We start from the raw sequence: 121,395 nt of genomic DNA, 5'->3' as shown, positions 1-121,395 counted from the left end.
AGCTAAGAAGTAAATGTGCAATCTAAAGTGCTTAAGCAATACTTTTCGCATACTGATGTGACATTTTAAATGTTTACTATAGAACAGTTGGAATCAAGTAATAACTTCAATTAATTCGAATGTGTTAGTATTAGCTCAGTGAAGAGGTTTTTACACCGAGACGAAGGAAAAGGAGAAGAAAAAAAGCTTAATTCTAGCTTTTATTTATTTCTGTTAGTTTGAAATTTATTTTGTAAACAATAAATAAATTTGAGTATAATTAAGTTACACACTGTAGTTTGCTCTGCTCTTTTTTATTACATCGTTTTAGATATGTTTCTGTTGGATAACATTCAGAACTTCAAAGCCCTGTTTGTATTTGTAACTTTTCTAAACTTTTAAATGTAAGCAAAGTCAACCTCAATTGTTAAAATTGTAAATTGAAAAACGGGGCAAACAATTTATCATGTTACTAACCTAAATTCGCCAAACAAACCCGGAACCTTGATCTACCCACACGCACAAAGGGGGAAGGAAACAGCAAAGTAGCATTTTGATTGTGTGAATTCGTTCCACATATTATCATGTCGGGCACGTTTGCGTTCTGCAGTTGGATTCTCCGGTGGTTACTTTATTCTGCCAAGTGCTCTCGTGCTTTCCCATTCCCAAACAAAAGCTGCTGTGAGAGGTTTATATCTTACCCCCTGAACTGCTTCATAACTTAACGCCCGGGTCCCAAACATGGATCACAACACAACCCCGCACGGGCTCGGGAAGGGGGTATTTTCGCATCCGACTTGGGCTTTGCTGTTGTGTGCGAGATGAAACATCGCCTCCCGAATCCCTTTTCCCCAATTCGCCCTTCAAACCTCGATCTCTTCACCAAAAAAAAAAGGGCGACGAATGATACACGCACAAACGGAACGGTGCGAATTGTTGCGAAGCCGGTGAAGGTTTCGCCAGATTTTAATAAACAAAATCGGTTACGAATCCACACCACCGCCCGTTACGGTTGCGGTGGAACTAAACCTGCCCCTAGCCAGGGTTGTCGAACGGTGTGGAGTTGTGGCGAGGGGTTGGTTGCTGATAAACCCTCTAGTCCACCGTATCGAAATCTGCAACGGACCTTTGCCACATGCGCTTGCACCCGCAGGTAAAATAGTGAGTTATCTTCTTGATTTACCGTTACCCTGTTCAATCAAGATTTCGGCTAAAGGTGCTCCTTCAGCAGGGTTTCCCCGGCGGGTGGCGTGAGGTGTGGCCGGCGTACGAAAAACCCGGACGAAAATATGCGTGCGCTTATGCTGCAACGCGATGTCCGCCGTCGTTGCCGGTGTCCCTTGTCCCAACCCCCCGCCCCGGGTCGGGTTTTGCACCTGGATCCGGTGCAGAGGATCGCACCGATTGTCACCGTCATCGTCGATCGTATCGCGCGGGACCAGATGCTGCGACCACGGCACGGTGAATCTGTACAGCTCCAGATATGGACAATCGTGTCCTTTTTTTCTCTCTCTCTCTCTCTTTCCGCATGTACGGCTCGCGCATACTACATCAAATATTTTAATCGGTTGTCCCATTATTGATTGTTTATGATATTCGTCATATTTTACCTCGCCCGTGAAGTCACGGTAAAGACCTTCGGAGCACACGGTTTCCAATCTGGGGTTTGCGCGACGCTCCAGAGCGCAGATGCGAGGCAGCGAGGTGATGCATTAACATTTTCGTTCCACCGAATAAACCATTCAACCGCGAGTGTCCGCGGCCGTGGGGACACGACGGGCCAGCATAGGAAGGAAACGCAATGTTAATAGGCATCATCTAAAGGACATGTGGTGATAATTTTGGATTGACAAACTTTTACATCCTCGACGGTCCCTGAGCGGTCTTTGCGGTTGATGCCATGTTGGGGCCATGTAGTGATCGCATCCACCAGCCAGCCTTTATGCTTACTGCATCATTGATCCACCCAGAGATACTTCGGAGTTTGTTAGTGGTATGTTTTTTCCCTAAATGTTCGTTATTAATTTGTGACAACGATTGCAAACAAATGGAAGCATTTGTAATGTACTATTAAAGGTACTAAAATTTGTTACCACTCTTTTTTTTTTCGCCACTTGCACCCATCTCGTACTCCCAATTACCGGACGCCCTTATTGAGGTGCACCGTCGCAAGGGTCGCATCAAATGATTGTGGTTGTTCTCGAGATAATGTTGGAAAAAAGCACATATTTACCACCGATAAAAATATGCGGAAAGCAAAAGTAAAATGCTTCCGGCTTTTTGCGTTACAGGCCCCCCGACACATGGTGCAAAAGCACCAAAATTACTGATAATATGTATAAAAATTGAATGGACAATTACACCCTGGTACACCGTGCACCGTAACCAGCTGATAGTAATGATGATAAAATTATGCATATTATAAAACAGCGATCGCTGCCTTTGAGCCCGGGACGAAGATGCGGCTGCTGGACGATGTTCACCATCGGCGGAACATCGGTGCAGCGCGAGTGTGAGCTAGGAGCGATAGTAATAAAGAACAGGAAGAACAAAAATAAACGTACACCTTTCGTGTGTCACCCGCTTTTTGATATAATTTGTTTACCCCATCGCGCGCCCCCCAAGTACGCCCCAGCTTAAGAACGGTTGATAAACTTTCTCAGAAGAAAGCACTCGGACGGCTAATGCTGACCGAAGGGGTTTCGTCGCACGCAAGCGCACGAAGCGGATCCGTCCGTGATTGCGTGCGGTCGAACCATTGGTCGAAGTGTAAGTGCACTTACAAATTTAATTAATATTGTACCTATTGATATACCGACCGACTAGCGTAAATGTAACGACGACGGCTCGGTCCGAGCTTCCCATGTATCGGCGCACCGCGCTGTTAACGCTGTTGGGCCCCTTCGGGCAAATGGTGCAGCGTTGACAGACATATGCAATCAGCTAATTTTGATATGTTATTGCGCGACATGCATCGCGATGCACCGGCAACCGGTGGTCGTCGACAATACGAAGCGTCTAGCGTCATTCTACGGTTCACCTAGAAGCAGGCACTAGCACGAGGTTCTTTTTTTTAATAGTTTTACCATTGCTATTACTATTATTACTATCGCGAGTTGGCCAGTTTTACGACCGATCTACAACACCACGGGTAGTCTAATAAATCAGCGTACATCCCTGGGATATGCATTTGCCCGGTTTGGTTGGATATTGATTTTCTCTCGAGAGCCATCGGGGAAGGGAAAACGCGATCACGCTTTATACTCCGTGTGTCTTAACCTCCGATCCGCCAATGGTATCCGCACACCAGAGGCGGCCCTGACGGTCCTGAGAAACTATTACGCATTCATCGACGCATCAGCCATCGGTGGTTCCTTCTGTGGTTTTCTGCCGCACTCTAGTTTAATCATGGCTTGGTCTGCCGTCGCCTCACCGCGATCACCGTCTCAGATGCAGGGGGGAGGGAAAAAAAACCCTCGCTGCGATTCAAAAATCCCGAATGAAGGAGAACGCCGTTTAGGTTGCACTGCACGGCTCGGTACACCGCGTACCGAGCAGGACAAAAACAAAACACAACACAAAAAACAACGACCGTACACTGTGCCAGGAAAATTATCAGTTTCTTACCTTCTGATCATCTTTTATGTCACTACAAATTTTTATTGCATTTCTGTGCCAGAAACATAAGCACCACATTGTGTCTGGTGCCGGGTGTTGCGAGGCTGATGAGCAGATTGAAGTCTTGGCAGTCTTGGCTACAAGCAGCTACAACAAAAAATACAATGACTTTAGAGGTGGTAAAAGAGCATCGGCGGTTTGCTAGAGAGAGGTCCCATGGCCACGACCAAGACACACGTTGAAGCCTTCTAAAACCATGGCAGGATATGCCATGCTGGACAATGCTTCTTCCCCTCGTTTAACGCGCGGTGCCATGTAGTGGGAAAAGAAAAGCTTATGCTTTCATGTCATCGTACGGCCTGTCGGATCGAAAATTAAGCTGCGCGAAAGATCGAACGGAGTGGAAAGGAAACAGTGAAAACATGCTTGCTACGCGGTGGGGTTGTTTCTTCTGGTATCTTCTGTCGGCGAAAATCACTGCGATGCTGTCCTTTTGCATAATGGGGTTTTTTGTCTTTTACGCTCCGAAAAGATCGTGCTGATCTATTGTCTATCATCTTGTGTCTTTTGCTAATTTCAATATCAATCTGAAGTTAAAGACTCAACAACTCAAAAAGATATAACTTTATAGATTTATCTATAACAAAGAATTACCACCAATATTGACTGAAGAGGATTTTCTGAAAAAAGTATAAACTTTAAAGATTTTGGTAAAATACTTATTAATAAAAAAAAATGGTTTCAAGTTAAGGGGCTTGATGAAAATTCTTGCTCAATTAACAGATCAAGACCTTACCAAAACTGTGCATTTTTCTACGCAAACACTCCATGTATTGGCAGCGTGCGCCAAACCGACATAATCCATAGTGCTCAACAAACAAAAATTGTGGCGGTGGATCCAATTACGGTCGTTTGTACATCATCCAGTTGCAGCTCGCCTCAATCTCAATGGAACATCACTTCAAAAGCAATAATTTACTCGCTCAACGAGTGTTTATCTCCTCCGGGGCACCGATACGCCTTTCTGACGCATCCGAAGATCGTGTTCGCGGTGCCCCGGCCCCAATCCCACCATTCGGTGTAACGGAGATCGCGTAAATCCACAAGATTAAAACGGTTGAGTCATGAATGACCAAAACGTTTCCGAAGGCGTCTAGCATTAACTCCCGCGCACGTGGCCAACTCCAGCGAAAATGGACGTCCAAAATGCAACTGCACTTCCCTCGCACAAACACACACACACACACAACCGTCAAGGGTCGAGGGTGCGCGAGTGGGATTAAGATCCGTTTTTGCATCCTTGTTGTTTTGGTTTTGTTTTGTAAAACCCCGGCAAACACTGAAAGCGATCCGACACTTTTCGGTTTCTTCATCCGCTATAATTTTCGCGTGTATTAGCGTCTCGGGCGTGTACGGCGCCTACCAACCGCATGTCCGTGTCTGCGAGGCAAACGTGATGCAGTTGAACGATGGCCACCGCGGCGAAACCGGACCGGTCGAAAAAGTCAAGGACGGATGGACGTGGACGCCCGTGTTGACGGGCGCGTTGATCCACATACGTGTATGCGTCCGGTACTGGCGCGGTACGCAGGGGTTAAAGCATGATGCTTTGGCGCATCCCACGTCACGATTCGGGTAATGAAAGCAAAATAAAACAAACGGAAAAATGCGCAATACATGAACGCCCTTTGCCGCGCGGAAGATGAAATTAACTTAACGCATTCAGTCTGCCCACCCTTCGGGTGATGTTTGGGAGCCGTTTTTTTTTCTGCGTGAACGTGTCTAGTTAAGATGCGCGTGCCATGCACGCCCGAAGCAAAAGCATGTGCGGCCGCATCGGTGCATCGTTGTAGGGTAGCAGTTTTGGTGCCTGTTTCCGTCGGCCAGCTGTTAAAACCGAGGCTCGGTGATGGTCGGTCTTTCTGAGACGATCCGCCACCCGTCTGAACTTTAGGTCTAAGACAACGTAATTAGTATAATTTTGTAATGCGCGTACAGGGTGGTTGGACGTGTTTGGATACAAACCGTTATTTTTTCGCAGGTAGCTGGGTAACTCATACATCGATTATATGTTTTATACGGTTGGACCCATAGTATGGTTGGTAAGGCACACCTGGTAAGAGTTAAAATCTGGACGGGGCCGTGCTTTCCTTAATCAATAATCCTCCATCATTATTTGTTCACGATTCGGTCAAGTTACTGATATTCCAGATATTAATATCCCTACAAGGAAAACAGGAAACTTACAGTGAAATATTTGGAAAGAGATCGTTAGATTGATATTGGCTTATGAAAGTTCCACTCAAAGAGCGATAATAGATTAGGCTGAGCTTCAAACTCCAGCATAGATATAAAAAGGATTATTCTTCTTTCACATCTTGTAGCTACTAGAAACCTTAGAAAAAAATGTGGATCTGCGGTTTTTCAAAATGTTTAGCAGATATACAAGAATTCCATCGGATTTCAGAATTTTTGTCCAAAAAGTACCAATGCGCAATACGACAATCAACAACCTTGAAATTTTAAAGAAACGCATTAAATAAACTATTTCAACCACCAACCACCTTACCGACCTTGCACCATAACTAAACATAGTGCGATTTGTTGTGATATCCGTTCGAGGGTTTGCATAGAGCACGGTACCGCTTTTGCATCTACTATTTGGCGAAACTTCGAATGTGCCTATCCTGCCACATACCAGCAAAATCGTGCACTCGTTCGTGGCTCGGTGTGCGTGTTTGGGGTCGCACACCGAGATCCATGGGGCGCGCTAAACAGCGAACAGCCCCCTCGGCCCATGCGGCACACTGGTGAGAAAAGAAAGAAACAGGATGGTGTCATTAATGTGGATCACGTTTGGAAACTTCGTATCCATCTGGTTAGGTCTGTTATAGGACTGGAACAAAGATATAACATGATCGCGTTTTTTTTTTTGCTTCGTTCCCCGTTTGATTTTTTTTTTTCGTTTATACTACGGACAGCTTAGAGCAGAAACACGACCCTAGCGGCCATTCGCTGTGGGCCTCCACATGCCAAAGCGGGGCTATTAAAATTTACCCGTTGTAACACATGCCGTTGATATCATTAATGAATCGCTGATGCACTGTGGGCATGATCGTCTTAAAGCTGCTGGTCAAGGTGCGAATATTGACTTTGGAATTCAAATTGACTTATTGTAAGAGAGTTTATAAACCACGACAGGGAAGATGACAAGAAATCATTCTAATAGTCCAACATATGTTTTTGTAGTTGTTGTCCACATGGTGGTTCATGCTTTCCCAATGTGCAAGCACATGTGATAGTTCAAACAGTTATCTCAAATTGCCAGTGAATATACTTGCCGTAGGTAGTACCAAAATAGGATATCTCTGCGATAAGTTTTCCATATGCTTTGCTCCAATAGTGGCTACTGAAGGTTTAGAGCCGCCAATCTCTTTTATTTATTTTGAATTTTAAGCTACTAGGTTAAGTTATTCTCTACTGGAGAAGTTGATGTCTGCCTGCTTTTGAAATGGTTTAAAATCATTTAACATAATTTATTTTAAAAAAATATAATAGAAAGTATATCCAAAAAGTGGACAAAAAACAAAAGCCACCACAGCCGAAACCGGGGCAACAGGAGGGAGTGAAGCGTATTTACTTTCACATATCTCACGAGAACTAATCTAACGATGGCTCAATCAATTAGCTCACACCCGTAACGGCTGCGCGCTGGTGTTGTTTGTTCTACGCTTTTTCTTCGCGTTCTGTACAACGGAACGGGTTCCACGAAACCTGGGAGACAACGCACAAAGGCACAAAAGGGAAAAAAAGCGGTGTCTACGACGAATGCGTACGATATTTACCAACGTCTTGTAGGGTCTCAGGTGGCGTTCTTGCTTTGGCGTTTGATTTCAATTTCTAGGAAAAAGGTCAACGTGAAAAGGGCTCTCTTCAGAAATGAATTATTCTTTTCCCCCGAGAGATGCCACACACAGATCGTTCGGCGTCATTAACATACTACCAATAATTAGATAAACAAACAGTTGTACCACCGCAGAACGAATTCTCGAAGGTCCTTCGGTGCGCATTGTGCGTACCGTGATTCTTGCCGGCGCGTTGTGAGGTTCGGTGCGGTACATTTCAATATCTGCCATCTAAAAAAAAGGCGCAAGGAAGAATGAATGGGAAAGCAATATTTCTTCCACAAACATGCAGTAAAAGTCAAACAAAAGGGCAAGAAATTTGTATATGTTTGTAAGTGTCGGCAAAAGGGAGTCATAATTATAACGGCAGTAATGTGTGCTGCTGCGTTTCTCTGCCAAGTATGCGCGGTAACCGATGAACTTACGATTCGTTACTTCATTTTCTTTATTACCTTTGATGTATAATGTGTATTTTTATGTATATCAGAAAATGTTTATCATCTACTATAACGACTCAACAAGTAACAAAGTAATCTACCCTAGGAACCGCTCCAGCTCAAAGAATTCCTTTCAACTTCAACCATTTTCAAAGTTCCACAAATTTTTCCCCATATGCTATTATGTTAGCTTGCTTCATCTTTATCATTATTATGTATGCGTACGCGATCTTGTCGCATCGCACTTGCTTTTTTTTCTCCTCCGCTTCGATCATTTTCCGCTCAATCTTGTTACAATTTTACAAAATCATTTTCCCCGAATTGTTGCGCCGCTGATGCTGATGATGCCTAGCAATCGTCCTCCCGTTGCACTACCTTAACGACACCGACAACCGAGTCAAAACATTGCACCGCGCTTGGTCAAAGATTGACGCGGACGATGGCAGTGTGCAGCATGGAGTGACCTGAGAATGTCATACCGCCGCATTTGCTTCCCCACCCCATATTGGACGCGGTTCCGTCGGTCGGCATTGGCGTTTCTTTTTTACATGATCGACACACAAAAAAGACCAGAAATGATCACAATAATTACAGCCGTTGTCTCCTTTTCATTTTGGGCAATTTTTGGGCGAAACCCATCGCAAAGGAGCGTAAATGGGTTTCAATTCAGCGAGCGACTCCTTCTACACTTGCCCCACGGTACCCCCTTTTCCCACGTTCCTTGCAGCCCGATTGAAAATCCCTTCCCGCGATCGCTCGATCTCCCCGCTATGCGTCTCTGATCGTTCCTGTGTGTATGTGTGTTTGTATGTGTGTGTGTGCGTATTTCCCTTCCCTTCCTTCCCCAAAAGGGTACAGTGCGGTGGGAAGCGAGGGGTGAGAGGGTTGAAGGAGGAAGGGAGGGAGATAGGAGGACGAGTCGGATGGGGGTTAGACGCGTGTTGTGGGACAGCTGAAGCAGGCGCTATAGGTAAATTGCACAGTATTAAAAATACTTGTGTGCATACCCCTCCCCTTTACAGTACCGTACACTGGCGCAACTGCGTTATGGAGTAGAGAGAGAGTGTCCTGCTTCCTGCCTCCGGCACAAGGCTCTCGGTTGTTGATTCGCGATCCGCGACTGTCTTTTGCTGCTGTTACTGCTGCCGCTGCTGCTGTTTTGGTCCCGGAGGTAACGCTGGCGTGAAGACGGTTTGAAAGTGATGAAAGTCCAGTGGATACGGTCCCTCCGGCGATAGTTCGACGAACCGCGTTGGCCCTGTAGCAAGATTAATGGAAGCGCAGTGCTGGTGCAACCGCGCCACCCTTGTGTGTATACGGGCCTCCAGGTCCCATATGTTATACCCGGCCTGCTCGCACCACCGTCCAGCAGGGGGGCAACTTTGCACGCTTCCTATCCCATTCTCGACCAGGTTTCCTCTCTGGTTTCCTTCATTTTTGTTCAAGTCGCTTTTCGCTCAAGTTCCACCAGTGGGTTCCCCGCGCGATGCCTTCTGCACAGTCCGCTCCACCGGTGGGTTCCCACAAGGATCCGAACCCGTCCGATTTGCAATCATCTTCTCTCCGGTATTTTCCATTGAGCCGGACACACGGCGGATGCTGGTGTGGTGCAAGCGAGAAGCAAAACCAACGACAGATACAAAAACATGAAACGAGAGACGGTTTGCCGTTCTGATGAAATATTCATCTTACGGCAAAGAGATGGTCCGCGCGAAGGCGCATGAGATGGAAATTGAAGACGGCAAGATACGTAGAGAAAGAGAGCAAAACTTGGAGCAAAGCGCCAGGAGTGTGGCAGTGAACTAAAATGCATATTCGGACCCGATAGTAAGGGTTGTTTTTCTTTTTTTTTTTTTTTTTGGAGAGGATAGCAAATATGTGGGGACACGAGAAATCGGCCCACGACGAAAAACCAAAACCGTTGGACACGCCGCGTTCGGCAAGACAAAGCGAGACGGCCGCACAACAACACACACGGTGCGCCAGTGCGAAACCTTTTCCCATCCGAGTGGTCCGACACGAAGGCGAGCGAAATGCAGACGTGCAAAATATCATCGATAACCAGTACTATTAGCGACGATTAAAGGGGAATGTCTTCGCTCAAGACACCCGGTGGAATTTACCCGAAAGAACCCCACGCGGACGTTGCGGTCAGTGTTTGTCGGAGACTGGACTGCTCCTAGCAGGGGCTACTGGAACCTCCGGGCTGGAGGGATGGACTGGAGGCTCTGTATATGCTGACAAACTTTCAAATTGGTAGCCGTACATCAATCGATTGAATCGAGCTGGTTTAAGACGATGGTGTGACGTTAACGTTTGCCGATGTTGTCTCCTACGGTCCCGGTTCCTGTTTCGGTGCGTGAACCAAAGGCCCCTAATCAAGATGATTGGATTTACCGGATATATTTCTATTGTGTCTAGTCGTAAGAATACACGTTCAGGATATAGTAGATATGTTCGTATAGAATAAAAGTTCCTGATACGATCTGCTAGGGTTTTTTTGAGGATTTGTCATTGACTGATTGAAGCAAATTCTAGCAAATCCTCAAGGATTGCCCAAGTACTTTCCAAAACATCCAAGATGCCTTAATAATTCAACATGAGATAGTTAAATTCATACAATAAATAACAACAATGGGTTTTTTTATGCTGTGAAAATATAAAATGTTCTTCCTTTTCCCATGAACCCGTCTGATCATTCCAGTTTTACAGTCTATTCAACATTTCTATTGGTTAGAACACACCATTCCATAACGCAATTGCAGCGCGTTAAGCGTTCTTATTTGTTCCGGTAGCTAATTTCATAGCCACTACCGTAGACGCCTTCTTTCCAAACGATATTGCCCATTATGTTGCCCGCTTAAGCCTCCGTTCGTCAGGGCCGTCCATTTCATTGTGATCTTCCCAAGAGGATCGCCCCATCAACGGGATCCTCGTGCCCCTTTTTTTCCCCCCCGGTCACTCTAATCATTCACATTCACAGCGCTAACCCCCAGCAGAACTTTCTTCCTTCCATTCCACCCTACCCACCCCATCACCGTCCGTGTTCAGAGCGCTGTAGTGCCGAAGAGGAATAAATCACCATTTGCCGTGAGCCCAAATCGTTCGGGGTTCGTCGCTTAAGTCTTTCGTCCTACGACCACAGCGAGACGGCGGACACGGTGCAGCATTAAATGAACCAAAAATTTCTCTACATTTTATGTCTCCTTTCATCAGTTCATCTGCTCATCGTTCGTTGGCCCTAATACCGCCTTATCATTGTGTTGTGCTGCAGCAGCATCAGCAACAGCAGCAGTACCACTTCTGCAATGAAACATCGAAACCGTTTTATGCTCCGTTGCTGGTAGTCTCTCATTCGGGCCCTATTTTTCTCCCGTTGCTCTTCTGGCGATATGCTTCTCTTTAGTTTGCATCGCAACATCTCTCCCTCTCGCGCTCTTTCAACCCTTAACTCATCTCACGATCGTGTGGCTGGACCTGCTCCACGCACGCACACAGGTGTACGGTTCGGTACTTTAGTGCGCCTGAAACGAACCCCTTAGACCAGTGTAGATCTTTCTGTCCAGCGTGCGTAGATGTATGGTGTAGACACTGCTTACCATGCGAAGCGACTGTGCCCACACCGATCCACCGATCTCCGAGGGAAGTCGACTCGGGTTAGGATTGTGAGAAAGAAAGAAAAGTAAAGCATGAACCAGCGTAGATTTCAATTTTCCTTCTGTATGGGTGTGCACATAAGTTCCCAGCCCGTACACAAGATTACCACCGGACGCAAGAAAACCCCCACCCTCCGGGCCCTTCAACTCTCCCCTACCGCTCAATCCACCCCTAACATTAGCTAGCAGCATCAAGGAAAGAGGGATCGCGAACGATCCCAAGAGAAAAGCGCCATCGGTACACCGTTCACGGACCACGCCAAAAGCCCCGATGTGCGACCGCGACAGACAATGCGGTCGGTGTTTTGCGCGAGAGGCCTGACTGCTTCTCGAGGGCGCTGCGCCATCGCCGTACATGCGATGCTCAATCGTCCAAGGCATTCACACCAGCACAAGAACCGGCCGCGCTCGCTCAGTTAGCGGGCCGCTTCACGAGCGTATGCTTTTATGTTTCTCCACTTTTTAGGTTCTTTAGTCTTTTAACTATATCGTTGGAGCATTGACGTGTAAGATCGTCGCGATTTTCGGCGTGATTCTTAGTTGGCTTAGTGTTTATTTTTCCTGCGTTGTTGTTTTGTTTTTTTTTTTTTTTTGTACTGTTGTTGTACTTGGTTCGTTCCATTCATCTTGTTTACTTATGCGCGGTTTTGGGCTACAGAAAAACCCTTTGTTACCGTGGTACCTTTCGGACGGGCTGTTAGTGTTGTGCACACCTTGGGGGTTTACGGGAGTGGTGATGATGGTGATGATGATGATGAGTAACCCGTTCGAACGAGTGATATTCAATGGGCACACTCGGTGCCAGTGAGACTTTCTTTGCGAGTGTGTAATTGTGTGTGCGATTGCAAGCGGCTACCTTCCAAAACGGCACACGAACGGGCAGCGAGTGATTGGTTTTGTTGTTACGAACAGTAATAAGTAACAGTTTGTGAATGTTTGCTGTGACTCACGGGCACGCCAGGCACAAAATGATACGCGCGACAAGAAGATTTTGGTTGGAAGCGCAATACGAACGTTTACCGAGAGCATAACATGTCGCGCTAGCCAGTGCAAAGATGGGTTGTGAATGAAGTTACCATGGCAAACATGCATACTGAGATGTGCAATTGCCTTTTGGACAATATCTCAACATTTGGTAATGCTCCCAACAGGAATGAAGTGATTTGCGAACACCATTCAAAGCGTTGATCCAGCGCCAAGAAAACTAACCCTTCAAGAAGGAACAGTAATGACCTGTTTGACCGTTCTTTTATGACAAAATGTTTTTGAACTCCGCCGTCCTTTAAATATAATATATGCATGCGACGGTGAGTGCAAGAAGTCACGGTCGATGCAATTGGTGGAGGGTAAAGAGAGAACACACAGCAACAACAACAACAACAACAACAGCAAAAACTACTCCTGCGAGTACCAGCATACTTTATAAACATGAACCAGGCGACTTTTTGATGTGTGCAGTGTGCTTTTCCGTACTCGATCATTCGCTCCCCACACCGTTCCACCGTTCGCGCTGTCTCGCTTGTACTTTTTTTTTTGTTGTCTTTCATTTCGGTGCGCCTTGTTTCATGATGGACAACACTTATGCAAAGCAGTTTAATACTTGCAAATAAATAAGGAAGAGAGAGCACACACAACAACAGACAGAAAAAACAACCCTTCACGGGCAACCAGCCGCGGGTAGCCTGGCGACAAGCCGCGTAGTGTCCGAACCGATGGCGCAGGCGCAGGCGAAACGCGAGAGAAGAATTCAATAAAAATAAAGTGACCATCTGCATGGAAATAAAATTTCTACCCTCACAAACCCACCTGCAACGTATACATACATACGCGCAGTGCACACACACAGACAGAGGCCGCAGCAAAACCGCAGTGAAACGTGCGGCAGCAAATACGCGATCGCGAATCGCACGCCCACATGCACAGGCGCGATCCATTGGGAATAGGGGTGGAAGGGAGGAGGGGGTGGGAGGGGGTAGGAAGGGAGGAGGTCCCTGTTGCGAACCCGTCATCGGGTATATCGGGCGCGTTTCGCGAAAATCTCCCCATGCAGGAGAGTGTTCTGCTGGTGGAAGCTGGTTGGTGTTGTTGCTGATTCACATTTTAACCGTTCCATTTTTACGGCCTCTTTCGCGAAGGCTCGCACAAGACGCCGTTAGCGGCAGCAGCAGCAGCAGCAGCAACAGCAGCAGCAACACCAACAACCAGTGGACAGCATCCAAGAGGTGGCCGCAAAGAAGATTGGCGAAAGAAAGCATGGTTGCGCGGTGACAGATGGAAAGAGAGACAAGAGTGGGCTCGCACGGCCGTCCACAAACTCCAACATCCTGCACACAACCTGGTGGAGCGAAAGAAAGCGTCTATATCGAACGAACCTGGACCAGTGTGTGGAGTTTGGTGAAAGAATGAACTCGAACGAGAAAATATGAAAGCAGCAAAAAAGGCGACAGCATACATACATAGCCATGCACACACCGCGACAGAGTTCGCGAACCGAGTGAAGATTTCTTTCTTGCGAATTTAATTTATGTAAATACCCGCCGATATATATAATTCAATTAGTCGGCGGAAGAATGCTGAACACTGCAGCAATCGGGCTACCACGACCACAAACGCTCGGTCGCTTGCGGATGGGGCCCGCAAACAATGTTGATGTTTTATTTTTATTTTTGGTGGTTTTATACTTTTGCTCTAAACCGTTATCAATGATCTTGGCTGCTTGTGAAGTTTTGACGGAAAAAACAACAAACAAACACAAAAAAACATAACACCGTTGACGAATGTGGGGTTCGTCACTTACAAAACCGATCGTTCAAGTCCTTTGTTTATAGCTGCGCTCTCCGCTCACAGCTCAACGCAACGTGCGCAAACGTATTCCTTCCGTGTGCGTGTGTGTGTGTTTGTGTGTGTGCGTGTTTTTTTTACTTCTCTAAACAAGGCCTGAGAAATCACATAACGCCATTGGTTCCCCCCGGAGTGGCTTCTCGTTAATTCGGTCAAATCGAAAATCAAAGGCAAAACACCACACACCACACCACGCTTAACCTCAATAACTCATCCAGACTCATTGGTTTCGTGATTCCGAAACCGTGCGCGCGCGCGCGCCAGCGGTGTGGTGCGCGTTAGCGATAAAAAGATTGATCAACTTCTGTCGCACTAAAAACACATCGCTTGATTAAACAATAATAATTACCTCTAATGTTTTTATTTCCTCACGTTCTTGTCCTGTTTTGGTTTTCCTCTTCTGCTTCGCGCTTCTCCGGGTTCCCGGGGGGAGGGGGAGGGAGAGCGGGCACGCAGGGGTAGCTTTTGCCTACTATTTCCTTTCTCTTTTTCGGGCTCGTCTGCTTTTCGCTTTCCATGTACCGTTTTTCCCTCCCCGGGTTTCGGACTGGTACTGACTTCATCAGAATTTGTTACGACTTTAAAGGAAATTAATATTCATCTTGTCTCTGTTTCTCCCGTTTGCGGACGCTGTCCGGTTGAGCCGGTTGGCCGAGAGGCGGAGAGGCGCTCGGTACGGGCGGGTAGTTCGACGTCCGGTTGATCCGGACGAGAGCACCCGGGTGGAGAGCCGAGAGCAAATAAAATCTGGGAAAGCAATAAAATATTCCGACTTGATTGAACTGCTTTTATCTGTGCATTTCAGCTACGATTCGCTTGTACGCTTTGTTTCGTTTGGAAGCTGCTTGTGATGCTTGCTGCTGCCATGGGCACTTTTAATTCATCTCCAGGGTTTTGTTGTTGTTGTTGTTGTTGCCCTTGTTCTTTTCCCCGTCTAGCACCACCGAGTTGCTGCCGATCGGTTCGAACACTATCGATCGAGATCGGTATTATCCTCAATGCTTTCTTCCTCCACGAAACTGTAACGCAAAGGACATGAAAAGATACGGTTTTCGGTACAGACGGTTGCTTTTTGTTATGATGCGCTTGATTGAACTGTAGAATGACTAGTTTGGATTCGTTGTTCGGCGCACCGTAAGAATAAAACATCTCCGAGTGGGCCCCGAGGGAAGACAGAGGGGAAGAAGCAACAGCAACAATAACGAACAAAAAAAAACATTGTAAAATGCTTTAAGTAAACACCGGAAGCGACCAACGAAACTTTCGGGCCACTTGGTAGCATAATTAGGGGCCACTCAAGTGCTAAGAAGATAATTCTTCCCTTCCTTTCGAGAAACAAAAACACTCATCATGCTTTTACAAGTCCGCATTGAATGATTCTTATTCCGCCAACAAGAACCATAGAATCGTAGCTCCGAAATGAGACCTTTGTTTCGGAGTTTCTTCGGCACTTGAGACTATTTTTTTTTTCAATCCACAACTAAGCAAACTGTGGCACACTTTGAACAAGTGAGTCGAAAGTTTGGCTTTATTGAATGATAGCAACCATCACTAAATATTATATTAACACACCCAGGATATAGCAAAACGAACGGTTTGGGAAGTGTTTATGATTGTGCCTACGCGAAAGTAAAATCAACCAAGCGACAACACCTATTCTGGCCGATTTTGTGTGATGTTGATCCCGGCAGAAGTTCATCTTCTGAATGAACTAATAAACCCAACATTCAGAAACGGTACACCGGATACCAATCGTCGGAATCAGCTTGGGCTCGTGCGCGGTTAGCACATTAGCACAAAGGGCATCGACTTAGCACCGCGAAAGCACCGAAACGTAAACCAACCTGACCATACGTGTAGGAGACAACCGTGTACGCAGGAACAGAAATCGTCATCGAAAACCCGTCAACATTCACTACTCCCACGAGAGCTCGTAACGGAGTTGTCGGTTGTGTCTTCTGGTTCACCCTTCCCCCCCTCTTGTGCGTGCTTTTTTGGCCGGTCGGGTTCCAGGGTTTGGGGTTTTCGGGTTACAAATTGGAAACCATTTTCACCCACTGCAAAAATGATGGTCTACCCGGAGGAACCAATCTGGTCCATTCCACACATTCCGGCACTGTACGATGATGGCGATTATGGTGGTAAGCGTTAGACAAAGTTTTGAGTTATCTTTTCTATAGCACTGCATTGCTAGATACGTGTTTCGTCGCTATCCTATTTTTTTTTTATTCGCTATCGGCCAGCTCTATTTTAAGTGTGGCGCACAATGTAAACACAGAAATTCACTTAAGTGTTCGCTAAACGTTTTCCTAATCGTTTCGTTCCCGTATCTGCTTATCTTGCTTTCAGTGAACGTCGTGGAGGCACTGCAGGAGTTTTGGCAAATGAAAGCAGCGCGAGGTGCCGACCTTAAAAATGGTGCTCTAGTGATATACGAATCCATACCGTCCACCAGCCAACCGTACGTGTGCTATGTAACCCTGCCCGGTGGAAGCTGTTTCGGAAGTTTTCAGGTATTGTAGAATGTTTTTGTGAACTTCCCTACATAAACAATTAGACATTAGAAAGAATGTTCGAGTTCAAGCGGAACTAGAATTCTGCATTTCTGAATTAAAGTTGGACGAGTTAGATCTGGAACACTCCTCTGGGATCTTGTAACCGAAAATCGATTCTGGTAATAGCCTTTCTAGAATGAAGAATGTATTACAAAAACTAAGCTATGAAAGGAGTCGGTTTCAACTTACAAAACTTCCAGGTATTGAAAAGAATTCTAGATCTACCTCAGTACACTCTAGTTCAACTCGAAAAAAATCCTGGAACTCCTCTATGTCTATGTCAGTTGAACTCAAAAACCCTTTTAGATCACATTGTTACCTTTTACTTATCGCTCTTTTCTTCTTCAATTGACAGAATTGCCCCACGAAAGCAGAAGCTCGGCGAAGCTCCGCGAAGATAGCTTTAATGAATTCCGTATTCAACGAACACCCGTCCCGGCGTATCAGTGATGATTTTATCGAGAAAGCCGTCACTGAAGCACGCGCATCCTTCAAAGGTGAACAGAACCAAGAGGACGATGGTCCCGATACCGGCATAGGCGCATTCAGGTAGCTCTCATCGCAGTTGCACGCGTTCTATATTCATCGCTATACCTTTCTCATTTACCATGTATCTAACACGATGTCGCAATTTGTTTTCTTGTCGGGCATACATCGTTTCGCGTAGATTTATGCTGGAAACTAACAAAGGTCGCACCATGCTGGAGTTCCAGGAGCTGATGACCGTGTTCCAGCTGCTCCACTGGAACGGTTCGCTCAAGGCGATGCGCGAACGGCAATGCTCGCGACAGGAGGTGGTCGCCCACTACTCCAACCGATCTCTGGACGACGAGATGCGCCAACAGATGGCGCTCGACTGGATTGAGCGGGAGCACGAAAATCCGGGCCTGCTCAGCCGGGAGCTGGCTATAGCCGAGAGAGAACTAGAGACTGCCCGTTTGGCGGGACGGGAACTGCGGTTCCCAAAGGAGAAGAAAGACATCCTGCAAATGGCGCACAACCAGCTTACCGGGGGCAGTAACATCAACAGTTGAAGCTGAGCGAGAAGCAGCCATCGATTCTGATCCCCGTCCTTCCTCCCCACCCCCGTACGTAGACGGCCGGTCGCGCATCAAACATGCAGCAAAATAATTATAAACCTTTTTTTTTTTGTTAGGCTTTTGTTTAATTTTATGAACTTCTTTAACGGCTGGTCGCGTCGCTCGGTGGCGTGGCTAGCGTTCGCTTGCGTAAAATTTGCCAATCACAAGCAGACGCGCTGTGGTGCGCAACAGGCAATGCCCTGTACGCCGATTCTGCTGCTTAATACGATTTGTTATTGTTTTTGCACGATCGATTACGTTTATTGTTTCGAACGCGCAAATGTTTATCTTGTATCACAATAAGCTGTGCTACGCTAGATGCGACTCCACCATACAATTGTTAGGCATTGCAGCATGATCGACACGTGTCCCAAAACACATACGTATTCGCGATGCAACGGTCGATAGTTGCGCTATGTTAAGGACATGCTGGAATAGGCGATCCATTCCTCTAGCATCATTAACTTTATTTGTTCTCATCTCTTTGGCTAATAAGATTCTTCAATCTCTTATCAATCGTAGAGTAGAATTTTCCATACAAACTTTCCCAACCGATCAGTGCACGTGTGTGCTTAAATGAGTTCCGTTTCCGTTCCATGTCTTCTGTTCTCATACATCATTCCTTCTACTGTAACTAATCGGCAGCATTCTCTAGCGACTTGTACATAAACAGTGAGCACAATCATATATAGAGTCAGTACGGACAACGGCGGAATCGTTTCAATCGGTACAGCGTTTCCGATCATAGAAGTTAGTTGAACTGTAAGGACAGAGCAGCACACAAACAAAAGCATGCGCATGTGTGGGTCGGGTGTGTATGTGTGTGAGAGAGCGAGACAGAGAGAGAGAGAGAGAGAGTAAGAGAACGAAATGCATGTGTAAACGAATTTTATACCTTTTCATACGTTTTGTGCAACGCGATTTGAATCGGTTTATTATTTTTTCTAATTATTATACTCCCCTACAAGGTACACTATGCAGACTGGCTTTTATATTATTTTATTCTTTCCCTTTAAAGCAAAACAAAACGAGAGAAAAACGAAAACATTGTTGTTGATTGCGCTAATCATATGCATGTTTTGCAAGTAATAAACAAAATGTGATTTTATAAATTCGACAAGATTAGGTAAAAATGTGCAAAAAACGCAAAATTTATTATTATTTTTTTCGTCATGACGCTATTTATTTAAACGAAACAAAAAAGACAAATCAAAAGGCGGTTTTATTTACAACTAAACGTTGGCTAAGGCTAGGTAAAGGAATTTTTATTATTTTATTCGAGCGAAAAGCAAAACAAACAAAACACAAAAACTTTCGGCCAAATTTTAATCTTAATTGAAAGGGAACGTGTAAGTCGACGGTGTTAAAATGAAGCGGTAGACAAAAAAGGAAGAGAGTAAGAGAAAAGAAAAACACAAAAAAAACAAATGAAATTAAAACTCTAATAAAACAAATCTAAACGAAGAAATTGTGATTCTTATGTTTAACTAAATTTAATATTATATGTTTAATGCGGCAAAAAAAAAACAGAACGAAACGGCATTCAACCAGTAAATGGTAAAAAGGGATTAAGGAAACAAAGCTATGAAAAGATGCAAACTAACACCACTTTAGGCACAAATGACCCATTCGATCTGTGTTCATGAAGGGAAAATCGGTTGACATTAGTTGCTAGCAGCAGCAGTACAACCTTCCTGCAATAATTGTACAACAAAACCGGCGCCGATTGTGTCGCGTTGAGGGTTTTTTTAAGAATTCATTTTTATTCCTGCTTCCATAAATTCCGCCAGCCCTTTAACACTCATCAATGCACATCACACGTTGTGCGCCAAAACTAACATTACAGAGCGAAGATCAACACTAAAACACCCTAATATGCTCCGTGATGTATTTTGTTTACAGCAAACAATCGCGAACGCAGCAGACAGACACGGATTGTAAAGAGCTCCCTGTAGCGTGACAAATAAATGAATTTTAATACGAATACGATTTGCCGCTTGGTTTTGGTTTTCACGTTCTAAGGTTTGTATTCATCTGTACAGTCATTAAAAGCGGTTTTGTACATTTTGTATCAGCGTAAGCGTGGTGCTAATCGTTGTGAATGCAACAACGTGGTGAGTACTCTAGCGCTAGTGATGTGACCACTGCCAAAAGGCCTCGAATAGCTGAAATGTATTGAGATTACCTCATTGATCTTGGTTTTTCAAACTCTAACAAGTAGCAGTAATGTCATGGTCCGAATGGAAGTGTTTTCGTCCGGCTTCAACCTTCCAAATAGATTTAAATCGCAATACCAACTAAAATTGCCTAGCAACCAATGTCTTGCAGAATCCAATGCAAATGACGTTTGATTGCTATGGAGTATCGATTCGTCCAAGAGTTCTCCAAATACAGTGTTAGAATACAATTCGCCTGACGGGAAGGAATTGCATTAGAAATTGAAATTAAATTTAGGCACCTCTTCCAACAATACTTACACCAATGGAACTGAGAAAAATGTGCCCAATAAGAAATATGCAATAAATGAAGCGATATGAAAATTCAAAATTGGGGAATGGTTATTCCCTTCATGGTTATTCATTGCGGAAATAAATGTATTATTGCGAGGATGTCTTATGTTTTGTTACAACCCTTAAAACAAAGGAAACTTCAAAAGGGAGGCTCATCTATCTAACGATAGATGATGTACTTGTTTTCCAATGAGTTCGTTCTTATCGGTGTACCACTCGTTGGACTCATGGAAAACGATGTCCATCTCACAATCGTAACTATCAAACAGTTTGATCTGTTTGGCTCATCAAACCAACTGACCAGCCAGTTTCTGGCCAGACCATGCCGGAACACGTCAACACTTTCTAGAAAGATGATTAACAGAGCAACCGCTTTTACAACAGAATGCAGCACTTTAACGACAGCAATGGAGGCGAATGGTGAATTAATTACTGCTGCTGCCTGATCGTGCAGTGATCGTTCCACGAATCATTCACACCGCCACCTTGTGTGCATTAATTGCAAAACAACAACATGAACGACTTCCGAAACCTCCGTTTGCATCGGCGACGTAGACCGATTCGGCGGCGGTAGGAATGGTTTGCACTTTTGCATCTGATTGCAATAAAATTCAATCAGCTCGATTCGCAAGTCTTTCCATTTATCAGCACCGGAGCTCCTATAGGGGATGAACCCAGCGTGGTGGTGTGGTGTACAAAAACACAAGCGGGAGAAAAGCAAACGTTTGGTAGCACATTAAATGTACATTTTGAGCACTTCCACATTCCGCAACAATCGTTCGTTCAATGTCTTCACTCGGGTCTCTTAACACATTGTGTAGAATCTTGACTCCCAAAACAAAACGAAAAAAAACACAGCAACACTCACGACGCACAGCTCTCGTTTCGTACTGCAGGAAACGTCGGCAGGAACGTAAAACGTGCCGACATTTGTCATTTCTGAGCTTCTACAATTTTCGTCTTGGTCGGCGTAAAAAAAAGAAACAATTGACCAACGAAAAACACACAAGCATTCATATGTGCTATTTAATTATCTACAGCTGGGAATGTTTTTGTGCGCTTTGCGGTCTTATTTTGTTTGATGCATCATATCAAATCCTCCCCCCACAAAATGCTAACGCTTGCTCTCCCGTAATGATTACTCAGGTATTTGAGCTTTAAAAAAATCGACCCGGTAAACCTTAACTTTGTGCAGAAAATTACGCAAAACAGTCCACTCGAACTGGACGACTAGCGATGGTTGGGAAATGTTTTAAATGTTTCCAAAATATAACATCAAGCAAATCGTGCGACAAAACCGGACGGTTGTCCATTTGCCCATTACTTGCAACTCCAAACGCAATCGGAAACTCGTACCACACCCCCCCTGCCGCAAACGACGATAACAAGCTCGGTTCCTTAAGGTTTGTGGCCGTGTGGCGTTGCAGCATCATGCAACACACCCAACCGACGCCGTTTTTATCCTGCTGTCCCTCAGTTTTCGGTTTGCCTCAGTTGTCGCTCATTTCACTCATTCTCTATCGTTTTGACTAGCCATCCACCGGGTCCCGTCCGCCAGTGGTACGCCGCATCGTCGGCGCTGAGACGCAATGCAACCAGCCACCAATCATCCTTTCAGCGCCCAACATCGCCAAGCACGATGGATGTGACCGCCACGCTATGCCGAACCGCGTTGTGCACGGGTGAAGAAGGAGCGGGCACTCACACACACACGCAGGAATTTCCTTCCCATTTTATACGCGGGTACAAGCGTTTGTGACGCGCGCAGCAGCAAAAAGGAGTCTTTGGCGTAATTTAAAATTTTAATTTTTATTCTTTACATTTTCGGGTTCGTTTCTTTCGGCCGACAACCCCAAGTCTCCGGCACGGTATCGATGCCCACGGTGCATGGCCCAGTACTGGGTGCATTGCAGGGGTTGGCGTTGGAGATTTTGGAACGCTACAAATTGGTTCTTTTTGTGATATAATATATATTTTTCCCCCAATAATATAAGTTGGGTACTTACAATACCCATAAAACCAGTTAGTTGAATTATTTAAAAAAATATTGAAGAATTTTTTTTATTAATTATCCTAAAATTTAATTTATTTTCAAAAACCCCTGTAGCATTCCGAGCATGATTCAATGACTCTACTAGCAGACATGAAGTACCCCGAGCATAACCGGCCATTGGTACGCTCTACCCCAAAAAAAAACGCAACAAAATTGGTCCGTGTCCGATTGTCCGATTCCCTCCCTGTTGTGTGAGCGAGTGTCATTTTGCTAAAATAAATAAATGTATCACGTTTAATTACCAAAGAGGTCGTGGCCCCTAAACATCCCCCTCCCCCGTCAAAACCCACCCCGCGGGGGGTCGGGGAAAAGGGGCTCGTCCTCGATGATCTCAATTGTCTTCCAAAATGGTCAATTTCGTCAACAAGTTTGCAGCACCGTCCGCTCGATCACGTCCTTATACAGCGCGGACAAGTGTAAAACAGCTCGCCGAGTGAACCTCGCGCACAATTTGTGAACTTGCCGTCCCGTACACTTGTGCGGACGACGTACCCGGCCGTGGCCGCACAAAATACGTGACCGAAGAAGCGAGGTCCGCCGGGAAGTGTGTCTTTGTTTCCTTCTTCGTACCGACCGTGTTGGAGGAGCAGCTGTGGAGGGAGTTCGGGAGGAACCGAAACTGAAGAAAAACAGTCCACAGCATTGCAAAAAAAAGGCTTTGCGCAGCGCACCGCACGCTACAGATGCAGGTTGCTTACTTTGGAACGCTGCGCGGTTGGGTCAGAATTTTCGTTGAATGATCTGTGGGAAAAGCCATCATTATTATTGGATGAAAAGCTCATTAACACATTTCAAGTTTTTTTTTTTTGCTCTCCCGCTGGTCTCCAAAAGCCAACTTTTTCATTAAAGATAACACGGGGTGAGAGGAGGAGAAGAAGAGAAAGAGAGAGAGTAAGAGAGTTTGGGGGGAAAGCTTTCGTTCCGCGGCAGAATACTTAATGCAATATTTTGTGTACGGGTTCTCCATTTTTTGCGTTTTCCCGTTGCACTCAGCCAACATGTGAGGATGCGTTTTAGGAAAAATGCTCCCTTAAACATGCAGTGCAGGACGACGAATTGAGCAATCCTGTCACGCACGTTTTCGGGAGAACCAGAGAGTTCAGCCACCTTTGTAACAGTAAACGCGTTTAACGTGTTTGCACACGCATGGAAAAACTGTAACCTTTCTCTTGATGAATATTCATGCTATCAAAATGGTTGGCTTTCATTTTGGCACACAGGATACAAAACTAGTTTTTCATCTGGGGGAGTCTTTTTGGGGAGAGAGAGAAATTAACAAAAAAAAAACCTTTACCGGCTATATCTGCCTATTTCTGACAACATTCCTTTTTAATTGCGGCGTACAACTCCCAATTCGCACAACTCCAATATGGTGGCCACAAGTTTTGTGGACTCAGTTTGGGGCTACGAATGGGATGGAGAAGATGGTTAACTATTTTTTGAACAAGTTTAAGAAGTTATTTTTGAATAATATGTGAACTATATCTTATTACATATATAAATAATGATCACATAATAAAGGAGAGGATCTTCCGAGAGAGGGAGGTGGAAACTTCGGAGACTATTTTCTATAAACTAATCCAGATCGCGTCATACCTTGACGAGATGGACATCATTATTTTACATTATTTTACATGAAGGTGATCGCACCTTACAAGACGACCAAAATTGGAACCCTCTTGGTCTATGTATCTTTATTATTAAGAAACAAATCAAACTTTCCTAACTCGCTTCAATGTTGCTTGTGCAGCAAAACAGAAAACCTCCTTCTTTGGTGTGCTTGCGGTGGTGTACAACTTCATCGTGACCTGCCAGGTGTACCCCTCCAACGGGAAGCTGGTGAAGAAGTTCAAATCAAACGCTGAATCCTTGAATAAGTACGTTGCCTGTAGGGCGAAACAGATCGAAACCGCAAGTTAGAAGTAAGCCCTTCCATGCACTACTACAATTTGTTGTACCGGTTGTATTGGACATTTCACAGTCGGCTCGACGCTTCGTACAAACGGGGACCAGAAGGAATTAGTGTCCGACAGGAAGGAACATATTTTGGGCACTTGCAGGGCATTATACCGTTGACAGTTTTGCAAATCCAGCGTACATCGATAGGCAATGAGCGTGAGCTGTTACATGAGAATAAATGCGACACATTAGTCCAGATGAAGGATCCACAGGCATCTCACCCCTCAGTTCGTTTACCTCCAGTGGGGGTCGAATTTCCTGCAGTACGGAAAAGTTCCCATAAAAGCGCACCACGTTGTTGCTCGACGAGAAGTTAGCCGGTACGGTAAATTTGATCAAGAACGAATCGGTTTTGTTGGTTTGACACGTTTTCGCTTTATCTATCACGAGTTCTTTATTTCTCTGCAAAAGGCGAAAGGGAAAATAAAGTCTTTTATATTCCCATTGTGAGAATTATCGTGTTTTGTGACGAATTCTTACCCTGCCTACTGCATTGGTGAGTGGCAAACCAATTGTTATAGCAACTGCCAATATGTAACACACGCAACAAGAGCGCATAATGATCAACTAATAAGGTTTAGCGGAGACTAAACAGAAATCGACTAAAACTTCACTAGTTATTCGTTAGAATTGGCATCAGTGGGCTCCATAAGGGCTGATACCATCTTTACCTGAGAGGCAGTGAGGCTTGCAATCCTCTCAATTAAATTTCATGTTTCATTACCTTCTATTTTGCTCATAGGGGATTGCTATTGATGGTAGAGAATAGATAAGTATATGTATTTTACGTTAACTTTACTTCCCGCTTTAAGCTTTAATTTAAACAATTAATTTTAGCATTTCCTTCAAAGGTCTAATTTGAAACGGTTGCTCTAAATAAGGGTTTAGAAAAATAGCTAATAAATACACCAAAGTCAAGGTTCAAGAGCTTGTTAAACTCAAAAAGCCATATGAATGGTCACAAGGAATGTGGTAAAGTTCATACGGAATTTACACGATATTTTTCTTCAATTCCGAAATAAATATCGCAGATGTAAAATTCAACAAGTTCCTATATGTGATTTGTTTTATTTCCCTTTTGTCCAACATTAAACATCATGCATAACTTTTCGAGCTATGATTTACGACGTAGCTTCCGTCGATGATGGGGGATGCTCCAACACCGTATCTATAATCCCAAGCTTTTGGGCTTCCTCTGGGCTAAGGAACGTATCACGTTCCATTTTGGAGTACAGCACATCCACTGCTGTCTTTGTGTGCTTGCCATAAATCTCGGTCAGCTGTTTCTTAAGCTTCAGGATCTCTTCCGCCTGGATTTGAATGTCGGTGGCTTGGCCCTGAGCTCCACCGGACGGTTGGTGGATCATGATGCGTGCATTCGGCAGTGAGTGGCGCATTCCAGGAGCTCCAGCTGCCAACAGCAGTGAACCCATCGAACATGCCTGACCTACACACCAGGTAGCTACCGGGGGCTTCACGTACTGCATCGTGTCGTAGATAGCCAACCCAGCCGTGACACTTCCTCCAGGCGAATTGATGTACATGTGGATCGGTTTGGTTCCATTTTCCGACTGTAGGAATAAAAGCTGCGCCACTATCAACGAACTCAAATCGTCATGTATTGGGCCCATTAGGCAGATGATGCGCTCTTTTAGCAGACGTGAAAATATATCATACGCTCGTTCACCTCTGCCGGTCTGTTCCACGACGATTGGCACAAGGTTCAGGAATGATTTGTTGGTCGTATGCAGATTGCGCTGAAAGAGAAACCAAACGAGTTGATCGATTGGAACAAAACGTTCTCAGGCTATCCACAGATACTTACTACGGAGGATAAAAGCGGCATGAATGATTTTATTATATTCATTGTAGATCTTACGATAATAAACACTGTCGATAGGAAAACAGATGCAAAAATGTAAACAAAATTTCGTAATCGCAACATTAAACATGGCCGATGACAGCGGCCATTGACTGTCAAACGCAGCTGCTGTCAGATTGGAAGGATTCGTCCTGACCTCGCATAGCGCAGCCAGTGGGACAAAGTGTCGGTGGTAGCAGCGTGCATTTCTTGTGATTTTTCATCCTAAAATATTGTGCTTTTTTGGAGGCAGAATCCGCAGTACCTGGCCTACAGGAAGCACTCTTCGGATGGTGTTGTGAGCAGTGAATAGGCACAAGATGATTGAACACGAACAGCCCAACATCACCGACACGGAGGTAAATATGCTGCGGAATGTACATCGACTCGGCGGTTCCACCCTTCCATTTGTCTAATTATGGTCATGTTTGGGTTTGCTTCCATTCTCCGTAGGTGATAGATCATGAAGAGTTTCTCGATCGCATCAAGAAAACGCTCTACTACGGTTCGTCCAAGGTGCGCTGCACCAAAATCAGCCGACCGCTGGCCGACTACGCAGCGGATGTGTTTTCTGAAACGCATCGCGGCCATTCCCTCAGTCGATTGAACTTTGCGACTGTCGGCAATCTATCCGTGACGCCATGCTCACTCATCCTGGCTATGATCTATCTCGATCGATTAAACGCCACCGATCCGACCTTTGTTCGCCGCATCACACCGTCGGAATTATTTATAGTATCAATGGTAAGTGCATAGTTCCCTGTAGTTGCTTGCGTAGTGCATTGATAGGGGCACACGTCGTACTCTGGGGGGGTGGCTTTTGCGTTGTGAATGTTTCACGCTTGGCTGCTTCACGCAAAGAAAGTTGCCATTTTCTCTTTAGACGCCTTACTTTCGCCTGATTTAGCGTTTGTTAGCGCCCAGACAAGCTATGGAACTGTTTTTAATGTGTTTATGGAATGATTTTTCAGATGGTCTCGACTAAATTCTATTGCGGTTACGATGAGGACATCTATCTAAGTGCCTGGGCCGAGTATGGAAATATGACTCCGGATCAAATGAAAACATTGGAACTAGAATTCTTGGACGCAATGGTAAATGTCACAAACACCGGGATGTAATCTTTTGCTTCTTCATGATTTAAATTCGATCCGTTTCAGAATTGGAATGCGTACGTCTCCAAGCGAGATTTCTTTGAAAAATTAAAGTCGGTTGAAAAGGTACTAGCAAAGCGGCAAGGTCTCACCCGTGGCTGGTTAACTTACACCGAGCTTATCAACTTTCTACCTTCCTTTGCGATGGCCAAACAGTTGATACACTATAGCACCGTGCTCGCTCTGAGCTATACCGCCAGCGTAATGACCATTGCTGGAGCCTTCCTGTTAGCTAGCAATCTACATCTCCCGGGAAACTTGCTGTACCGAGGAGGATCCACCAGTCTGAAAGGCAGTAACAACATTTCCAGCCACCGCACATTGTCTCAGCAAACCCGACTCGACAGTATGATCGACAGTTCCGCCACTGTCGATGATACAAACACTCTGGAAGACTGCATCTCGGATGGGACCCTTACCGCATCGCAGATAAATGCAACCCTCAAAGACTGTGAAGCGTCTTTTGCTTCCGGGCAGCAACAGACGCTACTCGAACGAAATTGGCATAGTACAAACCACCCAGAGGTTAATGTTTTCTCACCGTACCGTTACCGGAACATCCGCTTCATTTTCGATCCAGCCGGAGGTAATAATGTGGTACAACAGATAGATTTTATTCATTCCGAGCACGAGTCTAATCACGACCCGGAAAGAGGAACGAATTTCGAATCAGATGGCGACCCGATGGCGGAACTTAACGGCCCGGCTGGATCTCAAAATTGTTCGTACGATTGCTTCATTCCACTGATCGGCGGCAGTAAAAAATGGTGTCCAGAAGGAGAGCAAGAGAATTACGATGGTATCTATAAGCACTACAAGAAGACGTACGATGTTTTCAGTTCTCTGTTGAAATTTTTGTAATGAGCCCCTGAAGAAAAGGCTCTAGAAGTAGATAGACTAACACACAGAAACCACATACATAATAGATTTTGTTTCGTTTAAGGAAACTAAAAAATCAATCAATGGCTTAGCTGTATGAGCTATATCAGCTATTGGAACTCAAAATTGTTCAGAAATCTAATGTACCTTTTGATTCATTTCATTCCCGAATTTTTACAATTAACATTATTTCAAGCAAAACTAATTATTATAGTTTTTTTTATTTTACATTGAATAAAAACTACCAATTGTTTCTTTTCTCCTTTATTATTAAATCTGTTGAATGCTTTTTGCAATAAAGTTAATTATTCAAACGTAGATTGTGGTGATGAATGACTTTCATTATCCGAAACATAGACCTATCGGACGATTCGGATGTTGTGTTTACCAACAATTTTGATCAATCTATTGTAGAATTCTTTAGAGGACATTCCACTTTGGGGGGATTCTTTGAAAGAAAAGCATCGTGCGTAAGATGAGATAGTGAATTACTGTTTATTTGGTACACATTCGTTCAATATTTGCTATTTCTATTGCTGTTCGTCGTTACATCGGTTATCGATTTGTATTGTGTATTCAAGTGTTGCACGAGAACCCCGAGCATCAATTCTATCTACTACCGTACTGTACGGAACTGTTTATCGGCTTTTGATTTGAGCATTATTATTTCGCATAGTTGTGTTAAACGTGGTTTTCGGTGAATTACTAGTGAACTGGAAGATCTACGAAGCATTTCACAAGCAAATCGTTCTCTCACGATCGTTTTCGCTGTAAACCCTTCCCAAGCGGTTGCCCGATCCGGTTTGCAAAACCGAAACACTATAATTGTTTGCCGCTAATAGCTACATAATTTTGTTATATTATTCATGAAATGCATTGTGCTAGTTGCTCATAGTTAGTTTGTTTTACTTCCACCTATCTGCTTCGTACCGTATATTTAATCGACAATATGAGTAAGTTTGAAAGACGACGTAGGACAGTATCCAGGTGTTTTGATTACTAGAAAATTGACCATTCAAGGTATTGTGAAAGCGATATCGCGTGGACAAAAAACATCACCTCTACTGCTCTCGCTTTATCTGTGGCCGTGTCCGTGGCCAGATGGAAGAAGTTTAGAAAAATAGTTTCATTTGATTCTGCTGCCCGCCAGCCAATTCACGACGCTACGCACTAGCTGTTGGGGGTTCCGTTGTTTTTTTTTTCTTTAATTGTTTTGGTAAATGTGTAAGGCCAGGGGGTTAGGTTTGAGTAATAGAAATATCAGTTTAGAATATTATTGTGCTTTAAACATGGAGGGACTATGCACGCACCTTGAAAACCTTTTTTTTTTTCAATATATGCGCTCAATGGGAATGTGGAAGAACTTGGTTCAGAATCGCTACTTCGTAAAGTGCTCTGTCATTAGTTGGTGAAAAAAAGGAGGAAACGAGGACAACAGATCGACGAGGTAACAGATCATGTTTGTTTAGCCGAACATGACTCATGAAACAAATTCCTAAGAGAAGTACATCTGCAACTCATTCCCTACTCGAGTATGCTCGCTAAACAGTCACCATATAGGCAGGAAATGGGTAAGTAAATACTTAGAGCAAATTAATGAGGTATTTTCCACGTAATATCATTCCGCATGATGACTTGCTTATGGCCCGAGAAACAACTAGGAAGGATAGTTTGGGTAAGCGTTCATCAATACCAACGTACACACGATTATATCCGTTTACTACTGTTACACATTTGGAGAAATTGGTCTCTGTTTTGCAAGAAAGCTATACCAATATTGTAATAACACTAATCTAATAAAATTTTCCTGCATTCTCTTTAAATGGACCCAATTACTACCAATACTACTCTAGTGACATTAATAACCTTTTTTGCTTTGTTTTATATTATTCCTTTGCACCAGCAAGGATGTCATTTCTTCGCGTTCTGCTGAATGAAACATTCGTCAATTTGTCGTCACAGTACGGGAAAATAACCTTTCGCGTAGGAGATCTCCTTTTCGCAAGGATGATGCTTGCGTACGATAGAAGTGATTGGTGTCGTGTGTCATTGAATTCTTAATTCGCGTAAGTTTAAATCGCCTTCGATAAACAAGAACAATTGATGATATTCATGGCAGCATACTGGTGCAATTATTAGAAGCGATAACACATTACCAGATGGACTAGTCTTACTAGTACGTTCCTCAACTAAGAAGGTAACAATTCTAAGAGTAAATAGTTATTAACATAGTTTGTGCATTAACTGTAATTATAACACAAACAACGCGGCCGCACTTGCAAGTAGCTCGCTCCCGTACGTTCCTTACAGTCAGTTTTGCATACATTCGATTACCGATACGTTGTGTTGTAGAGAATCGTTAATAAATAGCAATAGCAGTAACAGTAGCACCAATAGTGGCTAATCAATAACTAGGCATAAATTTCGACATTACAGCTGGCTAAATCATCTCGTGGAAATGAAACAATACATCATACCGCGAATCTACCGCCGATGATGATACATGGTGAGAGATAGGTGTATTCGATCGAGATGAGTTCATGGGTGCTTCGTATCGAAAGCCATGATCGACGTTAATACATATATGTACACAGCTCGTATCCAGCAGCCCTTAGTGTGGTCGTTATCTCGTTACGATGCTACCTCGTTTTGTGTTCTGTTTCGTCGATGGTGCGCTCTGGGACTGGTATACGCATGTATGTGCTTTCGCATTACTGGTAGGTGGAGTGCGTCGCAGTAATTCGATTTCCGAACTTCCGCCTTCGATCAATCAACGTAAAATATTAACCCACGGTGTCGAACTGGGATCTGTCTAATTTAAATTTCGGATTTCGGTTACTCGGTCGGTAGACGAATAGCTGTGCATTCCGCGTGGGACCATCCTAAATTGACCTAAAACCACACAGCGTTATGTCTGCAGCAGCCGTGTACCTCTAGTGGAGGCCTACTCCACGGCAACATTCGCCACCGTGCTCGGCGGTGCTTTAGCTTTGTCTTTTTCCTTGTCCTTGTCCTTATCCTTATCCTCCTTCATGAATAATAGAGGGCACATTCCCAGCAGGCAGCCGATCGTAATACCAAGCACGCGCCCCTGGAGAGACCGTATTGTGTTTATTTGGAAGCAAAAAGAAACAAACAGAAATGTTTAAAGTGAAATACAGTGCAAGAATTGTGCTGTCATACTGAAGGAACAGTCTGATCAAAATATGGTAAACAAATTGCGCTTGGAATTGGAATCTCCAATTTACGGAACGAAAATATTTCATCCAATAAATAATTCCTATTGACAAGAACATCTCATCCATCATACACCGCTACTACACACCAACTCGATAAAAGATCTCCTTCCTTACCAAATTGGCCGCCCGTCGGCTGGCTTTCATCTCCAGCTGAATGGGCGAAAGCTTCGGTGGTTTCACGCCGCTCATTTCGGCAAGCTTCTCCACGTAAAATGCAGATCCGATGCCTATTACGTCGCTGATGGTATTCCCTAGCGCTGCCGCTGCCATCGTCGATATGCACATAAATAATCCGAGCGTATGCTCAATGTAGTCTCCCTGTAAACGGTCAATGAATAAACATTTCTATTAGTAGTTCGAGTTTATTTAACGGACAGTAGCGAACAGTAAATGATAAAGGAAGCGGAATAGTAGTAGATTAATGGATGCTGTATGCGTATTACTTATCACACTTACCGCAATAATCATGGTGAAGTTATCGAGGAAACCAAATCCAATGAAAGGAAGGGCATTCACCAATCCGACTGTAAATGAAAACAATATTTTTAATACTCTATTTGACCAATAACCAATAACACAATGATAAAATAGTGTCCTGTGTCGTTATAATGTGATTGTATTATTCATAAACTCACTTGAAAAATACTTCTTCACAACCAAAATACCTCTACCAGGTGCACATCATTTATCATAATAAGAAATGCAAATGTCGCCATGCATTAAATCAATTAATGAGCAACCAATTTGCATACCAGAGCAGCTCATTTAAAGTTCCTGCGTACAAAAACCTCCCCTAGAAACCCAAGGCGCGATTCGGTAATGTACGTCATTAAAACTTTAAACACTTTACAAACTCAACGGTTCGACGGGTCACATTTAACACACGCCAAACAACCGAGAACGGAAAGCAGCAAAAAAAAAAAAACAAACAGAGCGACAACGCGCAAAGACGCTCGGAGCATATCTCATTAGCAAAAGGACAACGCAGAAATCTCCTTTGCTGTAACGAGTTTTATTTTACCAAAGTTCCATCCCACCATTACTTCCCAGCAATGGACCGGCAATGGTTGTCATTTAATTGCTTTGGAACCAATTTGCGGGTTGAAATCGAATCCCATCTTGAAGCGATTACAACCAACTTCAAAACATTCAACAATCTCTAAATGGATCCTTCTCGAACAAAAAAAAACCGGATTGATGGGTGTGTATAATTTTAAAGCAAATCTTACCCACTTAACATCTGACTTAACAGCTGAAAAAAAAAAACGGTTCCCTGTTGAATGTGCTTAAACAAAATTTTGCGTCCGTGAAAACCAGTTAAACGCATTCAACACAAAGATGCTAAATATTATTCTTCGCTCCGGAAATTGCTTCCCCGGAGGGTGAAGAATCGTGCGTAAAGAGCAAAGAATCCGAAATGGAAATCCCCAGCCGGTTCGGGTGACTTCCGGATAATGCGGGTTGGGTTACCGCGCCACGCGGTAGGTCCAGTTTAGGTTCCCTTCAGTGCAAGCTCACAAAACACCCAAAGTCCAACCTTAAATTCCTCACTGTCAGCCAGACATATTTGACTTTGTTGTATGGGTGCGGGAGGTCTCCGGGTTTTTTTTTTGTTTGCTGCTCACTGTGCCCCACAACGGACAACGGAGTATTGTGTTACAACCAGGGGCAGGTTTCCGGGCAAAAGGAAACTTTCACCTTTTGTGGAACGGTTTCGGATTCGTAACCCCTTTTTGTGGTCCCGAGGATAGGGTTATGAAATTCGGTAGCGCAAACACGTCCTAAACCAATTCCAGCAGCGCTGTAACGAAACTGTTGCTATTGCATGCAAACTCCATGACTCAATTTAGTCTGATAATACCCCAAAAAGGACATTCGTTCAAAGCATTCACACGCAAAGCAAGGGATGGATGAAGTTTTAAAACTTGCGCCTGTAGTTTTGAAGCAATTTAAGCAACAGGATTAGTACGCAGTTGACTCTCCACACCTTTCCCAACATCAGCTCATGCACTTACTTTCAATCAGTACTTCAATTAGCACATCTGATTCAGTTGATTCTCCTTCAACTCAACGTCAACCTTTCCGTTCCACCTCTCAGCGTTACATCCCTTTCCGGGTTGTAAGGGTTTTCGGTAAGCGCTTCAATATTCTCTCCCGTCGAGGGAGTATTCATCAAGTATCTGCCACTGCCAGTACACCTCGCATGACGAAACTCACACCGTATGCGGAATCAACAATTCCTTCGCTGATGACTACGGGACGATTTCTCTATGCCCTTTTTCCCATTCATCTCTTTTCCACCCACTTACCATCACGAGTGGAAAGCGCTTTTTTCTTTTCTCCAAGAGCTATCCATGTACAAGAGCGCCACCGTGAACACGCAACGTACACGGTAGGGACACGGGAAGTAAAATTTATCAAACGATAGCCTTCTGTGGGTAGCACAACATGCACACAAACACCACACTCACACACACGGTCAGGTGTGTAAGTGAAAAGGTTTCCTGCTGACGACCGACCCGCAGGTCGACAAATGGTGCACCATGACACTGGTGGCATGACACAGCGGCGAACACTAAATTGGTATGGGCGGTATAAACTACTGGGACGGGAATTGGACCGGGACCGTCACTATCTGTTTGAGAATGGATAAACTCGGCAACTTGCGGGCAAAAACGTCCCTCTGCTTGCCACACAGACACTATTTCGCAACGGATTTAATGTGCGGCCATTCAACGGTGTTGTTTCTGTTTAAAGTTTTATTAACCGTAACAATCATCTTTCTCGCATCTCCAATTCCATTGCCAAAATGACGTCGATTGCGACCTTTAAAGATAAGTTTTATTAATTAAATATTTTATTTTTCAACCTGCTGCGTTGCATAGTACTTACAAATACTCCATCACATCCTTAAAATGACGCTTATTTTTATTAAACTCCTTCTTTTCCAAATCAAGCGCAGCTCACAATCTCATTTTCATCAAATGAAATCGCAACCATTTTTATTTCATTCAACTGTCAAGCATTCCATTCACAAAGGGACAATCCAGATGCCATGGCCAGTCCTTCCCGGGGCAGGCACAACAATAGCGCAGTGCGATTGTGTGTGCTGGGCAATAAAAACGGAACTGCTGTACAACAATTATTTGCCTGTTCTTTCGCACAAAATGGTGCTACACGTGTCACCGCTGAAGGAAATGAAGACAGGGAGGGAACAAAACCCATCTTTTGCAGCAACAAAACGGGAAGGGAAAATGGAAAAGTTTCGCTACCCGTAAATACCAGCGGATAACACAACAATTTATTTGGGTTTTTATTGTTGCCATTCAAATGCACCCAGAAAGGAAGGAAAACAATTTTATATTAAACTTACACGTGTAGGGCAATTATTGCTTTGAGCGTAAAGTACCATGCGCCTCCATTGGTTCGGGCACAGATTTTTGGTAAGAGCGCATACTTACGTTTCATGAGGTCCGAGGTGGGTGGTACTGGTACGGTTTCGGCTGTGATGTAGGGATGGAAAGGTATCGATTAATTGAAATAAAACCAAGAAGCAAACATATATATAAGCAAACAATTCTGCACAACACATTCTGTTAATGTAGGCCAAAACCCATCGTTTTCTTTTCTATACAACACTACATACTTTCGAAACGATCTAATAAAGATGTGTTAAAGCATTGCATGGTTGGAGTATGAACAGTAGGCGATGAGAGAAAAATGGTAGCAAGCACGGGGTGCTTTACCAGAGAGAAAGAGAGATACAGAGAGAGAGAGATAGACAGAAAGCGACCAGAATTAAATTCGTTTCATGCATAATTTAACATCAAAAGCTGGCCGGTACCGGTGGCTCTCGCCCATTGCTGCAGCAGCACCACAAGACACAGGCAGAAAAAAGGCATGAAATTAAATCATTCGAAACCAGACATTGGGTTGTTATTGCTGTCCGTGTTTTGCAATGCTTTTGGGCAATGTTGTGTGCTTAGTTGTGCTTCGGTCCGGCCGGCTTCCAGGTCACGATTATGTTAGGATGTTTCATGCACATTAAGCCGGTAGTGTGGGTGTGTTAGCCATTACGCACTTAACATTATCAGGTTATCGTTACGTTTTTTTTTTCTTTTGCTAACACAATTTATATAATTGTCCTAGGCGCACGGTCATGCGTGTCATGCCAATTTATGAAGCAATCTTCCACCGATGGTTCTAAATTACATTCGATCACGAAAGCGACGGCCACATGCTCTTTGTCTTGTTAGGTTTTACTTTTAATAAAAGCAAACAGTAATAATGAACAAAAAAAAAACAAACAAACAATCTCACACGTCGATAAAGGAAGTCATGCAATCAATAGATAATAGTGACGCAAGGGCGCATAGAATCTGCCACGTTCCAATGTTCACCATCCACACCAATAACGTCCACCAGCGTGTGTTTTCGTGTGTGTGTGGGAGGCGGGGATTGGTTGAAGATTGTCCCTTTCTACTTCAATCAATGTTTCATCAGGAGTGCAGAATTACTTCCAACGTTTTGGTTCCACATGGTGGCGTATGATGCTCACGTAGCACACGATAACGCCTTCGGTATTCCACCATCGTTGATTAATGCAGGATTGGTTGATTAGTATAATCAAGGTTACTGATCCTTCGGTAAGATAAATAAGTCCATCCCATCCCTGTTGGACGCGTGCGCCAATCTTTGCCCAAGATCAGACAAAATCAGGATAACATTATGCACTACCTGGGCTCGGCGGCCCGCGTTTTGATGTAAACCTAAACCCAACAAGATTAATTGATGCTAACCCCCGAGAAACGTTGGAGTTTTCCATTTGGATTTAATTTCGTTCCTTCGCAATCACGGTCCATCCTACCCGGTTGCTGAATCATGCGCTTAAAATAATATCATAAATCATGCAAATAACGGTGAAAAAATAATGGACGCCCTCAAGCAAAATTATAACCCTAACGTCTTTTCCAACACGTTTCTTCTAAAACAAAAACAAGCTTTCTTCTTATTTCAAAATACAAAACTGATATCGTATTAGCTACCTACTTACACGTTACATTATTTACGCTACTAATACAAGGATTTCCACACGTTGCATTCCCGTAGGATGCAAATTAAATCGATTTAGCGTTCGACAGCATAGCGCAATGGGTTGCACACGTGTGTCTACGCCCGGTATCGGTTAGGCGTGCAACGAAAACAGTCATATAATGCAAAATCAATATTTACACCAAACGAGCACGAATCATACAACCGGGTTGCAACATGAAATTAGCTCTCCCGGTACACGGGACCTCCAATCCGAGGGGGCTTTTTTTGCTGTTGCCAAAACTGCTTCCTACCTATTACATAAACGCTACCGCCACACATTCACACATGTAATATCGTAATAATTTTGACCGTCTTTTTTTTACGTATACAAACAGAGCTGACCTACCGAAAACCGTTTACTTATATGTAACCATTTCCATACCAACTCTGACTTAATTTGCGTCTAGGGCGTATAGGAGAGAGAGCATTTGAAATAAACAAAAGTATAAAAATGTCTGACTACATAGTACAAAGTTTTCCGATAAGCACGAATTGTCCATTAAGAACTAAAAAAACATTATCAACTCTAATCGTACCACCGTATCACGTAGGAACACAGTTAAACCATAATAATAATACTGCCTATTTTTAGTATAATGAATTTTTACATTAAATGTTATTAAAAAAATAGAGTCTTCTAGTGGTACGGTTAGGAACATTCAATATAATAATAATAAACGATTTGCACATAACTTGAGGTTGCAAAAATGTTCGCAAAAATTATTGTATTATATGATAATATAAAACTGTCACAAGGGGAGATATACAGTCAGCATGTTCGAAACGTTCGAACATTTTTACATTGAATTTTCCCAAACATTGCAGCTTATCTCGCTTATAGCTGGAATTTAAATCAATAAATCTTCAAATAATGAAGCTACAGCCGGAGGAGTAACAGAGTTCATGGAAACGCATTTATCTGAACATAACGTTTTGCAAATCGGTACACAGAATTTCTCGGAGGACCTGAGCATCGGGCATTGAATTTAAAATATCACGAGATATTCTTTATTTAATTTACTTCTACTTGTAGTAATTTTTTGTATTTAATATTACTTAATATATTTAAATTATTTTATATATTTAATATTTGATATCTCTTTGTTTTATAGGCAATTGCAACTAACTTTAAATTACAAATAATTTTTCTATTTTAAACGTTATAAATTTTATGCGATTTTTATAATTGGAACTAGATATGTTTTTTCAAAACATTTTTATTGGATTTATTAATAAATAATCATCAATTATTAATTAATAACAAATTTTAAATAAAAAGCCTCACAAATTATGATCTTTTTTCGAGCTTCTGAGTGTATATCTCCGAATTAAAAGAGTTATATAAGCGCCGCATACAATTTTCAACATTATAAAATCGTAGTTTGAATGAACTTGAACATGTAACTTAAAGCGATTTGCTGCGAGTTGCATGAATAATGAATGAAACTAATTCAGTTGTATTTGTCGTTAACCTTTTACTGGAATGTAAACGACCCCTTAAACGTGCTACACATTCTAAAGGTTAATTTATCAACAAAGTATGGTCCCTGATAGGTTAAGCGTTAGCTAATAAAAGGGAGGGAGTTTAGCAACGGGTTAGTAGTGTAAGCAAAACGGAGCAAAAGGTTGTGAATGAAGCGCACGAGTACACGTACTCGACCTGCCTAATTCCGCTTGCCATTCCCACAACCAAAAAACCAACCCCAATTCCATCTGCTTAGCCTAGCAGTCTAAGTATAACGTAACGAAAAACCAAACCAACTAGCACGAAAACCAATAATAAAATAACATACACAAAGCATACCGAACTTTTTTTGCAGCCAATCTTCCGGCACCGCGCAGTAGGAACCGGTAGGATCTACATCTCCCAGGGCAGGTTTTAGTTTTGCTGGACGACCGAATCTACTTCGCCAAACGGTTGCTGCCAACTGCCCTATGTTGTAGGTAGGGGTAGGATTTTGAATATAGTAATTCAGCCATTTCTCATACTGCTGTCGTTACGGGGGGACGAATCGCACACGGTTTATTGGTGCTCGGGGACCGGGCAACTAATGACGGTCAGGGGAACGTTGACTACCACACGGACGCAAACAAACGCACACACACACACACACATAGATACTCTTAAATGCCACCTGGCAAAAGGATATAATGTGACCCAGAGGCAGCGTGCGTGATTACCACCTGTTTTACAACGATCTTGTGCGGAGTGTGCTTCATCTTTTGCTCTAGCCCTAAACCCTAGACCGGGGCATTGTGTCTAGCGTGTTATAAGTTATGAATGAGCGTATCGTTCGACTAAAATAGAAATTTGCCATTTCCAGTGGCCATTGCCATATTACCATTGGGTGGATTGGTGAGCTCTCGTGGCTAATGGAGTGTTGTAGCATTAGGATCAACACGATATAAAATTGTATCCCTTTTCTTGGTGTACGCTTTGTACAATAAGTTATACAATAAATAAGTGTTAAGTTGAATTAAACTTCAAACAGATACACAACATATTCGGGAATCTTCAAAGATTCGAGAAATATCAAAATTTTTCGAACTCTTCTAACTCGAACTTTCTAACTTCTAAATTATTTTTTTTATAGAGAAAAAACTACCCAAGTGCTCGAAGGCTATCAATATTAAAGAAGTTTAATCTATATTTATAGATCTATGAATCCATGAATCTCTCATCAGCGATTCAAAGTTATTCATTCAACTTAAAGCGTTATTCTGTTGTATGAATGTAAATCAAATTTACCCAACACTGCTATCTACAAAAGCTGAGCTTTCTCAAAAACTAAAACTCACATTTTCCCAATAAAACGCTACATAATAATGCCTAAAAAATCGAATCTAACGATAGCGAGTACCTAGCAAAATATGACCTATATATTTACATATTTGGCACAAAGCGAATGATCCTGTTTTGCCAATAGGCAATTACCACGTTACATAACCCACTACGGAAGGCTGGGTGAAAAAAAAACCTCACCTGACCGTAATTTACAATCTCATCCCCAACAAACAAACAAAAAACGCGAGAAATCATATCTAAATAACGCTTAAAATTGCACAGCTAATTAAAAGCAAAACCAAAAGGTACGAGTACTAGAAACAATACGCACGATTACCACTTATCGATAACATTTAAATTAAAGTCACATCAATCGCTTAGAACGATAGTAGAGTAAGAGTAGAGTAGGTAGAGATAGGCGATAGATAGTGTTTGTGCGGATAGTGCGCAGCTGATTGTACAAGGATATCCTACTACGAGATGAAGATAACACATTCCCTGTAGATAACGAGCGGTTACGTGCAACAACTGCCGCAGAGACAATTACACTGTCCCCGATAGAGCCAAATGTTGATAAGAGTCGTGTGGTAAACGTGTGAAGAAGTACTGGACGAACAGATAGAGGTGTTGACAGTGGGTTCTTTGTTATCCGTATCAGCTTTTTTACAGGCGATACAGGTGATGTTGGGTTGACATTGAGTGGGAGAGGGATTATGGGTATTGAATCAAGTTATGGAAGATTGATTACATCGTTTCAACCCGAACGGCGCACGGGCACAGATGAAGAATGGTTCTGGATAGCTAACATAAATAATAATTTGGTCCTACTACTCCATCCTTGCTGTGGTTGAAGTTTCGCATCAACTGGCTTTTCCGGGCCATTCTTTAGCTGCGGATGTAATCGGTCCGATTGTGAGAGTAGCACACAGCGTGCGAATGGGAAGAAAAGCCAGAACTTGTTGCTTTTGGTGGATGAACGTCGTGCTGTACTGCGCGTGATATCTACGCAACGAATAGACGAATGGGGGGAGCTCATTTCTACAATGAAATCAACAATTGAACGAACATCTTTGTTTACATTTAATCGTTTCTGCTGGGCGCGCTGAGCGTAAAGTTCGTACAGCTGTAAAATTGCCGTTCTATTTTTGCATTTGCTTGAGAGGAGCAATTCTGGCATCTTTGGGCCACCCACCAGATCTTGCGGGCAGGCAAATTCTGGCTTCCCCATTTCCCTATCGCTCGGATCTGTGGCTTTGTTGGGTTTTGTGTCGGGAAAGTGGAAAGCGGGAGTGGAGGACACACACACATTGAGATATTCGGAAAAATCAAAAGGGGATAAAGTGCTTCTAGGCGGCTGCTGCGCGCGGGAGCTCAAGTGTTAAATTTCACCTTCAAACTTTGCCTTCACTTTGTTGGACTCGAACTGCTTCAGCGTGTTCATAAGCAATTCTCTTTCATCCTCGTTTAACCTGTACACCAGATCGTGCAGCTGTTCCCGGGTTAGGGTAGAGGCTGCCTGCGTATACGACCGCGACCGGGTGCCACTTCCCGCGAAGAAGCTCGATGCATCGTTGTATCCATGTCTTCCGCCGAGTCGGGCGGGCTGCTGGCGGTGTAGGGCGTCCGTGCTGTAGGAAGCGGTACATACCATCCCACCACGTATCCGGTGACTAATCCGTGGCATTCGAGGCGCACAACGTTTCGCACACCGTGACATCATACTGGTAACGCGCACCAAACACGACACGTTCGCACACATCTGCACCAACTCCTCGGTTACCGCAACGGAATTATCCGGAAGCTGTGCACGGGAAGGAAATTGGTTTCACACTGCCCAAAATCACTCTCTTATCAGCGCACACGAATATCGCTCACTCGTCTAGCTGTGGTACGGTGTTCGTCAAATTCGTTTCACACTTTGTCGAAACCACACTCCCCCACAGTTGGTGACAACCGCTGCAAATGCTGCTGGGTTCTCGGATTTCCCTCCAAGAAAGCTGTACGGTGAGAGAAAATTCGTTCGACTTTCCCGAACCACTCTTATCAGCCCGAAAACGCAACGGAGTCTGAACGTGGGGAGGAATAACAACAAATGACAAGACAAGAAACAAAATAAGGCGACGCAAGCAGCATACAGCAGGCTCAGCTCGTTGTGTGCAGTTTGACAGTTCGCAACCAAAATGACAGACAGAATTGGTATTGAGGGTTAAGAATAAAAAGTAAAGCGTTTTTCGTCAATAGTGCATGTTTTCGCACTCCCTATTACCAAAGCTGAGTGTTTATAGATGAAAATTGTGCTAATAAAGTGTAAAAAGTTAGATAAATATGTTAAATTTCAAAACGTAAGAAGAGTTCCCATTCATCCGTTGCCAGCTAATGAACGCTTGCAGCGTTTAAGACCATTGTACACGACATGAAGAAAACTGAAAATTTAGAAGACAGACTAAAGAGTGATCCATCTTTAGTGCCTTCCTTGACATTTGCAGTGAAAACTGTAGGATATTCTGTGCTATTGAAACCCGAGGAAACTTCAGCTGGATTTTTGGGCCAGAATCTGTGGAAGGACAATAAAGGGAGACAGTACAATCAAGAACTCTATGAGCCGTATGAAGAACTCACTATCGTACATCGAATTAGACTCGCCAGGCTTCGGTGGGTTGATCATGTCACGAGAATGACATCCAACCCGTGCAGTCACTTTAGTTCGTCCTCATGGGCAGAAGAGATGAGAAGAGAAACCAACACTGCAATGCAATTGGAGCGCCAAATGAATAAGTAAGTATGTCCTCAGAGCTTTCAAAGTCATCGATCAGAATTATGTAGATAAGTTATTCAAGAATACATTTAAATTACTGTTTAGCTATTTTTTAAACAGTTTGTTCCGCAAGGTCACGGAAAAATGATACGCAGATAACTCTGTCGTCAGTTGTGTACAACTTTACACTAAATTTTATTAACTCGATTAGTAGTATGTGCACACATAAATTTCACTCCATTCATTACACTTACGTAAGTTTCACACATGCACACTTTAAGTACAATTTTCTGGCGCTTGTGTGTTGATTCGACCAAGCTCCAAATTCATAGTACGCAATAATGGATGCGTACCGCATCCACATCTTCCTCTAAAATCATCCAGATCCAAAGCCCATACCATTCCACCGCCAAGGTTCATTTGTTTGACGAATTGCGATTTTCTCCGGATTTCGTCCACATCATCATACGAAACCCATTGATTGCCGCTGTATGCGTACGGCCCTATTCGTCCCTCGGGATCGCGCTGAACGGACCAACCCTGGCGGTTTACCTTGTCACATATTTCGTAAAACGACAAGAAGCCACCCGCACGGGTAAATTCTCCTGCCTCGCCCGGACCGTAAGATTTCTCGTTAAGCCCATTCCGGCGTGCGTCGGCAAGTGAAAACGATTGTCCATACAACGGCATACCCATGACCAACTTTCGCGATGGTGCTCCCTTTTCGATCCAGTAGTTGATAGAAAAGTTGGCATTGAAGTAATCGTACGTATCACCAGGATAGTAGTACAGCGGTGCAACGTGCCCAGTTTGTTTGTCCCAGTTGCCGTGGAAATCGTATGTCATGACCGCAATCCAGTCGAAGTATTCCGCCAGCACTGGAACTTCGTAACCGGCATCAATAACCATTTTGCTCGGGGATACGGCTGCAGAAAGCAGCCAGCTTCGCGGCCGGAACTCAACAGCAAGCTCCTGCACCAGCTTCGCAAAGCCCTCCTTTTCGTCCGGATAGCCCTTTTGGCAGTCGACCTGCCAACAAACGGGGTACTCCCAATCGAGGTCCAACCCATCGAAATCGTACCTTTCTATGAACTCAACGGCGTGCTTCACGAACCGAGCTCGAGCTGCGGCATCTCGTACCAGCTTGCTGTACTTATCGCCGAGCGAATCGTTCCACCCGCCCAGCGCCAGAGTCACCTTCGTGCCTTTGCGTTTGTGCTCCACGACGCGCTCGTAAAATCGATTGTCTATATCGGCCCACGAATCGTGCGTTTTGATCTGCAAGCTTTCACGATCAAGCACAGCAAAGCCGTACACGATGTGGGTGCACAACGTGCTATCAATGTCATCTGGCGTGTACTTTCCATCTCCCTGTCTGTACCAGGCCCAGTTTGTGAAGTAGCACACCACTTTGTAGTCACCACTTCCAGGACCTAGCTCATTCGATGGAGGTGATGGTTTAGCCGTAGTGGTGGTGCTAGTTGTTGTGGGCCTTTCGGTCGGGCGACGAGTTGATGTAGTAGTACGCCGGGTAGTCGGTGCTGCTGTTGGACGATTAGTTGAAGACATTCGATCATCATCCGTCGTAACGCTGGAGATCGTGGAGGTTATTGGGCGTTGCTTGTTTTTACAATTAGTATTCTCCTCCCAGTCACAGTACCCATTGTTCCAGAGTGTATTAGCTGGACATCTACGAAAAAGTAGTGGAGTATCCAAGGATAGGTTAATAGTTCAGAAACGATTGAATGATGCCAACTATCTTACCTTTGCTCATAACGCTTGCCATGCTGGCAAATGTAGTATTTGGAGCAGTCCGTTTCATGCGGAACAAACAATCGTCCATCGCAATCACTATTCGATTGGTTGTAATCGAGATCATCAATCGATGGTGTTGCCGGTCTGCTGGTAGTGGAAGGTCTAGTAGTCGTTCTACGCGTCGTTTTCCGAGTAGTTGATGCTGCCTTCGTAGGCATCGTAGTCGTAGTCCTAGCCGTCGTTGTTGTTCTGGTTGTAGTTGTGGGTTTCCTAGTAGTCGTTGGAGTCATCGTGGTTGTAGCTGGACGATCATTTGGGCTTGAAGGTTTGCCCGCTCCTAGCGTACATTTAGGCCCTGGACCAGGATAGTTCCGCAATACTCGGTTGATCGTACGTAGCAAAGGATACTCTTCACATCCACAAAGGTTACGGAAATCGTCCAAATCAAGAGCCCATATCATAGCACCTCCAAGACCCATTGCCTTGATAAACTCGCTCTTATGGCGTATCATGTACTGATCGTCGAACGAAACCCACTGATCGCCTTTGTAAGCGTAAGGACCCATACGTCCCTTGCGGTCACGCACCACGTTCCAGTTTTTCTGCTGTATGTTAGCGCATATCTGTAAACAAAATCAAGCATATAAGCATCTTTCGATGAATTGCTGTCTCACACAGCACGATGTCTTACTTCGTAATATGACAGGAATCCTCTGGCACGTGTTTGATCGCCCGCTTCTCCGCCACCGTAAGTTTTTGCGTTCAGCCCATTATCGTTGACATCCGCGAGTGAGAATGACTGGCCGTACATTGGCATACCCATGACCAACTTACGGGGATCCGCACCTTGCTCGATCCAGTAGTGGATCGTGAAGTTGGCATTGAAGGTTTTATCGAAATCATCCGAATGCTCATACATCGGTGCAACATGTCCGGTCTGTTTGTCCCACTGACCGTGATAATCGTACGTCATCACAGCGATCCAGTCCATGTAATCGGACAGCGTGCGTACGTCATATCCCGCGTCTATTACCTTCTTGCTTGGGGATACTGCCGAGGATAGCAGATAGCCGTGCGGTTTAAAGGCCGTCGCCAGCTCTTTCACCAAATCGGAAAAACCTTCCTTCTCGTCAGCATATCCCTTCTTGCAATCCACCTGCCAACAGACGGGATATTCCCAGTCCAAGTCCAACCCGTCAAAGTTGTACTTGGCTATGAACTGCATCACATTTTCGATAAAGCGCTTCCGGGCCTGAGCACTTCGCACCAGCCGGCTATACTTATCACCGGCCGAATCGTTCCAGCCACCAATCGCAACGGTTACTTTCTTGCCTTTCTTCTTAAACTCCACGACTCGCTCGTAGAAACGATTATCAATGTCTGCCCAGGAATCGTGCGGTTTAATTGTTAAACCTTCCCGATCCAGAACAGCGAATCCATACACAATATGCGTGCACAGTTCGGGATCAATATCTTCGGGAAGGTATTTACCATTGCCTTGTCTATACCAGGCCCAGTTCGTGAAGTAGCAAACAACTTTGTATTCGTCCGACTCAATAGAGTTATCGTCCACTTCTGAGCTATCCGTTGCACCGGGTTGCTGTTTCTCCGGGGACGAAATGCCGGCATTCGTTTCCATTCCTGAGGCAGAATTCACGTCCTCTGAAGATTGTTGTACAATCGGTGCTAAGAAAATGACAAAAAAACAACTTGAGTTATACTTATTGTTTGTACAATAATGCATTATGTTGCCACTTACGGAGTACATCGGCACCTGTGGGTGGCTCTCGAAGTCCCTCTCGAATGGCAGTGAGTAGTGGATGACTTCCCTGTCCACAGCGATCCTTAAAATCGTCCAAGTCGAGTGCCCAAATCATGCCTCCGCCCAGATCCATCGCTCGTATAAATTGTACCTTCCTCAGTAGGGTTTCTTTGTCGTCGAACGATACCCACTGATTGCCCTTGTACGCATACGGTCCCATTCTTTGCAGCTCATCTTGGACCACCGTCCATCCTTTGTTTTGTATACGATCACAAATCTAAAACACAACTCAAATAGATGATTAAATCAGTTCACTTTTATGATTCCGCAACTTACCTCATAGTAGGCTAAGAATCCTGCCGCTTTGGTGAATTCTCCTGCCTGGCCAGGACCTGGAGCCTTAGCATTCAGGCCATTTTTCTTAGTGTCGGCCAGTTGGAACGACTGCCCGTACAGTGGCATACCCATGACGATCTTCCGCGATGGTGCACCCTTTTCGATCCAATAGTTGATCGAATAGTTCTACGGAAAGCAAAACCCATCATTAGAGGCAGAAACAATGCGATCTTTCTGATCGTTCGCTTACCGCATTGAAGAAATCAATCTCATCCTCCGGATGGTAGTACAGTGGTGCTACATGTCCGGTTTGTTTGTCCCACTGGCCATGGAAATCGTACGTCATAACGGCGATCCAGTCGAAATATTGAGCCAACGCCGCAACATCGTATCCAGCGTCGATCACAGTTTTGCTCGGTGATACGGCAGCCGAAAGTAACCACCCACGGGGTTTAAATGCTTCCGACAGCTCCCGCACCAGTTCCGTAAATCCTTCCTTCTCGTCGGCAAATCCTTTCTTGCAGTCCACCTGCCAACACACCGGGTATTCCCAATCGAGATCCAAACCCTCGAATCCATACTTCTCCAGAAAGCCGATCACGTGCTCCACAAACTTCGATCGTGCGGCGGCACTACGTACCAACCGGCTGTACTTATCTCCCGCCGAATCATTCCAACCACCGATGGCAAGCGTCACCTTAACGCCCTTCTCCTTTGCGGCCACTACGCGGGTGTAGAATTTGTTGTCAATATCTGCCCACGAGTCGTGCGTTTTTATCGTTAGCGAGGAGTAGTCTAACACCGCGAATCCGTACACAATGTGCGTACAGAGATCGGTACGTATGTGGTCGGGCGTGTACTTTCCGTAGCCCTTCCGGTACCAAGCCCAGTTGGTAAAGTAGCAAACCATCTTGTAATACCCCGACAGAGGTTCCAACATTGGTGGCGGTGTAGCAGGAGCGACCGTTGTCGTACGCGTCGTAGTGGTGCGTTTCTCAGTAGTCGATACAACGTACTGTGGACCGTCAATGTCCTGACCCGCACCCTGCCACGCATTGTTCTCGTCTGAGATGTTTTCCGTACTCTCCGGTACGCCACCCTGCGAGCATTTAGCATTTGCTGGCCAATCGCATATCTTCAACTGCTGGTTCCAGTGAAGCCCATCGGCACAGCTGGCAGACTCGAGGCGGCCCCAATTGCACACCAAGTACTGGTTACAGTCGCCCGGGAATGGAACGTGCGAATTGCCATCGCAAGGGTCATCCTCCGAGAGCAACTTGGCGGCACCGAAGGACGTTAGCAGTCGGAAATATTGTTCATTGCTCACACAGTTCACGTTGTCTTCCCAGTCGCAGCTCTTATCCGTTTGGCTCCAGTACAGCCCAGGACCGCACTGTTGGGCCACTTTCTTTTCGTTCACGCAGATGTAGAAACTGTCACAGCTCTTGTGCGGATAGTACTCTCCGTTGTTGCAAGTTTCCGTCGGGCGGCTTACGGGTTTTTTGGTAGTTGTAGCAGGTTTTTTGGGAGGTCTCGTTGGGCTTGGAGTGTTGGAAGCTACCGTAGTCTTCCGACGCGTCGGGCGAGACGTTACCATCTCTTCGGTAGTGCTGGTAGTGGTGGTCGTTCGTCTCGATGCAGTTCTGGTGGGTCTTGCCGTTGTAGATGTTGTAGTCGGTTCTGGCGATCCAATGTCCATCTCACACTTTGCCGAGGCAGGCCAATCGCACAGTTTTGCCGCATCATTCCAGTGAAGACCACCGGCACAGAACTGCTGCTTGAACTCGGACAGTACGCAACGGTAGTAAGAGTTACAGTTCGTCGGATGCGCCTTGTATTGGTTGCCTTCGCAACTTTCTGCACTGCTGAGCTCTGGCATGACGAGACCTGGTACGGGGATGGTTGTTCCAACCGTTGTCGATGGAGGACTGTACGTGGTAGTCGTTGGCGTAGTAGTTCTCCGTGTCGTTCTTGGAGTAGTAGTTGTTGTAGTAGTCGTGGTAGTAGTTGTAGTCGTGGAAGAGGTAGTAGGCATTGTAGTAGTCGTTCTTCTTGTCGTTGACGTGCTTTCGGGTGACCACGATGGCCAGGTGGTATGTGAATGGGCCGGTGTTGTACTCTGCACTCCACCATCCGGACTAAAGGTCATTTCGGCCGGTGCCGGAGTAGCCGGTTGATCGGGTCGCGAACAATCCATTCCGGACGGGACTGGTGAATCAAGTCGCCCCAGCGCTCTGTTGATGGCTCGCAGCACAGGGAATCGTTCCTCGCAACAGCGATTTTGATAATCGTCCAAATCGACGGTCCATGCAGCGATACCGCCGAATCCAGCCTTCATCACGTACCGTGCTTTTGCTGTGACCGATATAGGATCATCATATCCCACCCATTGATCACCGTTGGTGGCGTACGGACCCGACTTCATGTCGGCATCTCTACCGACTTTCCACTTCTGCTTGCGCACACGCTGACAAATTTCGTAGTAAGCCAACATACCCGGTTGCCTGGTGTCATCACCGGCCGTTCCGGGCCCAATCGTAGGACTACCCTCGCCCGGTGTGGCTCTGGTAGTTTGTGCTAACGTGAACGTTTGCCCATAGAATGGAACACCAACGATGAGCTTACTCCTATCTGCACCCATCTTCACCAACAGCTGCATCGTATAATCGGTGTTGTACTGCGGATATTTATCGTACTGACTACCATACAACGGACTCACATGGCCCGTTTGTTCTTCCCACGAGCCGTGATAATCGTACGACATAACGGCCATAAAGTCGACGTACTTGGTAAGGTCGGCAATATCGTACGAAACCATCAGTACCTCCTTGTATCCCGAAATGCTAGTACTGATCAGCAGGTTCTCCGGGGTGAAGGCTGTCCTTAGTTCTTGGATTAGCTTGCTAAAGTTGATCTTATCACTATCGGAACCCTTCGAGCAGTCACTCTGCCAGCACACGGGATAGTTCCAATCCATGTGCAGACCGGAAAAGCCATGCTTTTTGAGGAAAACGATCGCATTGGTGATGAAGTTTCTGCGATTGGCCGAAGATCCCACCATCTCCGAATATTTGTTGCCCACCGAATCGGTCCATCCGCCCAAGCCTATCAGTACTGGTACATCACCAGCAGCGGCTACCGTTCGGTAGTACATATCTGTGGGAAGTAAAAGAAACAAAATGGTAGAAACAATGGATAGAATAACTTGAAAATAGTCCACTTACTGTTGTCCAAGTCGGCCCAACTGTCAAACTCTTTCATCATTAGCGTCGACGGGTCTAAGGTGGCAAACGAATAGATGATGTGCGTACACAGACTAGGGTCCAGATTTTCTGGGACAAACTGTGCTTCACCCTTGCGATAAAAGCCCCAGTTGGTCATGTGGCACAGTACCTTATATTCGTTTGCTGCTGCTTTCTGAAGGGCTAAAGGGTTACTATAATAGTTCTGAAGCACCGTCACATCTTTGCTGCTCAGCAGCTGCTGATAGGGAGATCCCGCCCGATATGGCATTGGTTTGTTGGCGGGCTGTAAAGGTAACACATAGGCCGCATATTTATCCTGGAAGGATAGCACTCGGAAGCTTTCCACATCTTTCGTGTCAATCGGCACCAGTTTGAACTTGTGTTTGTTCACCACACTTTTCACCTGACTGACTCTGTCCTCTATTTCGTGATCCATATCGAGGATACGGAATTCAACGGCATCACGCAGCGGTAGCCGCTCATCGACGCTGAAACAACAGGTCTACGTTATAATGTTGATCTTCCCTAAGCAGAAACAAGCAGAGCTACTTACAGAATCGCTGGAACACTCTCGACCGCGGCCCGTAGTGGTAAAGATTTACTTCCAAAGTCATCACTCTGTTCGTCGGCCACCTGCTTCTCAAACCCGTGCGGTGGAACTTGTTCTACGCTGCTGCGTACGAAGCTGACCGGTTCCGGACGTTCGATTCTAATGGCTGCCGCGGTTAGTACCAACCAGGCACCAACAATGGTCAGCTGAAAGAATGGAACGCATTGGTGTGTGCAACAGTCTGTCAGTCTGTTTGTACTTTCGCTTCACGTAGCCCCATACTAACCCCTTTATATGGCAGAAGACTCATTCTGATGCTTTCACCTCAGCGAAGCATCGGATCTAAACGGCGAAACAATAACAGAAAGAGAACGTTAACAGTGGGGGGAGACTTTGAATTGCCCAGACGATCATAAACAACTCAACAAATCAATGAACAGAATACTCAATAGGTCCCAAAAATAAAACAATCAGTTCCAAAAATGGGTCACCCTCACACTTAATGCCGACTGCAGAGCTATATGCACCAAACAGAAGAAGAAACAAAAAATTGTTTCAAGGTCTATGTCATTGGCCCACAATGGGTGCTAAAAGTGATGATTGGCGTCTACCGACACACCAAACCAGTTCTCAGCACAACACGTGCCCATTCAACTTCAACATCTCGCGAGAGCAAAGAACTGGCGAGCATAAGAAAATACTACGCAAGCTATGATTCAAGTCCACGGCTACGCACGGTACCGCTAGCACATGGGGGCCCCCGACCTACAGCAAAAAGGCCGAGCAATGGCAATAAACGGCGAAAGAACGATCGGTTCGCGAACAGCCAGGCGTTTGCGTAGATGTAATACATTCGCTCCAACTCCAACTGCCCATTCATCCCCGTGCAAATCTCTAGGGGTTGAGGCTGTGCCTCCGATGATCTTGCGTGATAAAAACGATCGATATGAGCAGTATGTTCGGGCTCCACTGTACGCATCAGCGATCACTACATTGTGGCTGCCCAATGCCAACTGGATGAGGAGGTGTATAGGAGTCACCGCCGTTTTGCGATAATTATTGATTCTCAGCTCGTAGCACTTGCACGTTCAAAGCAACCGTGAGGATGATATTTTGGGGAATGGTCAGGGTTTTGGCCGTGTCGGGTAACCGGCCTTCGGGTTTGGTAAACATCGTTTTTGTGGGTCAAACAATTTTAGAACAAGCTTTGCTGGAAGATGACCACTAACATTTATACTAAACATTATTTAATAATTGTTAGATATTATCACTTTGAAGTTAATAGAACTGACTTAGAATGAAACGATATTTTTTCAGGTCTTTTGTTGCTGAAACATCAAAACCATAAACACTTCAGAATAGTCCTTCATAATGATAACTTTTGCTACAAGCGTAAAACACTCAGTGAAACGAAATTAATAATTCTTCTCCGGCTCTTTTCCGTTTCTATTCCTCTCGTCGGAATCGAGGTCACTTAGGCGGGTGTGTAACGGGTTTCGTACGTCGATGTCCACGCAATTTCGTTTGCCCAGCCCATCAGCACGTTCTGTGGGCATACTTTCACATGGTTGTGCTACTGGAACTTGGTCACACCGTTTTGCACTGGTTGCATTTCACTAATTCACGATCGCACACAGAGGCTTCAATTTCGTTGGGAAACAAAAGTTTGATTAAAGCCACTTTCAAACTTTCGCGATATTCAACTGTTTGGCGAAGTATCTTGAGGGAACTACGGAGTGGCTGTTTGGCTGTATGTTGCACTTTTCATATTCATCGATCTTAACCGATCGACGATGAGTGTTGCGGGTTCAATGCAACGAGAGCTGGGTGTTGCATTATGTTGTATGCATATTAATTTCACACACAGCTCCACACCCTTCGAAATTCGGACACTGGTTTCTCACACATCGCATTATATTCAAATCTATTTTTTGTGTTCACTTTTATATATTTTTTTTTCACTAACCTTTTAAACTATACACACACACACACACTTTCCTTATGGCACCAGAAGAAATTCGCACTTGTTTCGCACCCTCACTTCAACTACACTTCGCGTTCTATCCTTTCAGCGTACCGTACCGCCGTCCAAGACGCCAGCGAACCGACTAATTCTTATTCATCCCGAACTCCTTCTTTTATACCTTTCCAGCTGTCCAACGCCCGGCGTTCGTGCTGTAGACGAGCGGGTGGCAGAACTTGTTCTGTGGCAACTGTTCTTACTGTTTCGTTGTCTTCCTTTTTGTAAAGGGGTTGATTATGAGTACGATAAAAAGAATCCGCACGCCCTATCCACCAAGGAGGCTCGATGGTGGATGGCTGTTACAATATACTGCAAAACTTTGCTAAGTCAAACAGATCCTCCAAGTGATCTTCCGGCCATTCAACTCCACGATCCTTCACTGCGTGCAGGTTAATTGCAACGGAAGTGTGCTGCTGATATTAATCTGTGAAGTGTGCGGACCACACCGCACCCGGTTGTTTATCGGCCATCTAGTAGTCACCGGTGGCGGTGCAGAATATTAACCGCACCTCAAGATATATTAGATCCACGTGCTTTCTTACGCCGCCCGCCGTTGGCATTGGGTTAGGAACATGAGTAAACTCTTGTATGATGCTACTCCGATTGGAAGTCTTTGCGCGTCGCGGAAGGTTTCGAATACCTCTTCTCGCCAGCAAACATCGAATGATACTTCCCTCCAAGATTCACAGGGGAAGCTCACATGCACGGATTCGCTTGTAATGGGGTGTATTCGTAAAGTGCTCTAATTCATCCGGCTGGGCAATGGCTCTGGGCCAGTTTTGCATGCAGCCAGGAACCGATCGAACCGGTATTCGTATATCCCAACGCAGAAAGGCTGTTGGTCGCCCTTGATCTTCAGCGGTGCGCCACAGCCACAATATTACGCCACAGGAACGCTAGGAGCGCGCGGTGCGAATCCTTTGGGCACGATCTCAACCGGTGGTTTTTTTCTTTCAAACCTACGATCGTCACGATACCATATGGCATTCAAGTGCCGCTGATAGGCTCGAGCGTCCGAATTACTGCAAAATCGAACGCACGCCACCATCAACCAGAACTGGTTTGATCGGCACACTGCGTAGGTGCTGTACAGCTTCCCGAATTCGCCAGCTACGGCATTTATTTTTTCCTGGAGGAATTCGGAATAATGTTACGCAAATTGGTAAATACATTCATTCGTTCAGCACCAAATTTACCGTTGCTTTTGAACGGTTTCAGAAACAAATAAAGCGCGTCCCGCGGTCCGCCTTTGCTATCGAACGCAACTTAATCTGTCTTATGCAAATTAGAATTTCGTACGAATCTCCCGAATCCCATACGCGCGAACCTTGTGCGTGTGTGAATAAAGGTTGAACGTATCGCTCGCCGCGAACGATGCAGTGACACCTTGGTTTTTGTTTTGCTTGTTTGCCCAATAAAATTGGAAGTTTGGAAGACATCATCATCGCCATTTGCCAGAATAGAGGGATTTTTCGGCACGGAAACTTAATCCGGACGGAATTAATGAGCAAGATCATGTTACAGCTGTTCGCGTGGGGTCATTGACTGGATGTTTCATGTGGCAAAAATGCATAGCAAACCGTTGACATAATATACTTACAGCTACATCTTGGACATGGCGACATCTTCCCAAACACACCATGGAGACGCCCAGTAAATGTTTAAGCACACGCATGACTGTCGACATTTCGTTACCAACCCTTTTGCCTTTTGTCTGCAATATTTTGGAGATTAATGAATTTTATTCTCATTCCCTCATTCTTCAATCATTACGGGACGCTACAGAACGAAGCCAGAAGAACAAAAACGAATTACCAAAATGTCAAACGAAATATTTGCACTGGTGGTCTTTGCATTCGGTGGGACGAGAAACCAGTTTTAACGGACGGTCGGCACCACTAAGTGAAGATCAATAATGAAAAAGAAACAGCTAAACAAGATCAACCAACAAATGCCAGCCGAAAATTCGATCATTTTGTGCGGTACACGGTCAATGAAGTGCAAAACAATCATATATTGGTTTGTTTGAGCAAATGTCATAGACCTTTCTTCCTGATGATGTTCTGGGGTTTCAGCTTTTTAATGGTTTTACGCGTTATTCTCACATTTGCTCGCTACCTTGCACTGGTGGGCCTCAATTAATATTTATAACGCTTATCCATTGTATCGTACGCTTGGTTGCAGTACATGGAATGGCAATAAAAAAACACACACACAATTCGCATTGTTTCGTCAATGACCCGGGCAGGTCCAGATATAGGAGAACCACCAGAAGACGATGGTACGGATGAGATTCTTTATATCTTCTACAAAGTACCGGCTAATGGAATGAACTTGCACTGCCACGCATTGATAGCCAGTTGAGATTGAATGTCAAGATCAGCAGCCTCGTACTGAAGGGAAACCCGTTTGCAGAATCGTGTTCTTTCGTTTCGGGGTGTGTTCGGATCGCGTGCTTCCACAAAGCGACGCTCGCCCACAGTACCTACCATCACGCAATGGCAATCATTGCTCCAGTCTCGTCTTCCCACCGGAACCGGTTTATGCTTGTTATGACTTTCTTCGTAGTCTAGCAGAGCTACTGCAGATCGCTACCGGGATAGCTGTTTTGTTTATTTATCTCGTTTAGTCGGCCTTCCCTTATACGAGGACGTTCCCGTACAACATCATGTATATGCATATCTACACATCGTTAGCAATATGCTGCTGGAATGGTACCCAGTATCTGGCTTTTTACCATTTTATGTTCAGAGCTGAGTTGATCTTTTCGATCTGATGATAGCTCGTGTGCAGCAAACTTTGCCGTTTGTTCAAATCTCCATCACTGTCGAAGAATGTCGCGTACATGTTTTCGACGCTTTCGTTCTCCGGGTTGGATTGCGGCAGCGAACGGTACATCTGTTCCAGTTCCGCCGTCAGTTCGCGAGCATTTCTGCCCTCTTCCGGACGAATTTGGGCACCACCGTTCAGGCACCCGGACGGGCAGGCCATTATTTCTACGTAGTCGTAGGTACTTTTGCCTCTTTTCAACTTCTGTACCATGTTCTGGATGTTACGGAAACCGTTCGCAATGGCAAAGCGCAACAGCACTTGTCCGTTCTGTTCCAGCACTGCTTCACGCATGTCGTTGTTACGCAGTGGCTTAAACACGACACTGTCCAGCTGAATGTTGAACAGTTTTCTTGCTGCGTACTTGAAAATGTGTTCACTGTAGCCTCCCGATCCGGACGATTCGTGGCCCCAAACGAACGCAGGAGGTCTGGCGGTAGGCCATGGCCAATCGATAGGTGCTTTTTCCACAAGTTGAAGCGTTTGCAACCCGAGACTGGTTAGCATTTGTTCGATCTCAACTGCAAAATTTAATTTAAACAAAATTTAATTATCCCCAACAATTGATCCCTTTTTTCCATACGCACTAGAAGTGATGACACAATCCACATCATGACTGTTTTCCACCTCACTGAAGAAGTCTTCGCGCGATGCTTCAAGCTTTTTGTCGTAGCAAGGCATTACGGTAACGTGGTAAATTCTGTCGCCAGTTGTTTGCATCAATTTTGCCAAATATTGCTTTATCAACACGCCCATTATCTGTTGGGGCGAACGAGTGGTTGCGATGTACGGAAGAATGAAATTTCCATGAGTCTTCTCCGCATAGCAAACCCATCCCGGGCACGATGAGGCAAGCATGGGGAGCGTTTTGCGGTTGGTGTTGTAGCGTTCGACGAACTCGTTGCGACATTCGATCAGTGCCAAATCATCCGCTATTTTCGTATCGATTACCATATCTGCACCCAGTTTCTTAAAGTATCCTGCAAAAAAACGAAAAGAAATAAAATAATTTAAACTGATACACTCTATCTAATGCTTTGAAGCAACGCGTTTGGCTTATCTTACCCGAGATATGTTCGAACGTGTCTTCCGGTGTAAGATTATATTTTCGTGCCAGCGATATGATCGGTTGTTGCGAAACGGTAAAAACGACAAATTTGATCTCATCTCGTTGATTGTTCAGCTTGGCCATATTGTTCGCGTTCATCACACGGAGTAACTCTTCCTGGCTTTGTTGGGAAATCAGAACACCCTCCGCTGACGTGATGCAGCCGGAACAGGCCAAGCAATCGGCCAGCGTGATTTCCACCTTTTCAAGCTTTTGAATACCACTCTGCATAAAGAAAGCACAACTTTTAATTGGCATTACATGATTCCAGCGGAAGGAAAACGCTAGTTTTACCGTAGATTCCTGCACGTATGAACCATCATCTTGTATCGTTATCTTTGCTCCCGTTTTGCTTTTGCTAGTTTCAATTTTCACAGGCTTGATACATTCCTGTATGGGAAAAAAGATTCGTTGCAGTGATGTGCTTTTTTAATCCACGGAAGCGTGACCGCTCTCTTTACCTGGGAAGGAGTGATGAAATCATCCAAATCTGTTAACTGAAGAGCGCTGCTAAACCGCGACATTGCGAAAAACGACTGTGGAGTGATGATCAGAAGCGAACGTAAACAAAAACAGGTGATTTGTTGTGTTGACAGCAGCTGCGGACTGCTTGACGTTTGCAAAATCGAGCAGCATACGAAACAGCTCGAAAGACGTTCATTCGCGAACTGCATGATGGTGGGTTTACGGTATCATCCGTGCGTCAAGAAACGACTGGTGTCGTGGTAAAAACGTGCTAGATCCACCCGGCTGGTGCTTGTAAAGTTGTGAAATTTCGTAATTACCTGTAAATACGGGTGAAAATTCTCTGTAGTTTGCATTTCTCGCGGTGCACTGCGGTGATACAAGTGACGGAATCAGTGTATTGCTGTGTCTGACCGCGTGTCTCAAGCATCGATCCAGTACGAAACTGCGTAATACACAACCTTGAAGAGATCGTGAAGAGTTTCCTGCTTGGAGGAAACCCCCTGAAACGGTGCAGCAACGAACCAAATATGCAAAGATGTCTACACTCGCCGAAAAACTCAGGATTTCGTCCATTCTCAAACCACAGTCACCGGCGAACGGAAATGGCAGCCCATCCCGAAACAAGGTCCGGTTTGCTGAGTTGTCAATCGAATCGGCATTGCAGGAAGTGTTGGATCATAACCGGTTAACGGGGTACGAAGACATTTTAGAGAAGCTGCGAGAAGAAGACCCATCGGTAAGAAACTGGTTGCGCCGGATCGATGTACTGCAGTGCTGCTACTAACGGTGTTGCCCTTTTCGTTTGCAGGATGATAAATTTAAGGAGATGTATCTAGAAGCTAAGCAAGCCGTTCCTTTGATGAAACCCTACTTCGGGAAGTTGGTAGAGCATTTGCTATCCTCACGCTGGTTAAACCGCTCCGAAGAGGCCCAGGAGGCGTTTAAAGAGTTCGTGCTGGAACTGTCGATTGTGCAGAAGAACTATTGCAAAATGACCATATCAAAGCTGGTCAAACTGTTCATCCCGGAGCAGGCGCTACAATCGTCAGTGCCGTCGTCGGCTGGTGTGGAGAAAGAGGAACACGAACGGCAGATGAGATCTCTGCATGACCTCATAATGAGACTGAAAAATGTGATACCGATGATCTTCGACGTGGTGCTAACGCAGCTGCGCAAGAGTTTTCCGTACTACAAGCGTCCAACCTGTGAAGTGATCGGCTATCTGCAAAATGTGCTGCGGATGACGGCGTACGCGTCGATCTACTGTGATGAGCTGCTGGAAAATGTGTTCTACCATCTGCTGCAACTGGACGTGAATGTGCCGCGTAGTGTCATCGAAGAAACGGAGTATCCAGACGATGAAATGATGTTTGAGATGACCGATACCGGGGGCGATGATGAGGACACCATGAAGCATCCGGTCGCTCAAACGCTAGATAACTATATGGAAGTAGTGCTCAGCTATATCGAGCAGACGGTGAAGGTGGATGGTCAGGGTGATCGATTGTTTAAGATCATTCTCAACCAGTTCGAGACGCACATTCTGCCCGCTCACAACACGGATCATGGCCAATTCATCATGTTTTACATATGCAGCTTTAAACTGTCGTACGCAGAACATTTCATCAGCTCGCTCTGGAAGAATGTGAACAACTTGAACAAATCCCCGACCATACGGCAGACATCGGTCGGCTACATAGCAAGCATGCTAGCCAGAGCGAAATTTGTTCCACTAAAGTAAGTGAAGTTATAACAACTAATCGATGGACCATTAACGCTTTTGTTGCTCTTTCCCACAGCTACCTTAAGTCGATGCTCCTGGAAATGACGCACTGGGTGCAGAACTATATACAACGGTGCGATTCAATGCACTACAATCAATCGCTGAAGGCACATCTCGTATTTTACTCCGTATGTCAAGCTATTTTCTACGTGGTAGCGTTCCGGGCTAATCATCTTACCACAAGCTCTAAGAATCTTACGTTCCTACAATCACTCCACCTTTCGGCAATCGTCACCTGCCAGCTGAATCCATTACGCGTCTGTTTGCCTACGGTGGCGACCGCATTCGCCGGCATAACTCGTGCCTATCAACTGGCGTACTGTCACACCATTCTAGAACGGAACGCACGTCGCAAACTGGCCACCGTGTACAAGAACAATACACAACTGCCGGAGGACTGCCTCGACACGTTCTTCCCGTTCGACCCGTACATGCTGAAAAAGTCTGGCAAGCGAATCGAACCGTTCTATCTGCAGTATCAAGCGCACGAAATAGACGAGGAGGATGTTTGCGAGACGAGCACCAGCAATGGGAAGGGTCGCAAGCGGTACGAATCGGTGTCGGAAGATGTAGACGATTTCATACCGGAAAGCAAGCGTCACAAGCATGTTAACGGACACGGTGTGGATGTAGGCGGGGAGTTCACATACTCATACGGAACTTCACCGGGATTTCATAGTTGAGTTGCCGATACCCTGCTCTAGCGTGGTATACGTGCGGTAGTAGGCGTGCAATTGGATTGTCTATTAATGCCTTTTAAATACCGATAATATTAAATAAACATTAGCACTATCAACTTTTTCAATGTATCCAAATTTCAAGAGTTTTGCGTTCTTGTTATTAGAAGGTAGCTCTTTGAATAATAAAACGGAGGTTCAATAAACAAGATTGATAATAAATTTATGAAAAATGCCCACATTCAATTGCCCAATCAATCAATATTTTAATTAATTTATACAATTCAATGTTAATTAACAATGTTCGCTTCAGCGTTACCAGACCTTCATCTTGCGTTACACTGCATGAAAGCTGCGTTACACTGCATGCAAGTGGCGTTAGCATCCACTATTATAGCAGTAGTAACGTCTACAGGTTTGAAAACCCACCACCATATGCCTGTTGGCGCTAACGTATGTTATTCTCCTGCAAGGCGCAATTATGCGCTTTGGTTATCCTTTCCAAACGGTCTACGTACTAGCCTAATAAAAAAGCACTATTGTTTCTTTCATTTAAAAAAAAATCAGTAAAACACTTAAAAGTATTATTCTCCAACAACGTGATTCGGTTTGGTGTTTGGTTACAAATTATTTATCCTAAACTATGGAGGCAGCTTTCATTTCGTCTGATGATAGCTTATGATAACTCTGCATATGCTCTTTGAACTCTTTCTGAAAGTTGGTTCCATACATGGTGATTCCATCCTTTGAGCAGACTTTACATTCGTACAAAAATTTCCCTTTATGTTTCGAAGTAGAAATGACATGTTTTCGTAGATTTTCCTAAAAAAAAAGAGACATGGAAAAGCAACATGTAAGTTGAAGGATTACTTTCAATGTAAAAAAAAACTCCCTTCCACTACGTACAATGTTATTACAGGAATAATCACAGTGCGGACAGGCGTACGGTTTGCTACCGGAGTGCACCAGCAGATGACGTCGAAGGTGTCCAGGAATTCGCGTTGCAAACTCACACTGGTCGCATTTGTGTTTCTTCTCCATATCCTCGTGGCGAAGAAGAGCATGTCTGCAGGGGGGGAGGAAAAACGAAAACAAAAATCAACCACACATTTATCGGCAACCAGCGATCGCTCGAGCTCGAGGTTCGGACATCAATTAAAGGAGACGTGTAGAACGGAGGGGTTCCTTCTTTTTCATGCGACTTCAAATATGGGTAGTTGACACATTAAATGGTAATGCGTTCGATTCTGCTACCCCGTCCCAGCCGAGAGCTAAACAATAAATTCACTTGATAAGTCACAACTCGGCCTCAGGTTGTGGCGAAAGTGTACGACGGAAGGAAAAAATCTGGTGCACTTTAATTGTCCATCGAACATTGTCCAGCATCCAGGTCGTCGATGGATCGTCTCCGGTTTGCCGGGTTTTTATTCCTATGGGGTTTATTCATCGCTGCACGCAGCATAAGCATAATGATCAACCGTGTACTGGACGGTGTGAGCGAACGGAATGGGGTGAAGAGAAGACAACGAATAAAAAAATAAGCTACGAAGAAAATGGCCGAAGATTTCGTCGATGCCACGGTCGGCCATGCCAACCGTACGCAGACAAACCAGTGTCCAGAATCGTTCGATGTGATCGGTCTCTCCAAATTGGACTGCCGTAAAATGAAGAAATCGTGACTTATTAAAGGCCTGCTGCTACAGCAACAAGTAATGTGCCGATCCGGGTAAGTCGATCCCGCCCGGAACGCTGAAGTATCCAGATCGAGAGCGCACGCGTCGAGCCCGAATCAAACAGACGCCCCAACGGTGGAGGTCCTTGGAAAAGGGGTTCGTCGTTATAAGCAACACAGAAAACAAGGGCTGTTTAACCATCACTACCACCAGTAAAAGTAGCAGCAACAACAATACAAGAAGAGAAAAAAAAACGGTTGCAATGTGATCATATAAATTATACACACGTTGATGATATCGTGTCGATAATAATATGTATTAAGGTTTTTCACTTCGGCAAAAATGGCCACGATTACCGGGCGCGCGCGGGTTGCTGCGGCGGTGATTCGGTACGTAGCAGTTTATCGAATGAGAAATTATGCCGGTGATCGGTACGGCGAGCAAACACTAGCGCTCACCGAAGGTTTTTGTTCCTTCCCTGCCCTCAGTGCGCTCTGAAGAGGTAACCATGGGAACGCGATCATGTAGCCACAGCCAAGTGCTTTGCTTAACACATTTATGGCGCAATTGCAGCGGGTGCACTGGAATAAGAAGTGGCAATACGATTGCTTTTAATTTGTTATTTATTAAGAGTAACATTAAAACTGAACGGCAATCCATCAATAAATTGCATTTAGCAGCAGCTAATAGCATTACTGTTTAGATAGCGTGGGTTGGACGAATTTTATGTTCAATTCGTTGTGGTGAAACGTGCATTGCTAAAAGTAGAGTGACATCGAAGTAATCGTTGGAATAATTGAGAAAAGACTTGTAAGAGACAGTACGAATATATATTCGCACTCCTGAGGGTTTGATAGAGATTAAATTACACAAATCTAAACTTTAAATATGTAAATAACTCGAGTTTTGAAAGCAATGCATTGGCGATTGGGAAAACTGGATCAGAATAAGCATGATGGAGCTACCTTCAAACAACCTCTGGATGCGTACAACTTGTATTAAAGAATACTGAAGAACGCTCCAAAAGTGTCATAACAGTTTGAAGTTATGAAAATCTTAGTTAAAAGACTGTAAGTCTAACATTTCTGGTTGTCACAAGATGCAAAAATTCACTATTTAAGAAGTCCTTGGGACATTATGGACATCCAGGATGAAGACTTGCAATAGTCTTAGACAACTCATCTGTTCAGCTTCTAATCATTTCTGAATGTCTCAAGAATTTACACTTCAGACATAAAATATATATATAAGATAAAAGTATTGGAACTCGCTATTCCGAACATCTAGACTTTAGTAAATAAATATTGCATTAATGTACCAAAATTCTAGAAAACAGTGCCAAAGTATTAGACATACGATATCCTGAATTGTATAAATCAATACAGTTGTAATATTTTGTAGTTAATAAAGGCATACTTTGCTACTATTTTTGTGTTGTGGAAGTGAATTAATTACTTGCAACAATGTTTGTCTTCTTCGTGAGGGTAACTTTTGTGTGGAAAGCGGACATATTGCGTACCCGAGTACCCGAACTGATATCCCGGGCCGAACATAACTCAGCACTAACTCCCGTACAGCGTTCAAACACGATAGACATCTTAAGATTAAATTCGTTTCATTGCCTAACCGGTACCGAGTACTGTGCCGGTAGCTCTCAATCACACGGGCAGATCGCTTATACGCTATAAAGCACGATTGCGACAAGAAGATCGGCTTTAAACTGTAACAATTTCACCCCACTCACAGCCTGTGCCTATCCGCGATCGCATTACAATACAATGCGACGGTGCAGTCGAAACGCCCCTGGTCAGACGCCCGGCCCGTCGATCGAATGCGGCTACGCACACCCAAGTGCGCCCGAGAGTGCAACCGAAACCGGACCCCAAGGATCAAGGCAACAAAGCACCATGCAGCGAGAAAACGGGCGATTTGATTTTCAACTCCCACCCAACCCTCCCCTCAATGCCCGTTTTCGAATCCGAATTCGATCGTGTTTCGCCTGTCCCGGCATGGAGCGCACATCTTGATCGAATATCAGTCCCGGCGTGGTTCTGTGGTGCGGTGAAATATTCGCTCGCCGAGGGAGCAGACGGATGATTGGAAAGCTTGCCCATTCCGGGCTGAGGGTGGAGTTGGAGGGTATAAATATGCAACAAACACCGCACCGGTAACGGAGAGCACTCGACGGGCGAGCGAAACATACGCGCGAAATAGGTGAGAAGAAGCGCATGTTCCGCGATCGTGGCGGGTTACGATGGCGTGCATCGATCGTTCTTGCGTCCTGGGTCCCTACCAAAAAGGGACAGTTGTGTGTGTGTGTTTGTGTATCGTTACATTTTTGTTCTCACATCTCCACCACCGGCTCTGCACGTGCAGCCCCGGTAACATAACCTCTGGGCAGAGTGAGAAAGCCGGCGTGCTAGCGGCGGTAGGGCGGCATTTTTCTGCGCGTCCCGTCCCAAATGGCGGTTTATGTAAATTGCGATCACTATGCGACAATCGGCATTCGGATGCAAAGCGACATTCGCTTCGGAAGCCGTTGGTGGTGTTGTGTGGTTTTTTTTTTTTTTTGAACATGCATGTGACAGCATGTGGAAGCGATGCTGGATGCAAATGTTGGGCGCAAGGGGGTCGTGCTTTTGCTGCTGCAGCAGTACGTAGAATGTACTTGAGGGCAGGGCTTGATTTGCTCGCATTTTTTGGTATTATGTTTCAGTAGGCGAAGCGACCGATCAGCGATGGTCGATCGCCACTCGGATCGACACAATGGAAGAAGAGAACGGGGAGTAAAAAAAGGCATTACTTCAATATATGTAGCAGCTTTTAGTTTTTCGTTTCTTATGAAGGTTTGTTTGCGGTCACAACTGTCAGCACCATTCCACTGTTGGCGGGTGTATAGGTAGAAAATGGTAGGAAATATTCCGATCACACCGAATGTTAATTGTAGGATGCGAAGGGGATACTACAGGGGGTGGAGGAACTCGCGATGGAAGCGCTTGTATGGTTCTCTAGAACTTCTTCAAAATGTATGATAATTTTGAATGTCTAAACTTTTTTTGCTTCGGCTAATATGTCTAAACCTAGTAAACATTGTTAACATTATAATTTCTATTTCGATTATATTTATATTATTTTCAATTAATAAATTATTCGGAAAGTTTTTTTTTTCTTTAGTTATCTTCTTCTCAAGAGTCACAAGAGTTAATGATACCCACATACCCAATTAAATCAGTTATGACAGAGAGTATTCGATCCACAAAATCGTGATGAGACTATTTATGTATTTTAAAATGATTAATTATAGAATAGAATTAATTAGAATATAGAATAGAGTAATTAGAAAAGTAAAATAGATTACTAATCCCATGATTTTTGACCGATGCATGCGATGACCGATTGAAGTAGCTCATAAAAGACATTTTTTATTATCCCACCAACTTTTTCACTTGCCACTATTTTTGATTCGTTGAAGTAGAGTTCCTCATAATAATATTCCTGTTCTTGATAAATCAATCACACTCTGATCTTTTCAATATTTTATACATTTACAAGGTATTCTTGGTTAATGTAGGTCTTTAAATTATAACTCTGCCTGACTGTTAAGTACATGTTAAACCAAGTCAAACAGTAAGGTGCGTATAAAAGAAAAAAATGTTTGTTCATGCGAATTCCGTTAATGTTATAATCTTTGCAAAACGATCAAAACATGTTGGTGCAAAAAAAAATTATCCACCTTGGTTCGATCGTTCCATAGAAGGAACGGAACGAACCTAGTAGGTTCGGAATGAAATTCCCATCACTACTAAATACCCATTGCTAGATGGCCAGTACTGTCCCAGCAAGAACTCATAAAAAAAAAGGTTATTAAAAAAAAAAGATATAAACTCATGTAACAGACCCCAATGAACCACTGAATGCAGAAGTGTTTAGCTTCGTTTTGAAGAAGACATTCAGAAAGATTTTCAGAAGACATTCACTGGTGTATAAGTTTTCAATTTAATATTGTAATTCAACCGACAACTTATTATTCTTAACTAAGGAAAACGTTTGAATGCTGGATGTCTTCTGGATGAGATCCAAGACCTTCAGTGTATTAAAGTGATAGTGATAGTCATTCTCTCTGCATAGAATAAAGAAATTAGAACCATCTAACGCGTCTATTACATACGCGTATTCATGTACGATATAATGACTGCAAAAGGATTATTCTTATCACGACATCAGACCGCAAGGTGCCCCTACTCAACCATTAACCGAACAGCCTCTTTATATGAAATGGTTTGATTAGATGATATTGAACAATTTGAAAGCAACTCAATCGGCCCCATTCTTTAACCCTAATGTGCTGTGTTGTTGTACACGGCGGGGAAAAAAAGCTAACCCCGGGAACGCAGTGTAAATCAGACATAACCACGAAATATATGAAGACACTTTTATGCGCAATAACGATGAGCTTCGTTTGGGGGTCGCTAAACCAGGGAGGACTGAGCGGGTGATTTCCCAAAGAAAAAGAAATGCACGCTTCACGCTGTACGTAGAAGTCGGGAAGGTCAAAAGTTCCACCACCGTCGAAAGCACAGTTTTGCAGTCATCGTCAGCATTGCTTCCTATTTACACACTGCACAGTTGGCCGGAGGATTGGCCGGATTCGGTCGGTTGTCGGTGGTCTAATAAACCCATTTGTGCAGCTGGGAACGTCGCCGTCGCCGTTCGTCATAACCATAACGGCATAGGGCCGGCCACCACCAATCGGAGTGCGCACCAAACGGAAATGCGCGGTGCCGAGAAGCTAATCCATTGCAGTCGGACGTTACGGAAGTAAACAAATCGTTCCGGATTTGTCGGATGCTGGTACGGGGCTGATGGTTTGATACGCTCCCCCGGGGGGCCGTGGTGGTGGGCACAGTTTTTCCTGATCTTCATTGCCTTCACACTATTGTCTTTTGTGTTCGGTTTGCACACATTTCCCGCACGGTTCCAACCAGTGGCTGATCGTTGGCTGCCGCTGCTGCTGGGAAAGTGGGTGCGGGTTTTCTTTGGCCGTTGCGCTACACGAAAAAGCTCATGTAAATGGGATCTCGTTCTCCTGCCTGGCCCGAAAGAAGCCAAACCAAGCCAGCACAGCTTCTTAATGTGCGTATCGTGAGGATTGTCTGTTTTGATTAAGACTGCACCCGGGCCCCGGGTCGAGTTTGTGCTGATCGTCTGCAATGCACCATCCCGGACATCGCACAGAAGAACACGACGGGCGTACGACGGCTGGCTGTAAAATCTGTTTACCCACCAATGGGGATCTCCTAGGCGGTGGTTGCGCTTCCGCGGCAAGATATTGATGACACATCCAACAGCGTCATTAACATCGTCATCCACGTAAATGTAGCCAGTGTTCCGCCTTCTGCTGCCTTCGCATACTGCCCCATTATGCATTATTATGCATTTGCATCTCTGCTCCGGGAAGGGGGTAGTGGAATGCATAATAATGCAAATGATAATAAAATGAAATAATAACATAAAGAATTATCTGAGCGTAGGGAAAAAAGGGGCCCTTTTTCGTCCCGTACCATTCTGTTCGAATGCTGGTTGGAATTCTTTTTTTTCCGCTTGGGCGTTCTTGCGAGAGACCCGAGTAGTGTAGTGTAGAATTGTCCGAACCAACCAGTGTTTTTTTTTTTTGCAAAAATGGGCAGATTATGGAATCGTACTAAGGGAGACCCCCGGTTTACGCTTAATAAAAATAACTAGCCGTCCGGTACTTACTAGCTCGGTGGCGCAAGCAAAAGAAAGCATGATGTGCGCCACAAGATATACGAAAATATGCATATGCAACCGATGATATTAACCGACTGGTGTCCCGAGGGATTCGAAAAGTTAAATAAACTGGTGCAAAACTCACCGCGCCGGTGAGCCGAACAATGGGCTGGCTTTGGGTAGAATATTAACCGCGTGCACCTTCCTGGCGCGGGTGGTGATCCCGCTTCCGGTTCGATGTTTTGGAGCGGGAAAAGAATTTATATCGAAATGGTTGATAAATTCGTGACCGATTCGGCGCGTTGATCTTGATGAAGTAGAATTCACCAGGAGGCAGGGGAGTGGGACCTTGTGGGACTTTGGAGGGTGTTGGGTCGGGAGTCGACCACAACAACAATCGTATTGTTTTTGCAAGCGTGTAAAGAAGAGTAACTTAATTTATGATACACCATGATGGCAAACAGTGCAATAATTATGCATTATTCATGAAAGTAGTGTGTAGCTGGTCCGGTTAAGGTGTATAAAGCGATCCATGTTTTCATACAATGTTTAAGGTTAATGATAACGCCAGCTTTTGCTGGCAATCCGCAAAAGGATAATGCACTGTTTAATGGGAAATGTTTTTTGACAAGTGACATAATGTTTCACGTTGCATATTTGAATAAAAAAGTGACGTTTATAATTGGAATGGTGGGTATGGCTCTTTGTGTGACGATTGAGCTTGATCCAATTACTTTGCTTGACTTTATTAATTAACTAAACCTTATAGTCTAGACATTCTATCAAATAGAAGACCAAAATCATCTTATCATCTATTTAATTAATTAGGGTTCGTTATAATGTATAAAAGATAGGTGTAGATGAGTTAATTTCTGGTGAATTACTCTAAAACAATTCAAGTCTTGATAAAGATTCTTGAATGAATGAAAGTAAGGATCATCTATTCGGCATTGCATCAATCAGTGTTACTCCTAAGGTGTAGCTCGTCAAGACAGAACCAATTCAAAATTCCTTCCGGAGGACCAGACCGTCAAGAGTTCATTCTCTACAAACTTCAAGGGAAGGAAATCCGGATATTGGATTTCCTGCCCAATAAGGGTGAATTAGTTCGGTAGGCTCTACGGATTGACATGATTGCTGACATAATTCCAATAATAATCTTGCTTAATTATCTTAATTATCAATAATTATCTAATTATATTGTAATACACTGCAATACTTTTAAAAGTAAAAAAAAAGTTCCAATAAGGACGACACTGGACATCTCTTGTACATTCGCCATCCATTGGGACATTCATTGGAATGCCACTTGTTCCGGATTGAGTGAATCCTGAGCAGACATAGGTTGAGAAGAGCCAAACAAGCTCCAATAATACCAAACTCCTCGAGTCGTGACATTGCCTCCTTTCTATCTGGAAGATATCTTATTTGATCTAGATTTTGACAATATTAAACCCATGACAGACAGCTTTTTTGTCCTAATGGAACAAAGGTGGAACGGTTCCATCCGCAATTCTTTCCCTATACGGCGATAAGGTGCATATTCTTGTTGGCAGAAGAATCGCGCCGTTTTTCGTGCACATTCCTTCGGTAGCGTCAAGCGTAATCGTTGGGTTGTCCCCGATCCTTTTGCTTGTTCGATTGTTTAGTGACTCACACGGCGTCTCAGTTATTCAGATTTGCTTTGTGTCTCCCTTTGAGTCCCATCATCGAGATCGCTAAAACTCGTGGCATGGATAATCTTTTTTCGTGCCTTTTGCTCCTGCAGTGCTTCCCCGTATTGCGAATGTTGGATTCGCTGCTACCGTTGCAGTACCGATTGCATTTAGCACAATATGCATTCCGGAGCGTTTTCTTCGGATTGCGGAATTCATGGCGTGGCATCGTTTTCGATTCGTCAGAAAACTTGGAGCAAATGCTCCATTGCGGTTTTGATGCGATATCGATGTGCGATTGGCACATTTCTTGGTCGTATATTACCGGAATATAATGTTATATTAATTGGCAATATCTGTTTACTAAAAGGGTGATAAACTGATTCATTTAAGAGCATTCAGTTAACATCATTGGTGAGCGAATTGATGAGGTATTTCAAAAACTGTTTGAGTACTATTAAAACCTTTCGGAACCTTCCCTTGTATGCCTCTAATAAGCGCTTTTCGCTATTATTTAAATCTTTCTTGTATAACATATACTTATTTTCAAGTTTGATATACATTACTGATTCATTGTTTGCACATTTGTAAAATACATGTTGTTGCATGAGAGAGTTTTCTAAACATTCTTCGTCAAATACCCGAATGCATGTCTCAAAAGACCACAAAATTGCATTCTTTGGAGCAGCAGAAAAGGGAAAGAAAATAATAAAAAAACACACATAAACCGATCAGTGATCAGGTATTCGCGTCTATTGAATTTACGTACGTTCCCGGTCAGAAATTGCACCCGTGCACCCGTCAATTTCCATCCAATATCCCACACCGCGATCGATGCACGACACACCGCGCTCTCTCGTGTGTCCAATTATTTCGATATCCTTTAACCAACGCATCTTTTCCCCGTTGCACGGGCAAGACGGTGGGCACGTCATTCTCACTCGTCTGCCATTCCACCGCTTATTTATGTTCCTGGGCAGCGCTGGATATCCTCGCATCGGGGCAAATCCTTCCCATGTACTACACCGGGGTGCGTAAGGCCGATCTTAATATGACGAAACGGTGATGCGGACCGGTGGTGCGGTGGCAACGCCGTCGGTAGCAGCGGACGGTAGTGACCATGTGTAAGATTGAAAATTAAAAACAATAAAAAAGTGCTTCGATATCAAAGGAATGCGGTATTAATTTAATTTAATTATTCTCCATTGCCTTGTAGTTTTGTTTGGTGCAATCGCCACTGCACTGTTTTGTTTTTGTTTTGTTTTGCGTTGTGAGCAGTTTCTGTTTGAACGGCTGAAATATTTCGAACGGCTTCGACGAAACGCATAATGCAGCACGTCGAACGCGTTGGGCAACAAAGGTGGAAATCCTTCATGCGTAAGATTCATGCAGATCGTTTATCGGCTCGCTTGTTACGCGCGTCCGAAGACGCTTGAAGACGCGGCCGGAGGACGACGAAAACGAAAGGGTATCCATCCTTGATAAATTATCTCCCCGTTCCCGCGAGATAGAGCGCACAGGGTAGCATGTTTTGCATTTATGTAGTAACATTTTTTTGTCGCATTTTATGTTTACTGCGTGTTCAGCCGCCTTAGCCGCTGTTGTTGTCGCGGTTACAAGGAAATTCTTCTTGCCGAACCGTTTCGATGAAAGTGCGGGACATGTGTACGTACGTAATCTATCTGATTTAAGGTTCTAGGCGTGATGCTCCATTTATGGAAGCATGCGTTAACACACACACACACACACAATACTTTGAATTCAATGCTAATACACCAGTTCCACGATAGCCACGATTCACCGCGAAGAGTGCAAAGAAAAATGTACGCAAAGCCAGATAATGCTAATGTACTTAAATCCCATCTGTGGCTAGCACACATTACGCGGACCAGCGCGCAGGATTTGCCGATATTGATGAGATAATCCCACCGGCAGCCGTACGTCATGCCACCGGGAGCGAGATGTACAAATTAATTGATAGCTTTCTTGCGAAGAATTCGGCCCCAATTTTCCCTAGCGAATGGTAATTTATTAATCAAACGGGGATGAGATGAGAGGAAAAAAAATAAATACCCACAACACACAACCATCCGTCATCGTCTTTGGATGCCGGATACTTTCAAGAGGTAGCCTAATTATGCCTGAAATTAATGCTCAATTACGCAAGCAGCTCCACTTACCTACGCAACTGGGCGAGAGATTTCCCCCGATAGTCACAGCCATCATCACCGCAGGCAAAGTTTCGTTCGCTCGTATGGGACACCAAGTGGCGCCGGGCATCGGCAGCGGAACGGGCCAGATAGTGACATCCTTCGTGCTGGCAGGCAAACTCCTTGACGGATCGTTGGTCTTGATGGACGCGGCTATGCTGCAGCATGATGTGACTGTGGGAGAAGAAAGGCGTATTAGTGTGTATGTGTGATGCAAACTAACGTCTGTGGGAGCGATCAATCACTGCGGATTTCAAGGTGTTGAAACGGTTCGGACAGTCGCAGGGGCACATATGCTGAATTGGCTGTAATATTATTGATATCCATCAGCATCTCTTTCCAATGCATCAATTACACCCATCATGTAGTGAACTTGTACTTGAACTTGTTCTTAATGAATAAAATTATGCTTCTCAACAAATCGGAATCTTTTAAGAGTCTTATGGAACTTTATATAATCAAACTGCAAACAGAACAAATTAAACCCGCCAGAATTGTCTACTTTTCTTTCAAAAATGAACAATCTATCGTCTAGGAATTCCTTGAAGATAACTTGCTATGGTTTGTAGCTAACATGAAGGAAGCGAGTGTTAATTTACAAACCACAATCACCACAACCAGTTTTTGGAGTTCAGAGTAATGTAGAGTAGTCTGAGCAGGTTAAATAGAGAAGAGATGATATTGAAGACATTGGAAAGTAGCGGCGCCGATCTTCACACGAACGGATCGGACCAAAATCCCATCCGGACCTATCCCCCGTAGCAAGGACTGACAATCCAGCTACGTGGCTAAATAAGTCTAGTAGACCGGAAATGGCAGGCATGACCTACTAGATCGCTTCGTAAAGAAGAGAGAGAGAAGGTTTTAGAAATTAAACGTAACCTAAATTATCTAAAATTAAACAGTAAAAGGCTTGATCAAGCCGAAAAGAACTGGCATGCGCTCAACCGTGTCAGTTAGTAGTATGAGACATCGCCTTCTTCAGGTTTGTTAAAATGTGTTTGACAAAATACAGAACAGAACTCCAGTAATTTGGTGCTTAGACCGATTGCATCTGACGAGTAGGGCAGTACCAGATTCAGCTTTTTTCGAGGTCGTCCGCTGTTAGATCCGCCACTGGGTAATAATAGAACGGTAGTAAACATCCAGCATTTATCGCACTTGTATCAATGGCACCTTGATTATCAATTAATTATCCCTTTGTTGTGAGCATGAGTCATCCCAAGCTAGTCTATATATAAACGTTTGTATGCGCTAAGGAGAACCATAACGCCACTACTTGGAGCATATTTTCCACGATTTACGTACATTTACGATTCCTGATTAGTCCAACGCGATCGCTTCTACGATTTTTCGCCTAATGTACAGTTTTCAATCGGTTTACTTCTTCGGTAACAATCAGAGAAATTTCTTAGAAACCTGTTTCGCTCATGTTGATTTTTTAGGCGATGAACAACACAATTGTTTTCAGATTTCCGATACCAGGAAAGCATGTTTTTCAAGAGGTGACACCTGCAGTGTGGAATTAATTTGCCCATCACTATTGCATTGCATACTATCAAACCCGTGAGAGCGATCACGCTAGTGTAAGGAAGATGGATAACACGGAAAACATTCTTCATTCCGCTCAAACTTTCCGTTGGCTGGTACGAAATTCCATACAAACCAGCTATTTTCAGATTGTCGATACCAGGAAAGCATCCACAGAAGAGGTAGCACCTAGTACAGCAATTTTGGTCGAAAACCGCCGAAAGGTATGCAATGTTTAAACACTAACTTTCCCGTTAATCGACAAAAATTTCTTCGAAAACTACCAATTTCCGAATATATAGTACCAGGAGAGCATCCACGGAAGAGGTAGCTCCTGGTACTAGCGCCGTAAGGTATGCAATGTTTATACACTATATAAACGCCAATACTGCAATGTATGCATACCTTACGGCGTTTATATAGTTCATAAACATTGCATACCTTACGGCGTTTATATAGTGTATAAACATTGCATACCTTACGGCGCAGTAGTACCAGGAGCTACCTCTTCCGTGGATGCTCTCCTGGTACTATACATTTGGAAACTGGTAGTTTTCGAAGAATTTTTTCTCGATTAAAGGAAAAATTTGTATTTAAACATTGCATACCTTTCGGCGGTTTTCGACCAAAATTGCAATCCCAAGTTGTTGCATGTAAGATGTTGCATGCCAGATGTTGCGCAACATATGTTGCGCGACATATGTTGCGCGACATACGTTGCAAGCCAGATATTGTGCAACATATGTTGCGCAACATGTGTTGTGCAACATGTGTTGTGCAACATCCTGGTACTCGGCTGGTACCAGGAGTTACCTCTTGGAAAACATGCTCTCCTGGTATCGAAAATCTGAAAACAGTTGGTTTGTATGCAAAGTTGGTGTGTAAACATTGCATACCTTTCGGCGGATTTTGAGCAAAATTGCTGTACTAAGAGCTACCTCTTCCGTGGATGCTCTCCTGGTATTATACGTTCGGAAACTGGTAGTTTTCGAAGAAATTTTTCTCGACTAACTGAAAAATTTGTGTTCTTGGTCTTGGTGCAATTTCGTTTATACTTTAAAGTCACAAAGTCGATATTCTTTTCTGCATTTAATTTATCACATAGAAACAAATGTTTTATATAACCAAGGAAGTTATTTTTGATCAATTTTTTACTTTTTAAATTAATTTTTTGGTATAAATTAACTCTGCTGTTAAATTTTCAAAAATCGCACAATCGGCACACATTTTTTGGGGCCCCCAACACGGCGAGGCCCTAGGCGACCGCCTACTCCGCCTACCGTTTGATCCACCGCTGACTAGCAGAGATATCTGAGTTCGGGACTCGGAACTTCTGAGAGTATATCACGATTTCTCATCCCCAAATAGTGGTCCGGACTCCATCGATTCCTCGAGTGATTGCTAGTTTAAGTATTTTTTTCTCACTCCAGTATTAACGAAACCAAAATTCGCACAAGAGCAAGCAACAACACATCAAGAGTGGCATGAGAAATGTGAGAAAAATTATACATGTTGTACGTTATACGCCATTAGTTCATTCTTATAACATTTATATTAAACTATACATTATCATCCTTTCTGTCAGTGATTGTTATGTGCGAGAGTTCACTGTGGCCCGTATCGCCGGGTTCGGCAGTCGGCAATATACTTTTGCAGTGAATTTTCGTGACTGCTCCGAACAAAGAAAGCGGTCAGTACGGATCCGTGTGTCCTCTCGTATGCAAAACTCAAACTTACGACTATCGTGCACTAAAAACCATTCATCCCAAAAGCGGAATGCAATTATCATATATATCTATAAGCCGGTCCACACGGGTGGCCGTCGTTTTTCCTTCGAAAACTGTTCCACCCCGGCATTCTCCGGGGACCGCCCAGTGCCCTATCGCGACAATTCCCATCAAATAGACTGGTCGCCGTACTAGACGATCGCTTCCTTGCTTTGCATGATGTGACATTTTACGTTCGAAATGCAAATGACATCTTGGAGATCCGTTCGTTCCGTTCGTTTGAGTTGCGTTCGGGAACGAGATATATATATATATTTTTTCCGGTCGCTTTTCACAGCGGTGCCTTCCTTTTATGGCTTCCTCAAGGACGAGGCAGCATTCCGTCCCGAAGCTCATCTTTTTCGTTCATTTCCTTTGTTGTCCTTTTTCACTTCTCCCCCTCGCTGGACTGAAATGGATGATGCGATAAATTTTTATGTTTATTATTATAATCAAGTGTAGTTTTTCTTATGGCCGTGCGGTGCATTTCCGCCAGAATGATAGCTGTCGGGGCACACGAGGGGGAGGTTCCGTTGAGAGAACGAGTGAATATGCAGCGTTCACTGTCAAGTGTTCGATGGCCAATTTGCATCCTTGGCCGATGGTTCACTGGCGCACTGCACCGAAGAACTTCTCGGTTAGAAGGAACGGTGAAGAACCCTTCGTCCATGTTTTTTTTTTGTTCCTTCGGTTCCGCCGTCCATGCTTGATGAGTTTTTCTCACCATTTTCCACCAGTGCACTCCGGAGCATTACCAATACCACTGTGCAGACCACGATCGACCACGACGGTTCCCAATCCGATGGGGTTGCAATTGGCTGATGCATCGAAATCGTTACGTGCGGAGAGTGTAGGGCGTTCGTCACCGCCTGTCTTCGGTGTCGGTGAAATGATCCTTGCAGTTTTCTCATCACCAGGCATCAGCTGCTGCATCAGCAAAGCGAAGCAGATATCGAAACTCTGGCCAGAATGCGGTGCCATTTCGGGAAAGTTGGTGATTGCCATCCCGGACGAGAACTGTACGGGGGGTTGTGTTTTTTTTTTGTTTGGTTCACTTACACTAAAACTCATCAACTGCAGTAGAACTCGGTTGAAGTGTTTTGTGCTGCATGGACCTGAGGTGCTTCTTTTTTTTTGGGGCCCGTTTTTTCCCCATTTTCCCAACTTTGCTGCAGTGTTCGCCTTTTTTTTTTTGTCGTGTGATGACACTTTTCCGCGAAAGGTTCTTTTCCCGTCCCGTTTAGAATACTTTACGACGATGGACTGGTTTGCACTCAGTCGGTCCGATCCTAATTTCCCCATCGAATGACGGTTAATGGATGACGATTACTTTGAATGGAGGAAACATTTTCTCCACGGTTGTCGTACGAAAAGAAAACAAAAAACGACTACAAATTGTAATGAAAATGTCATCTTTGATCGAGCATAATTTTCAACAACACCATGCGCAGCGAAGGAAAACTATTTTGCGATCAACCGCTCGTACCTATTAACTGCATACTGCATCACTACTTCTTATGCACCGGGTGCACCGGGTTCGGTAAAGTTTGTCCCTACTCCCCCCCCCACAATCAATTACGCCAAATGTGCTGCACCGTAATTTGCTAACCTATTCCGCTTGGCCATTTCCCGAGTTTGACATCGGGCGGTGTCTTTCTTAAGAAAACACTTAGCAAATTGCCAACTCCGCAACATTAGGTATTCATCGTGAGGTTCAAAGCGATGCATAATGGTGTAAATACATGCCAAAAAAAACAAAAGAAAAACCATGAGATATGGTTCGTATCTACGCGCTGAATGTGAAATGGAATGGTCCCCGGCACGGTAAAAGGTGTGAGTTTTTCCCTTTTTGCTACTTGCCGAAAGCACTCGGAAGCGCCAAAATGTGTCCTTTAACATGCCAAACGGTACAAGCAGCCAGCATAAGTGAGAATAGGTGAGCAGCGTGGCAAAAGGAGCGTTTTAAAATTCAAAAGACAATAGCACCGGTAATTAACCGGTAGAGAAGAGAAACTACCTACCTACCGAAGTACAACTGGGTGCGGTGTCGGAGTGCTGGAGATGAAAAGTCGTAAGAAAATCGTACGTGAAGAAGTACCACCCGATGAACTCCCTGAACTGCTCGAATTCATTGTAGCACACACGTGAGCGGGGTAGTTGTTGCTACAACAAACAAAAAGTAACACTTCTTTACGATGGTTAGGAACTTGAGGGCGCCCATTAACTCATCTCGTGCTGGCGTTTCGTGTGCCGGGAGGATGCGCCAGGTGGTGGCGCATTTTACGATTTTCATTTCCATTAATCCTTGCGAGCTGCCGGCTTCACGTGTGTTTGTTTTTCATATTTATGGCACTTCGTGCGGTTGCGAATCTTCCACCGTCTTTGCGAAACATCCGCACATCCGAAACCGTCCCAATCCGGTGGGGGGGGGTAAAAGTTACACCGCTTGTGATACTTAATTTTTCGCTAACTTTGCCACTTTGCCGGTTTGGTTGCAGTTGGAATGAGGATGCGAAATGAATCCGTTGTGTAAACCGGTACGCGCAGCCACCCTGTTGTCTTATAAAATTAACCTTTATCTGTAAAAATTATGAAAGAATGATTTTGGGACGAATATTTCACGCCTCCAACAAAAGGATATGTAAATAGGTGGCGTGTTCGCGCGAACATCAGCAACGTCGGAATGCGGAATGTTCGGTACAGGCGTGTACGCAACGAGAACGCTATAAATCCGTGTAGCGGGGCGGCACTGATGTTTCATTATCCCCGGTAGCATCCAAGGAGGCTTTGGCTCTTTGTGAGGGAGCCAAACCATTCTTAAGACGTATCTCAGGAGAAGGATAAAGTGAGCGTACTTTACATTGTTCGATATGAAGTATAGCTGTAGCACCAATTTGGACATAAAACTTGTGGTTAAATAAGTACAAAAAACCCAAGTACAGGCAGTCCCCGAGATACGCTATTTTAACGGACCACTATAACCTGGTAAAACTTCGCGTAAGTCGAATTCTGATGCAATTTCGTTTATACTTCAAAGTCAGCGAGTCGACTTCCTTCTCTGCACTTGATTTATTTGCCGAATCAGGCGATTTTTAGAAAGATTACATTAAAATAAGTTAAAACATATGTTTTACATGAAGAAAAGGATATTTTTTAAACCAATTTTTCACCTTTTTGATAAGTTTTTGTGCTATAAACTAGCTCATCTGTCAAATTTCCATTAACCGTGTATCTCCGAATCTGCGTATAAAAGAAACCGCGTGATAGGAATATTCATTTCGAGTTTCTGCTTCTCGCATAGAACTGATTATCAAAGACTTACAGAAACTATTTAAATCAAAAACTGCAATAGTCGAAGATGTTTTCATTATTTAAATATCGATTTAAATCATTAAATATTTAAGAATATATATTATAAATATTTATTTAAATACTCTCAAATTATTTAAACATTTTGAAAAATACTAAAAACCGTACATGAAAGATTCATGTATATTGATTTACTAGACACAATGATTTAATCTATCTGCAAACGTTTCTTTTTTCTATCTCCCAAAACATGTGTTCATATAGTGATGTAAAAGATTGCAACAAATGCTAACAGTTTGCTTGAGGGTGGCAAAAACTGTAACGAAATGTACACAAACATCGCACTTTCCAAAACCATCTCCCTAAACAAACCGTGTCGGCAACGGCACAAAGTTGCTAGTAGGCGTAACAAGTGTACTGGTAGCGAACGCTACTGACAACGCTTCCCAGCAGTACCTTGGCACCCTTAATCAATCGTTATCGCGTCGCAACGCAGCACCATCAAGCGGGTGTCTTAAATCAACCTTACGACGTCAAAATCAGACATCAATAGCGATCGTTCCACCATAAAATCCCGCCACGATTCAAACTCCAAACCGGCGTGCGGAGTGTGGCCGCTTACACTGGGATGCCATTTCTTTGGCAAGGTAACGATAAGAATGATTTGTTTCCCTGTGAATGGGGACACACACTTTTACCATGGATCATCGAACCGAGCGCCAATCACTCGGAAATGCGCACCACGACCACACGCCGAGCGTGGTAAATACTTCCGCTGCACACTTCATTACCACTTCCGACCAGGAATCGCACGCGGGCATTCGAGCGAACGGGCATGTTCCGTTGTACGGTGGATGTTTCCGACTCGTTGGAGTCAGACCACCACCACCGGGCATCAGCATCGTGACAAACCTCTTCCAGCTCCGGTTGGTGAAGGTGCTTTTTGGTGAGTGAGACAAAGTCAAGGATGTTTGGCCCGGCTGACAGACGGTGCACCAATGTTTTGGAAGGATGTGTGATGCGTTTTTGTCGGGGCATGGGAAAGTGTTGGCAGTGTTGGGCCCGGGGTATCGGGAAGATTTATAAAGGTAGTTGGAATGGTAGTCTGTGATGGGAGAACCCTTCCTTCGGTGATCGGCACCGTTTGGTAGATGCGGATCGTCATCATTTCGGCTAGCTGCTTTTGGGCCACCCATCCCCGAAACGGATTCTCCGGTGGATTTCTCGTTTATAAATCGTTTTTCGATAAAGCTCAAACTTCCCGGTCTGCGATGCGTCGTGTGCGGTACGATGATATGCGAGATGGAATTTATGGTCTCATCGCAATATCAGACCTTCGAACAGAAACACACGCACATCGTAGAGAGAACGGACGATATGTTGGGAGTTGTGTTTTTTTTTGTATGAATGTAAAAGGATTTCAACGAAGTAACCTCAATTCACACACGTCCAACGAAGGAAACGTCAAACGATTCGGACATTGGACATGGTAGTAGGAATGCACGTTAAAATACTTCTGCACTTTCTGCATGGAGGTTTGGCTACGTTTTTTCACTTTCTCTCTCTCCCTCCCGTTGTATCTATATGTGGTCACATTTTTCACACCCTTTGGCAAAGGAAGAAATCTATTTCGGCAAAGCCAGGTCTAAACTGGGGATCTTTGACCACCCCGGCCCGGCAGCGAAGGATGTTTAGACGCCCATGATCGTAAATCATGTAACGGTAAACCGTTGCACGGGTAGATAAAAGTATTCAATCGTTGCGAGGCCGCCGACAAAGTGCGCCATAAAATACAAAATGCAGTCTTGGCTTCGGGCCGGGCCAGTTCATAAAACAGCGATCGTCCGTTTACGCAAGCCGTGGCAAAGAGGACTCCCACCCATTGCTGGATTTCTCTCGAATTTCTGGAATTCGCAATAGTCTTAACGGATCCTGTTCGACTTTCGGGGGACTGTGTTTGCAGAAAGGTGAGTCCGGTTTTTCGTGTTTCCTTCGCTCCTACGATAAAAATTGAAGCCGATGTCGTCCGGTGTAGAAAATATATTATTATCACCTGCAAAAGAAAGGAACTTTAGCGCTTACGGCTCCAAAACAGCCAAGACAACCGAGATGACCTACGAATGGGGTTGGATTTTGGTGGAGCAAATATTTATAGACATTTATGTTCTGGTCAACCGAAATAAGGAATATTTTTTCGCCTATCAAAATGGCACGGCCAGCAAAACCCGCCACAATGGCTGTGCAGGGCGCCGGTGGTCGGCAGAATGCCTTTTCCCGCTTTTTTTTTTCTTGTCACATCGCGTTGGATGTGGAAATAATTGCACAGCACTTTACCCGATGCCCGGTTCCGGTCGCCTTGGAAGCGGTAGTCCTAGTAGATATGGTCACCATTTACTGCCAGCTTTGAATGAAGGTAAAGTGCGCCATAAAACAAGCCAACCATGATAGTCCCGAACGGTGCCAATAAAAAACTTCCCAAATCCTCTAAGACGCGAGTTCCGGGATGTGTGCAGATTTTTTGGGTTTTTGTTCAAGAGAAGATAATAAACGAAATAAATACAGACAGCAAGATGAGTGTATTTGGACGAAAGAAATTAAAAATAATAGATATGGCTATGGTTCGATCGTTTTTGACGGTTTCGTTGGTTGCTACATTTGGGACACAGCACACGTAAACGAATGTTTTCGCCATTATCAATTTCTCCGGTCCTTAAAACTCCTGGACATCAAATGACCAATCACATCATGCTTGTGGTGTTGCGGAAGGAATGCATTGCCGACGGCAACATTTGCAGACAGATTTTCCTTTCGCAACACGCAACACATTCCCGGTAACCTGAGGGCTGAGTGTTCTTGGGGTTGGGATTCAGTGTCCTGAAGCAGAGTTTTGGTATGGATGAAAACAAAATGAGAGTTTATAGCAAATGTGGCGAGCGAATCCTTTTGCAACCGCGGTCTATTTTGCTATTTAATCTGTTTGGATTGAACAGAAATGCTTCGCTATTTGGTTGACCAAAAATGTTTCACCTGGCACTGTGTATGTCCAACATTCCAGCGTCACCTTCATGCTCTGCTCCACGTCCTGGAGAAAAGGAAAGGATCATAATGGGACACACTAAAAAAAAGAGGATGCATTTAAATCCATGTGTCTGATCTTTTGGGATGGATTCTTGCATTCCGTGGATGACTTTTCTCGAACCGGTTAACCCTGATGCTTCGTTCACCTGGCCCGGCGATCGTTACGACGAAGACGAAAATGGGGAACGACACAGCGAACGATTTACGAAACCGAGGTGTACGTATGCTTGACCAAAACCCTTAAGCCTGTCCACCCCGTCTAATGGGTCTTGGAATCATTTTTGGTCATTTTTCGGTTGGTTGAAAGCGTCCCGCTTACGTAGGATAATGGTGACACGCGGCGCTCGATACACACTTGCCGCCATTCGATGGGCCATTGCAAATATTCAACGGCGCACCTAAACCTCGGGGAAAATAAAACAAAGTGCCGTAGTCGCTCGTTACGGCAGCGGTGGGTTTATATGTCCGACCCAGTACAAAGCGTTGAGGTTTTTGTGGGCAAAACCCGGGGACCGTTTCAGCCGGGTTTCGGAAGGGGTCAAAAGTTTTCCCCAGTCACAACAACAACCGCTGGTGCGCTGAGGGCTTGGAGCGGATAGTAAAGTGTTTTATTTTCCGCATAGATGTCCATTGCGAGGCAACCGAGGTAAATGGGCATGCCTACAACTTGTTTATTGCCTGCTCACTGTAATTATAGAGAAAAGAATTTCCCGTCCAGAAAACTACTGAAGTGTTGGGAAGTGGGAGTGCGAGAATAAAAACCAACAGCAGCAACAAAACAAACAGGCGACAAACATTATCCATACAGGCGGGAAAATATACGCAAACAACAAAACAATCCTTGCTAATATATGTGAGAAAGGATATGGGAATAGGAGGTGGCATTGTGAGTTTTAGTATCCACAGCAAGAGGATGTGTTTTTTACACCTAATTTCCTGTTACAACGGGATGTTAATTGTGTTATGGGACGGTCGTAAAAGCAACTACTTGCAAAGCTCATTTTAGTTGTTGCATTGTCCAACGAAGGAAATTATTTTTTAATTGTAATTTGATGAAATTATTAACTTTAATAGCGTAAATGATCGATCACAGCATATAAAGAATTGGATAGAATCGTTGATAGAATTTTTTAAGTTAAGAAACTCCAAAATTCTTTAGTTGTAGAGAACTCATGAGAGAGTAGAGTTGTTGCAGTAATACCCATCATTAACATTTCTTTTGATTAACTAAATAGATTATCTTCGGAGGTTTGAAATGTGTTAAATAAATGAATTATCAATAAAAAATAATCCTCAAACAAACATTTTCCACCTGATCGAACATTGGCACCACAAACATTCAGCCACAACACACAAAGGTAAGCGAACCCAACACCCAAAAGTCACCGTCCATTTCCTTCATCCCCACACACCATGATTGTTGCAATGTCTTCGCGTGCCCACGGTGTCCGCATTGTTTTGCCCGTTTTGTCCATTGTGGTGTACAGTACAAAACCGAGAGTCTACAATTTTCCACCCTTCCCCCCAAACAAAAAAAAAAAAAACGAGCAAATAAAACGAAAATCTTCATAATTTATTTGCTATTTAGATTTATACTTATGCTTAATGGGGTATTCGGCGCGGGTCAACAACAGCGAAGCCGGATTGTTTTGCCACCGGAAGGGTCCGATACATAGGAAATACGAACGGAAAGCTGTTAGCGCAGCGAGCGCACATTCGTTACAGTGGTGACGATCAGGGTTTCGGGGGGTAAGTCGAGGTTCGCAAAGGTAAGAACTCTCCATTATTCCGAGGTTTGTCCTCGGGAAATAATTTTAATCTTTTTCGTACATGTGTTCCCGGATGTTGCGACCGGAATCCGAGATGCCGGACCGTGCCCCGGACCAGACGTTGGTAGGTAGGGTGGGTGGTGGTCCCCATTACGGGGACAAAAGTATATTTGTAGTATTTTCGCCCGGCCGGTAATGTAGCACGAGCATCGGTATTTAGATGAATTGGCATTGTAGCGGTTTCGGCTGGATCTGTTCCGAGCGGCGAAACAAGGCCTCCGTTTGTAAACCGTTCGCTCGCCTACCTTGTGAGCGCTGAGACAGAGTGGCGCAGTGAAGAAGGATGTCCACACTAGAGGCACTTGGTGCTCTAGCAACGAACGTTTGCGAACGTGTGTGGCCAGTGTCTTTTTTTTTGTTGTCCGCAAAGATCCCGTTTTCAGTGGCGGTGTTTTACTCATAAATTACATCGAAATGTTCCGAAGGGACTTAAGCTCATTTCCTACCATTATTTGCTGTGTTCTACCATTTGGACTAGAACTCGTGTAGCAAGCCACAACAGGGCGAAACTTTACGGGTTTGCATGGTTTTTGCATACTGCACAGGCAAATCATCAAAACTCAATCGAATTATCCCCTTTTTTTGGAGGGTTTGGTTGGAAGGCTATGAGTTCCGGTCGTGGTTCGGAATATCATTCCTTTTTGCTTCGGTGAAAAGCGCGTGAAAACCGGACGGTGTATGAATACGTAATTAAATCTTCTCATCGCGCGTGTACGATGTACGCAAGATGCAGAGGAGGTAAATTACCTTGATGGACGAGAATAGTCGCACTACACGGAGAGTATACATTTAGCGAGGTATTTGCTGGTATCAAATTATCCCAAGTTACAGAGTGTGAGAAGAAATTATAGCAGAACTTCGCGAAGGTCCGCTGACGTGAACTCCAGAATTGGTTTGATGGGAGCTCACAAATTCAAGCACTTAATAGAGTTGGGCAGAACCGGGTCTACATTCTTATAAATCTCATTTTAATCTCACCAAAACTCCCCGAAACATCCAGACCCATAATGGACAGCTGGAACGTATACCCGTAAGCGTGTGCTAAGGTACAATTATGGCACCATTTGATGAACCTCGCAAAGTCCCGTGCATTGTGCTTACGGCATACGATTAGCTCTCGCGGGAAAATGTGGGAAAAGTGAATAGTAAATCTCAAAACTAACCATATTGACAACGGTACAAGACCGGTTGCTAAATATATGTGCCATGGTACCGTGTATATTACGGCCGAGCCTTGTCATATTAATACCGTACATCCACTGGCGTCCGTGGCGTACGTGGGCTAAGTGTCCGAGCCCGGAATGTCCCATCTGTTACGATGTTATGGTTTGCCGTGCGCGCTCGGTACCGTCGGTACCGGCTGAAAGTCTGGCCATCTAACCCACCTCGTTCCCAGAGTGTGGAGACCGTATGCGTACCGTGGCTGCGTCACACAAAAATGATGCGCCCTGTTTAGTGTGCCGGTTGGAAAATGGGTTTTGGAAAGCGAACAGGCTAAAAGGCTGGGTTCGCCCGTCAGTTTATGTGCATGCCATGTTTATGTGCCAATTGGGGGCCCACACTGCGTGTGAACGGAGTGTGGAGTTATTTGTCCAACTCGGTAACATCGCACCAATTAAGAAGAAGGGCGATGCCCCGCGTGATGAACTTCGGTGTAATGGTGTAATCCACGGCGTCACTGTCGTTCAACGGTTTTTGGGGTCCAGTCAACAAAGTGACAAGGACATTCGCGCCCGGTTAGTGTAGGCATTCTACGGTGTCGACCCGAAACCAACCCGAAATGGACGGTTGCTCGGGTTTTCGTGGGGGTTTGTTAGAAATTTATCTGCATTCCAACCACCAAGTCCCCAGTAAACGGGTGATGTACTTAAGTAGTATTTTATAGTGTTTTAACGTTAAGGATTATTTCCGTGTGCTTGGGCTGTTTGCTCATTATATTTGCTTGCTTGGTAATTAGAATGAACAAAAAGAAACAAACGCACACGCGCATTTATAAATGATAATGACAATTGGATCAGCAGCACACACCGAAAAGCTAAAGGACATTCGTGGCAATGCGCAATTCACTCTCCACCGCCGCACCGGGGTCGGTCGTGCTTAACTGGTTCACAAAAACAAAACGATGTCGAAGGTAACGCCAATTACCGATAGCAGCGATGTACCTTATTTGTTTGTTTCGTCTTTAGATTACACATGACATTAATTGGTACTATATTCGCTAAGCCGCCCGTGCGAGTCACTTGCCCGTACCGCGCAAAGAACCCTGCACCAAAGCAGGGAAGGGCGAAAAGGAAAAAAAAATCAGCATCCCTTAAATTGTTGGAAACAAAGATGGAACCAAAGAACCGAAGAGCCGAGAAAACCCGGCTAGTGTGTGTGTGTGTGTGCTTTTTTTGCTTTTTTTTCTTTGTTTTCCTATGTTTTGTTGCTAACATATAAATCTATCAAGTCAAGTAGCTATTTTCACAAATTACGTTAGGATTTCTGTAATTAACTTTGCATTTTATCGCTCCACACTGTGTGTGTGTGTGTGTGTAGATTGAGGTGGACTTTTCTGGTTCATTTGACTGTCCCCGATATGCCCATTTACCCGGGCACAGTTACCAATCACGACCGGTCACTAATCGCGAAACCCACCGGTACGTTAATGTGGCCGGGTGTGCAATAATGGGCGCGAAAGATGCGCTTCTGGCAAGCGTAGCCGTACCGGGTATCAGGCATCGTTTTGCTTTGCCTCGTCGCTTTACGCTAGTGGGATTTTTTTTTCTCCATCTCCTCTCCTGCTGTAGTGTCGTTCCGTGCAATGCGACACGGATTAGCTGTACGGGAGTCTTTATGCTGCTTGTAGCATGGGCGGGGTGAATCGCTGTAATCGACAGGGTGAACATCCACAGCCCGGCACACCAACGTCCACCAATGAATCTTTAACCGATTTGTTCTTATGTCGACCGATTCAACGGACCGTTACGCCAGTACGTGGAACCGTGCTCGTAGGAGCCGTGGCGAAGGTCAGAAAATCCTCACACGGTTAAGTGATCTTGATGTCCGGATTCATGAATTAGGTTTCCAGCCCGAAAAACCCTCCATTTCTAGCTTTCTCCTATGGGTGTATGTCGGAACGGTCAAATAAAGGAAAAAGTACGGCCAGCTCCAGCTCATTTACGTTTGTCTCTCCGTTTTGGCAGCATTTCGGCGGGGAAGAGGGCCGTAATTGCTGAATTATCTCGTTGAAATTCTGGAAGGACGATGACCGTAGAAATGCGCCATCCGGTACGGGGTTGACCATTGGAATCTTGGCGCACTATTTCTTGCACCTGACCCAACGTGCTCCAACCGGGTGAGCCGTAAGGCTGCTGGGGTTTTGTGACCGCAGCACTGTTAGCTTTTAAGAAGCATCGTAAACAGACGACGGCACTGTCATTCAAGGTTGAGTTTTGCCTACAGAATCTGTCACATGACGACATGCATCTTGTGTGTATGTGGTTTTCTGGCCATTTTCCCCTTTTATGGGGAGGAGGATGTGTTGCTATAAAACATGCCAAGGGGCTCCTCAAGCGGTCTCCCTCTGCCCTGCAACAACGACGGCTTATCTAAACGCTCATAAAGTACGGTGTAAGGATATAAAAATATTTAATTATTTACACCCAAAAGTCCACTCCAAAAGGAGCGATGTGATGTTTGCACAATGGAGGGCATGTTTAGCACAGGGAGTCATCCACAGAGCGGGCTGCAAGAATTTACATGTTCCGGAGTTCCCGGAGTTTGGGTGGAGTTGGAGTTGGACTACCGCACGGAATTTGTGACACCAGTTGTGTGTGTGTTTTGTTGGGCTGACTGAATGCCCGTACCCATGCATGGGGTAGCCGTTATCTTGACGCGCGAGGGTGCTTTTGCTGGTTGGCTCAATGTCAGCCCAGTTCCACAGTTCCTGATGCTTCGTCTAACCAACCCAAAAAACCATCGTCAACCGTCATCGTCTCGGGCGTTGGTCACATAAAGTTATCAGTTTTATCGTCCTTACACTTCTATTCTTTTCCACCCTCTATCCACATAATTATTCCGAAGGCGCCATCACCATCGCGCCATTGCTTATGTAAACATTTGTCAAACGGAACGGAACATGTGCTGCCCGGGGAACTTCCCTTCGGTGGGGATATAATGCTTGCACACCCCGTAGTCCTGTCCCGTTTGGTGACGGAAGGTGGTGTCATTTTCGCATCCCATCTGAGACTTAATTGCACCCACTTTCGAAGGGTTCGAGTCGTCTCCGGGTCTCCGGCTATTCATCCATTTCCGCCAGGCATCATTTTCCCGGACAAAATATGCATTTACAAGGGTGATATCATATTTCGCCGAATCTACGTACCGCGCGAAGAAAGGGGTATCTGTTGGATTGGATGGGAAGGTTTTTGGGAAAGATGGCTTACCACCGGCTCGAGGAGAGTTTTGCTCGGGTACCGGTTTAATAAGGCCGTGCTGTATGGGGATGAGATTTTATTTACATTTTTAACCCGACTTAACGGCCATGTTTCGCCAGCCTACAGTAGCAATACCGCCCGCCTAATTGATGGCGAATTAATTTCATAAATGCTTAGCCGAAGCAGCATCGGAAGCGGTGGGTTGTTTCGGACCCAAAAAACAGGAAGAACGTTTTCTATAAATTCACCTATCTCAAGACGACACGACACGCTAGCGGAACACATTAGTAGCATCCCGTGAGGTAGCAACGCCACAAGCCGGCCCTGCGACCCATTCCCATACCGACCGGGCAAATATTGTACCAAACGATATGAAAACCGCGCAGGATCAGGAAAAAAAGTTGCTAAATATTTAACTATTTCGATATTTCCCAGCGGGTCATAAATTAGATCAGAATGCGTCCGGTTCGGTGCCGGGGCAGCACAAGGGTCTACCGGAGATGCCCGGGAGCATTGCAGGCCAGCAACAATTACAAGGAAAAACTATACTCACCGATTGGCGAACGATTTGCCGCAACTGGTACAGATAGCCCTGCGGGATGGTCCTGCTTCGGTGGCATCGTCGGTCGAACGGATTCCTTCATCCGTGGTGCCCACCATCTCCCCACCATTGCGCTTCCGCCCGTTCCGCTCGTGCTGGTGGTGAATGTTATCAATGTGATTTTTGCGATTGGCCTTGCGCGTAAATGCCATCGGACAGTGCGGGCACGGGAACAACCGTTCGTCGGTGTGCTGGCGCAGGTGGCAGCGTAGGGAGGCCTTGGCGAATGCTTTCCCACACAGCGGGCAGGTGATTTTGGGACACCGACCCAACCCCGATGGGGATGGCTTTGCTTTGTCATCCAACTTTGATGAGTGCAAAATTTCGTGAAACAGAAATTCGGCTTGCGATGAGGTCCTGCGGGGGTGAGTGTTTATTTTTTTTTTCACCAACCCCCCCACCAGAAGTAGGGCCCAAGTATACGGTAGAGGGGCAGCGCGTGTGTGGTGGAGGGGGGGGGGGGAGGAAAGGGACGAAATAAATGAAATGAGAAAATTTTAATGAAGGTTGAAAAAGCGCCATTTACACGCCCATCTCCCCAGTCCGCAATTGGTCCATCGTCATGCTACCCCCTGCATCGAACTGTCCGATGGACTTGGTCAGTGTGTGTGTGGGGGTGCGTGTGAATGTTTTAAGTTTCCTCGATCCTGCCGACCGATATGTACACACACACACACACCGAGAGAGTGGGTACTGGAATGGAAATGTTCGCACATCTAAAACGCACAAACACCAGCGATCGAGACGGGGTTTATGGCGGGGTGGTACAGGAGAGGATGGCGGATGGAAATTGTGTGGGAATCGTGGATCCGGTGGGGGGAAGGGGACTGGATGGAAAATGGAAAATTAGCAAGGACAGCAACAAATAAGCAAACAGGTAAACACACCCCGGATACCCATCCGGCTCATTTGGTACACACCGAAAGGACAATCACCGAGGCGGTTCGGATCGCTCTCCGGACCTCCGGCGTCCATGGGCAGGAACCAGAATAAAAAAAAGGCAGGCAGGCAAAAGAACACTGAAGCCATAATCAGGAAGCGGAGCAGAGGTTTTCCCTAGAAAGCTGCGTGCTTTCAAAATACATTTTCCATGGACTGAGCCCGGTTCAAATTTTCCTCTCCAAAACCGTTGCGTCGGACCATGGTGATGATGCTGCGTGGGGGGGGGAGAGGGCGACTTAACGATGAACCAGAACGGGGGTGGGGTGGTTGGGCTTTTCACACAGGGCTCACAGACAGTGTGTGCGTGTGTGTGTGAGTGTTCGTAACAAATACCTGAATGGGCATATTTTACACTGCCAGCAAACGACCGAACCGTCCTCACCGATGGTGCCAACAATTTCATCAACGTAAACAGTATTATTTTCGGACGCATTATTAGCCATGGCGAAAAAGATTTCTGCTGACGCTTGCGGGCTCCGTGCGGCAACAATATTATCGCAATCCGTATTTGATACCGGCGGCGATTGTGACGGTTGGTGGATCGGCCCGGCAGTGCTGCCGGCAAGTGCCGAACTGAACGATTCCAATTTAATCCGATAGGTCGATGTGGTCGCTGACCGGGCCTCGGTCGTACACGGTTGCATGGGGGTGTGTGAATAATTTTCCATCATATCAACTGTTTGTACAGCGGGGCAGCCAATTGTGACGTGATTTGATGAGATTTCACCGTTTTCCACCGTGATGGGCATGAAAAGAAACGAAGATGAACCGAGGAAAAAGATATTAGGCCTCGGTGAAAACAGATCAATTCGGTTTCAGCATTGGAGGGTAAGGATCATTATTGGGCTGAGTTTAAAAATTCAGTTCTTTATAATTTTAAATTACGTTAGTTTATATTCTAACAGGTAGTATTCATTCATTCAGAAATAAATAAATTAAAAATAATATTATTCCATTTTTTTGTTAAATAGAATCAAAGTCTAAGGCTTTGAATTATAATCATATCACGATAAATGTCACATAAGATTAATTAATAATAATAATTAATAAATCCACATTTACTCAGTGTGTTCCAGTGTGTTCTAGCTTCATCATTTGTCGAACAAAAGATAAGATTTTTTTTATTAAAATCTTGTAATTTGAGAAAAAAATCTTTATCAATGTTCAAACATTTAGTGTCAACTAAAGTGGCCGATGCAACGACGTATTTTTTCTCATGATTTTTATCAAAATATTGTGTGGACATTCAGCCCTTGGTTAGCCCCAATCGAATCTTCTGATCACATTTAACCACGTACATACACGGACAACATTTAGTTTTGTGTAATTTAAATGCAAACAAAAACCCTCGCATCGTTTCGAACGCAAACTTTGCAAATCGCAACCCTGACCCACAACTCGTTTCACTCGCTGCACCAAACTTTTGACAGTACAATTATTTAGCTGCCCATCACCGCTCTTTACTAGCGACCAGATGCAAACGGATTAGTCATCCAAACGTGTGTCCTCAAAGCGAAACGGGTTAGCATCGGGGCCACCGAGGCCAGATTTAACAGGAAAAGTTATTCTTTCTCCGGCCGCCGGTTCTCAGACCCGGTTTGCGATTTCCATGCTGGTTCAAAACGCACTGGCGGAGTGTCGTGCCGCAAGGGGGAGTCGGGAAAATAAAAACTGGTGAAATATGTACACCAACCTTTTCGGGGCTGATCAGCTGGGCCCGTTTGCCCGGGCACATCCGCATCATCCGTGGACGATTCGGGTTCGGCATCCGATTCCCGGTCCGTCGACGTCTCCAGAAACGGTGCCACCGTGGAGGAATACAGATGTGTCTCCTTGCCTAGTTTACGATCATTCATATTTACTTTAATTGAATCATTTGAGATAATTGAATTTGTGCCCGAAAGATGCGGCCGGGTTGCTGATGATGACGATGGTGAAGTTGCCGCCTGTGGGACTATCGCCGGGAGTGCACCAGCGAGCTGATGTGTCGTCGTCGTCGTCGTCGTCGACGTGGATGTGGTCGGTATCGAGAGCACTTCCGTTGTCGGGTACGGCACAAAGAACGCCGAGGACGTTCCTGCCGGTTGTTCTAGCGTGGTGGAGGAATTGAAAAATGTACAATTTTTGTCACGTACGTGTCTGCCGAGTTCTTGCGCCAGGACGAAACATTCGCCACACCGAGGACAGCTGAAAGAACAGAGGAGAAATTAATAGATGAGTGAATGGTTGTGGAATTGGGAGAGGGACGAGATGGAGAAAAAAATATGAACGCTGGAGTTTTGGTGAAGAGTTTAGGAAATGAGCCGAGAAATTGGTCATTCTAGAGAAGCATCCGAAATATATGGGTAGGCATTAAACTATGAACGATGTTTGAAATTATTGGTGTGAAGTCTTTAAACATTTCTTACATCTCACATATATTGTGACATATTGGGATATTTTAATAAATTGCATTGAAATATTAATGTATCAATCATTTTCCAATTTCCAAATCCCATTAACTTAATTTTCCGCCCACCGTACCTTACCTATACTTCACATCCGGATGATTGGTGGCAATGTGTTGCTTCAGCTCCAGCACATCCGGTAATTTTTCCTTACAAATCGAGCACAGCTTCGGAACGAGGTTCGATTTTCGATTCTTTCTTGCGGACATAATCTTGTGCCTCGAGGTACGGCGATGTTGCAGCGACTCGTGGGCCGTCTCGAACGAACACTCACAAATCGAGCAGTAATAGTTTGCCAACCGGTGCAGTTTCTGGCCATGCTGCAGCAATCGCATCCGGTTCGGGAAGGTTGCACCGCATAGCTCGCAGGTGAAGGTGTTCTGTACCTTGACGCGAACCGCCGCCACCGCTTCGTCGCTGACCACCGTACAGTGACGCTGATGGTGCCGCAGCTCGGCGTTGTAGCGAAACTCCTGCTCACAGGCACTGCACCGGATGCGTGTGATCTTGCGGATGATGATCGGCACCGAGCGATTGATGACCGCGATCACTTCCCGATGGTTCGCACCGAGCAGGTGTTCGGTCATCTGAAAGTTTCCCTCACATTCAAACTTACAGAAGCTGCACCAAAACTTACCGCTCGACGCTACCCGGGCCTCGTGGTCCGGCGAACGCCAATGGTCCATAAAGTAGTGCTCGCTGTTGGCGTAAAACCGGCACGGTTGGCACTGGAACGGGGACTGTAGCACGATGCGGTGCATATTTTTCAGCACTACGTCAAAGCACTGCTCCGGGTGGTTCAGCATCCGACGGTAATGGTAACGGGATATCAAGTGCTTCCCGAGCAGATGCGTCGGCAGACGCGTCTGACAGACGACACACTTGGTGTAGTAGCATTTGCGTTTGCGTTTCCCCTTTTCCGGTGGCTTCGTTAATTGACCCGCGCTGGCCACGGCCCCGATGGCCCCGTTGCCCGGCTGCTCCGTTAGCTGCTTCGATAGTTCATTAGCGTAGAGCGGCGGCTTGATGGCACGTTCCAGCTCGAATTCCTCCTGGGCCCGTTTAAGGTGCAGATTTGATTTAAGATGGCGCTCGTACACAAACCGAGAGGCCAGCCGGCGGTTGCAAATGCTGCACCAGTAATTGTCCTCGTAGCTTTTCACCGGCTCGTGGGTTGGTTTGTACTCGAGGCGCGCAATCTTGGAGCCGGGCACCCACTTGCCCTTGGTGTGGCCGGGCGGTGGCGAGAAGCTCTTGAAGCTATCGTCTTCCTCGTCCGGTTCGATGGATTTGTCCAGCGGTGACTCCGGTGGCCAGTGGCGCCAGTGGGACGTACTGCGCAGTACGTTCGGTGATGGACGATTTTCCGGCTTCCACTTGCCACCGGTATGGGTGCGCGGTGGCGCATTATAGTCGTCCTCGTCCTCGCTGTCGTCGTCCGACGGGTCGGGCGACTCCTGATGGAATATCGGATACAGTTCCACCTTTTTGTGGCCACTGATATCGCTGACAGCTTTCATAAGCTTATCGGACTCGTTCGGTGTCGCCAGCCAGTCGTCCGGCAGCGGATGGTGCTGTTGCTGCTGATCTGCCTCGAGCTGCGTGGTGACGAGGGTCGTGGTGTATTTGCGGGTCTTCGGTCTAGACTGCGGCAGGGCGAGCTTTGCTGCAGGACTGCAACCACCACCGATCAGCCCGGGGCTGGCCCCGCTGGGCTGGGCCGCATTCGGCAGGGTGGGGGCCGTTGTCTTCTGCTTGCTGCTGCTCTGCAGCTCAAGCGACGAAAAGAACAGATCCGCTCCGAGCTCGTACTCGTAATTCACCTCGTTCTTATAGTCGTTCGCTTTCGAACCATCGGACCGGTGATGCTCCGGGTCAGCGTGGTGATGATGGTCATGATGATGATGATGAGGTTCCAGCTCGTAGTTATGATAGTCGTAGCTCGGCACTTTCTTATGGTGCTCCGGTTCCTTGATTGTTTCGGTAAAGTCAAACGTCCCATAGGGCGCCGGTTCCGCCGCCGATACCGCTTCAACGCGCACCGTTACGGTCGACTGATCGGCATTGCCAATCGCACCGGGTCCGGCCTCACCGGTGCCACCTGAAGATTTGGCCGGCTGTGCGCAATTTACCTTACGGTGCTTGATGTAATTTTCAATTCCCTCCACGGTGCTGCCACACTTAATGCAGAGATGTGTGTCATCCAGCTCGGTGTCCTCTTCGTTGAGCATACTGCCGCAGTGGATGCGTTCGCGGTTGCAATAACCGGGTGGCGACGGCCCTGGACGAAGTTTGCGGTCGCGCCTTTGACACGGCACAAGCGTTGCGAGCCACGACCTGCGAAAACAGGAAGTAAATCAAACTTTAGACATAAGCGAACATTTAAGAAGCGGTGCCCGAGTGCCCGCCAGGGGTTTTCGTACGGATCAGGTTCACCGTACCGAGCACACGGTGCAATGGTGACAGTCGAACGACGACGACGACGACGACCATCGCATCGTGGTACCTTGAGAGATGCATCATAGGTGTGTCCTACGCCATTACGGTCGCTTTGCATAGCAACATACGACGGGAAGGGGCGACAAGGAGGTTCATTATGATGAAGAAACGGACGATGTGCATCGGATGTGCTTGGAAACGGTTTGTAGAACAAGTCCCCCGTGAAGGGCCACAATGCCCGGGCGAATCATTCTGCATCGAAGCTAATGTGTATGTGTGTGCCTGTCGCTCCCGAGAAGGTGATAAAGAACTTTCTGATAAATATATCATGTGAAAACATTTATTGTCTCCACCCGTCCTAACCTACCGCTGCTCACTGCATGTTTTCTTGTGGGGAAACATTGGCCAGCTTCATGCTACAAAATACTTCACCAGCTTCACACGAACAACGTCACTGCATTTCGGACAAGTTCGGTTCGTTGTTTTACAGAGATAAAATATCAGTCTCCGTCCGGGTTGAGAAAACATGACGATGACGGTAGAAGATGATGGGATGGGAAGTTGAATCGATGGCAGGCCCGAGTGGTGGTTCAGTGCCCCGCTTAGCCCGCTCCGGCAGTGGGGCGATGATAAGCGAGAAGAATTAAGGGGACTGTGGGAAGGGCTCGCTGCTGGAATACTTATGGGGGAAACGAATCCATTACCCAGGGCCCTGAGCTGACCGGGTTCGCAAATTTTAGACACGGCAAGACAAGGAACGTTCCTCTGGAGGTTCCACACATTCCAGCACTTACCGTGGCGCGACCGGGACATGCACACGGTTGTGGCAGAACAACAAAAGGACCAACACATTAAAGGATTGTCAGGGTGCTACCGGGAGGGTGTAGTCGGAACTGACAAAGAAGCCACCGGTTACACGCTAAAACATTGTTCACTCGGGTCCAGTAGGAAGCGTTCACGTGTGTGGCGCTGTGACCACCACTGGAAGGGACACACTGGCCGCCGTACTAGCGATATCTTTTAACATACTGCCATATCGGCTAGCACTTCGGTGGGAGGCAGTAGGGCAGCCTTAGTAACATTCCTCCCGGTTGTCTATGATGTGCGGTGCAAAGAGCAACCACCTTCAGGACTGACCACCTGCCTCACCCGGCTCGGAGGAAGCTTTGCTGAATGTTATGATCCCTGAGGAGGATGATTATACTGCCATCTAGAGCTTGTTACAGTCATAAAACTGAAATCCTTATTTTGATGAATGGGCAAAGTTGTTGTCTAATTGTTGGAATAAATTCTGTTTGATATATCACATGGTTATTACACAAATTTATGTACACATAGACATGACCAACCGAAACCTATAGGCAAAACTTACCATCCCATATCACAGCGGTGTACAGTGGTGTACACAGTTTTAGCTTAATGATTGGGCAGACTTCTTAGAGCTCGGAAATAGAATTACTCAAAAAATTATCCTTAATACCCTTTGGTGAAGATACCTCTTTAGCATAAAATAAACGAGTCCTCGTGAGTTCGTAAAATTTTTATGCGAATATTTGACGTCTAATGATAACGAGTCGCGTACTACTGTTATCAAACAGGTTATATTGAAACATCGGTAGTAACTCTTTTCGGGTCAGCCAGAGACCGGCCGTTTGCCTACTTTTGCACGGTTTCCGTTTCGTTCGGTTGTCTTTGCGTAAAGGTCGCCATCAGTCGTTCCCCGGGCGGAGCGCGCGGCTGGCAGCGAGACGAGCGGCGAGAAATGGCCATCCCTCATCAGTGAACGACATCATGCATGGAAGTTTCCTTCGGCACGGGGGCGCAACATTCGGACCGGGCCAACTCTCTTAGGTCCAGCACGCCAGAGTTTTATGCGCTCCGAGCAGCCGGAGCGTGTAACTTTTGCGAGCCCCGTTTTTCCGGGGGAGTTAGGCACTGTACCACGAAAGATACAGCTCCTGCAGAAACATTAATAAATATATCTAATTACGCTGGCAAGGTTACACCGTGGTGTGGAGGGTGGGCTGCACCACACTCGATCAAACTACTCCATTCGGCGAGTCCATTTTGTTTGTCGGTAATGAACGAACAAATGTACGATCGGCAGTATCGGCCGTTCGGATGGATGATCTCGTTCGCTTGCCCACAACGGTTGGTGGAATGTAATTTTCCGAACCGACTCAAACCCCCGAACCATTTCGTTGCATCTCCAGCAAAAACATATCAAAAACTACAAATGACGCAAAAACACACATCCCCCGCCCGAGTGCCGAATGAGGTTTTATGAGTGAAAATTCATCATGCAAATAGTAACGGCCAAGCGAACGGCGGCGTCGGGAAATGGTCGGAACACAACAGGACCGTGATAATTTTGCAGTATGCTTGCTACCGCCACCGCTGCAAATGGCTCTTGCGGAATGGGTAAAAGATTGTAAAAGATCATAAATTTCATAAGCTGTTAATAACTCATGATTAAGTCGCAGCAGCGGAAGCACTGGTGCAGTTCTACACACGCTTTTAACTGCTGTTCGGCACAAAAGTTTTGCACCGAAAAGATCACTGCCTGCATAGTAATGTTTTACAATTGTGGCCTCAGTAATACGGCGTCTGAGCTGTTGTTAACACAGCAAAATACGTCGGTTGAATGTGGAAGAAAGATGGCTACGCTTAATGGGCTAGAAAATAGGAACACTTTCGACAATCAGCCACTTTGTATGGGTAAGTGAAAAGAATCAGTCAAAGGGACATAAACGATGTGAGACAAGTCCCCTATAGAGATATATTCAATTGTCTGCCATCTTGCTTTTCCTATGATAATAGCACAATTATTTGCAAAATGTTGATTAAATGAAGCCCTACTGCAAGCTTGTAATTATTTGTTAACATAAAGTAAATGCGTTAATCAAGTAATCAATCAGTCCCTGAGCTTAAAATGAGATTAAAAATCTTTCAAAATCTGCACGCCTCCAACACAGCTTGTGTTCCAACACACGACGGTTGGCAACGGTGCGTTCTGCTAGACACGAGATGCCACACTCACACACAAAGGATGCAGGTCCTGATTTGCAGGATATTGAAAACAATAAAATTGTCCCTGAGGTCTCTTAAATTTTGTCCCAGGGACTCTTTCCGGACTGGGCAAGGGTAGTAAAACTTTGGCTAACATGCGCTCGGGCCGAACCGCTGCTGGACCGTTTCTTCGCTATTTTCCGCAAATAGTGTCCAGCGCTCCGGTTGACAACCTTGTGTGGCATGTGGCGTCCGAACGGTTGGGTTGAGGTGTCATTCGGGATGCCACTGGAGAACTGATATCGTTGTTGGTCTAACTTGCGTCAAGGACTCGCATGGACATGAAGTTTTCATTCGCACCAAACCGATAGGAATAGTTACACCCGAACACGCTACTTACAACCAAGGACTTGTCTTGATAACCACGAACCACGTCTCGGTTGCATGGCGAATCCTGACCGGTACACGGGTTTCTGCACTGCCGGTTCGAACCTAATTGACCCAGGGGACGAAGTCATCAGCATACAGCATTCAAGGTTGTAACCATTGTGCGTTTTCTTATCGACGGGAGAAACGTTCATGCGTGTGATAGCGCGAGAAGCGAAACAAACCATTTCCTGCGACTGGAACATGGACGTTTAGATATTCACAATTGTTTTGAAAAAAAGAATCACCAGCCTGGTACAGCTAATTCACAGATAAGTATAGCAACAGTGTTGCAAAGTGTACGAGATTGTTCAAAGATGGCGCTGTACGAGTTAAATTAGCTGTTAAATAGAGCGAAATTGCCGGAGTAAACTGTTTTCAAACCCTTGATTGCTGTTTACATTAATTTATAATACTATAAAAACCCACCATTTGCGGTTTAATATGAATCAAGTGCTACAGTTCAAAGTCAAGGTAGCCAATCGGTGTGAATAACTTAAAAAAACTAACAACACAACACCTTTTCTGACAGCCCGGGCACCCCGGGTGAAGGTACCCAATAAATACAGGATATAACAATTGCCATTTAAAGTACTCTCATAACTCGCTCTGATTTAATGTTTCGCGCTTCAAATTCCTGTGGTTATTAGCCACAAATACCGCACGCCGTAACGTGCACACGTACGTAACGCTCGTAGCGCGACGGAATGCGCGAACCCTGTCGTACGGTGCGAGCTCTAGCGCCAAAAATGACTGTTCCGCTCGTTCTCCAAAAATTACTGACCGAAGCCAAAACCATGGAGTTGGAGGCTTTGCAGCAGCGAAAGTTCAAGCGATTTTCTCCAAACAGCTTCGAACGTCAGGTGGTGTGCACACGGAATGCGAATGTGTGCCTACGGCATACCGGGCCACACACGGTCGCAAAAGGATACCTACCATCGTACCTGCCCGATGGTGGTGCGCTTCAAGGCCGGAAGGACATGTATGTTTTGTCGTCGTATTAGCGTGTTTAGCTGAAGATAAATGCTTCCTCCTGCTCATTGCGGAACGGTCTCACGAGCTTTTGAAGCTGATGCGAACGTTGGTCAACGTTGGCTCTACAGTGGGGTCCGTGCATGACGAGACGATGTGAAGCAATTGCGTATTGCTCTAACGCCTGTTACCGGTCTACACACAGGCATTGGTTGAGATTGACTTCAGGTCTGTCCTACTCGGTTCTCACTTTGGCCATGGTTTGCCAGTTGGCGGACAATTGGGCCGCGGTATGTGTAAGGCTCTGCTGGTTAGTTTGAAAGATATTTGCGTACACTAGCGAGCTGATTGTTTATGCGTCCGGATACACTTGGCGCATTATTTGTGGTGTGGGCCATGCCGAAACGGTACGCGAGGCACGTTAGGCAAGTGTTAAGTAGAACATTACTGAAAGGATGTTCAGGCTTTTAAGCAACAAGATGCGTCGGACAAAATATGAACTACAGGCGAACGTTTAACACATTTTGATGAGGGAACTATAGCTCTTTCGGAGCCACAGCTTTCCTAGCTTGAGTGCCCTATTGGAGTTTAATATAAAATATTGAATTTGTGTACATTAAAAGTACAAACCTTAACCAACAAATTTAATATAATATCTTACAAAAACTTCAAATATGGACATCATTTTAAATAACTGTTTTCAACGGGACATAATAGAACTCCTTAATTGTTTCACGGACAAAAAAATGTTCGTAAAACGTATCCTAAAACTTCATTACATAAAATCATTGCATAACCCCCAAGGATGATATTTTGACCATTGAAGATGCACATAGTGCGTACCATCGTCCTAAACTTGCCGGGAAGAATAACCAAATCTCCGGAGAAGTGGACACTCATCGTCGGTTGCTAAACGTACTGTTACTCAAACACCGAGTCATGCCCTTCAACTGTTCGCAATGTTCGCCTGTGTTGCACAGTGCAGTGCTGTCGTTTCGTGCCGGTATGAGCCAACCAATTTACGCCATTTAACGGCAGATTTAAATCAAAACACCGGAGAACTGCCTATTTCCTGTGCTGTCCTTGTTTGCATCCCTACGCAGCTCTCGGTTTGCGGCAGAGTGCGTTACATTCGCCAAGAGATGCCACTGTGCATCGGAAAGGATTTTTGGCCATGCTAAGTGGATAGTGTACGAACACGAGCATATGATACACCGGTACTGACAAATTGACGATATAATATGGAGAGTAATGAATAATTTTGGCTCCCGTGGGATTCATCAATCGTTTTGCCAAATATTTTCATGAGCCAAACAGGGATCGTTGGGTTCTTGCTGCTATCGTTGGGTGTTTTTGGTGAAATAATTAAGGAAAAGTAGAAACATCCATGTTGAAATGAAAAAAATATCCTATTGTTATTGTTTTATAGTACTGATAATGTTTAATAGCTAAAACCGAAAAGTGTGTCTACAAGAAACATACATCAAAATGTATTAAAAGTCGTAAAAAACCTTTTCCGAACTGTTTCCGAACTTTTCAGAGATATTCCACTTGAGATGTTTAATAAAAATTAAGCAAGCAAACAATCTTCATCAGTGGTTTGAAAAGTTTGAACAATCGTCTGAGTAGTGTTGTGGAATTTATGCTAACAGACGATGACGTGCATTAACATCATTCAAACTCTAGTTCAGCACGAAGGCGGAAAACCCCTCGGTAAGTGGTTCACGGCAACCGTTAACCTTTTGCATGGCAGCCTTCCATCTGTACCAAACTTTCAATCAAACCGAAAACCCCTCAGAACGATCCATTTTGGCTTGCGTGAAAATTCTACATCACTTCTCCAACATCCCGTAATGCTGCTTTTTACTGCTCTTGGAAACTAATGGAGTTTACGGTGCACGGTGCCGAAAAAGAAAATGTTCCAAAATGAATGAACACAACAAGAAAAAAACCGTAACTAGCAAATTTGATAAAACTTGTAAGCAAAATAGAAGAAAATTTAAGAAAATCCATTCCATTCGATCAAAGTCGTTGCGCCTGGGAATGTGTTTCTCTGTGTGTGGGTGTGTGTGCGTTCGCGCAAGTGTTCAAAACTTTTCCCGAACAGTTTTCCCCGCATCGGCCTGTCGTCTTGCTGGCCGATTCACAACCGCGCACAGCTTTTGGCATCTTATCAAATGTCCCTCTCTGCCAACGGTTTTTCGGTCGCGTTTTCAAACGTTAGTACATAAGCAGCCAGTGTATCGCCTGTCCTCATCGTGCGCGCCGTCGTCTTCGAATCGAGAACCTTCGCCTCTCGGGTACCGTGCCCGGAAAACTATATCTGTAGTTGTATCTCGAACTCCCCGTTTCGGTGTGTCTGTGCGCTTCCCTTGTTCGCCTTTTGCGTTAATTTCAGCCTCCAAGTGGCGAGGGGTGCGAGGGTGGTGCGCCGGAAGCCCTGCGGCACGTCAAAAAAGGCGTCCGTGCCAGCCTTCACAGTGACACGTTTATGTCTAATCGATGTCAGGGATGCGCTCCGTCGACTTGACGGCGAACGTCATTACGCACCTTTACGGCAGAGTCGTCCCTATTCGCTCTGGTTCGCTCCGGTGCCAAATCTTGCGTTCCCTCTTTGCTGGCGCTTGGTTTCGCTATGTTCGCCGTACAACCCTTCGTGCTTCACATTTCTCCACGTAGCTGGGTCGGTTTTGATGGTGCTGGTGCGCAGGAAACGTACATACCTTTACCAAGCTCGGCCTGTCTTCGATTCTGTCCGTTGCTCGTCAAAGCGATGGCATGCGCCGGCAGAAGCAACAAAAAGCCTCACCATCGCTATCGCCGCTGACTGCTATCAGTCCATCGGGCTCGGCATACCGTAGGACAGCCAGCCAGGACACACAGCACAAAACGCTATTCGTCCCTCCATACAAACACCAGCTCCATATCAATCGCACTCTTTCTAGCTTTCGGGTAGCGAAATGTGAAGGGAGATCTGTACCGTTTTTTTTTACCTCCCTTTGCTATTTCATTCTACTCGCAGGATGTCATGAGGGCCGCACCGAAACGAAATACGTTTGCGATTTGCTTTCATTTGTTTGATTTTCCTGGCTGTGGAGTTTTCCCTTTTTGTTTCCTCCCCACAGGCTGGATTTGTGTAAATGATGCTTCTCGGGGGAATTTCTCATCAGCCGTATTTTCTGGAGACGATGCGGAAAACTGCTACACAGCAACACATTCAACGCAAGGTAATTTATCGTTACGTATTGCTACCCATCATACTGTTGTGGAAAATTTGACTGAATGAAAACAATGAAAACATTTATATAATAAAATTGCCACAGAATCTCAGGCAGGATAGCAATTGCAATGAAATTATTAGAAATTGATTTCACTTTTACTAAACAGTGTCATCTTTTTCTATTAAAATCAGGGAAAACTCGACCATTATGTAGCAAACTTTACAACACACAATCCTGCTCATCTCATCACACGGTGTCAAAACAAAATTCAAACCTTGTCGGGCGAAATAAATAAGAAATGATGCTCATTAGATTTCTGTTATCACACCGAAGCGTACATCAGCACCCGGGCCGCAACCACCGTTTGCCATCTTTCCGCTGGTTTTATGGCGCCATTCACCGTATGTCATATTTTTAATGGCCCGTGTTACTTTCCATCTTGCCATAACTTCGGGTTGAATGTTTTGGCTGCATGTTTCTCTTATTACTATCTTGAATTTTCCAACCACAGCCTCACGGCGTCATCGTCCTCGTCCTGTCGCTCCTCTCGCCTCTATCCCTCTATCGCTCGCCTCGTCTTTTCCACCGACCCCGAAATGAAACATACATAAAACGCATAACTCACAGCAGGATGAACAAAAAACCACCCCAGCCACTAGCGCAACACTGGCTTTTTGATGCGTGTACATGGAACCGTTGGATTTTCGCATTTCGGGAAGCTGGGCGTCATGTTTCGAGGTTGATTCTCTCGGATTGATCAAGTACGGTTCGCATTTTGACGGGGTCGTAACAGGTCCGTCGGGCTCAGACGAGGACTCGGTGTGAGTAATGTGCAGAAAAAAAAGAATCCTTCCACGTAGGAAGATTATGAACGGGATGAAGGGATAGGTATGCCGGGCTGTTAGGGATAACGGGGATTGGAAAGATTTATGATGGTGGCCCGAAGATGGTGGATGAACTTTCGATACCCACCACAAGATGCCGCTAGCTACATTGTTTGTAATTAACAAAAGAGTCGAAATCTGTTTTCTTTTTTTTTAGGTAAGCTTTACTTACTAAAATACAGATGTTTTCTTTGATTGTTGTCCTAAAAAACAAGATTTTGATAAAAAAGAAAGAGGAAAGATGTTGCTACAAGTTTTCAGGCTGAATAAACATTCAGAAGCTCAAAATTACAGTAATTTTTGAGCAATACGATGCATTTCCGGTGCTTAATTGCGTTTCGTTAAAAAAACCAACATCGAAGCACTTCATATTTTTTTGGAAAATAGGTATTATAAATATAGTCTAAATATAAACTATCGAGTTTTAAAATATTAAGTTTATTGCAAATTGGCGATAAGGACTTAAAGTTGTAGGGGAAATATTCAGAAATAAAAGCGTACGACAAGTTCTAGTAAATAGTATGAAGAATATCTGATAAAAAACAAAACATAAAAGTTCAAAATTGAAAAGCGGTTCTCTCAAGACCTGAGCGCCGAATAACTTGATAATTTAATTATTATATTCATTTTTTGTCGGCATGAATTCATATGAATTTTAACCAAGGTATCATAAACTCCCTAATTTATCATAATTTAAACATATATGAAAAATCGTAAGAAGTTTTAAAATTAATTTAATACTGCTATATACGTAAATTGAAAAATCATCTCACGTAGCACGAAATTCCCAGCATTAGACATCCATCCCAGCAAATTATATTTCATACGTTGTGTTATCCTGCAATCAAGCAAATATATGTATCTTTATCGTCTTGCTCAAATATTCAGCTAGCGACAAAACATAGGACGAATGACACATCCCAACAGTCGCCGAGACATTTGGAACTTTCGTCCGCCATGTGACGCCTGACGAATGCATGCGGTGCACGGGCTGTGCGAAACGATAAACGGGATGGTAAACATCGTACATTGTGTTGATTGGATGGAGCACAAATAGTCGTTGAGTCGCACATATTACCGTGTGTGCGATCTGCAAAGATGTCACCACCGCCGTAATGGGACTTTTTGGTTCATCCAAGGACGGCCATAGACGAGCTGGAAGCACTCGCCGTAAGACGCAGCATTGTGGCGTCCAACAATCAAGAAAAATTGTGCTCGTGCTAAACGAAACAAAAACCGTACAAGCCGTGATGGATATTACACCGAACCTTGTGCCATGATTACAACCGGGAATAGGATTTGGATTTGGGCGCGAGAAATAAGGGACATTTGCTTGATTGAAAACGAAGTTTATCCCTCAGGCCGAGTACGGCCATCAATCGGCGAAGGTGCAAAAATTTGGTGGCAAAGAGACAGAGAGCAACACCATCAATGATAACAATTCACGAAGGTTGCTTATCGCGTCCAGGGAACATCCAAGGGCCAGTTTGATGTGGGTTTGTTTTTTTCGGAGTGGACACTAATATTTATTGGGCCAACGAAATGATGATGACGAACCAAATGATGGTCCAAAATCGATACGAACCACACTATCCGTAATGAGAAAAAATGTGTGTTGGACGAATTGCAAGACGAACGCTTTTCGGAACGTTCCACATCCCGGGTCAAGCGGCCCTTGGATGTCCGAGAGCAACCATCAAATCGGAACCAAACACAAAATTAGGCCCGACAAAAAAAAAGATGTCTGCGGTGTCACTTCGTTCGTTCTCGGGATCGACACTATAAATCGGTAAATAGCAAACGCTCAGTCACGTTTGGAAATTGTTTTTCTTTCTATCGATTCCTGGCCGCGCATCGAACGTTTTTGAAACGTAGCAAAAAGATGAACGGACAAAAAGAAAATCGCGCCCCAAAAAGCTCGCTTTCGCTCGCTTCGTAAACGATAGAATTGAGTTCCATTTTATTTTGATGGAAAAGCTGATCAAAAATGTTTGAAACGTGTAGGCTTTGGCCCGAAAAATCAGTAGGAGGCCATTCCGGTTCGGGGAGGGGCGGGGGCTCCACAACGGCTCAATGTCTTTGCCGACACGATTTTGCCATTTCGTGGCGTTCGCTGTGTCTATCTTCGTTTCATCTATTTCCATAATCGTAACCGTATTTTTCTTGTCGATGTCGATGTGCTTCTGATTTCATCGGCGCTCGGAGCCAACCGAGGCAGGAAGCGTTTGCGGCGGACCAACGGCGTGCCGTGCGATCGTTTTGCTGGGAAACAAATTGGAAGATTCCATATCTGCTGCCAATCAAGGCGTGAAAATGTAGACGGAAGCTCGTCAAAGCGTACGTTCGGGAAAGTGGAATGAACCACCATGAGGTGTAGCTTTGGGGCCGACCAAAAAGGACGAATGTCGGTGAATAATGTGTGGTTGAGAATGTAGGTGGAACGGTTTGATTCACCTCTGTTAGTCTCGGTAGGTGGGCAAATGTATCTACGCGGTGGTTGAAAAGTTATCAAAAAAAGAATCATGGAGATGCAATGTATTATGAATTGAGACCGTATAGCCCCGTAAGGGTTGATTGAAAAACATTGATTTGCGATTAATGTTGATGTGGTTCTTATTGTTGTTGTTGAATAAAAAATAACCCAACAAAATTCGACAGACCTTGAAATCCTTTCTCCAAAGTGCTAGATAAATGTAATAAGCATGTCTTACTGTTATCTACTACAACAAAGCACACACCATTTACAGAAACTTTTCAATACACATCATCTGGAATTGTTGGAACTGTGCGAATGAATGAATCGAGCGCACATCGGCGCGGGGAGGGAAAAAGCGAGCGTAACGAGCAGCACATTTATGCTTCAATATCATCCACGGAGAAGAAATGAGATGCTAGTAAATATAAACAATAACTTAAGATAACCCTCATAAGTCTTGTACGTGTTATTGCCGCACGGATGCTGCAAAACAAAGCGTTCGTCGAGGCATCCGATCACGATCGAGTTATGTTACGACTATGAGTGTCCATATGCACGACTGTACATCTCAGCCTTTCTGTTTGCGTCCCACGATTAGGGGTGTGTGTGTGTGTGGTGGCTGGGTTCATACTGACACAACTGATGTGTAACCACTCGCTGCTCAGCTGCAGTGCCCCCGGAGGATGATGGTGCCGATGGTCGATTGGAAATATTCCACTGTTTGAAATGTGACGGGACGGCCACAAACAGGACCTTTTGTCGGAACGCCTTATGAGGCGTTTCGGGGTGTAAGAAAACACACACCACATGAAAGGATTGGACCCGAGCAAAACGAAGAGGAAGAGAATAGCAACAAAAAAAGCGAACCACCGTCCAACCCCTGCACCACCACCACGAAAGGACAGAGTCAACATGATGGAGAAAACGTTTTTCCTTCAATGTCGAATATGGCACCGGCAAGATAGCGACCGGCGAGAGTGATGGAAAATAGATGGAAAATGTGTGCCATACAGCCAGTCGAGAGACGGAGGTCGCTCGTGTCTGTGGAGGGGGGAGAGGAGGGTCCAAGGGGGGCTCTTGGGGTGGTATCCTTCCTTTCATATTTATGTTACGACTATGTTATCTACGATAACGAGTTCCGTTTGATTGGATGCCGTTACAGTACGATGGGTTCACCATTGCAGGAAGCACACAGCAAACCGGAATCGGGTTGATACGGGTTGCGCGCTCGATGAAGATTTCAGAACACCGTGCGAGTGTTTTTTGAATAAGTTGTGCGTGCGTGTGCGAACGTTTGCTTGGCGTACTATGAGCAATGGGATGGATGCTTTTGGGACCCAGCAAAACTGAGCGTGGCGTTGGCCAAAAAGAAGAAAAAAAAACAGAATTTGGAAAGGACCAACAAAATATGGCGAAAATAAATTTTCCACTCGGCTTTTTTTTTTGTGGGGTCCAATCTGGGACATCCAGACAGGGACAACTGAGGACAACAATTTAAATCATTTTTGGGCAGCGAAACTTGTTTGGTGATACATGTGGAAATGCAGTTTTTTATTTTTATTTAACAAAATAAAAAACAAATCTAAATTGAAGTATAAATGAAGCATATTCATTAAACAAATATTACTCGGCAATTAAACGATTTGAATTTATCAAAGGTAAAAGAAGTAAGGTGATCAAATCAATGGAATATGTTTCACCAAATGTTTTAAAGCTCCCCGCATTCATAGAACCCCTTTTCAGTTTTCGATTTACCGACCGGTCCAGGGATGGGCCCCGTTAATGTTCCATAAACTTTGGCAAAATTTCTACCACAGCGTTCCAACCAATGGTGGGCACACTAGGTGGATAATGCAAGAAGAATGCATTCCACAGCAAAGGCTCCCGCCTTTTCGTGCTGGCCGTGCAAGAATACCTATCGGTGCCACGTCGGTTTTAAAATTTATGTCACCACCATTTTGGCTCTTTGCGCATCTTTCTCCTTAATTACTCTCGCACGGACGTTCAATCTTCCGTTTGCGCAGTTGAAGCGAATGTGCAGTGCAAAAAATAAAGGAAAAAAGGTAAGAAAGTTTTCACCGTGCAGCGGCATAAATCGATCACCCGCCGGAGCAGCTCCAGCGGGCCACGGAATGCGACGCGCGAACAAATCGGATCGAACGGTTTTGCCCGTCTTTGCTTAGCCACCAAACCACATTATCAATGCCATTTCCACTGTGCAATGGCTCGCGCCCGGCGTACACTCCCCATCGCTCCCGATGGACTTGGAAGAATTTTATTTTCATCTTATCCCTCGGTTCGGTTCCGGCGCGCACACAACACTCGCTCCGTCGAGATTGTTATGCGTCTTCGGGGGAAAAGGGAAAACCTTGGGCCCACCGTATCCTTGCGACGTCCGGGAGTCCCCTTCGGAGCCCGGGCCCGTTCGGCGAACACATTTGAAACACATTTCGCATCAAACCGCATGGCGGCCAACCGGCACGGCGTTGGCACATAATTTACTGATGTGTCTAATAACAAAAGCGTTCAGTGAACTGTGATGCAATTCCGGCTGCTACTGCTCCGGAAAGTGAGCTTTTCCGCGAGTTTGAAAGACACAGCGTCTCAAAAGAATCAGCACAGCAGAGAGGGAGGGAAACGGTGCAGTGTCGGGTGTCCCGTGGCCAATGCGGGGACGGTTTGATAGATGCACACGGCGTAAAGGAAAAGAAAGTGCCGGACCGACCTTAGAGCGCGGTGATAAAAGCGAAAGAGAAAATGGAATCGTATTGACGTAGCCAGTCCAAACCAGTTGGCCCTTTTGCTGAAATCGCACCAGGACTCGGTGTCGAATCCTGCACCGTCGAAAGGCCACAGGGACGCGAAGCGAACCGCTCCGTTGAATGATGCCGATGCGAAGGGGAAACCGGAGAACGGAACGGGCTACTCGGGTAGGTGATGGTGGCCGAGGGGAACATTTTCTGACAGATTTATTACATTCGGCCTGTCTCGGAGTTTGAATTATGTCTGAAAATAGACGAAATGTACTATTTACCCCTCAAAGTGTCTCGGACCGAGTTTTCTTCGTCGATGCTTCAACTCCATTTGAGGAACTTCCGAACTGCCTTACACTGTCGTCACTCGCAGCGCTCGTCCTTCCGTCGTTCGGCTCCGTCTAACTTATTTCCTCCGAACTGACACGTACGCTCTTGGGCAGTGTTTCGAATTCGGATTTGCGGAGTTCGTCTCAATCTTCCCCGGGATGCCTGGATGCCCGGGTGGATCGATTTTTGTCCAGCTTTGGGGTAGGTACTTTCGAAATGATAATGTTCCCGGTTGTTGGTCCTGGTAGCAGGGACGGAGATTTGTGTGTCCTTGTTTTTGGTCGTTGGGGATTTTCTCGTCGGAATTTTAGCCAGATAATCCACCTCGCAGGAGATGGAGCTCAGTTTATAAATTAACTGTGGCAGAATTAGCTCAAAAGTTTAAGATATTGAATTTCTTAAAAATTAAATTCAACCAGCGAATGTTTAGGAAACATAAAACAAATATAAATAAAAAACACAAGTTTCCAGACATCATTTCAACACATTTTTCGACCCGAAAGCATAATTCGAATGCATAAAAACACATAGAAAAATCGCTCCCGGTGAAAGGATAAAGGCATTGGCACGCACCACCGTGTTGTGTTTGTTTAGTTAAATGTGAATTTCGTTTTTTTTTCGTACCTCCATTTTGCTACTTTTCAGACAGCCCCGATGATCACCATTATCATCGTCAGCAAATGGCAAAGATTTCGACCCGATGTGGCAGTGTGTTTGTGTTGCGTTTTTGCTTCGCTTTTCCAGAAATCCTCCGCTCTTTTTGTCACGTGCTCCAACCCAACCCCAAGTTTAAACTTCTCCCCCCTCCCCCTCCCCAGAGGAAAAAGGTTGTCAGGACAATGTCCTCGACGTTGGCATCACGCTTCACCATTTTTGGTTCATCACTCCTCGGCAGTGCAATGTCCTCCTTTTCGTAGGGGTTTTTTTTTCTTCTGGCGTAGATCTTTTGCAAATTCGTGCTACGGTTTTTTTTTGTTCTTCCTTGTTGCCACTAGGCTACCGTTCAGGCGACAAAAGAACTTAGAGCCAAACGTTTCGCATCAAATCCATCTCGGCAAGTGGCAAACCGGCGGGGAGAAACTAGGGAACCGGAAATACAAATCAGCACGAGTAGGACGCAGCATACCTTGAGCTCGATTGCGATTCCCAAAGTTCCAGGACAGGATTTGTCGCCATTCTGCATGGCAAGTGTGGCAAGCCAACAGTGCGAAATACGTGCGGACGAAAGAAATAGAAAAAAAAACACAGCAACATTTTCTGAACTCTTTGCGCTAAACTTTTTCCCTATGACAGCCGTCGTTTTTCACGTCGGTGAGCGTATTTTTTGTGTGTTGCTGCTGTCGTTTTCTTCTTCATCGTACGTCCGTGTGTCTTACTACGGTGCTCACACACGCACACACTTGCCAGTTGACAGCACGGAAGCTGTATAAAAATCACCTTTACCGTTTATTCCCACCGAGGGATGAAGAGATTCGGCGTTCGGCAAGATTTAGGGGTGAAAGTGTGCGCGAGTGCGACGGAAAACCTGTCCTTACGGGCTGGGAGGAACAAAAAAAGCAGGACACAACATCGCGGGGGAAAATGGCTGGAAACGCCAGATGGAAGCGCTTCTGGCATTCGTCACGTTGATATGTTGATATGCCCGAAGGGCTGTTGCGAGGGTTTTCCATCGAGTTGGCCATGAGCGCACAAGCGCGAGCGAGATTAGAGCGAAGGGATGATGATGTTGCCACACTCTCCGTGCGGCACCGCTGGGGTATTGTGCATGTGGGATGGATGGAAGCCCAAGAGTGATGGAAGCAATCTGTAGGAAAGATGAAATGGCACTGCCCCGGCGAAACAGCACCAATTGTGTCGACCGTTGACTGTGTATGGGTGTGTTTGTGTGTGCGCATTTTCTTCATCAACTTAGCGGAGTATTTGATGCTGAACAAAAACGGGAGAGAACAAGATAGAACTACAGAGCGCACATCGAGGCAGAATTGTACATACCGAAAAGGAAAGCGCACCGAAGGACGAACGAAAAAAAAACCCCTCAGGGCTCGGCAGGAAAGGAAAAAAAGGTATGGATGATGAGCGAAGGATGACGATTGCGATTGAGACTGTTTGCGTGATGTGTTTGTGTAAGGAATTTTCAGCTGAACGGCGCGTCCCGTATCCTTGTGTGAACGGAATGTTGTGCGATGGTAGATGTTTCGGTGATGCTGGTAAGTCCCATTTTTCCGTGTGGCAGCGCACAAACGGGGCGCTCTGAATGCTGTGGTAGTGGTGTAACATTCGAATGGCGACGGTTCGTCCTGACGAGAGACTGACGAATTGACAGGCAGGCTTCGCATTTCGGCAATGGTTGCCCGAGATGAGGTTTGAAAAGTATTCATTAAAATTACATATCTTTACAGTCGATTTATAAATAGACTTGTGTTAAGATGATTTTGTGTGTAATGACCATTTTTTTCATATGTAATATTAATTAGGATTAGGATGTTTGTTTTTTTAGGAAGCGAATTTTTCGCTGGGAAAATTTGTGAAATGGAATTTAAATATGACAACTATTTGAAATTAAATGAAAATAAGGATTTTATGAAATCCTTAGAGTCACAAGTGATAAAATTCAATATAGAAATATGTTACATTGTTATAACTTAGTAACTTTAGAAAAGCATTGTTTAACTTGGTTAACAGATATGAATACTCAATTAAATAAGATATATCCAATATATCCAAAAGGGTGCAGACACTCTTATTTCTTTGTGTCTCAGAAGTAATATTGTCTTTCTCCAAAGTTCATATACTTCTTTGTTTGTTCAAGAACGAATACAAAAAAAAAACATACATACAAAGGCACATAATTTCTAACGACAATCCGAAACCACTCTTCCCAAACAATGCACGGGCGAGGAAAATTATTGATTTTAATTCCGTAAATTAAATTTTCCTGATTCTACCATTATCATTCAGAGCACATCTCCGCCACGACTCAGCCCGTTCGACGACAGCTACGGCAAAGCAAATAAAGCATGAAGCGTTCGGCAGCGTCGATGAACGTTGAAGGGTAGAAAGGATTGGCGTGTATTTACATAAAAGTATCATATCTGTACTTGAGTGGAAGTGATCTACTACTCGTGCGCATTTTCGGAGCCCCATCTTAGACGAGAGCAAAAATACGTAGTACATGCCGTAAGTGGCTGCAAGACGTTAGAACGTGAATGTCATTTCCATTGGTGTCATTCGAAGAGTGGGAAGAGCAGTTACGACATGACGCGAAATTGAGCAGAGCTTAATCCTGGGCGTCTTTGTTTTTGGTAGGGAAAATTAGCCATAATATATTAATGGTGCACAAGTTTTGCCAAGCTTGATGCAATCAGCGATGGGCGAAACGGAGATAACGGTCGCCGGTGATTGGTCGTGTAAGGGTTCATGTCTCGTGTCTGATAAATGACTGTATGAATAATAATAACCATGCCAGGATTAATCTCCAACACGACGCGGCAAGCTCTTCAGCGAGAACCCATTTAATTTGTCAATCTATTGAAGTTGATGACATTAATGGAAGTTTCGTTAAATCGTCAGTCGTCTGTCACAAAAATGTATCATCCCGTAAAAAGGCACATCTCACTGAATGTTTCTTGAGGGATTTCTCCTTATCTCACCTATTCGTGGCATGAGACGAACGCGCAGACAGTAAAGAACGAAAAATTTGAGCAATTAAATTTTATGGTCCTTTGTCCTCGGCATGTGCAGGCTAAATGTTCCGATGTACGTAACATTCTAAAAGTGATTGCTGGTTGCTGCGTAATATTTTAGAATTGAAAGTTATTATGATAAGCCATTGTTTAAGTACGCCAAATCAAACAGGTTTTGTTCGTTTTGTGCTTTTGAAGTAAAATTTTTATGACAGCGATAGGCGTTCCGAAACGCAGCCACACTCAAGGTGCCCGATCGATTGATGACCTATGAAAAATGCTACTTAAGACGTATCGGATCAATAAAGAAAATTTATGGAATAGGTGCCTTGACACTGGTGACGCTTGGTGTGAGAAAACAAAAGTTGGCACTTTTGAAATCACAAAGCCAGATGAATAAATTAGAGAACAGTACCGAAAGGTGTTTTTGATGGAAAGCCATAAAAACGCAATCCCTTTCCGCTCTTTCGCTCCCACTACGCTTTTCCTCGAACAAAAAGTTTTCGACAGAATTTTATTCCTCGCTGGTCTGGTGTCCTGTTCGGAACCGTTTGCCATCGGGGATGCTTACCATACGAGTGTATCATTTTTTGTTGGTGTTAACGGATGGAACCGTTCAGCGTATTAGGAGCATTATCGAACTCCCAGCGGAGAAGGTAAGCCAAAAATGCACCAAACGTAGCCATAAAATTGTACAAGCCATAAAAAGTTTTATGGTGTTTATCTTTCACCATTCATGAACTGAGCGATGGCGCGTGTGACATCGATTAAATGCACGAATGTATTACGGCTGGAAGGCCAGAATGAAACGAAAGGTGTGGAAAGATTGTTGGCGTCTTTTGTCTTAAAAGGTGGAATTATAATTTTTATTTTAAAAAGAAAGTAAACCATCATTATCACAAGCTCAAGAAACATTATCTGAGCATTTTTCTTTGCGAATTTACGGAGCGATCGGTGTGCATTTCATCACCGTTCGACTTTAGTTTATATGCCTCTCTGTTCAAGTCGCTTTAGAGTATCGAAACCACTTCGAAATGAAGCTATAAAAATATGAATTTGATAGATCCAAAAGGTCACCTTAGACGGACTATCGACCATAAAACCAATCACATCATAGCACGCAGTATTGATTTACGATGCCCCCGGTCCGGATGACGCTTGATTGTCAGGACGATAGTTTTGGGAAACGAATGATTTTGTTGTGTCACAGAAAGTCTTCAAAAAGGCACACCAAATCAGTTGATGGTCGCTCAAAAGGAACAGACGAAACAGACGCTCTGCATATATGTGACACATTCCGTAAAGACCGCAGCACTCATAAAACAAACCGGTTAGAATTGAATGACATCCGCAATAATTGGGACGTAAATCAAGAGGGACGATTAAAGTTGAGATGACGAAACGTGGTGGATTCACCACGTTCAGAATAGCATAAGGTGATGCCATTAAAAAATGAAGTTTCGGAAAATATTTTTTATTTCCCAAAAAAAAAAAAGAAACACCTGCGAGATGATCGGAATATTGGAGAGATGACCAAGAAAAATGGCTTACGGGCACGATGCATTTTCATTAGTGATGTATTATCTAAAAATAGCTCAATTTATAGCTTCCTCCGGTGAATGTTTAGCGCAGTTCATCCTGGGGCAAAGTGGGATAGAAAAACAACCCAAAAAACACCTTTCGTACACCAGTACGGTGACGAGGGACTATCAAGCAAGCAATCATTCTTTTAAATTCTAACATCCGCAGGACATCTTTATTCTCGGTTAGAAAGTATTTATCTTATTGCTTTTTTTTTGTTTTATGTTAGTTATAAATCATCGTGTGTACCGCGTGATGAGAGATTGTGATGACTGTGATGCTTGTTGCGGGAATGCGGGTCTTAGACCGGTCGGTGTAGAACCCACCAACCGCTACATCCTGCTCATCCCAGACAGCGTTCAGGCGGACCGTCATTACTACAGTTCTACACATCGAATGACGTCGAAAGCGAAATGGATGATTACGTTTAAAATGGTATAAATCATCGGTTTTTTGTATTAAGTTGTAGCTTTACGTTTCTCCATTTCTTTCGGGACTTTCCTTTCTCATGGACACCACGCCTTTCTCCGTCCATGCAAGAGGGGTTCCTAATTTTATAACGTTTGTCACGGATCATCACGAAACGCTGGCGTAAAAGTGTACGTTTTGTCATATTTTATCCAATACCTTTATGATACGCATCTTTTCAAACATGTTAAATACGTTTAATGTGTTCTGCTGGCCCGAAGCATTTTCGGTCGTTGATCATATATATTCACCGGGCTTAAAATGCCTTTGCTTAGTGTCGGAATCACCACCCAACATGGTTCGAAAGTAAGGGTAAAAAATGTACAACAAAAGAGAAAGCGTATTGCATTTCCTGCTAGACCTTTTTTGGGAAGATCAATTTCGTTAGATTGCTGCAGAGAATGAACGTAAACTGTATCTCTATCGAAGCAACTACAGCAACTCCCCGAAGCGCCGAATGTTTGGTCAACGTGACCGAATCGAACACATATTAGGTACAACCACCGGTCCTGTACCACCACCGCCAACACGGAACGTTTGTCCGAGCCTCACTCTAATTACACCGCCGTGCCAAACGGTGATCGCTAAGGTCGGCACGCAAAAACTGGACCGGAGAATGAATTGTTATCATTTTACGGCATCTCTATACGTTTAGTGCCCGCCCGGTGTTTGGGCTTTTGGAAGTTTGTTTTTAATTCAGCGTATCTGGTTGCCGGTTCCGTTATGGTTGTTATCAATAATTCGCAAAAATATTTTCTCCCGTGCCCAGGCCATGCCGAAAGATCGGGCGCTAGAGGGGCCACGGTTTCCTTGCGGTGGTTTCTCGCTCTCGCCGTCCGGACGCAGTCTTTACCTTTGCACGAATTTGTTTGTAAACTGTAAGCTTAAATGCTTTACCCACCCCACGCTGAACACCTGAAGGTTCCTGCAGGTCGTTAAAGAAGGCAGGTTCCCATTACGGTTTTTGGCGTACCTTTTGTGCAGTGCCGGATAGCCAGCGAAACGTGCCGGAATATTATCAGAACGGTCGCGGCTGAATCGACGGTAAAAATAATGCTTAAGCAATCGTTGCACCTTTTGGATACGAATTAATCCGAACAGCAAATCCCATTCCCCCCCGGAACGGAACCTGGCCACCTATTCGCCATGGTGAGCGGTAAGCATGCACCCACCGTCGTCCGCTGATCCCCTGACCAGGGGATCTGCTGCACGGCGGTGGTTGTCCGTTTGCCAATTCTCAATAACAGCTTTGCACGCCGCGACAAAAACGCTTTCGGTACTAGCGGGCGACAAAAGGTGTACGCTACCGGTGCGCGGATGCATAATTGGATGCAATAAAATGATTTAACACTTAAATGATATCATAATTTAGCGAAATAAATTGTTAATAAACGTTTTAATAAATACCAACATTAGGTCCTATCTTAATTCAACATCTTCAGCGACTGTTTTGCTTTGGTAAAATGTTTACGGGTATGGCCATTGCCATGTTCGTCTTGCGGCAAACGAGGGACATTATGGAGCAAAGGCTGACTTTGCCTTGATTATGGATTTACATGTTGTGGTAGAAGGAAGGTAATTTGTGCCATGTAATATTCGATGCTGAGCGATGCTAATGGACGATGAAGATCATAGAAATAGGTTCGTCAATAATTAAAGGTTATATATTTTGAGAGAACAAAGATCCATCAAAATTATGTTCAATGACATTTGTTACAGTCACTCAAACAATTTGTTTGTTTTATTTAATTAAGAATACCCAGCTTGTATTGATAACTTTGCTATAGGTAATATAATAATTATATATTCATCTTTAGCGTCCTTCAAATCGCGAAATTTATTCGTAAAAGATTCCTCCTCAAGGGTTAAAGATCCTGAAGAAATCTTTAAAGTTTAAGGAGTTTATGAATCTTTGAGGAATCGTGAGTCTTTAGAACAGACATTCAGATTTATAAAACAGAATCAGATTCACCCAAACACTACCTGTTTCCCTACAGAAAGAACACACCCATCGCCAATGGAGCTCGGTATCCAAGACGAGCTCGAGCTGGAATTTATGATTATGGATAGGTTTTGATTAGTCGCTCGGTTGCTTGTGTATGTCGTACCATTTTCCCGCCCGGTAGCATCGTTAACTTCCCGATTCCATTTTGCACCGCTCCATTGTGATCGAATGCTATCGTTCGGTCGTGATTGAGCGCACCTACCTTATAAGGCGTTTAGGCTTTTTTTAACGATACGGAAGCATTTCAATGCCTTCACCACAAGGTACGCAAACGAAAGTACGCGGTACTGCTTCAATAATCGATTTTGCTGGTTGGTTGTACACATTTTGAACTTTAAAATCGTCCTGTAAACATTTGTGCTCCTGGTTGTTTGGACCATTTAGACATAACGTAAGAATTATGCATACAAATGCCGTGACAGCGAGCATAATACAATGTGCAATATTATTTATCATTTTTACATTACATTAATGAGCGCTTAAAGTTTATAAAACACTCATAATTGGTAATTGAGCTTTTGAACTTGAATTTAGGTTCATACATCTTCAATATAATAATGTTAGAAAATTTTATGAAAAGTGTATTTAAAGCGCTTCTGCTTGACTTGTTTCAGTGAGGCATTTTTAAAATTGTTTCTTCATAAAAACGTGCCAGGCCACCATTCTGTGGGTCCGTTAAATGTCGCCATCTCGGTGCCTCTCTCGCATTCCTTCCCTCGTTCTCGCCCTCTTCTCTTCGATTCGCTGCAGGATGCGCTAACCTGTCCTGTCGCTGAAAATGGGATTGTCACATTACCGGACGACCACCAGATAACGACCGTCGAATGGAATGAAACCTTTATGAGTGCGCGATTGGACGTCCCCGATGACGGGTCGTCCGATCGTTGATGAAAAAGCGGAAGCGGACCAAAACCATAGACGTGTGGCGTACAGCGGCCACGGGCAACGAGGGAGCCATGAGCCAGCCAGCGTACCACGGGCGAAAAGGAAACGACACGATACGGAGGGAAAATTAAGCATCGTAAAAGTTTTACGAGCTTTTAATTTCCGACGATAATATTCAAACACCAGCACCGCCTAGCTGTACTGCATTACCGTGGTAGAATGTATTCCCCGCTGGTGGATGGTGGTGGATTGATCCATTTTAGGTGAACTGGTCCTGCTTGGAAGGAAAAGCGTTAACGAAAGAATCAGTGGTACCGGAACGTACCCCGGGTGCCCGTGTGGTGCGGGAGTGGTACATTCATAACAATTTATGACAGTGAGTTATGGCATCGGGATTCCTGAGCTTGATATTTTAGTGTTATTGGATTAAAAACCATCAAATTGGAATGAAGAATCCCATATTTATATTTCCCAGGGAGGCAATCTTTAAAGCCATCCAAATGGATCGAAACTGGTTGAAGGTACGGGAAGCGAATTAAGAAAAAAACAACCCATACGCAGATAAATATAAAATCTTAAAGGTTCACGGCAACGAATGGCTACGCAGCGCTCAATGATCAATCCTCGATCCTCGAAGGTGTATTGGCGCCCGATCGATCGATTAAAGACAACAAAAAAAAATCCCCCGAAACAGCAGAATGGGAATCGACCTGTTCCCTTCTCGTGCGTATCCTAATATTCCGGATTAATACCGTGGGGCATGTTTGACTAATTTCTGATCAGGTTACGCATTTTTATTATGAATAACAACTCCCCAATGTTTTTGGTTTATGAAGCCTTTTGCTGCGGACCCGTGCGATCAGTTATCTCATCGCGCATCTTTGTGTTTACCATTACCTTTTTGATTTGCTTTTGGTTTGGGACATGTTGCTCCGTTGTCTTTCTTGCAGTCTTATCGTTTGCCGTGAGTCTTCGCCATGTGATTTGTGTTTTGAGGTTCTTGTTGTCCTGATAAATCATGCACACCTTGTTCTGATATTCGATGGCAAATGAAAACGTGGTCCATGTGATCGACAACACCTGGGACTTTAAGTTTAAATTTCGAGCTATTGGTTTGTGTAACTATAATTCTTACAGTAATTCTGAGTACAGTTATCAAACCAACCATTTAGAACCTTATTTTTATAGGGATGATAACATTGTTTGAGAAGGTTATTCATTTTCCATATTTTGATTATTAATCTGTTTAAAAAAGAGTGTATTCTAGCGATAATGAAAGAAGTAGATCAGAATGATCATCTCCTTGAAGTTATTTAAAATTATCTTCAAAGGAATATAAAATATGATCTTTAGAAATATAATATCTATACATATCTCTATAGATATTTACACAGATGAATTCACAAAGCGTAAGAATTTCCCAACAAAACTGTTACTGTGCACAGTTTAAATTCCATTTCTTCTCACAGAATATGCACTCTAATTGGTACGTCGAGTGGGTAAAAAACCATATCCGAACGCATTTGCTGGATGGGGACCTAACCAAATATGCTCGAACCGTGCTTTGATTTATGATTTTCTATAATAGTTGGTCGAACCACTAGTGCTCTTCAATCACAATGCCGCCCGTTCGCTCATTTCCCTTTTCCTGCACTGAGTGGGTGCGATCGTCCAACAAGAAAGGAATAAATCTTTCCCAAATCTAATGCACATTCATAGCGGTAGCCCTTTGGAAAGTTGAAACCCGCATGGTGTGTCTAGCCGGTAGAGGTTTCACGATTTTTAGCCTCCCACGAAAGCGATCCGCTTTGATCGTTTCTGGTCCCCGGGTGGAGGGACACAGTTGCGACTAAACCAATCGACTAGACCCTCATCGACAACCCATCTCCGAGCCGTCATCGATAGTCGTCATAGCTGTTGATCGTTTCCAGCAACAGTAGACTGCGGCCACATAAAGTAAAAAAAAAGAAGGCCGCCTTAACTCTCCTCGCTCGTCGCTTCCATCCTTCCACGGTCCGTCCAGGGTTTGTCGTGTGTACGGTTTCGGCTTGATGCTGTGGGGTGTTTTGCTCTTCCCGCCCCGTGTCTTGCTTTTTCTCTCCCCCCTCCTCACACCATTTCCAGTTCCCTCTTGCTGTGTGCTGTTTTGTTTCGTTGCATATAAATCATTCATTAAGAAAATGAAATGGAATGAATAGATTGAGTTAAGTATAAATCTTCATAATTTATGGTTTTTCTTTCATTGTGTTATTGATATTTTGTCCTCTTCCTTCCAATTCCGATCGGTGTTCGGCGTAAGGTTTTCGTGAGATTTGTTTCGCTTTCCGCCGCCGTCGTCGGTGAGGATTGGGTTTTAAAAGATGCTGAAAAACACTCAAAGTCGTGTCAAAAACCTATATCGCAGAACAAGAAGAGGGCAGATAGGGTGAGCGCGGTAACATATAACAAAACCTTTCATATTCCAGAACTGGCCCGAAACCCGTACGTCGCCGAGTTGATGGAAAGCAAACGTAATTTGTGGTGTTTGGGTGTCGTTCTTTTTTTTTATTGCTCCCCTTCAAACATTTTCTAAAAGCAACCAACGTCGGCACGGCTAATAAAGACTACCGGAGATTTGAATTGGGGAGCTGATATTTTTTTTTATATTTCGCGCAACATCACTGCAAAATTATGCCGAAATAGTGGCGGCACACGTTTTACGACATTATTGATAATGGTGATGTTTGAAGCCTTTTGCCAGATTGTGTCGAGATAGATGCAAAAAAAACATGAAGAAAGGTGTTCGGTTCAGGTGGCTTGTTTGTGAAGCTAAACTATTATTCTGGCTACCCGGTGACGATTTGATTGGTAGACGAACAGTTTTAATTATGCATTTAGCACTTTAATTTATGCGTTTACCATAACGATGATCGTTAAAATAGAAACACGATAAATGATGGAAAATATTTCAATGCTTCATATTGGTACAATTGTTCTTAATATCGTTTTTTTTTTTGCTTTGCTGCGGTGAAAAGTTTCTTAGTTTATTATTGTATTTCAAATATGTTATGTAGAAAAGACGATTTGGGCAACGTCGGCATCAATAATTTGTGCATAAACTTTTCCTCGATTTACGCCACAAGCCGTAAATTTTATTAAAATAATCTTATCCCACTGATTCGTATTTTTCCTTACAAACCGTTGTCATGTTTGCGTTCGTTATGCAAATATCGATTTCCTGCTGATCAATGGTGATTAATTGGGTGGCCATTTTTCTATTCCATTTATATTGAGGTTAGCGGCCGGATCTCCTACCAGGCTGCTCGAAGCCGGAATGAGATGAGTTTGGAAATGGATTACGAGCTCGTGCTGGAGTGAAACGGTACTACAGTCTCAACAACACCAGCATTGCTATTCGTCCCATGGCTGTTCGTCAATGTGGTACAATCGAATTCAGTCACCGATTCCGAATATGGTGGACAATCTAGGTGGACCAGCGTTGGTCCTGTGGATTTGGTGCCGATCTGATACGAACGGATGTAGCGTCAATGGACGAACATTAATCTTAATTATAAATTAGAAAATTCCCACACCGACAGGTGCTTCAACTAGACAGGTTTTGCGGTGTGGTCTAGAACATACTGTCTGTGGGGCAATCTCCACAAATGGTTTGGATAGGTAAGCGAACGGTCTGGACGTCTAGTTTGGATGTCCAGCGCACATCCAACGTGATGGGATTGATATGTAATTAGTCCTCAAAGAGCAGTGAGTACGAAATTCGATTTTTGTCGAGAATTTGGTATGGCTTATACCTCGCTCAATTATTGTTTTAGTAATGGTAATATAGTTACTTAAAATGGTTGAAATATGTGAAGAATGTATATCCAGGAAATACACTAGAACTACAGGATCACTGATAAGGATTGAAAGGCTTCCAATAACAATATTTTTAACCAATGTACTATGCTCTTCAATGGCCATGCCACACAGTGACCTTTCGCTGCTCGGAGAAAGAACTGTCATCAAACTATTTTAAATTGTACTTTCATCTAGAAATCCAGCAGCTGAAAAGGCAGTTCGTTATGAAAAAAGACGAGCAGCTTTATAAAATTAAAAGACATTGAAATTGTTTATCAAGTAATCACTAATGTAAAATAAAAGCTCTTGTAAAATTGAAACAACAGTCACATTCTTGCAAACAATTCCAGCAATGTGAGCATGTCTCTTGATAAACAAACAATACACATCCTTACGGGGTTCTTTTGCTGCTCTCTCAAGACGATAACACGTCTCGAGCGCACATACGGTACTGCACGACACATTTCTTTTGCTCAAGTTTCGCTTCACCACATTCTGCAACTTTCTCTTCCAAGGCCATTCTTAAGGTCTAGCGATGGTGGCGGATGGTACAATATCGCTTTGGAAATCGATACGTGTGTTGGTGCAGGGCAATGCTAGTGTTAGATGTGGTGCGCGCCGTACGGCATAGCGTGACGTAACCAGCATGGGTATAGGTCGTAAAAAAGAAAAACGACGGACCGACTTGGTGTCAATCGATATTTCAAGGCCAACGGCGCAGTTATGTTTTTATGGGCATTTTTCCTTCCTTTCATTTACTTCCTCGTTTTCGTGCCGGAGACGCAACAAACGAAAATACAACCAACCTACCAGCAAACACACACACCCCATCGCGGGTTGACCTTCCCGGTGCAAGTGTCTTTAACCTATCCTCACATACCCCTGGTGCTGGGCAGCCGAAAGGAGATCTAAAATTTTTGGGCAACAGGCAACCGTGTAACCGACTCCCAGGCAAACCAACCTTACACCGGGCAGCCCCCAGGAAAGCCTAAATAGCAATGAAAATGGGAATGGCAAAGGAAGGAAAAACCTCCAACCACTACCACACAGCGGTGGCCTTCTCATCGTCGACGACCGAAACAACATTAGAATGTTTTATTGCACGCGTAATGATTTTTTCATTCCCCATTCCAACTACAGCCCGGCTCCGCTCGGCATCACCATACCCGGCCGCACCGCTCCAGACTTACACGGTGCGAGAGGATTTTCCAACGAAAACTTCCTTTCTTAACGGTGGAACGGAGATTTTATGGCCATTACCGGGTGCGTGCAGGTTCGTGTGGCGGTGTCTGACTCTGTCTGGCCTGTCGTCCGGTTCGTACGCGGGTGCGTAACGTTGCGTGTAACAGAGCCGAACTTAAAGTTTTATGCCTCTGCTAACGACATCGCTTTAAGAGATGTTGAAGGTCAGGTCAATATAATGTGGAAAAGGTGCCACTTAAGAGGCAGTTACGCACATACGTAAAAGTCGTGGTTCGTGGCGGTAACGTGATAGGCATAGTTATCACGTTGTTTTGGTAGATGAAACAAGAGATGAAGCAAATTGTAGGAAAATGCACCCCAGGCCAGAAGGCAAGAAAAGCAATAAAAGAAAATCACTAAACAAAAACACAGTGGAAGCCGACATCAATCAAAACTTGCAGGGCTGTATAAGGGTTGAAAGGACAGCACAGCCAAGGTGTGATACAGGAGCAAGCCACACCTTTAAAAAGGGCGGTACAATCCGCGCGTGAGTGTCGTCACATCACTCACAACTACATCAATCCAAGCCGGCATGCGGATGATGAGTTGACACACACGAATACACCTCATCCGTCAAATCGGCATTGTTTTGATTCTGCAGTGATGCAAGGAAACATTTTTAAACTGCACTGTTTATCAAAAGATTAGAACCTTTTAGTTGAATCCTATATTCTACGACATTCTCTGGAGTACAAAGTATCAGAAAACAATGGAGTACAGCAATAGGAATGTTGTTTAGTATGAAAAATATGCGTATACATATTCTCCGTACAGCACCACCGTGTCACCCAAACAAACTGCCCGGATCACCGCTTGGTGCAGTTCTATTGTTTGTCGATTGATTTCTTTTGCTTACCCGATTGTTGTGCAGCCCGCAGATGCACTATTGTTCACACGAGAAGCATTGTAACCACGCTACACTTCACTTTTTCACCCGTAAACACAGAGCGTGCAGCACAACCACGACGCCAAAAGCGGAACTGTCAAAATCCAAAGGGCAGCCGGTGAGATAGTGTGCGTGAGTGTGCGACCTAGCGCTCACAGTGAGTGACTCGGTGAGTTCCAGTATGGCGAGGGGAA

General features: G+C 44.7%; 9 protein-coding genes across 11 annotated transcripts; 3 read left to right on the top strand and 6 right to left on the bottom strand.

Annotated features, from left to right (window-relative positions):
* The first annotated feature begins 16,504 nt into the window (after positions 1-16,504).
* On the top strand, positions 16,505-18,083 carry LOC128304221 (protein limb expression 1 homolog). The gene is made up of 4 exons (XM_053041382.1): positions 16,505-16,577; positions 16,786-16,949; positions 17,347-17,540; positions 17,659-18,083. Exons 1-4 carry the CDS (start codon positions 16,505-16,507, stop codon positions 18,023-18,025), a joined length of 798 nt encoding a protein of 265 aa, XP_052897342.1. The 3' UTR covers positions 18,026-18,083.
* A 6,265-nt stretch (positions 18,084-24,348) lies between these two features.
* LOC128300994 (uncharacterized) lies at positions 24,349-25,153 on the bottom strand. Its single transcript, XM_053037274.1, has 4 exons — positions 25,076-25,153; positions 24,833-24,997; positions 24,595-24,756; positions 24,349-24,522 (listed from the first exon to the last, which is right to left on the bottom strand). The coding sequence occupies exons 1-4, from the start codon at positions 25,151-25,153 to the stop codon at positions 24,349-24,351; spliced, it is 579 nt and encodes a 192-aa protein (XP_052893234.1).
* Positions 25,154-25,657: 504 nt separating this feature from the next.
* LOC128300993 (ATP-dependent Clp protease proteolytic subunit, mitochondrial) lies at positions 25,658-26,487 on the bottom strand. The gene is made up of 2 exons (XM_053037273.1): positions 26,421-26,487; positions 25,658-26,352 (listed from the first exon to the last, which is right to left on the bottom strand). Exons 1-2 carry the CDS (start codon positions 26,460-26,462, stop codon positions 25,717-25,719), a joined length of 678 nt encoding a protein of 225 aa, XP_052893233.1. The 5' UTR covers positions 26,463-26,487; the 3' UTR covers positions 25,658-25,716.
* Positions 26,488-26,640: 153 nt separating this feature from the next.
* Positions 26,641-28,801, top strand: LOC128300992 (uncharacterized). Its single transcript, XM_053037272.1, has 4 exons — positions 26,641-26,815; positions 26,910-27,200; positions 27,428-27,550; positions 27,617-28,801. Exons 1-4 carry the CDS (start codon positions 26,777-26,779, stop codon positions 28,469-28,471), a joined length of 1,308 nt encoding a protein of 435 aa, XP_052893232.1. The 5' UTR covers positions 26,641-26,776; the 3' UTR covers positions 28,472-28,801.
* A 171-nt stretch (positions 28,802-28,972) lies between these two features.
* On the bottom strand, positions 28,973-41,646 carry LOC128303323 (transmembrane protein 65). 2 transcript variants are annotated; one of them, XM_053040247.1, is made up of 6 exons: positions 40,997-41,646; positions 38,627-38,755; positions 35,190-35,231; positions 32,185-32,252; positions 31,843-32,046; positions 28,973-31,580 (listed from the first exon to the last, which is right to left on the bottom strand). In XM_053040247.1, the coding sequence occupies exons 1-6, from the start codon at positions 41,364-41,366 to the stop codon at positions 31,434-31,436; spliced, it is 960 nt and encodes a 319-aa protein (XP_052896207.1). In that variant the 5' UTR covers positions 41,367-41,646; the 3' UTR covers positions 28,973-31,433. The 2 variants fall into 2 exon arrangements, with proteins under 2 accessions (XP_052896207.1, XP_052896208.1); XM_053040248.1 differs by lacking the exon at positions 38,627-38,755.
* A 992-nt stretch (positions 41,647-42,638) lies between these two features.
* On the bottom strand, positions 42,639-50,326 carry LOC128305359 (probable chitinase 10). Its single transcript, XM_053042757.1, has 9 exons — positions 50,297-50,326; positions 50,014-50,216; positions 49,440-49,948; positions 46,466-49,371; positions 46,216-46,401; positions 45,877-46,156; positions 44,809-45,803; positions 44,127-44,740; positions 42,639-44,052 (listed from the first exon to the last, which is right to left on the bottom strand). Exons 1-9 carry the CDS (start codon positions 50,318-50,320, stop codon positions 42,639-42,641), a joined length of 7,131 nt encoding a protein of 2,376 aa, XP_052898717.1. The 5' UTR covers positions 50,321-50,326.
* Positions 50,327-54,625: 4,299 nt separating this feature from the next.
* Positions 54,626-56,789, bottom strand: LOC128300462 (probable cytosolic Fe-S cluster assembly factor AGAP009023). 2 transcript variants are annotated; one of them, XM_053036524.1, is made up of 6 exons: positions 56,756-56,789; positions 56,432-56,506; positions 56,265-56,360; positions 55,928-56,195; positions 55,450-55,842; positions 54,626-55,383 (listed from the first exon to the last, which is right to left on the bottom strand). In XM_053036524.1, exons 2-6 carry the CDS (start codon positions 56,492-56,494, stop codon positions 54,767-54,769), a joined length of 1,437 nt encoding a protein of 478 aa, XP_052892484.1. In that variant the 5' UTR covers positions 56,495-56,506; positions 56,756-56,789; the 3' UTR covers positions 54,626-54,766. The 2 variants fall into 2 exon arrangements, with proteins under 2 accessions (XP_052892484.1, XP_052892485.1); XM_053036525.1 differs by lacking the exon at positions 56,756-56,789 and having other exon boundaries at positions 56,265-56,348; positions 56,432-56,494.
* Positions 56,694-59,101, top strand: LOC128300460 (RNA polymerase I-specific transcription initiation factor RRN3). The gene is made up of 3 exons (XM_053036523.1): positions 56,694-57,174; positions 57,247-58,175; positions 58,238-59,101. Exons 1-3 carry the CDS (start codon positions 56,974-56,976, stop codon positions 58,902-58,904), a joined length of 1,797 nt encoding a protein of 598 aa, XP_052892483.1. The 5' UTR covers positions 56,694-56,973; the 3' UTR covers positions 58,905-59,101.
* A 433-nt stretch (positions 59,102-59,534) lies between these two features.
* On the bottom strand, positions 59,535-92,335 carry LOC128300487 (zinc finger protein 236). Its single transcript, XM_053036558.1, has 7 exons — positions 90,186-92,335; positions 89,351-89,844; positions 87,991-88,333; positions 86,668-87,072; positions 70,155-70,358; positions 59,805-59,964; positions 59,535-59,720 (listed from the first exon to the last, which is right to left on the bottom strand). Exons 1-7 carry the CDS (start codon positions 92,333-92,335, stop codon positions 59,535-59,537), a joined length of 3,942 nt encoding a protein of 1,313 aa, XP_052892518.1.
* Between the last annotated feature and the right edge of the window lie 29,060 nt (positions 92,336-121,395).

The sequence above is a fragment of the Anopheles moucheti genome, chromosome 3, assembly GCF_943734755.1.
Source record: "Anopheles moucheti chromosome 3, idAnoMoucSN_F20_07, whole genome shotgun sequence".
NCBI classification, from domain to species: Eukaryota; Metazoa; Arthropoda; class Insecta; order Diptera; family Culicidae; genus Anopheles; species Anopheles moucheti.
This window is presented reverse-complemented; position numbering and strand designations above follow the sequence as displayed.

Bases quoted from the DNA above. Each gene is read 5' to 3' on its own strand.
- LOC128305359 (XM_053042757.1), bottom strand. From the start codon at position 50,320: ATGAGTCTTCTGCCATATAAAGGG. The intron at 49,949-50,013 runs GTAAGTAGCTCT...CTGTTGTTTCAG, and splicing joins GAGAGTGTTCCAGCGATTCT to CGTCGATGAGCGGCTACCGC. The intron at 44,741-44,808 runs GTAAGACATCGT...TTTTGTTTACAG, and splicing joins GATTCCTGTCATATTACGAA to ATATGCGCTAACATACAGCA.
- LOC128300994 (XM_053037274.1), bottom strand. From the start codon at position 25,153: ATGCGCTCTTGTTGCGTGTGTTACATATTGGCAGTTGCTATAACAATT. The intron at 24,757-24,832 runs GTAAACGAACTG...CTCATGTAACAG, and splicing joins AAATTCGACCCCCACTGGAG to CTCACGCTCATTGCCTATCG. The intron at 24,523-24,594 runs GTACAACAAATT...TTCGCCCTACAG, and splicing joins TGAAATGTCCAATACAACCG to GCAACGTACTTATTCAAGGA.
- LOC128300462 (XM_053036524.1), bottom strand. From the start codon at position 56,494: ATGTCGCGGTTTAGCAGCGCTCTTCAGTTAACAGATTTGGATGATTTC. The intron at 56,361-56,431 runs GTAAAGAGAGCG...TTTCCCATACAG, and splicing joins ATTTCATCACTCCTTCCCAG to GAATGTATCAAGCCTGTGAA. The intron at 55,843-55,927 runs GTAAGATAAGCC...GTTTTTTTGCAG, and splicing joins CACGTTCGAACATATCTCGG to GATACTTTAAGAAACTGGGT.
- LOC128303323 (XM_053040247.1), bottom strand. From the start codon at position 41,366: ATGTGTGCGAACGTGTCGTGTTTGGTGCGCGTTACCAGTATGATGTCA. The intron at 38,756-40,996 runs GTGAAATTTAAC...CCTACAACATAG, and splicing joins AGTGAAGGCAAAGTTTGAAG to GGCAGTTGGCAGCAACCGTT. The intron at 32,047-32,184 runs GTAAGTGTGATA...GACCGTTTACAG, and splicing joins ACTTCACCATGATTATTGCG to GGAGACTACATTGAGCATAC.
- LOC128304221 (XM_053041382.1), top strand. From the start codon at position 16,505: ATGGTCTACCCGGAGGAACCAATCTGGTCCATTCCACACATTCCGGCA. The intron at 16,578-16,785 runs GTAAGCGTTAGA...TCTTGCTTTCAG, and splicing joins CGATGATGGCGATTATGGTG to TGAACGTCGTGGAGGCACTG. The intron at 17,541-17,658 runs GTAGCTCTCATC...CGTTTCGCGTAG, and splicing joins ACCGGCATAGGCGCATTCAG to ATTTATGCTGGAAACTAACA.
- LOC128300487 (XM_053036558.1), bottom strand. From the start codon at position 92,335: ATGCTCAACGAAGAGGACACCGAGCTGGATGACACACATCTCTGCATT. The intron at 70,359-86,667 runs GTGAGTATAGTT...CTTCTCCCACAG, and splicing joins GGCAAATCGTTCGCCAATCG to TCACATCATGCTGCAGCATA. The intron at 59,721-59,804 runs GTACGTAGTGGA...CTTTTTTTTTAG, and splicing joins ATTATTCCTGTAATAACATT to GAAAATCTACGAAAACATGT.
- LOC128300993 (XM_053037273.1), bottom strand. From the start codon at position 26,462: ATGAATATAATAAAATCATTCATGCCGCTTTTATCCTCCGTA. The intron at 26,353-26,420 runs GTAAGTATCTGT...TTTCTCTTTCAG, and splicing joins TGCCGCTTTTATCCTCCGTA to CGCAATCTGCATACGACCAA.
- LOC128300460 (XM_053036523.1), top strand. From the start codon at position 56,974: ATGTCTACACTCGCCGAAAAACTCAGGATTTCGTCCATTCTCAAACCA. The intron at 57,175-57,246 runs GTAAGAAACTGG...TTTCGTTTGCAG, and splicing joins TGCGAGAAGAAGACCCATCG to GATGATAAATTTAAGGAGAT. The intron at 58,176-58,237 runs GTAAGTGAAGTT...TCTTTCCCACAG, and splicing joins GCGAAATTTGTTCCACTAAA to CTACCTTAAGTCGATGCTCC.
- LOC128300992 (XM_053037272.1), top strand. From the start codon at position 26,777: ATGATTGAACACGAACAGCCCAACATCACCGACACGGAG. The intron at 26,816-26,909 runs GTAAATATGCTG...CATTCTCCGTAG, and splicing joins CCAACATCACCGACACGGAG to GTGATAGATCATGAAGAGTT. The intron at 27,201-27,427 runs GTAAGTGCATAG...ATGATTTTTCAG, and splicing joins AATTATTTATAGTATCAATG to ATGGTCTCGACTAAATTCTA.